The sequence below is a fragment of the Dryobates pubescens genome, chromosome 6 (genome assembly GCF_014839835.1).
Source record: "Dryobates pubescens isolate bDryPub1 chromosome 6, bDryPub1.pri, whole genome shotgun sequence".
NCBI lineage: Eukaryota > Metazoa > Chordata > Aves > Piciformes > Picidae > Dryobates > Dryobates pubescens.
The window spans coordinates 5,995,504-6,139,145 of NC_071617.1; the positions used below are offsets into that span (position 1 = coordinate 5,995,504).

The 143,642-nt window shown below is 45.3% G+C and overlaps 2 protein-coding genes across 2 annotated transcripts; one reads left to right on the forward strand and one right to left on the reverse strand.

Annotated features, from left to right (window-relative positions):
- Positions 1-12,482: 12,482 nt before the first annotated feature.
- MRAP2 (melanocortin 2 receptor accessory protein 2) lies at positions 12,483-28,387 on the forward strand. The gene is made up of 5 exons (XM_009898426.2): positions 12,483-12,637; positions 16,146-16,250; positions 17,398-17,533; positions 20,388-20,487; positions 27,994-28,387. Exons 3-5 carry the CDS (start codon positions 17,407-17,409, stop codon positions 28,385-28,387), a joined length of 621 nt encoding a protein of 206 aa, XP_009896728.1. The 5' UTR covers positions 12,483-12,637; positions 16,146-16,250; positions 17,398-17,406.
- Positions 28,388-39,430: 11,043 nt separating this feature from the next.
- On the reverse strand, positions 39,431-113,711 carry CEP162 (centrosomal protein 162). Its single transcript, XM_054162560.1, has 30 exons — positions 113,513-113,711; positions 112,980-113,067; positions 112,085-112,188; positions 103,663-103,801; positions 98,184-98,294; positions 94,711-94,863; positions 89,668-89,820; positions 88,681-88,867; positions 87,870-87,922; positions 85,871-85,974; positions 84,060-84,090; positions 83,564-83,686; positions 80,243-80,434; positions 78,113-78,194; positions 77,024-77,288; positions 75,032-75,299; positions 72,412-72,554; positions 69,423-69,650; positions 67,049-67,186; positions 65,215-65,327; positions 62,883-62,991; positions 60,213-60,339; positions 57,549-57,712; positions 55,763-55,867; positions 53,660-53,884; positions 50,538-51,199; positions 47,642-47,783; positions 45,830-45,928; positions 42,394-42,528; positions 39,431-40,013 (listed from the first exon to the last, which is right to left on the reverse strand). The coding sequence occupies exons 3-30, from the start codon at positions 112,142-112,144 to the stop codon at positions 39,795-39,797; spliced, it is 4,530 nt and encodes a 1,509-aa protein (XP_054018535.1). The 5' UTR covers positions 112,145-112,188; positions 112,980-113,067; positions 113,513-113,711; the 3' UTR covers positions 39,431-39,794.
- Positions 113,712-143,642: the final 29,931 nt, after the last annotated feature.

The window sequence follows — 143,642 nt, forward strand, 5'->3', positions numbered from 1 at the left end:
TCTTTTAATATCAGAGCGGGCAGCAAGATTGAGAGAAGTGTCCCCACCATCTGCTCCACTGCTCCACATCAAATGTAATACGAGGGTCAACTGACACTGTGTCTAGAAACACTTTTTCCCAATGTGTTAAGGCTGCCTTGCCCAAACTGCATGCTGAAGGAGGAAGGTGGATAGAGAGCTTTTTACCTCTTTCCCAGTCCACTGATAAATTTCCCCACTGTGGGTTAACTTTTTACTGAAGACACTCTGTCTGCACCATTATTTCATTTCCAGGCTCTTGGTATTTCCTTTCACTCTTTTATTCTTCAAAATTTGTCATGATTTTGCCATCTGTTTATATTTATTTAGGGCTCCTCCTCCAGCATGCTTTTATTGTCTGACTCCCCTCCCTCTCTTGTACTGAATACTTATTACACCTTGTAATTCCCAGACTTAGCAATCTTTATCTTTCTTGCCTGTTTTCCAGTATTTTGCTTATGAATCGTTGTTGTAGGTTGAGGACCATAGAGATAATTCCTCCAGAGGAGAGTTCCAGTGGGTGGAATAGGACATTCTAAAATTGTTATCCCATCCCACAGTCCTGCATCTTTCATATAAGCACACTGCACAGCCAGGTCTGCCCTCTCTGCTTCCTCCTCTCTCTCATGCTTTGGCAGCTGCTGTTATCTCTTGGTTCGTCGGGGCGTTTGTGGCCTTCTTGGCAAGCTAATTTCTTGCTTCACAATTTGGCCTAGAGGGGGGAGGCATCGAAGCCTACTCTGAGCTCAGTGTGGGGTCAGGTTTGGCCTGCTCTGGGCCGAAGGCTTTGGCCTTGTTTTGGCCTAGTGAGGCTTGCAAGGCTCAGCTTGAGAACTGTGCCGAGGCTGATTCTGATTTGTGTATATAGTGTATGTAGTTTCCTCTGTGCCTTTTTATCTTCTGCTTATTTTTGTAAATAGTACTGCTATTTAACATCCAATTATTTTACTCCTTTGGGGTAAAATACTTTTCTGTCCCCCACTTTGTAGCTCAAACCAGGACAATCATTTTCATGACTGAAATTTTTCCTGGTGTCATCCCTCCATGTAGGAGACCTTCAGGTCAGCTTGTTGGCCAGAAACAGACTTTGCACAACCAGTCCTACAATCTTTAGTCCTAGCTAGTACTATAATGGCTAGTGCAGCCACCACATTTGATTCTTTCTAATACCAAATTCCAGGTATGAAGAGACTGTTCCCAAAGATATGTATGTACCTCAAAAGACTCAAGTAAGAAAATTAGCAGTAAATTCAAGTCAGGTCTCAGTGCAAGAGCACTTCTGTGGATTCTGTAACTGGCTGGACCTTTGCTGAATACAGGCAATATCTGAAACCATCTTGAGAACTGCAAAAAGTGTCTGTCTCTGCAATCTAGCCCATGGAGCTTGCTCCATGTCATCTTATTGGTAGATACATTAACCTGCAGACTGCATGTGAACTGGTTTAAATATATCTAGGTAGTTCAGAAGAGATACAAGCTCAGGTTCACTGCTGATAATCCTATCATGGCCAAATCCCTTCTAGTTGACTTAGGGGGCAGACAGAAAATGGTCTTTTTGCATGAATAGACCCTGTGAAACTGTTTAACAGGCAATAATTGTCTCCCCATGCATACTTTATTGGCTGGGATAGAGTTAATTTCACTGTAGCCACTGCTGTGATTTATTGTTTTATATCCATTACCAAACCAGTACTGATAATTCAGGGATGTTTTCATTTCTGCTGATCAGTACTTACACAGAGTCAAGGCCTTTTCTGCTTCTTTTACCACCAGAGAGTAGGCTGGGGTGCAGAAGAACCTGGCAAGGAATGCTGGTGGGACAGCTGGTCAATGTGGAGAAAAGAAGTCTCCAGGGAGACCTTCCAGTGTCTGAAAGGGGACTGTTTACAAGTGCACATAGCAGTAGGACAAGGGGTAATGGTTTGAAAGAAGAAAAGGGTAGATTTAGATTGCATTCTGTGATTCTGTGATCTGATCCAGGTGTGCCATCAGCAGCAGCTGAGCAGCTCTCGTGGCCTGCAGGATGGAGCAGAGACAAGAAGTAAGGAAAATTGTAACCTTTATGAACATCAAACAGTGACACTGGCAGTACCATGCCCTGGGGGCAGTGGAATTCCTGGGGCACAATCCACGCCCTCAAGCCTTCCCTTGGGTGTAGGTTCCCCCATGCTGTGTGATGGCCCTTGCCCCTTCTCCCCCGGTGGGCTCCCCTGGCACCTGCCCCCCTCTTCTCTCACACTTTTTCTTTTGCCCTCTCTGGCAGATACAAAGTAATCGCCTCTCTTGCATTAATAATGCTACAGTGTGTTCAAAGTGATCTGCAGAAACATGGAGTTAAGAAATCTGTAATTATTCAGCCTCACCTCACTCCTTAGGTGTTCCTGAAGAACCTCCTGCAAACCCTTCCTCTGAGGCTGGGTCATGACAGCCTGTAAGATTATTTCTTTCAAAACATGACAAACAGAAAAATTCAGTAGCGTTTGAGAGTAAATCAAAATCAGGTTTAGACAGCTTTGAACTCTGAATTTGTAGGTATGTTTGTCTATCAACAGCAGTGGGAAGCTGACTAGGGCAGCCTCGTTGTAGACCTGCAAACTTGAGAAGGTGTTTTGAGAGTGCAGTACAGAAAAATGGTAAGTATGCTGAAGGTTTTTCTTTATACCACTTTTATTCGCATACAAATGCAACCAGACAACTTTATTCCTGCAACATAGACCTCCTTGTCATAAGTGGTGCATGAAAGTCCCTCTGTTGCCTTCCATTAAAACTGCCACAGATCTGGAAGACCTGCAAAGCTCTTAACTCTGCAGTAATGTTCCTTTTCAAGTCTGCTCTTTTTTCTGGGTCAATTGTAACTAAGCTGTAGTGAAGCAGGTTTATGGGCTGTTTATTGTTTTTTCCCTCTTTGCTATTGTTTTCTACATGGCTGCTAAACCCCAGGCAGCTACTAACTGCACATGAACCTAAAGTTTTGGCCAGTGAGAAGGACAGGTAGAATGCATTTCTGCAGATAGTTTTTTTTTCAGAGAAACTGGGTTTTGCTGGGATAGAGTTAATTTTCTGCATAGAGGCTGGTGTGGGGCTCTGGTTTGGGCCTGTGTTGATAACAGTGTTGGTAATCCAGGGAAGTAGTGAGCGAATTCCTTGTTTAGCTTTGCTTGGGTGCATGGCTTTTGCTTTACCTAATGAATGGTCTTGCTCTCAGCTCATCAGTTCTCTCACTTTTACCCTTCCAGTTTCTCCTCCATCCTACTAAGGGGAGGAGTGAGCAAGTGGCTGTGTGGGAGCTTAGTTGCTGGCCGTAGTTAAACCACTGCAAATTGTAAGTGCAGTCTCAGGCTCTGTGTCACAAACTCTGGGCTGATGCTAAAGCTCCATCCTCATTCTGGTCAGCCACAATGTGAATGTTTGTGCTGCTTCTCCTATTCCCTCAGTTGAATTCCTTTGCTTTTAAAGGTCCCCACTGCTGTCTCCTATTAAGAGAAAGAGACATCAGTGATGTGCACGAAGCAACAGAAAACAAAACAACAGAAGGAATGGCAAGATTGTGCAGCATCCTTATCTATACTTGGGAGTTTATGCACCTGCAGTTCCACACCTCCTCAGGAAAGAACACTGCCACTATCTCAGACACTCTGCTATTATTGAATAGTCATTAATGATGCATTTTCACTAACAGGAAGTGTTAGAAACAAAATTAAGCCGCGTGAGGGAGAAAAGTTCTGTTAGTCTAGTTATGGTTGGTTTCTGTTTGGCCTCTTCTGCATTTGGTATAAAAGCTCTGCAACTGTTTCTTAAAGGGCAAGGCACAGGAGATGTGGAGGCTGTGGGGCATTGGTGGAAGTGGGGTATTGGCTACATTCCTTCATTTTGAGGGACTTGGAATGCTAGGGTTTTTTTAAGTTTTATTTTTTTAAGGCTAAGGAAAATGAACCAGAGCCTGAGTCATTCTTTTCAATAGAGGCAGATTTAGCAGGAGATGTGAAGTTCCCAAGTTCCCATCGTGATTATTCACTTTCCTGATTATAATCAGTTTTGTTTCTGAGATGAAGAAGACAGCTTTTATAATAGACTGTCACTGGAGTGATGCAGCACAGTCCTACTAGGAAAGAAATAGATGAGAACCAGGGTTTTCACAGATGCCTTTACTTGCACATAGACAGTATTTGAGTACAAGAAGACAAATGGTTATGAGCCACTCAGACTGATAGCAAGAAGTGCCAGAGTGCTTGCCAGGATCCACAGTAACATTTGAGGATGACTTTTTGCAGCAGGCTAGGGGCTTTGTTAGGTAGGTCTATGAGACTTGTTTCCCAGTATTAACCGAAAATTTAAGCCATGTCATTCACTGCAGCACTTGATTGCCATGAAGAGACTGGAGGTTTTCAAAACCCACCTGGATGCATTCCTGTGTGGAATACCCTAAGTGATCCTGCTTTGGCAGCGGGGTTGGACTTATCTTTTGAAGTCCCTTCCAACCTCGAATGTACTGTGAAGAGGATTAAAAACCACAAAAGAGGGTGAAAATATGAAGAGACTAAGTAGACTGTGATTGCTTAGCCTAGAGAAGGCTCAGGTTGTGTTTAGCAGTGTCTATAAGTGTTGATGGAATGAAGAAGATGGAATGAGATTCTTCTCAGTGTCCAGTGACAGAACAAGAGGCAATAGGCACAAGCTGAAGTAACAGGAACTTCCATTAAACGTGAGAAAAATGGGTTTTTTAGATTGATGGTGATCAAACACCAGGATAAGTTTGCCGTGAAGGATGTGGCGTCTTCGTTCTTGGAAGTACTGAAGGCGCAGTTCATGTCCTGAACAACACACCCTATCTGAACCTGCTTCAGCAGGCCTAGGTGCTCCACCAGACGGTGCCCTGCACGCCCTGCTCCGCTGTCCGCATCTGCGGCCGCCCGCGGCACCGCTCCCGCCCGCGCTGCCCATTGGCCCGGGCGCGTCACGTGGCCGTGTCATGCCGCCCGGGCGGGCCGGGACGCCGAGGCTGCTGCGGATGCGTTGGCTGTGCCCGGGCAGCGTGCGGCTCGGCTCCGCTCGGCTCGGCTCGGCGTCGGGGTGCGCGGCCGACAGCGCTGTGCGGTCAGGTAGGAGGGCGCGAGAGGCAGCCGTTACCCACCGTCGGCGGCCGTTACCCGCCGCCGGCTTTCTCCGCGCCGGCTGCCCCTCAGCGCAGCTCCGTCTGCAGGGCGGCAGGGCCAGGGCGTCGGTGAGGGGCTGCGGCTTTCCCCCGTCTGGAAGCGGCGCTCCGCAGGCCGGCAGCGCGACCGGGGACGCGGACAAACCTGCCCGCTGCGGGTAAGCGCCGCCAGGGGACGGCGCTGCTGCGGGGCTGAGCGAGCGGAACGCGGGAGGGTCGGATCTGCCATGACCTGCCCGCTCCGAGCTGCTCCCCTCAGCCGTAGGGCCTTTGTCGCGGCTGGCGCTGGGCGGGTAGGAGGCTGCTCTCGGTTGGTCCGGGGCGCGTTGTGCGCTGCCGCTGCCCCGAGTGCCGGTGGTTGAGGCTGCATTAACGGGTGGCAGCGTGGTTTCGAAACCGACCCCTGCCGGCTTCTGCAAGCCTCCCGGTCTGAAGTACTTGTCTAATTTTAATTTTATTTAAAAGAATTTTAAAGAAGCTCGAGGTGGCGGCAGTCATTGCGTGATGTGGGAAGCAGCCTCCGCAGAAAGCTTGTGTCACGTTTGGGAATTTGTAAAGGAGTGACTCCTGCGACGCTGTGAAGGCTGGGCATGCAAAGGTAAAAGGAGCTGGGAAGCACCGAGCTTGTCTGGTATACGTGGGAGTTATTTTCTTCTATCCCCCAAATTGTCTGTTGTGTTCTCCACAAACTGCCAAGGATTCGAATTAGCTTAAAAATTGTACTTAAATTACGCCCCCCCCCCCCCAAATGACAACAACCAAAAACCAAAGCCAACCAACCAACCAACCAAAGCAAACACAAACCTGTTAAAAAGGCCGGATAACTTTGGGGTGTTTTTATTGTGGTGTTTGTTTGTTTATTCCATCTTTCAACAGGAGGTGCTGAACGTCTCTCTTCCATGCAGTTTTAGATTCCTTTTGTTCTCAGACTTGTGCTCTTCCCTAATCTTCTGCCAGTTCTCATGCTCTTTCCCCCCCGCCCCCCATCCGTCCTTTCTTTCTCACTTGATAGTCGTTCTCAGCAGTCTCTTCCTGTGGTCAGCAGACTGTTGATAGTGAGGGGTGTGGTAGGCAGTTCAGCTCCGTTCTCCTGAGCTGTCTGCACTTCTTTTTGCTGTAGTCAGTCACCTCAATGAGAAGCTGGCAAATCTTCCCTTTGAACAGTGTTCTCTGACTTTTTCCTTGCTCATCCTGGTGTATCAACCTCACCCAGCACTTCGTGTTGAATGGTGACTGGAAAAGCAGGCACCCCATTAGTGTGCTGCATCCCCTGTGATAGGTGTGAGCTGGTAGAGGGATGAGACAGCAGAGGCAACGGTGTCTTAACCTGGCTCAGCAAGGCTGGTTTGTTTGTGAGACACTTGTATTTTCTAGCCTACTCTCCTCATTGGAGTTGCTCCCTCCAGTCCTTTATTCTCATTTGAGCTCTCCAGGGGCTGTATACAGAGGGGTAGGGATTTGCCAAACTGCTGTGCAAATGAATAGATGTTTTGGTTTCAACTTGGGGGTAATCAGGTAATAGACAGAAATACTGCTTGCTTTTTCTTGTTCATTTGCAGTTTCCTTTTTGTGTTCCTAGTTGGAGAGTGAAGATGATTTTTTACTGTGAAAAGATGCCAGGGGAAATGCAAATGTCCATTGGTGCAGAAATGCATAAAATAAATCCAGCCCTTGCAAAAGAATTGTGGTGGGTTTGGTTGGGGTTTTTTTTGAGGAGAAACCCTGTCCAGAATATTAAAAATTGGGCAAAAATAATTTGCTTCCTCTTCCTGGCTGTCCACAAATGCTTTGGGGTGGAAGAGTTTGTAAGGTGAAGCACAGATGATGCTCTTGTAGCTTGTTCAACAGTTTTAAGTCAAATTTCCAGTCTATGAACTGACAGTATGAGCCATATCTGGCAAAAATTTAGTACAAATAAATGAAGACTTTTTTTCTGCATAGTCACTGCAGTGTGCCTTTGTGGTACTGTTTTGATGATATTTTCTTGGTCTGTAATTACTTGTTTATAGCTCAGAGACCTAGCAGGGATTAAGAATAAGATGATGTGTACTGTTGTCTGATTTACCTTTATAGCCTAGTGTAGCACAGAGGCATAACAGGGATTAAGAATAGGAACGTGTGTACCAAGCTGGGGGCAGGAGTTGATCTGCTGGAGGGTGGAGAGGCTCTGCAGAGGGATCTCGACAGGCTGGACAGATGGGCAGAGTCCAAGGGCAGGAGATTGAACACATCCAAGTGCCAGGTTCTGCACATTGGCCACAACAACCCCATGCAGTGCTACAGGCTGGGGTCAGAGTGGCTGGAGAGTGGCCAGGTAGAAAGGGACCTGGGGGTGCTGGATGTCAGTAGGCTGAACGTGAGCCAGCAGTGTGCCCAGGCAGCCAAGAGGGCCAATGGCATCCTGGCCTGCATCAGGAACAGTGTGGCCAGCAGGAGCAGGGAGGTCATTCTGCCCCTGTACACTGCACTGGTTAGGCCACACCTTGAGTCCTGTGTCCAGTTCTGGGCCCCTCAGTTTAGGAAGGAGGCTGACTTGCTGGAACGAGTCCAGAGGAGGGCAACAAAGTTGGTGAGGGCTTTGGAACACAAGCCCTATAAGGAGAGGCTGAGGGAGCTGGGGTTGCTTAGCCTGGAGAAGAGGAGGCTCAGGGGTGACCTTCTTGCTGTCTACAACTACCTGAAGCGAGGTTGTAGACAGGCAGAGGTTGGTCTCTTCTCCCAGACAGCCAGTACCAGAAGAAGACACAGTCTCAGGCTGCACCAGGGAAGGTTTAGGCTGGATGTCAGGAGGAAGTTCTGTACAGAGAGAGTGATTGCCCATTGGAATGGGCTACCTGAGGAGGTGGTGGAGTCACCATCGTTGGAGGCATTCAGGAGGAGACTTGATGGGGTGGGTGCTGGGTGCTATGGTTTAGTTGTTTAGGTGGTGTTGGATTGGTTGATGGGTTGGATGCGATGATCTTGAAGGTCTCTTCCAACCTGGTCTGGTCTGGTCTATTCTATTCTATTCTATGCTATTCTCCTGGAATTTGTAATTGAGGCACTACAATAAAGTGTTTCCTTCTTCAGCACTGCTGGAGGGAAGAATTAGACCTGAAGATAGGGGGGAAAAAAAGCCCAAAAACCAAATAAACATGTTCTGTTTTGGAAGAATCCCAAACCTGTTTGACTTGTACTAGAACTGCTCAATTGCAGTGACTGAAATTCTCACTGAACCGATTAAGACAACATTTCAGCATGCTATTGTAGCCTAACTACCAAAGTACAGAAAACATTTGTCATTCAAGTATGGAAGCTTTAAGAAAAGATGTAGGGTTTCATTTATTTTGTTAGTTCTTGAAGAAATGTAATACAAAACTAACTTTACAGGTTGTAAATCTCAAGCATTACTTTGCATCTGAGAGTTGATGGCTTTACAGAGCCTGTGTGGGTGAAAGCGTAAGATGAAGAGTTTTGCCCCATGGCACAATCCAACCACAGCTGAGATACTCAAGTGTGGGAGTAGCTCTGAACAAATGGTCTATCATATCTGGTTTTTTGATGTCTACTAGCTTCAGTGTAGACTAGAAACAAAGCTCTTTCTGTGGAGAGAACCACTGGAAAAGTGAAGAGGTGTTATTAGAGGTGTGCTGCAGCCTGTACATCAGACCAGATGGACATGACGTGAAAATTAGAGTCATATTTTGTGATGGGAGAGAGGAAATGTACTCGTTGTCAGTCTCAGTGCTTTGGTGGCTCTTCCACTGCTGCAAAGCCAAAACAGAGCTATGAAATGAGGTCTGAGCACACTCATCTATTTTCTGGGCTGTGCAGCTGCCCTTCATTTGAACCCAGGGACCAGCACGTTGAGATGGTGCCCTGCAGGTTGGGTAAAGGTGGCCTGTGCAGCAGCAGCAGCAGGCAGAGGTAGCTGACATGAAAGGTGTCTTCAGGCACAGATAACTGACTCAAAGGGAGCCCAAGTAATACCATCCCTGTCGAGTTTCCCAGAAGCAATCACACAAGAGTAGTTCCTTCTCTTGGCCCTACCCCTGTTACAAGTGGTCAGTTTGGGTATGTAGTTGTTTCAAATGCTCCTGGGTGCCTCTGATTTGTATTCAGTTGTTCTACACTGGGCACTATGCTTCCAGTGTTCCCTCATGACTTCTAGATGAGCCAGTTTGAATAAATCTAGCCTGGTAACCCTATGCATAGGGTCACATGCATTGACATAAATTCTCTTCACAGTGAGATTCTTTTGCTTTCAAATTTAATATCATCTTTTAGTCTGTATATGTGTATGAAAGACAATTATGTTTGTTCTGCCTTTACTATAGAGGTTGCCTTTTCAATTTTTTAAAGTGGGTTCTTATCTGGTAACATAAATAGAGATACTTAAAAAACAACTCTTACAGCTAACCCATTTTCTGATGGAGCCATTCCAGTTGACCTGCTGTGGGCTGATCAGTAGGAGTGTAGAGGGAGGGAAACTTTCCTTTCTCTCTGTTCCAAATAAGGCGTCGGACTGACAGACTTCAGTGGTAACAAGGAATCCAGAAACATCTCTGTCTCAGCACTGAGCTTTCTGTGTTATTAAATGCCTCTTTTGATTATATTGATTAAAATAATGGTTAAAAAAAAGACTACTTTGCTAAGCCAGGAAAACCCAGGAAAATGGTGCAGCCCAAAACCAGAGGTGTTCAGGGCAGGCCAGTTGCAGACTTGCTTACCTCGTTATCAGACATGCCTCTTCAGGACTTTCTGCAACAAATTAGTCTGGGACCTCTGTGATATTTATTGCAAGGTGAAAAGTTAAAAATTTGTATTATGCAACAGGTTGGACTTGATGATCTTTGAGGTCTTTTCCAACCTTACTGATTCGATGATAAAGGTTGCAATTGGTGTTACTGTAAGCAGTTGATGGAAAGGCAGTGTTCTTTTGGCAAGTGTGGAATGTACTTATATATACCATTGAAAAGGTTTTAGTGCTTCAATAGAGCTTCTTGGTTGGGCTTGAGGTTATGAAATTGGCTTCAAAACTTGCACATCTAAAAGGAGATGGACTTTTGGTGAGGAGAGGAAAATGGGCTCAACAATACTCAGAGCTCTCTTCTGACCACAGTCTTGATGCATCTACAGCTGTGTTCATGACCCATGTCCAGAAACAGACTGAGCAGAGAGTCAGGTTGGGTATGTCTGGGAAAAGGCTGCTGAAAGGATTCCTCTTCAAAGAATGCTCAGAAATGTAAACCTGTCATTTTCCCTTGAGAAAAATAGAATTTATTTTTGCTTGAAAGAAAGGTTTGGTCTTGCTTTCTTCCATGCCTGTAACAGCCCACAAGTTGTTTGGGTTGTTTTTGTGTAGAGATGCATTTTTTGGATGCAAGGGTGAATTCTTGCACTATATGGGGTTTTGCCATCCTGAATACCAAAATGAACTGTTTTCTGAACTCAGTTGGAGCTCAGCTTGGTATGTTGAAGCCAAGTGATGGATTGATTGTGTAATTCTACCCTAGCTGCAGGAAATAAATGGAATTATGGCTATCATGTCTTTATTTGTAGATTACACAGTCTTAAGAGGTGGCATTTTTCTGGCTTTTGGTACTGGAGTTAAGCTTCTCTGTGTTTTGGGAGCAAGTCTGAGTAGCTGTATAACAACTGTTCCATGTCCCTTACTGTCAGTGCAGGACTGAAACTTAAGAGCTGTGCATAGCTTCTCTTGACACCATGTTGGGGTACAATTCATCTCTCTTCTCAGACATGGCTTATAAGTGAGCTTATACAGTATTTATTCTGTCTATTTTTAGATCCACATAGTTGTCTGGGGACTCACAGTATAGAAAGATTTAATATTTGTTTCCTCCTGATTTCCAGGCAGTCCCTCCTGGGGTAACTACTAAGTGGGCATACATCATTATTACCTTGAGAAAATACTTGGCAAGCTATTTTTGTCTTTTACTTGTTACATTTTACATTAAAGTCAAAACAACATTGCTTTTAAACCAAGTACATACAGTAGCAATACAAGTAGCATGCAAATAGTGTATAATGTTGTGGGGAGCTCCTTTAGCAGTAGTTTATTGTTGGAGTCTAGTTTCCATTGCACAGCTATAAGGGTAATTAAATATGTATGTTATATGATGTATAATAGAAGGGTGTTTGGCACAGATGTCTGTCATCTCTCATCCTTCCTTCCCAGGATAAGCAATGACAAACCCAGCATTTTTTCCCTGCCATTGTTAAAAAGTCCCTTTGTGATGAGTCCAGTGTCATTCTCATTATTGTGGTGCAGCAGCTCGTGCAGATGATGCTATTTGTGAGCATCAAACATGGCCAACTGCTGTTAACATTGGTGCTTTATTTTCTCCCCATGAAAAGTCCCAAGCATTAGGCACTCAAAGCTGGCATCTCTGATTGTGGTTGTGGGGGTTGTTTCTTTCTTTGTTTTGGTGGTTTATTTGTGGTTTTTTTTCCTGTGTGTGGGGGGTTTGGTTTGGTTTTATGGTGATTGTATAGTCAGATTTTGGGTATATTTCTATTTTTCTTGGTAAATTTCACTTTTTTTTTGGGTATTCCTCTCTTCTAATGCAGGTGGGAAGATTGGATATTCCCCTGAAAAGACCACACATTTGATTTCAGATCCTGCCCATACAGAACCCTGAGAATTCACAAGAAGCAAGGAGCATCTGGTTAAGTATTTCCTGCAGATTTCTTTCTCATTGGTGCTTGGGAGTGTCACAGCTTGTTCAGAGCAATAGTTGTGTGGTAGGGTTGCAGAAAGATGGAGCGGGGTTTGTTCTACCTTTCAGATAATGCAGTGCAGAGTAAATAAAGCTTGTGCATGTTTGGGGTTTTTCATTGACTTTTTCCTCTGAATTCACCTCTTAGTCCTTGGAATGCAGTAAAAAGAAATGTGGGGGTGGCTGGTTCCCTTTCTCCCATGTTCAGAGTGTTGGTGTTGGGACTTGGAGGATGTGGGAGTAGCCTGAGTTGGTAACTGTTCTTAGCAGTACTCCTTAGCTGATGGAGGGTGTAGTGCTAGGGCTTCTCAGGGTTTGAAATGCTGCTGTTTTGGGTATTTTCCTGCCTGGCTTTTGGGATCATCTGCAGTTTGTAAGAGACCAACAGTTTTCTCATTTATTATAAAGTCTATAACGAATTTAGACTCTATGGCAGCAAGCAGAATGGAAGTATGTGGAAAATAAGTGTAGTTGTTGATTAAAAATTTGCCAAGCTGCTTGTGTCTACCGTGTTGATAGTTTATTTTGCTTCAGAGGTGAACAGTGCATTGACTGGTCCACATGGATTTGTCCTTGTTCATGCAGGTTGGGTTCAGAGGTAGCTGTTGCTGGTTACACCCAAGACCAGTTTCAGATGTACACAAAGCCAGCTTTGCCTTTGTGGCCCCAGTTGTGTTGTAAGCCATGAAGTTTTGCTTCAGATGTGATGTGTGTCCGGTTTTGCCTTTGCAGTGACTCATTTTGAGAGGTAAGTGGCTGTGAGCTTTCTGCAATATATGGATGATGCCCAGATTGAAGCAAGTAGTCTAACTGCAGCAGTGTTTGATTCCTTGCTTCTGCTGCAGTTCAAATGTGTAGATTTTGTGCAAATAGCCCAACAGTCAAAGTGGTTTGCTCAGGTATCACCAGTAGACAAGCTGTGGCCTCTCAGACTTTCACACAGGTTACTAACAAGCTCTCATGAAGGCATAATTCAACTCCAGGAGTTGCAGTTGTGCCCATGTGGAGAGTGTTTGTGTACACATTGACATCCTTCAACTACAGAGAGCTACCCAATGCTCCAGACAAAGGTTGTTGATACTGACCTGCCTGAATTACCTGCCTGGCAGCACTGAACACAGCCCTGCTTCAGGGTTTGTGTGCTTAAAGCAAAGCTTTCTGGTGCTCACTTACTTGCTCCTGAAAGAAGCAAGCCAGACTGAGGCTGGCTGTATCCATACACATCAAAGTCAAAAGAGGGGCTTTCATGTTTGTCTTAACTCCTGTGTTACCCCAAACCCCACTCTGCAGGGTCAGCTAGGAGGAGCTCCTTGTCATTCCTCAGAGCTGTGGGATGAATCACTCGTGTCCATATCTGGCAGAAAAAGCACTTGAGTGCATCTCCTGAAGCCCTTATCTGGCACCCTCAGTCCCTCCATGGCCTGCTGCAGCCTGGCAAATGCACCTGACAGGCAGCTAGCATATCAGCTCATCCTGTTGTGCTCTTCCTCAGGAGATACAAGGTCTTAATGTTTACAGCTTTCATTGTGCTGGTCCTTGTTCCACCATGCTAAGCTGACTTTTAAAGTAGAATGAAAGGTTTGTTTTAACATGTTTCAGGCTGAGGTTTTGGAGCTGTTGGTACAGACAAAACTTCAGAGTGAAGCTGGTTTGAGACAGTGCTTATGCTTAACTCTACTGGATGATTGAGAGAGATGTTCTCCAAAACATATCCCACAAAGCTTGAGGCACAGGTTAGCCTGGGAGCTGGTGACCCAGGTTTCAGTTGGCACCTCTTCCTCTAATAGTGGCATTTCTACAATGAAAGTAAGTCTAAAATATTTGTAGTCAGTGGTGAAACATTGGAGCTTCTAGTCCTGGCCTAAGACTAAACCAGGACAATTTCTTTGTCAGTTAACTTCTAGGAAGAAGTTAACTGTTCTCCCCATAAATCATAAATGGACACTAATGACTAACTTGGAGAGAGATACAGAACCATAGAATGGTTTGGGTTGGAAGGACCTCCAAAGGCCATCTAGTCCAACCCCCCTGCAGTGAGCAGGGACATCCTCCACTAGATCAGGCTGCTCAGAGCCTTGTCCAGCCTAACCCTGAACATCCCCAGGGACGGGACCTCAACCACTTCCCTGTGCAACCCACTGCAGTGTTCCAGCACCCTCATGGTGCAGAACCTTGTTCCTACTGTCCAATCCAAATCCACTTCTCTCTAACCCCAAACCATTGCCCCTGGTCCCATCACTACAGGCCTTCATGAACAGTCCCTCTCCAGCCCTCCTGCAGGTCTCCCTCAGGCACTGGAAGGCTGCTGCCAGGTCATTGTGGAAATTAACTCTGTAATAGGAGTGGTTTGGAAGCAAGCATTCAAACTGCTGGAAGAAGGCAAATCCTGGTGGTTAGCATGAGTGTTCCTGCTTCAGTTTTCATAGAATCACAGAATGGTTTGGACAGAATGGGTTGTGTATGGCCCAGTTAATCCTGTCTGCCTGCACTCGAGGTGGAGGAATAAAGACTGTTCCCATACTTTCTGCCTGCAGATTCCTGTTCAGATCTTTCTGTAACTCTAAAAGCAAGGAGGTGACAGTAAACATTGGGGATGCCACGTGAGAAGGCTATAAAAGAGAAAAACAACCCTTCAACAGGAGTGTGCTAATATTTACCAGGAGACATGTCAGCAGTGAAACACTGAGGATGACAAAAAAGGTAGTAGGAACTTTGTGCAGCACCATGTACAAGCAGGGCACAGTCACAAAATGAAACACAAACACTTTGAAGAGACATCTGATAGAGCTTAGATGGGAGCAAACTAGGACAGGAATCCTGGGTTTTACTCTGTGCCATTTGCTTCTCCCAGAGGCAGCAGTTACTTCAGTTGATTCAAAACAAGGAAAATGCTGTCTAAAGCTTAATTAGATATTCTAATTCCAGGAAATAAGGTTGCCTACTCACTGGGAAAGCAAAGGAGAAACTTTAGTGTTAAAACAGGTTAGATTGACCTCTGTCATGCCCTTAAATTGGTGGCAGTGGACAGTGGGAAACATTCTCAGCCATGAACTTGGTTGTTCATTACAACCATCTGTTTTTTGTTCCTCTTCCTACGTGCTTTAGGCTATTTATTCTTGCTGGGAGCTTTGAGTGGCTAAAGGAGGGTGAGGGTAAGGTGAAGCTCTTTATCTTGGACTTGGTGATCTCAAAGGTCTCTTCCAACCTCAACAGTTCTATGATTATATGAAAAGGGTAGCCGTGGCACTTCATGGCATGATTTGGTGGGCATGCTGGTGTTGGGCCAACAGTTGGGCTTGATGATTTAGAGGGCTTTTCCAGTCCAAACAATTCAATGTTTCTGTGTTCTTGGCTGAAAAATGGAGTTGGTCACTTGTCTCCCTGTCCCCCTTCTCCCACTTGCTGTTGGCAATTGGCTTATTGTGAAAACTAGACTGGTTTTGAGACTGAAAAAAATAGCTCCATTTCCTGGCTGAAAGGATTTAGCACTTGCCAGTAAGGTTTTGGTATCTGTTCAAGGTTCTGAAGATTGTAACTGAGTATGAAGTTTACTTTTTCAGACATACTCCAGTGCTTATTTAAAATTGTTCTGGGACATTCCTGCCAGCATCTGCTCATGGTAAAACAGTTGCAGGAAGAACTTTTCTGTGAATTTAAAATGCTGTTCATTTTTCCTGGGTGAATTGGTGCTGTGATTTTGTGCCTGATTCTTGCTCTTTATGTGTGGCCCTCCTAGCATTTGAACAATGTGTTTTCCTTGCACAGCCTTAGTCATCTAATTACCCTTAGGAAGGACTGAAGTTTTAGCTATTTGGAGTGATTTGGCTATTTAGGGCCCTTCTCTTCAAGAAATTTTATCTGGATTTGACTTTGTATTCTGAGAAGTTTCATTTTCCACAGAGCAACTGATTGCAGTAGTTTTATGAGCTGCATGAAGTTCTTACCCTGCTGGGTTTTAATTGAATGTAAAATTACCCAAAGCTCAATCTTCTTTTGCAGAAAGTGTTCTGTTCTGTGTTTCAAGCTGGATGTCCTGACTCCAGCTGCTGCAGCAGATGTTTTGTGCAGAGATGTGCTCTCTTTGGATGTGCATAAAGCTGTCTAATGTTCTGAAAAAAAAAGTACTAGATCCCTAGTGCAGTGTCATTGTAGTGACACAAATATCCATCAAGGCAATTTAATGGTGCTTGATGTTGCATTGCAGTTTTTGTTAATCTGAGGGGAGGAATAAACCCTGGTTCATTTTCCTTCTGTAGGGTCATGTTGAAGCTGTTTATGAGCACAGAGAAATTTAGGTTGGAAGGGACCTCTGGTGGTCATCTGGTCCAACCTCCTGCACAAAGTGTGTTCTACTAGATCAGGTAAATTTTTCCTTGTATCTAACTTATCTCCTGTTTCCCCATTTGTGTCCATTGCCTCTTGTCCTGCTACTCTGCACCTCTGAGAAGACTCAGGTTCCATCATTTCTGCACCCCCTGACTAACTAAACTGTAGGTAGAGCTGAGGTCTCCCTGAACCTTCTCTTCTCCAGGCTGGACAAACCCAGTTCTCTTAGGCTCTCGTGCATCCTGTGCTTCAGCTCCATGACCTTCCACTGGACTGGACCCAGCATATCTGTGCATGTCTATTATTTGGAATATAAAAATTTGACACAGTACCCCAGATACTCTAGCCAGAGTTTTGTAAAGACTTCTCTTGGCCTGCTGGCTGCACTCTAGTTAATTCAGCCCAGTACACACTTGGCCTTCTCTGCCACATTGCTGACTGGTGTTCAGCTTGTAGTTCACTGCAGGTCATTCACTGCAGAGCTGTTCCCCAGGAGGCAACTCACAGCCTGCATGGGGTTATTCCCTCTCATGTGCAAAACTTTGCATTTGCACTGGTGATCCTCACAAAGTTCATGTCACTCCTTTTGTCCATCTGGTCTCAGTCCCTTGGATTAGCAGTCTTCCTTCCTACATAATCTATGAACTTGCTACAGGTGTGTTCCACTTCATTGTATCAGTTCTTTGAGGGGTACCACTGATAAGCAGCTGGACTTTGGGTAATGCAGCCCTTGGAGTCTGGTAGTCTGGCTAGTTCTTCACACAGATTTTCATGTCAGCATTAATCCTAAACTGCTGAGGCTGGTGGTCTTGGGTATTTACAAGTTTGGAGCTATAAAGAACATACTCAAACTGAGGAGCCTGGCTTTGATATTTTATGTATGCTTGGAGGCATCTCTGTGGAGGTGAACATAGATTTTCTTCATTCCATTGAGGAGGAAAGCCCTGTACTGACAGAAAGAAGCCCTTGGACAGCCAGGGCTGGGGAAGGAGTGGGAGGGGGTGTGATTGCCCTCTTTTAGGCAGGGATACTAGATTTTAAAGGAGATGAGAGCCTTCACATAAGCATGAGTGGCTGCTCTTGGGAGCAGTGCTGAGGAAGAGACCCATAAAATCAAAGATGCACTAGAAGTATGTGGTCTGTTAACACATTTCCTATTCACAGGTGGATATATATTTTCAGAGGTGCAAGATGTCTGCCCCAAGGCTGCTATCTAACAGAACCTCCCAGCAGGCCTTGTCTAACTCTGATTACACCTGGGAGTATGAGTACTATGAGTATGGACCAGTGTCATTTGAAGGCCTGAAAGCTCATAAATGTAAGTTTAGTAGAGACACACTTTTATTGTACCTGATCTTCTCCATCTTAATGTTTCTACTCCTCATTTGTAAATGATTATTGTCCAGAAATATCTCATCTCTCTCCTATATTTTTTTTCATTCTCAGCAATTGGAGGTAATACTCTATCAGCTTATAATAATGGTTTATTATTCTGTGCTTTTCTTCTGCATGAGAACATGGATTTCTTGGCTGTAGTAGAAAAGTGTCAGTACTGACAAGTATCACACTGGCAAGACCACCTTATAACAGCAAATGCAGCCACTGCTGTTTCTGGTGACTATCTGGTATGCTTCATGGTGGCAAAACAGATCTTGGATTGCCATGGAAGTGGTTGCTGTGCTAAGCATTGCAGCTCAGCTTTGCTGTTTGTAGAGCAGGAGGGTTCTGGAGTAGCACGGGGGACAGAAGCTGTGCTGGGTTGAAAGTTGGGCTGGATGATCTTGAAGATCTCTTCCACCAAATTGATTCTGTGATCAAACTTTACATTCTGGTTATCAATACAGTTGCATATCATTGAAGCATATCTGAGTAATTGGTAGGTACTAGTAGCTGTAAATGGTTAAATGGGAAATCTGTTAATGGGAGTATTTCTTTTTAGATGAAATTTTCACCTACTCCAAAGTCTGGTAGGGTGGTAGCTAATCATAGAATGGGTTGGAAGGGACCTCCAAAGGTCATCCAGTCCAAACCCTTCTGCAGTAAGCAGGAGTATTCTCAACCTAGACCATGTTGCCCAGAGCCCTCTCAAGCTTCACTTTGAATATCTCCAGGGATGGGGCCCCAACCACCTCCCCAGGCAACCTGTTCCCATGGTAAAGAACTTGTTCCTAACATCCGATCTAAATCTTGTCTGTCCTAGTTTGAAGCCATTGTCCCTCGTCCTATCACTACAGGCCTTTGTAAATGGTCTCTCTCCATCCTTCTTGTAGGCCCCCTTCAGGTACTGGAAGGTTGCTATTAGGTCTCCTTAGAGCCTTCTTATGAGCTGATGTGTATTAGTGAACCAAACACCAAATGCATCTTGAGACACTGATTATGGCCTATACTTAGAGAATGGTTCTGAAAATAATGTGAGCCTTACAATGCATGGAGTTCTAGCAGTATTCTTTAAGCAGAGAGTATTGCAGACTCCCCCATCATGGAAACCTCTACCCAAACCACCCTCTTGTTACTTTAAAAAGGGTTTTAAGAGGGGTAGAGAGATGTGGCAGAGGAGAGATGGAAGAAACATTGCAGTGGGAGGCTTGAAACTTAACCTCCTTAGCTTACCAGGAAAAGAGATTAAGGAGTGACTTGATTGTGATAAGTTATTTTCACAGGGAGACAATCTCAAGGTTCAGCAGGCATTTTGGCATTGCAGAGAAAAAGCAAATGGTTTGAACTGATTTCCAGTTTCCAGATCTGCCTTTTACTGTGGAAGATACTTCACAGTGGTAGTGTGATTAACTTTTAGGGTCAAGCATCAGAGCTGATGCCTTGTTTTTCTGGTGTCTTTAGTCCTGTAGGAGATTCAACAGGCTGGCCAAAGTTCTGTGCTGTACCTGCTGCACTGGGTCAGACAGATCTTCACATAAATGTTCAGTTGTGTAATGAGAGGTTAAGGGTGGATAGGATCCCTGTTCTGACTAAGCCTTCCCCCTTCACTTTTTTTATGTTCTTTTTCCTTTTACATTGGAAGTTTTGAATATTTGCATAAAGCAAGTGAAATAACAGGTGAAAAAGTAGCTGTGTACTGAATCCTGGGCCAGGTCCTATTTAGAGTTGGTGCTCTGTAACTTTGGGCCATGCTTATCAAAGGATTATGGCCTGCAAGTATATTTTTCCTGCTTGGACCTCTTTTAAGTTTTTGGAGGCTTTGAGCTTCCTTTAGGAGCTGCTGTGGATCAACTTCCCAGTGTTCTGTCCAGAGTTCTTTTAAGTAAGAATAGTGATTTATCTGTGGGTCTTTTTGGTATAAATGAGAGCAGTAGACACATTTAATGCACACAGGCAAAAAGCCACTCTCTTCCTAATTGCTTCTATATTTGGCTACTGACTTGCTGTTTTCCTTTTAATTAATTGATGGCTTGATTTTTGCCTTCTTCCTCCAAATCCATTTGGCTCCTCTGACATTGCTTTGTAGTTTTCTGTATGTAAGCTGGAAACCCAAATGAAAAATGGTTTGAAAATGTTTTGCATGTGTTGGTTATTTGTGTTTATTTCAGAACCCTCTATCTTACCACTGAAAGAAAGCTGTATCTTAGTAAACTTCTTGTGTCAAAGAAATTAGGTGTTCAAGGGGAGATTGGACGTGGCACTTGGTGCCATGGTCTAGTTGTGAGGTCTGTTGGAACAGGTTGGACTTGATGATCCTTGGGGTCTCTTCCAACCTTAGTTACTGTGATACTGTGAAATTCATCAGAGCCCAGAAACCTAATGGTCTGTGGCAGACCTAATTTAAGATAGCAGGAGTGCAGCTCTGCAGGAACAGCAATTTTTGCTGAAAATCAAATAATCCTCTCTTCTGAGTTGTTTCCAAAGCAATGCTTGGGAATGAGCCAGGCATCACAGAGGTAGCTGCTCTTATTTTCCTAACCCAGAGAATTCAGTGTTCTCCCTCTTCCAGGTTGTTCCTGCTTTGTCCAGGCATCAGTTAAAATTTGAGCTGGAAATGAGAGCTTCGATCGCAGCTTTCTGTTCGAAAACAGAACACCAAATCTCATCCTCCTGCCTCTTTACCACCCAAGAATAAGTTGCAGTGTCTTTTGGGATTTACAGTCATGCTGCATGTGGAAGAAAACCATGTGCACGTGCAGGTGCAATACTGATCATCCTGTTTTCTCTTTCACCAGATTCCATTGTGATCGGATTTTGGGTTGGTCTTGCGGTTTTTGTCATCTTCATGTTCTTTGTCCTGACCCTGCTGACAAAGACAGGAGCACCACATCAAGAGTGAGTCTGAAAACTGGAATAACAAATCCAGCCTGCTAGGTAGCACATCTTTTGCAGCCCTCAAATGCAAGCAGTGACAGTGCTGATGTTGCCCTGGCTGAGCACCGTCTTGTTCTAGCCTGTTCTTATGAAAGGGTGCACTCTGTCCCTGTTTCAAATAACCTTTGTTCCAAGCTCTTTTAGGAGACCAGTTCTGGAGCACTGTTATTAAAGTGTTCCCTATTTAGCAAATAGTCAGTAGGCATGCAGTGAGAGAAAGGAATATCTGCATGTGTGCATTTTCATGCTCAAAGGAAGTTGATGGGCTGGCTGCCAAATAGGTGGCTTTAGATTACTGTTGTGAAAATAAATGGGATTGTTCCAGTTGGCTTGTGTTATGGTGGAGTAAAACAGAGAAACATAGTTATTGACAGAGTATATGCATATAAAATGCAGTGCAGATGTTAAATGAAGACCAGGGGGTTTCCACATGTTTGTGTGTTCAAGTCCCAAAGGTAGGTGTCAGTAGTGATTTTAGTATCTTCCCTTAACACTGTACTTCCCTTAGTCTTGGAGTCTGATAGTTGCTGCTGAGACACTCCAGTAGATGCTGAAGTACAGATCAGTTCCACATTTAACACCAGGGTGCCCTGAAAGTCACAAACTAAGCTTTTTTGTTTCTTTATTTTTCCCCCCTTCTCTCCCTTTCTAGCTGTTAAGTATGTGCAGACCATGCCTCAACCACTTAACCTCCATTTGCACAGCATGCAGACTGTCAGTGTCCTTCCCTCTGAAAAAGTTTGACTCCCATATCTCCTCTCAGGCTTGTGTGCCATAAAGGAGAAATAAAATACCCCTCTGGAGAGTGAGATCACTTGCAGGCAGGTAGCAATGATGAGAAGCTGACTGTGAAAGTCTATTGTTAGTGCTTATTACTTCTAAAGGAAGCCTGCCTATCTCTGCCTGTTGAGGGCCCTTTGCTATTTAGTCATAGCTATGTAGAGTGGCTCTGAAACTTCCTGTAATAGCACATGTCTAGAGACAGGCTCATGCTGGAGAGGACATAGCATAAGCCTCTTTTGTGCTTCCAATTGTTATATTTTGTTCTTTGAGAAGTAAATAGAGGCAGAAGAATTCAGCTTCCCAGAACTCTGGGTTTTTTCCCTCCCTTACAGACTGTCACAAAGTAGCCAGACCTTGCTCCCAAATGTGTTTTAAAGTAATTTTAAATGGTGGAGGGCTGACTTGTTTTCCTTGGGTTTTTTTTCTCCCCTCCTTGGAGATCTTGTTTCTTAGCTGAGCATCTGGGCCTGTGTTCCACAGGAATAACTGGAGAGGGGGAGAAGTGATAAATATAATACAAAGAGAATTTAATAGGGGTATTTGTCAAAAGTTTGCAGAGGCTTGTTGTATCTCCTGCTGTTTGCTTGAAACAGGTTGCCTAAAGCATTTAAGAACATTCCATTATCAGTCAGCTGCTAGATCCAAATGCCTCTTGTGGCCAAGAAGGCCAATGCCATTCTGGGGTGGATTAGAAGGGCTGTGATCAGTAGGTTAAGAGAGGTTCTCCTCCTCTCCTACTCTGCCCTGGTGAGGCTGCATCTGGAATATTGTGTCCAGTTCTGGGCTTCTCAGTTCAAGAAGGACCTCTGGGAACTGCATGAGAGAGTCCAGCACAGAGCCACAGTAATGATGAAGGGAGCAGAACATCTTCCTTACGAGGGGAGACTGAGGGAGCTGGGGCACTTTAGCTTGCAGAGGATGAAACTGAGAGGTGACCTCATTCATGTTTATAAGTATGTGCAGGGTGAGTGCCAAGAGGCTGGAGCCAGGCTCTGCTGGGGGATGCCCAGTGACAGGACAAGGGGCAATGGGTAGATGCTGAGACTATGGAAACATGAAGACAGCATTTTTTCCCTGTGAGGGTGACAGAACACTGGAACAGGCTGCCCAGGGGGGTTGTATTGTCTCTCTCTCTGGAGATTTTCAAAACCCACCTGGATGCATTCCTGTGTGATCTGGTCTGGGTGATCCTGCTCTGGCAGGGGGTTTGGACTGGATGATCTTTTGAGGTCCCTTCCAACCCCTAACATTATGTGATTCTGTGATAACTTGATCTGGATTCAGAGTTGGCCTTGCCTTCAGCAGAGCTCTGAAGTCCCTTCTGATATAAACTTCATCATTTCACTTCAGTAAAAGAAGAGAACCCAGTAATTTCTTTGTTTTAAACTTCCTTTGCAGCTTTGGGAGCTGTATGCTTGATTGCATTTACTGTGTGTGCTGAATTGGCATCTTTTTGAGCTTTGATAACCAAATCTGTACAGTACTGGCAGTACCATCCAGGAATATGCTGAGGGTAGTAAATATTATTTTCAATAGATGTATCTAAAGAGTGTAAAACCAGTGCAGACTGTGGTTTTAGTTTGCCTGCATCGTCTGTCTTCATACCTGACTGAATTCTCCATGACTCATCGTTTCATTAGTGAGCTGTCTTGCAGCCCTTCTGTAGAACTAGATGTGAAAGGGAGTCCTGGGTCTTGGGAGAAAGCCAGCCTGATTGATGGATGTGTCTCTGACTTCAGTAAGTCAATTTGGCTGCTCTTTAAAGTGGCATTAATGTGAGAGATGAGTGTAGCTGTGTTCAGATAGGTGAATTCAAAGTAGAATACTCTGATTTTTGGAGTAGGCTGAGGGGTGTGTGATAGCATGTGCCTTCCAAAATGGTACAAGATACTTGGAATTGGGTGCATTTTCATACCAGAAGGAGGAAAAAACCCCAGTCAGGCCTTTGACACCATCCCCCACAGCAAGCTCCTGGCCAAGCTGTCAGCCCATGGCTTGGACAGGGACACACTGCGATGGGTTAGGAACTGGCTGGAGGGCCGAGCCCAGAGAGTGGTGGTGAATGGTGCCACATCCAGCTGGCAGCCAGTCACTAGTGGTGTGCCCCAGGGATCAGTGCTGGGCCCCATGCTCTTTAACATCTTTATTGATGATCTGGACGAGGACATTGAGTCCATCATCAGTAAATTTGCTGACGACACCAAGCTGGGCGCAGGAGTTGATCTGCTGGAGGGTAGAGAGGCTCTGCAGAGGGACCTCGACAGGCTGGGCAGATGGGCAGAGTCCAAGGGCATGAGATTTAACACATCCAAGTGCTGGGTTCTGCACATTGGCCACAACAACCCCATGCAGAGCTACAGGCTGGGGTCAGAGTGGCTGGAGAGTGGCCAGGCAGAGAGGGACCTGGGGGTGCTGGTCGACGGTAGGCTGAACATGAGCCTGCAGTGTGCCCAGGCAGCCAAGAGGGCCAATGGCATCCTGGCCTGCATCAGGAACAGTGTGGCCAGCAGGAGCAGGGAGGTCATTCTGCCCCTGTACACTGCACTGGTTAGGCCACACCTCGAGTCCTGTGTCCAGTTCTGGGCTCCTCAGTTTAGGAAGGAGGTTGACTTGCTGGAACGAGTCCAGAGAAGGGCAACCAAGTTGGTGAGGGGTTTGGAACACAGCCCTGTGAGGAGAGGCTGAGGGAGCTGGGGTTGCTTAGCCTGGAGAGGAGGAGACTCAGGGGTGACCTTATTGCTGTCTACAACTACCTGAAGCGAGGTTGTAGACAGGCGGATCTTGGTCTCTTCTCCCAGGCAGCCAGCACCAGAACAAGAGGACACAGTCTCAGGCTGCGCCAGGGGAGGTTTAGGTTGGATGTTAGGAAGCACTTCCTCAGGGAAAGGGGAATTAGATGCTGGAATAGACTGCCCAGGGAGATGGTGGAGTCACCCCTGGAGGTGTTAGAAAAGACTGGATGTGGCACTTGGTGACATGGTCTGGTCAGTGCGCTGGTGTTAGGTCATAGGTTGAACTTGATGATCGCAGAGGTCTATTCCAGCCTCAGCGATTCTGTGATTCTGTTCGTGTACCCCATCTGTACAAAATGTTGGCTGATATAGTTGCAAAGCTTCATGAAGCTCTTGGGGCAGGTGGTTCAGCCAGATGCAGTAAAGGTGAAATGACTCATTTTATTAGATCACAGAATCGTTCAGGTTGGAGAAGACCCTTGGTATCATCAAGTCCAAGCATTAACCCTGCTCTACAAGGTTCAGTCCTAAACCATATCCCCAAGCACCACATCCAAACAACCTTTAAACACATCCAGGGATGGTGACTCAACCACCTCCATGGGCAGCCCATGCCAATGTCTTGACTACTCTTTCTGTGGAAAAAAACCTTTCCTGATGTCTAGTCTAAACCTACCCTGCTGCAATTTGAGGCCATTCCCTCTTGTTCTGTTGCTACTTACCTATGTGAATAGACCAGCACCAGCCTCTCCACAGCCTCCTCTCAGGTAGACAGCAGTGAGGTCTCCCCTCAGCCTCTTCTTTTTCAAACTAACCAGCCCCAGCTCCTTCAGTCACTCCTCATAAGATTTATTCTCCAGGCCCTTCATCAGCTTTGTTGCCCTCTTCTGCACGGGCTCCAGCACCTCCACATCTCTCTTGTATTGAGGGGCCCAAAACTGGACACAGTACTTGAGGTGTGGCCTCACCAGTGCCAAGTACAGGGGGACAATCACCTCCCTGTTTCTGCTGGACACAGCATTTCTAGTCCAAGCCAGGATGCCATTGGCTTTCTTGGCCATCTGATTAAGAAATTGGTTTTGTTTAAGGATTCTGTGGTGAAATCCAATTAGAGAAAAGCAGATCCACAGAAACATGATGATCTTGAAGGTCTCTTCCAACCTGGTTTATTCTATTCTATTCCAGTGGGCAGTCTCTCTTTCTGTGAAGGTTTCTGTGAAGTTCTGAAGGCTACCACAGTATTATTCCAGCCTGTTTGCCTCCCAGTGTCTATGCAGTAGATTATTACTTAGTCACTTGCATCAGTTTGAATGTTATGCTTTGTGGGATTGACTTCTACATGCTTCACGTGGAAATGCAGAATGAACCAATGTAGTTGTGACAAACTGGAGGACTGCTTGGATTTGAAGGGCAGAGTAACTGGTTTTGTTAGGACAGTGTTCTTGTATCATGGAATGGAAGTAAATTAGCATTTGAGGACCAGGGATCTTAAAGACTAACTCTGACTGAAAGACTAATGGTAGATCCCCTGTGAACTCAAAGGTTTTAGGAGCAGATCTCTGAAAGAGAGGCATCTAAGCTGAAGGCACCCACTTCCTACTGCAGGCTTGAGTGAATTAAATGACAGTGTTGCTTTTAAATCTTGTCAGTGCTGGGTGCACCTTTAGGTGATCAGTGATCTGGCTCCAGTTCACATGTAAGCAGGTTGACTTATTAATTCATACTTGACAAAACTCCTGTTCAGAGTTTTTTGCTGCTTGCCCTCTGGGTACCTTTCAGGCCTTTCAGATGCAAATGACTTGCATTCTGTGATGACAGGATATAAATTCAGCCTGACAAGGATTGTATTACTGTAAAAAAGACATTTTTTACTCTAATCATAGAGTGATCTGGATTGGAAAAGTACTCCAAAGGTCATCTAGCCCAACCCCCTCTGCAGTCAACAGGGGCATCCTCAACTAGATCAGGTTACCCAGAGCCCTGTCGAGCCTCACCTTTGAATACCTCCAGGGATGGGGCCTCAGCTACCTCCATGGGCAACCTGTTCCACTACCCTCATGGTAAAACAATGTCTTTACCTGTAAAACTTCATCTAGCTTGAGCTTTTCTCACCCCCTACTGTTCATGGTTCCTCCACAAGCTCATGCAGATTCAAGCTGGTTTGAGCTAAGGCTTCTAGAAAACTCTTAACAATGTCCTTCCCAGACTTTGTGCCTGAATTATTAGGGCTGCCAGTCTTTATAGCAGCTCTTGAGTTCCAGCTCTCCTAATTTGGAAGTCTGAATGTCGTTGAAGTCAGTGGCAAAGATGGTTTGATGTCTGGACAAGGAAGCACTCAAGCGATGCCTTTACTGGCAGCAGTGCTGCCTGTGTCTCAGATTTTACTTTCTTTTTTTGACCACAGATTTTTCTCAGAGTGTTCTGTAAGCCATTTTACTTGATATTAAGAGGGAAATGCTGAAGAGTATTTCTGAGCTCATTCAGTGAGCTGATTGTGACAGCATATTGATTACTAGAAGTGCCATTTAAGAGTGCTGGGAACTTCTTTCGTGGAGAACGATCACGACAAATGGAGGTTTCAAATAACTTCAGCAGAAAATAAGCTGTAGTGCTGGCTTTGCAAGGCTGGTACACATCCCTTTCTTCTTGCTCATGCTTGCTGAATAGAATAGAATAGAATAAACCAGGTTGGAAGAGACCTTCAAGATCATCGTGTCCAACCTATCATCCAGCACAGCATCTCTCTGTGTAGAACTTCCTCCTAACCTCCAGCCTAAACCTCCCCTGGGGCAGCCTGAGACTGTGTCCTCTTGTTCTGGTGCTGGCTGCCTGGGAGAAGAGACCAACCTCTGCCTGTCTACAACCTCTCTTCAGGTAGTTGTAGAGAGCAATAAGGTCACCCCTGAGTCTCCTCTTCAACAGGCTAAACAACCCCAGCTCCCTCAGCCTCTCCTCGTAGGGCTTATGTTCCAAACCCCTCACCAACTTTGTTGCCCTTCTCTGGACTCGTTCCAGCAAGTCAACCTCCTTCCTAAACTGAGGGGCCCAGAACTGGACACAGGACTCGAGGTGCGGCCTAACCAGTGCAGTGTACAGGGGCAGAATGACCTCCCTGCTCCTGCTGGCCACACTGTTCCTGATGCAGGCCAGGATGCCATTGGCCCTCTTGGCTGCCTGGGCACACTGCAGGCTCATGTTCAGCCTACCATCGACCAGCACCCCCAGGTCCCTCTCTGCCTGGCTGCTCTCCAGCCACTTTGACCCCAGCCTGTAGCTCTGCATGGGGTTGCTGCGGCCAATGTGCAGAAGCCGGCACTTGGATGTGTTAAATCTCATGCCCTTGGACTCTGCCCATCTGCCCAGCCTGTCGAGGTCCCTCTGCAGAGCCTCTCTACCCTCCAGCAGATCAACTCCTGCGCCCAGCTTGGTGTCGTCAGCAAATTTACTGATGATGGACTCGATGCCCTCGTCCAGATCATCAATAAAGATGTTAAAGAGCATGGGGCCCAGTACTGATCCCTGGGGCACACCACTGGTGCCTGGCTGCCAGCTGGCTGTGGCACCATTCACTACCACTCTCTGGGCTCGGCCCTCCAGCCAGTTCCTAACCCAATGCAGTGTGCTCCCATCCAAGCCAGGGGCTGACAGCTTCGCCAGGAGTTTGCTGTGGGGGATGGTGTCAAAGGCCTTGCTGAGGTCCAGGCAGACTACATCCACAGCTGCCCCACATCCACCAGGCAGTCACCTGATCATAGAAGGAGATCAGGTTGGTCAGGCAGGACCTGCCCTTCCTAAACCCATGCTGGCTGGGCCTGATCCCTTGGCCAAGGTTGTTAGACATTTCCTTTCTTCTTGCTCATGCTTGCTGAATCTAAATTTACTGTTAAGAACTGGAATAATTCTTCTTCTGTGTTCACTGTTATCTGTCTTTTTTTGCTTCCCCCCTCCCTAGCAATGCAGAACCGTCTGAAAAAAGGCTTCGTCTGAACAGCTTTGTGGCAGACTTTGGCAGACCTCTGGAGCCAGAGAGGCTCTTCTCTCATCAGGCAGCTGAGGAGTCCCAGTCGCTTTTCCATTTCTGTATCAATGAAGTGGAACATTTGGGCAAAGCGAAACAAAGTCAGAAAGGACCAGGTCTGGAGAGTAATACCCACTTCCAGGAAGTTCCCAGGACCAGTGGAATGTTTGAGGAGGACCTAAACTGTCTCAGCAAATTTAACATTCCCAACTTCGTGAACACTGAGCAGAACTCTTCGCTCGGAGAGGATGACCTTCTCATCGCAGAGCCACCCATCCTTTTAGAGAGCACATCCGTCGTGCAGTCTTCCCATCGCATCATGGACTGAAAAGCCTTTTGCTTTGAGGCAGACATTCCTGTGGTTGTCCAGTTTGAAGCCTTTCTGGGCCTTCTGGTATTTTGATAGAAGGTATTTCAAGCCTGTGCTTTGTATTGTATATAAGGAATGGCTGTGCTGACAGAGCTTGGTTCAGACAAGAAGTAAAACACTGAATGCTTTATTCTGTCTTCTAAACCTTTTGCCCAGCAGAATTTCTGCTTTCTGGGTGGTTTTCTTTTGGTTTTCTTTCTTGTTTTGTTCTGTTTTTAAATGAGTGCCCTCTCCACCTACTGTAAGGTGTAGGGATTGTGAAGGCTGGAGCCTAGCATTGGGAGGTGTATGAAAACTCCTCAGCCAAGGAAAGTAAACCTCAAATTAAGACTGAAGCAAGGAATGAACAGGCAGCCCCCCCAGGGTGGTTCTGCAGCTTCTGCCACTCCCAAAAGGGGTATCTGAAACTGAGCAGCACAATGGATAGCTGCTTGGCATTCTCTTCAGTTTCTGTCTCCTAGCTGGTTTTTCATGCACATTAAATCCAACTTAAAAATCTTCCAGAGGGAATACCTTGCATGTTAAATTGGTTAAAGCGTTTACAGAATGCTGCTACCACCTGCTGCTGCTGATTGCCCTGGAGACTAGCTTCAGGGTGGGCAAGATTGCACTGGGGAAGGGATCTGAAGCAAAAATGGCTGAAGAAAATCTCCCTTGGGGGCGTTTTCAAAGCCAGGAAAAGCACTATCCCTGTGCCAGGCCTGCCAGGTTGTGGGCAGAACCAGCACCATCCACTGTTGATGAGGCCTTCAGACTATGAGAAGCCTCAGGGAAGGCAGTGACTAGCACAGGGTGAGCAAACAGAGCTTGTGTGTGCCCAGGTGGTGCTGCAGCTGCCTGCAGCTTATAGGTTCCCTGGAACCAGTGAAACCTGAAGAATGATCTCCCAGAAGAGGACCCAACATGGTTACAACATGGCCAAAAGCCAGGTCTCTCCCAACCTATTCTATTCTATTCTATTCTATTCTATTCTATTCTATTCTATTCTATTCTATTCTATTCTATTCTATTCTAACATTGCAACTCAAACTGAGCTCCTGTGCAAAACTGCAGCAGTGCAGGTGTCTGGCTGCAGGAAGTGCCTTCCCCTGGCGCTTGTTCTGATGAGAAGCAGTGACACTGCCTGTCTGCCTTGTGAACAGATCAAGGGATTACTGAGCCAGGTGGTGGAGCTGAAGGAGGAGGTGGGAAGGTTGAGAAGAATGCAAGAATGAAATAGATTGGTGGAATCATACCATGCAAGGGCAGCAAGTGGAGGCTCTTCGAGAAGCAGAGAATCCTCTCATGTCACCAGGTAGAAGGAAGTGGTCTAAGAAAAGGGGAGGAATGGATACAGGTCCCTGCATGGGGAGACAGGTGAACCTCTTCCCAGCCTCCCTCACCTTCCCAGTTACGCTTACACAACAGATACAGAGCACTGGAAGTTGAGAGCCAGGATCGAGAGGCCTCTGTGTCCTACTCCTATCAGATGGAAGACAGAAGCTTAAATGAAGCAGGTGAGTGGTGGTGGGTTCATGGCCATGGCAGGGGAACCTCTCTACAAGGAAGAAGAGTTCTGGTTGTTGGAGACTTGCTCCTGGCAGGAGCAGAGGGCCCAGTGTGCAGGGTTGAGCCTCATCATAGGGAATTCTGCAGTTTTCTGGGAATATCACTAAAGAACTCCCCAGCATGGCATGGTCACCAGACTGCTATCCACTACTGATCTTCCAGACAGGCGGGGAGGAAGCTGCATCCTGTAGTCTGAGGGGAATGAAGAGAGACTTCAAGGCCTTGGGATGGTTGGTGAAAGCATCTGGAGCACAAGTGATTTTCTCTTCTCTACTTCTAGTACTTGTCCATGATATGGAAGGGAGTAGAAGAATCCAGTCTGTAAATACCTGGCTCCAAGACTGGTGCTGCAGGCAGGGCTTTAGGTTCTTTGACACCGGCTGGGTTTATTGGACAGCAGGACCAATGGTTGTATGTGGGAAAAGCTGATCTCCAAGGGGGAAAGCATTCTAGGACAAGAACTAGCAGTGCTCATTCATACAGCTTTACACTGGAGTTGAAGGGGGATGTGGTTGTTGCTGGGCTTGCACCAGTGGGGCAGTGTTCCAGTACTAAAGAAGACCAGAAGGTCTCCCACCGTGCCAGGGTAGAATCAGCCTGCTCAGCTCACTCCCTGAAGTGCCTGCACACCAATGCACACAGCACGGGGAGTAAACAGGAGGAGTTAGAAATCCATCTGTGGTTGAGGGGTTATGATCTGGTGGCAACCACAGAGACAGGGTGGGACAGCTTACATGAGTGGAATGTGGTCATGTCCTTGTTAGGAAACACAGGTCAGCAAAGTAAGGTGGAATTGCTCTCTGCACATTGGCCACAGCAACTCCATGCAGTGCTACTGGCTGGGGTCAGAGTGGCTGGAGAGCAGCCAGGCAGAAAGGGACCTGGGGGTACTGGTTGATAGTAGGCTGAACATGAGCCTGCAGTGTGCCCAGGTGGCCAAGAAGGCAAATGGCATCCTGGCCATCAGGAACAGTGTGGCCAGCAGGAGCAGGGAAGTAATTCTGCCCTGGACTCAGCACTGGTTAGGCCACACCTTGAGTCCTGTGTCCAGTTCTGGGCCCCTCAGTTTAGGAAAGATGTTGAGATGCTGGAATGTGTCCAGAGAAGGGCAACAAAGCTGGGGAGGGGCTTGGAACACAGCCCTGTGAGGAGAGGCTGAGGGAGCTGGGGTTGCTTAGCCTGGAGAAGAGGAGGCTCAGAGGAGACCTTATTGCTGTCTACAATTACCTGAAGGGAGGTTGTAGCCAGGTGGGGGTTGGTCTCTTCTCCCAGGCAACCAGCACCAGAACAAGAGGACACAGTCTCAAGCTGCACCAGGGGAAGTTTAGGCTGGATGTTAGGAAGAAATTCTTCATAGAAAGAGAGACTGACCATTGGAATGTGCTGCCCAGGGAGGTGGTGGAGTCACCATCACTGGAGGTGTTTAGGAAGAGACTGGATGGGGTGCTTGGTGCCATGGTTTAGTTGATTAGGTGGTGTTGGGTGAGAGGTTGGACCTGATGCTCTTGAAGGTCTCTTCCAACCTGGTTTATTCTGTTCTGTTCTATTTATGTATTGAGTTCAGGCTGGGGGTGAACGAAGGGTGAGTTGAGAGTTGGTGTGAATTAAGGGGCAAGTAGCATGACTGATACTGTTCTGAGTGTTTATTACAGACCACCTGATCAGGATGAAGAAGCTGATGAGGACTTCTGTGGGCAGCTGACAGCAGTCTTGCAATCACAGGCCTCATGGGGGTTTTTAACTACCCAGATAGCTGCTGAAGGGCCTCCTCAGCCAGGCAGCCACAGTCCAGGAGGTTCCTCCAGTGCACTGATGGTAACTTCTTGATGCAAATCATGGATGAGCAAACTAGGAGAGGAGTGCTGCTGGACCTGGTACTCACCAGCAAAGAGGGTCTGGCTGATGCAGTGAAGGCTGGGGGCAGCCTTGGCTGTAACGGTCATGATGGAGTTCAGGATCTTGTGTGGTAGAACAGAATACCAAGCAGGATCACAACCTTGGACTTCATCAGGGCCAATTTTGGCCTTTTCAAGCAATTGCTAGGAGAAATCTCAGGAGGCAGGGTACTAGAAAGCAAAGGGGCCCATTAGATAGTTGGTTAATATTCAAGGACCTCCTCTTCCAAGCTCAAGATGAGAGCATCCCAAAGGGTAGGAAATTGAGGAAGGCCTCCTTGTAATTCAACCTTGCAAGAGAGCTGAAGGACAAGAAAGGGCTTCTTCAAATGCATTGCAGGAAAAACTAACACTAGAGGCAATGCAGGCCCAGTGCTGAGTGAGGTGGGTGCCTTGGTGACAGAGGACAGAGAAGGCAGAGTTACTGAATGCCTCGCTTGTCTCCATCTACACTGCTGGAGACTGTCCACAGGAGCCCCAGACCCCTGAGATGCCAAAGGAAGATATGACAAAGGAGTTTTCTTTGGTTGAGGAGGACTGGGTTAGGGAACAGTTAAGTCATCTGGACATCCATAAATCCATGGGTCCTGGTGGGAGGCACTTGTGGGTGCTGAGGGAGCTGGTGGAGGTCATTGCCAGACCACTCTTCATCATCTTTGGTAACTCTATTCTATTTCAATTCTATACCTGGGGAAGAACAACTCCTGGTATCAGTACAGGTTGGTGATTGATCTACTGGAGAGCAGTGAAGGGGAAGGGGACCTGGGGGTCCTAGTGGATGGAAGGTTGACCATGAGCCAGCAATTTGCTCTTGTGGCCAAGGCCAATGCCTTTCTGGGTTGCATTAGAAGGGCTGTGGTTAGTAGGTTGAGAGAGGTTCTCCTTCCACTCTACTCTGCCCTGGACAGAGTATTGTGTCCAGTTCTGGAACCCTCAGTTTAAGGACCTCAGGGAACTGCTTGAGAGAGTCCTGCACAGAGCCACAAAAAAATGATAGAGTGGAACATCTTCCTTATGAGGAGAGCCTGAGGGATCTGGGGCTCTTCAGCTTGGAGGAGACTGAGAGGTGACTTCATTCATGTTTATAAATATGTGCAGGGTGGGTGCCTTAGAGGCTGGAGCCAGGCTCTGCTGGGTGATGCCCAATGACAGCACAAGGGGCAATGGGTGGAAGCTGAGGCTTAGGAAGTTCCATGGAAACAGGAGGAAGAATATTTTCTCTGTGAGGGTGACAGAGCACTGAACAGGCTGCCTGGGTGTGTGTGTGTGGAGTCTCCCTCTCTGGAGATATTCAAAACCTGCCTGGATGCATCCCTGTGTGATCTGCTCTGGGTGCTCCTGCTCTGGCAGGGGGTTGGACTTGGATGAGTTTTTGAGGTCCCTTCCAACCCCTGAACATTTTGTGATCCTGTGAAAAGCAGATTGGAGCCTGTAACTGCAGCACTCAGAGGGATGTTCTGGCAGCTGCCCAGTGAGTCAGTGTTCTGCACACAAGCAGTAATTTTAGCTTTATTTTTATTGTTGCTGCAAACTTTCAGTTGGGTTAAGCACAGGATTCAGTAGCTGAATCACAGGAAATCAGCTGAGCTATTCTGTAGTTACTACCTGCAAATGGTGGTGCTATGTTAGGCTGGTCTTATGCTTGTAGGCTGCAGCTTCTCTTTTTTAGCTCCATAAATGGCCCTTTCTTGACTAGTAGGCCAGTGAAGGGCTAGCAGGCTTTGGAGCTGCTGGGAGGACCAGCTCCAAAAGCATAACTAAGCTGCACTTGCTCCATCTGCCTTTTGTATTCAGTTGGGATTGTGTTGCAATCACAGCTGTTTTTCCAGGGAGAGATTTGTTAAGGAATTGAGTGTGTCTAATACCAGCCTTTATTTTCTGGGGAGTTAATAAGGTTCTGAGCCTCAGCCAGTTCCTGAACTGCAGTTCAGCTTCCTTCAGAAGATGGTAACTAATGGCCAAATGGGTTTAGAGCAAGGACAGAGGATGAGGGGAACTAGGTTCAAACCCTCTGCTGGATTTGGAGTAAGAGTGCTCTGCAGAAGTTCTTAGCTGAAATAAAAGTAGTGGATTCAAGGTGCTGGCCTGACTGGGTTTCCTTGCCACTAACCTGATGTGTATACAACACATTTGTGTCAGAATGAAAATATGTCAGTGGCCTGCTGCTGCATTCTCCAGCCACTTGAATGCTGCTTCATTCATCTGACAGAAAAACAGTGAATGGGCTGGAGATTTAAAGACTGCAAAGAGTAAGGGAAACCTCTGTTGTTTTTAATCTCCTGTGCCCTTTTGATAAAGGAATTGTACCTAAATTTCCTTTCTCAAATGCTTTATAGTGTTTTAAAGTAATGGGATTACCCTTAAAGCAGAGCAGAAGCTGTTTAAAACTAGTGGATCATTGCTGAAAATAGTTCCCAAGAGCATGCTGCTGTGAAGCCCATTGCAATGAGCACAGAATAGAATAGAATAGAATAAACCAGGTTGGAAGAGACCTTCGAGAGCATCGTGTCCAACCTATCATCCAGCACCACCTAATCAACTAAACCATGGAACCAAGCATCCTGTCAAGCCTCGCCCTGAACACCCCCAGCGACAGCGACCCCACCACCTCCTCAGGCAGCCCATTCCAATGGGCAATCACTCTGTGTAAAACTTCCTCCTAACCTCCAGCCTAAACCTCCCCTGGCGTAGCCTGAGACTGTGTCCTCTTGTTCTGGTACTGGTTGCCTGGGAGAAGAGACCAACCTCTGCCTGACTACAACCCCCTTCGGGTAGTTGTAGAGAGCAATAAGGTCACCCCTGAGCCTCCTCTTCTCCAGGCTAAGCAACCCCAGCTCCCTCAGCCTCTCCTCATAGGGCTTGTGCTCCAAACCCCTCACCAACTTTGTTGCCCTTCTCTGGACTCGTTCCAGCAAGTCAACCTCCTTCCTAAACTGAGGGGCCCAGAACTGGACACAGGACTCGAGGTGTGGCCTAACCAGTGCAGTGTACAGGGGCAGAATGACCTCCCTGCTCCTGCTGGCCACACTGTTCCTGATGCAGGCCAGGATGCCATTGGCCCTCTTGGCTGCCTGGGCACACTGCAGGCTCATGTTCAGCCTACCATCGACCAGCACCCCAGGTGCCTCTCCACCTGCCTGCTCTCCAGCCACTCTGACCCCAGCCTGTAGCTCTGCAAGGGGTTGTTGTGGCCAATGTGCAGAACCCAGCACTTGGATGTATTAAATCTCATGCCGTTGGACAGCTGATGGTCTCCAGCCTGCTGCTTCAGGGTCAGGGAAGGCCTGGGTTTACAGCAAGGCTTTAACCACAAGTAAGGATGCAGTAGCTGGGGACTTTGCCCTTTCTCTTCTCAAATTAAGAAATTTGGGAAACCTGCCTTCTGAATGTGATAACTGCTTCCTCCTGAGGCACCTCAAACAACTGATTACCATCTGATGGTTAAGCTTTGTCTGAACTGAAACTCAGTATTGTTCTTGCTAACAAGCTCAGGGATTTGTGTTAAATGTGGCTTTTATAGCCCGTTTCTGGATGAGTGAGCTGCCTTCAGTCAGGCTTGGTTTTCTTTTGCTGCTGGTGGTTTTTTCCCACTGCCCTTTGCCATGCTTGAAAACAGAAATGCCATTTAAATGAGATGAAAATCTGTGTAGAATTCATCTCCTCTGCACCTGAGAAATGAAACTTAAAGCATTTCAAACGATTTCAAAGTAATGCAGGTCCAGTTTTAGGAGAGCTTTCTGTTCCCAGTGGGCTGACCTGAGCTTTTCTTCCACTGCCTTAAATCATTGTGTCCCTTTCTTAAAGGCACAGCCTAAAACGGTCACAGTGCATAACTGCTGCTTTGGAGAGTAAGGATCAGTGTTTGTGTGTGGGACTGCTGCTGACAATGCCCAGATGAAAGGTATTTAATAAAATGAACAAGAGGTAATAACCAACTTAACCTACACTGCACTTGAATTGTACTCTTGATGTCCTTCTGAAGCATGTATTGATTCGGTAAAGACATTGAAGTGTTCGGTTCCTGCTTCTGTTCTTCCCTGATGGTCCTTCAGCTTTTGCTATCCTATCTCCCTTCTATCTGTAAAGTCCTTCAGGCTGCTTTTTGCAGAACACCCAGGCAGTCCTCCCGGCACAGCTCCTGTGTGACTTCAGCAGCACTGTGGCAGCAGTCAGCCCGATTGGGATTTCTGCTCTGCCTTTGCATTAACACAATCAAAGGCAAACTTTCTGCAGTCTTCAAGAGCTGTTACTTAAAAACTCTTCTTTTTCCTTTTTAAAAACTTAACTAGATGTGATGTTTTGCCTCAGGGGAAAGGGGGTTGGTGTAATAACCAACTCTGTGGAAGATGCTTAAAAATACTCAGCTTTCCCAGGAAAAAAAAAATGCCATTGAGTTGGTTCAATGTGAAGGGAATAGGAAATGTTGTGACCAAGGTAAATCCTTCACAAGTAGTACCTGGAATTCAACAGTGCTTGAAAATGGAATCATTGTGCAAGTTTTCTTACAGCTTTGCTGTAAACAAATGAATTCCAGCTAAACATAAGGCAATGATTCAAAGAAAATGATGCTTAAGGTTCTTTTAACCCATTCTTTATATTGCTTCCTGGAAATGCATGATGGAACACTGTGTCATAAGAAGACTAAAAACATACAGGGGGAGGATAATGCTGTTGAGTCTCAGAAAGATCCCACTGAAACCCTCAGTGAAATACAGTTAAAGCCAGGGCCCTGTTTCATTAGCTTTTGTTCCATTTCAGGGTATTTTCCCCTGTCTGCATCGTTGAGTCTGCTGGAGAAACACAGAGTCAGAACTTGAGCAGCCTTACAGCAGCCTTACCCTTACTACAGCCATTCAAGACCAGAACTAGCCTGTCCTGGGGGAGATTGCCCACTTCACAGCAACTACCTACAGCCTAGAGCTCATGTTTCAGTGAGCATACAGCTATATAAACACATGTGAGAACATTCCAGTATGAACCAGCTTGGAGCTTACAGGCATGGTAAATGATGCTGCCCCTGCTCAGGAAGAGAGACTGAGACTTTAATTTGCAATTAATGTAAACATGAGGGAAGATTTTTTCACTATGAGGGAGACAGAACATTGGAACAGGCTGCCCAGGGGGGTTGTGGAGTCTCCCCCTCTGGAGATACTGAAAACCCACCTGATTGCATTCCTGTGTGACCTGGTCTAGGTGATCCTGCTCTGGCAGTAGGGTTGGACTGGATGATCTCTGGAGGGTCCCTTCCAACCCCTAACATTCTGTGATCCTGTGAAATGTCATTCAGACTCTGTGTAAGATACCAGCACTTGCTGGTAAGAATTTGAAACTGAGTGAACTGCATCAGCACTTAGCCAACCTCCTCTTGAGGATTATAGTTTTCAGAGCTTCCCACACCCAGAAATGCTTCCCCAAGGCCTCCTTGTGCTCGGCAGGGCCTTGGCACACCCCCACCCAGCACCTGGTCTCTCTGGGAACACAAAGAGTTGCTGTAGTTTAACCAAAAAAATAAATCTCCCGTCAGGTCCCCTCGCCAAATAATGCAGCAAAGAGTACAGGGAAGAATTCAAAAGGTACATTAAAATAATGAAATGTTATCCTTTTCATTTACAAAACAGTCCCAAAGCAAGACTGTGGAGCATACTTACACAGAGCTGGTGGTGGATAGGCAGAGCATTAGTGTATTTACACATTTTATCAATACAGACTAACAATTCCTTATTGGCAGACAAAATACCCCCCCCAAACCCACTGAAAGTACCTGAATGTGAAACCAAGATTACCACAGTAATTAGTTGCCAACTGACCATCTTCTGTTCTTGTCTACATGTATATACACAAAGTGTATGGCCACACTCAAAAGAAACCCCACTCCTTGCCCTTCATTCCTGTCTGTGCCTATCTAATTAGTTACACTGCTCTGTTCTTTGCACACGCTCAGCCATCTGCTTGTAGAAGACAAAATGCAGCATGATCCACAAATGGACACAGAACTGAAATAGTTCACATCTGACTTAACTGCTACCTTCAGCCAACACTGCAGGGACCTGAAGAGTACATTCTAGCTTTTGTCTTCTTTTCCCTGTGTAAATACAGTTGGCTTGAGCTCCAGCCTCGCTATACATGCTGTGGAATTCTGAAGGACTTGCAGTGCTGAGAGTTAAAACTAGCAATTTACTGATTTGTTTGAAAAAGCTGTCCCTGCACTCACCAAGTAGCTATCTTGAACTTTCTGTACCTTGACATACTGCTGCTCCTTTTTCCATCCTTTCTAGCAGCAGGGTTTTCATATGTGAGAAGTGTAATAGGCATCCCTCCCCATCTCCTCACTGGAGCAAGGAAGGCCCTGTGGGTTCTGTGCTTCCTGAGGCTATACTTTCTAGACTTACCACTTGTTCTTTTTCCCTCCTGTTGGCCCTTCTTTCTTGAAAGGAGGGACCAAAAGCTTGGCTCACTGAGTTGCATGGTAATGCTATCTAGTATCTTGCAGGCTTTACACTTCAGTGCCAAACTCCAGCAGAGCCTGTAAGGGGAGGGAGAAGACAATGGTTCCTGACACTCAGCGTGTTACCTGCTACACCAATGGCTTCTGAACTGCCATACTGTCATAGTTTGGGCTGGGTGCCCTCTGCTACAGGGGTGTTTCCTGTGTCCAGCAGTCCATCCCCGTGGGTGGACTCAGGAAATTAGGTATTTCTACTATAATCCCTTGCACCACTATAAATTTTGCGGTGGGGTCTGGCACTTCCTCTTTCCTTCCCTCTCCGAGACTTGGTAACTGGGGGAGAGATCTCCTGGCCATGGGCCTGGCTAGGCCCAAGGCCACAGGGGGATGGGCAGTCTCAGGCCTGGCCAGCTGAGACTAGCCCAGCAGAGGGAGGGGGAAGAAGGAGCCCTGGGGGTTTGGATGCACCCTCAGGTGGGGTTTGGAGTCTTTCTGGGTTTACTTTGGTTCCTTTCTTGTCACCATGTTTCCTTTTGTGCACACTCACTGTTCTCTATTTAAACTCTCCACTACTTTTGCAATCAGTTTGTCTGAGTCGTTATTTCTGCCTGTGGTGGGGAGGGGGTCTGCCCCAACCCATTACACATACAAATCTCTTTTGTCACTCCTCAGACTAGAGTTATTTAAATTCTCTCTCATACAGCCTTTTCCAACTTGCCTAGTATTTTAAATTTGCTTCTGTCCAGATCATCTATAACAATACTGAGTCTGAGCTAGAGCAGCCCATTGTAAGTCTTACTCAACACAGCCTTCCCTTCTAAAAAGGGACATCAGTAATTACTCTCACAGTATTTTACAGGCTGTAATTCAGCTAGACCCTTCTGTCATCATCAGAACCAGCGCTGCTGTCAATACTTGCAAAGTAAACAGAACAAGTTTGAGCCTGAACATCAGCAGAGCTGCTCTGCTCCAACCCTCCAATCATCCACAGCTGAAAAAGGTCTTAAAGGGAAGGAACACTTCATGAATTGCAGGGAGGGAGACAAAACGTTGGAAAAAGATTGTTATGCCTTATTAAATTCAAATGAGTTGCTCTGCAAGCTAAAACTACAAGCTGTAGAGCAGGTTACTGACAGTGTTCACAAAGGAATCACTGCAAGCCAAGTTACAAACAAAAGTTAAAAACAACCCAGCAGGTTCTACAGGCCCTGAGAGAGTATCAAATGGAATTTTTCACAGGTAATTGAATTTATGGAGTAACTTCACTACTCCTCTTTAAAATTGCTTGTACCTTTATTACTAACAACACATAAGACATACAATCTGTCTAGGGTGCTGCTCAATGCAGCCCTACCTTTGGGCAAGGAAGATTCCAGAGAAGATCAGGGGGTAATTCAGGGTTAGATTAATGATTTATAATAACCTTTTCTATACATAACTTCAATATCAAAACTCTGCCTCCCCTGTCAGCTCCTCTCTATGTCTTCCAACAGCTGTCTGCCAAGCTGAATCCCCTGGAATTAGGGGCAGGAATAACAACCCCTTGTTTCTGCAGTTCATGTAATACATCCAGTATTGAATCCAGTTCCACTCGGAATTTCTCCAGCTCTTGGTTCTTCTGCTGCGCCAGCCTTCGCCACCTCTCAACCTCATGGCTCTGCCTTGCTTCAGTAAGATGTTGTGTGAGTTGAGCTGCCTGCAAAGTACAAAATAAACCAGGTTGGAAAAGAGCTTTGAGATCATCAAGCCCAACCTATCACCCAACACCATCTAATCAACTAAACCATGGCACTAAGTGCCTCATCCAGGCTGGTTTTAAACACTCCCAGTGATGGTGACTCCACCACCTCCCTGGGCAGCACATTCCAATGGCAAATCACTCCTTCTGGGAAGAATTTATTCCTAACAACCAGCCTAAACCTCCCCTGGCACAGCTGGCAAGCAAGTCAGCATTGTTGACTCCTTAATCAAACACTCAGCCAGGGCTGCTCCTCAGCCAAAATGTGCCAGTTCATTGTGTTTGATACTTGGCCTCAAAGCCCGGGGCTCAATGCTGCATGTCACAACCCCCATTGCCAGCAGTGCTGCATCAGTGACAGAAGGGCAGAATCCAGCATTGACTAATCAGCCTCGGGAGAATTTAACTTACCCTCTCCAAAGCAGCAATTAGAAGTCTGACTATTTAAGAGGAGTCAGAGCATGTAACAAAAACCCCTCTATAAGCAACCCAAACCTTTCTAATTGCTGTCGAAATGTGTTAATTAAAAGAACAATCTGCAAGAGCAATAACCCAAATCTGAAGGACACGTGGCTTAAAACCCACAGGTTCTATGAATCATCAGGGAATATCCTGTACTCACAAAGGTCTGAAGATGCTGCAGATGCAAGTTGGAATTAATTTTGATGTGAATCCATGGCAGAAAGGACAGGGAACTGCTTGACAGGGCCCAGTGCAGAGCCATGAAAATGATGGAGTGGAACATCTTCCTTATGAGATTAGACTGAGGGAGCTGGGGCTCTTTAGCTCGGAGAAGAGGAAACTGAGAGGTGACCTCATTCATGTTCATAAATATGTGCATGGTGAGTGCCAAGAGGATGGAGCCAGGCTCTGCTGGGTGGTGCTCAATGACAGCACAAGGGGCAATGGGTGGAAGCTGAGGCATAGGAAGGTCCATGGAAACATGAGGAAAAATGTTTTCACTTTAATGGTGACAGAACACACAGGGGTGTTGTGGAGTCTCCCTCTCTGGAGATATTCAAAACCTGCCTGGATGCATGCCTGTATGATCTGCTCTGGGTGATCCTGCTCTGGCAGGGGCATTGGACTGGATGAGTGAGTTCCCTCCCAACCCCTAACACTGAGTGATTCTATTACAGCTGCCTTCTGCAGATCAGAATGTGAACAAAAATAATAAAACCTGAGGCAGCAGGGTTTGTTCTTAATCCTGTAAAACATTTTATCCAGTCCCTGATGTAGAAATGTATGGAGAATAAAACCTTCCATGAACAGTGGTGTACCTCAGTCTGTTTCTCGAGATCTGGTTTGGAAACTGCAAAGCAAACTCCATAAACTTAAGAAGTACAGTGGGGGCTGGATGATCTTCCAGTCCAACTGCCCTTCTCTGACTTCACATATTTCAGTCAAAGCTACTTGAAAATACTAAATGAAAGACAGCATACATTTAAGTGATGAAAATACTGAGAAAAAGCATCTGTATGAACTAGAAACCCACTTCCAGATGCTAGAAGCTCCCTCAACTGATGAAAAATCAGGCTAGAGGCCGTGGTATAAAACAAGATGAAATCCTATAACATAAGAAAGTCTGAAATTTGAATGAAAAAAAAACCAACTGCAGTGCAAAATTTTGTACACATTCAAGGGATACAAATGTGAGAGAGAAGAAGCTGCATCACATGGATCCAAACTTCAAAATCCACAAGTTTCAAGCTTGTGGATGACAAAGGCTTTCCCCCCCTTGTTTCTGGTATTAAAAGCAGTATGTGCTAGACTGCTAAAGATGTCCCTGCAGCAAGCAGGGATACCTTTAACCCAATCTAGTTAGAGATGTTCCTGTGTACTACAGGGGAACTAGATGACCTTTGAAAGGTCCCTTCCAACCTCATCCAGTCCATGATTAAGGATTCTGAGATGTTTCTGTGCTTTTAATGAAGCTTTTCTGAATGAGATGTCTAGCAGTAGGAAGTAAAATCACAGCTTGGTTGAGGAACATTGTCACAGCTTAACAACCTGCCTTACACAGGCATCATTTTTCAGTAGCTAGCTTTCAGTGTGTAGCTGAAACAGGGAATAACCAAAAGATAGAAGGGACTTGCAGAAGCCCTGTGGTTCAACCCTCTGCAAAAGCAAGGCCTCCTCAGATCAGGTTGTGAGGAAGTTACACACCTCACACACATTACGCACAAGTAATTACCACAGCATGGACGTGCTGCCTGGGACTGCATCAAAGACAAAAACCAAAGAGTACCTGAGCCCTGCAGTGTCAGCTAAAGGAGCCTGTGCAAAGAGCATCAAATCACAGCTGCTTGAGCAGTAAATACAGACAGACTCTCTGTACCTTCTGAATTTCTTGCTCTCTTTCTGCATGTCTGGCCTCTATATGCTTGATTTTCCTCTCCAGGCACAAGAAGTGTTTCATTTCGGGACTCTGGCTCTCCTTAGCTTCTCTCAGTTCTTCCAACAATTTTGTCACCTACAGTTTGAGACAAGTGATGAAGTTATCATTGTGTTAAGCAGTGTAGAAAACAGGTTCCTTTCCAAGTGTGTTTGTTTAATCACTCCAGGCAACAGCTGCAGAAAGGAAGGCATAAAAGACAAAACTCCATTATTCAGAAGCTTAAACAGGGGCTCAGGGACTTCGATTAGGATCTTTCATTTGAATGAAGTGGTCTGAGGATATGAAAATCTAGTCCCTTTGGATAAAACAAATCCTGTTCTTAAGATGCTATCAAGTGATTCTTCAACAGTCAATTTTGATACTTCTAAATGTGCTAAAATGAATAGAGAGTATTATGATTAGATTCACACAATCCTTTGTCACACTGTGGGCAACCATCAACTATAAAACGTAGCAGCACGTTCCTAAGGAAGTGTCAAGTGCCAAGCTCTTTTTTGTGGTGCACAGTAATAAGGAACAATGGATGCAAACTCCAACATAGAAGGTTTCACCTCGACATGAGGAGAAACTTCTTTACAGTGAGGATGAAAGAGCACTGGAACAGGCTGCCCAGAGAGGTTGTGGAGTCTCCTCTGGACCCTTTCAAAACTTGCCTGGATGCATTTCTGTGTGGACTACCCTAGGTGATGCTGCTTTGGCAGGGGAGCTGGACTTGACCTCTAGAGGTTCCTTCCACCCCCTAACATGATTCTGTGTTGAAGGGCAAAAGCAAGGCTTTGACATTTCCCTCTGTATAGCCTTGCAGTGATTTTTGTAACCAAGGCACTCCATTGCATTTTCTTACATGCCAGCACCTTGAACTCAGCCATCTGGGTCGATGGGATGATCGTTGTCTTACCCAACCCTGTCAATAAATCAATCTGTAAAGCATTTATAGAGGACACCAATTAGCAACATTCTTCTCATTGTACTCTTGCCCTGTTTTCCTAATAGGCAACGGATCAGTGGAGTGAAACAAGCTTTGTATGGAAAGGCAAACCTCTTATCACTGGATTCATAATATGAACTCAAAAGTCTCAGCCTTTATTCAGCAAAGACAGAGCTTGTTTAGTAGGAGATCTTTTGTCTCTCCCTTGAAACCACCCTCACTTTTCTACAAACACTTCACAACAGAGGTGGAATTGTAAGTGGGTAAGGTAAACAATCAGTTTAGTAGGATGAAAATGAAGTATGTACTAAGCACATACTGACACCTCTCTGATATACTGGAGATACTCAAAACCTGCCTGGATTCATTCTGGTGTGATCTGCTCTAGGTGATCCTACTCTGGCAGGGGGTTTGGACTGGGTGATCTCTCGAGGTCCCTCCCAAACCCTTAACATTCTGTGATTCATTTCCTCTACATAAGGGCAGCAAATGAGATGAAATGCCTGGTGTTCTCAGCCCCTTACAGAATAGAAGGATTCTTGTTAACAACTCTTGCATTCTCAAAAATGAAGTTAAAATTAGCAAAATTATTACATCAAGGACATGGTGACCTAAGCACAGGGACACTCTTTAGGGCATGCCACATCCTTCTCCTGAGCAGGTGATAAAAACAGGCAGCAGCATTTCAAGAACAGCTGAAGCATAGCCAGTAGCTCAAAAAGCTTGAGCTAGAAGATGGAGAGCTATTTCACACAGTATTAACCCCCCCCAATGAAAACATGAACAAGTATAATTTTCAGATTATCGGCTAGTAATAGAAGTAGAAAATTGGGGAAAGCCTAGGTACCTCTCTCAAGACCCAGTGAATTTCAGAACAGCTAACCTCTTTTTGTAAGACTGAGTGTCATAGAAGGCCAGTGCCATTCTGGGGTGGATTAGAAGGGCTGTGGTTAGTAGGTCAAGAGAGGTTCTCCTCCCCCTCTGCCCTGGTGAGGCTGCATCTGGAATTTTGTGACTCCTCAGTTCAAGAAGGACCTAGGGAACTGCTTGAAAGAGTCCAGTGCAGAGCCACAAAAATGCTGAAGGGAGTGGAACATCTTCCTTATGAGGAGAGACTGAGGGAGCTGAGGGCTCTGTAGCTTGGAGAGGAGGAGCCTGAGAGGTGACCTCATTCATGCTTATGGATACGTAAATGGTGAGTGCCAAGAGAATGGAGCCAGGCTCTGCTGGGTGATGCCCAGTGACAGGACAAGGGGCAATGGGTGGAAGATGAGGCATAGGAAGTTCCATGGAAATATGAGGAAAAATTATTTCCCTGTGAGGGTGACAGAACACTGGAACAGGCTGCCCAGGGGGGTTGTGGAGTCTCCCTCTCTGGAGATAGTCAAACCCTGCCTGGATGAGTTCCTGTGTGATCTGCTCTAGGTGATCCTGCTCTGGCAGGGGGGTTGGACTGGATGATCTTTGGAGGTCCCTTCCAGCCCCTAACATTCTGTGATAGTAAAGGAGAAAATTAAGACTAGAATTGTCTACATCAGTTTTATGGCAATGAAAGATGAGGAAAGGAAGGCTTCATTGGAACAAAGAATTTGAAAACAAAGACAATATCCTTTTAACAAAGAAAAACTCCTGTGGTCTGCTTACTACCCATCACAACTCTCAACAGGCTAGGAATGATCGGATTAACCTGCTGATCAATGTTCATATATATGCCAGCCATTTCTAATGTCATCATCATTAATCAAAGGTCAAAGTCCCTGCATTCTCAGGTATAACTCCAGGAGAGAATAGAATAGAATAGAATTAACCAGGTTGGAAAAGACCTTCGAGATCATCGAGTCCAACCTATTACCCAACACCATCTAATCAACTAAACCATGGCACCAAGCACCCCATTCAGTCTCTTCTTAAACACTTCCAGTGATGGTGACTCCACCACCTCCCTGGGCAGCACATTCCAATGGCCAATTGCTCTTTCTATGAAGCACTTCTTAACATCCAGCCTAAACTTCCCCTGGCACAGCTTGAGACTGTGTCCTCTTGTTCTGTTGGTGGTTGCCTGGGAGAAGAGACCAACCCCCACCTGGCTACAGCCTCCCTTCAGGTAGTTGTAGAGAGCATTAAGGTCTCCCCTGAGTCTCCTCCAGGCTAAACAACCCCAGCTCCCTCAGCCTCTCCTCACAGGGCTGTGCTCCAGAGCCCTCCCCAGCTTTGTTGCCCTTCTCTGCACACTTTCCAGCAAGCCAACATCTTTCCTAAACTGAGGTGTCCAGAACTGGACACAGTACTCAAGGTGTGGCCTAACCAGTGCTGAGTATAGGATGTAGAAGCAACTAAAGATACTGTTTCTAAGAATTCCTTTACTATATATTATCTATCTGAAGCTGTACAAGGATGAAAGGATGAAATCCTTTATTAAAGCAACCCCCCCTCTACATTTAAACCTACCTCTTTTTGTAGCAGCTCCTCTCTCATCTGTGACACCAAGAGGGCTTCCTGACGTTTCTGTTGCTCACTGATTTGTTCTTGGAGATGTTTTATTAATACCTATAAAAAACCCATGAAAATCAGTTTGTCATGAATATAAATATCCAGGACAGGAGGTGAAAACTTGCACAGGAGAAATACACCAACCCCATTTGTAAGTAGTGGTCCCAAGTGCAGAGCTGTCTCTTCATTGTCATCAGGAATCAGCACCCCCTTGCCCCAGGGAGGAGTGAAACTCAGTGGCCTGCTCCATAATAAGTTACTGATGAAGTGACCACTGGAATGTGGTCTCCATGGTTTTCCAGGTGCAGGTTCCGTAGGGCAGACCTGGATGGTACCAAGGGTCTGTACCTGCCAAGTATGATGGATGACCCTACTGTGTGTGAGCATCACTTTGGAACAGAGGAATGGAACTGGAGATAAGAGAGATGATGTCCTGCTGTTGTTGCCAAGGGAGCCCTGAACTTTAGTGAACTCTGCTCATTACAATGTCATTATAATATGAAAACACACTCCTGGCCTGAGGCTACCTGCCTCTGAGGCAGACCACGCCTTGGACATGCCTCCTTGGGCACAGACCACACCTTGGTCACTCCTTGGACATGTGTGGAAGCCTTACTCATAGGGGACACAAGGGATAGAGAGTGGTGGAGTTCAGACATCAACAGGTGTGGAGGTGATGATAAAAGATGTCTCCCTAGCAATGGGAAGAGTTCTCTGTGTGCTCTGTGAGAGGGTTTGTGTGTGTGTCTGAGTGTGTTTCCTGAAGTTTTGAAGAAGGAACAAGAAGGAGGCTTTGAAGGGAAGCTTTCCCTGTTAAGATCAAGAAGGACCAGCAGGACTGGACCTGGGACCAGAGAGATGTCTTTGGACCCTTGCATTATGGGTAGCTATAGACCTCTTTTCCTTTCCCCTCTTCACTTTTCCCCTTTCTCCACTCACTTTTTTCTACCTCAACAATAAAGTTTTACTGTTGATTGAAGTGAACCCCCTGGCACAAACTGAAACACAGGAGGTTGTTCTGTCTCACCATAAGGAAAACTTTGCTTATGAGGGTGCCTAAGCCCATCTCTGGGTCTCTAAGTCCAGAAAGGTTGTGGAATCTCCCTCCTTGGAGACATTAAAAAGCCATCTGGATGTGGTCCTGCACAACTGGCTCTAGATACCCTACTTGGACAGGGGGGTTGGACAAGATGACCTCCAGAGGTCCCTTCCAATCTCAGTCCTTCTGTGACTACAGTGGCACAGGCCCATTTTTAAAACATAATACAACAGAGCCTGCTTCAAAGAAAGACAATCATGGTATCATAGTATCAGTCAGGGTTGGAAGGCACCACAAGGATCATCTAGTTCCAACCCCCTTGCCATGGGCAGGGGCACCCCACACTAGATCAGCCTGGCCAGAGCCTCATCCAGCCTGGGCTTAAACACCTCCAGGGACGGCACCCCAGCCACCTCCCTGGACAACCCATTCCAGGGCTTCACCACTCTCATGGGGAAGAACTTCCTCCTCACCTCCAGCCTGAATCTCCCCACCTCCAGCTTCATTCCATTCCCCCTAGTCCTATCACTACCTGACATCCTGAGAAGTCCCTCCCCAGCCTTCTTGTAGGCCCCCTTCAGATACTGGAAGGCCACAATGAGGTCACTTTGGAGCCTTCTCTTCTCCAGACTGAACAGCCCCAACTCCTTCAATCTGTACAAAGTTTATAGTAATGCAGAAGTAACTTTAACAGCTACCTGCAGACAATGAATTTATCAACTATATCTTACCTCTTGTGTTGAAATTCTGCTGTTTAGTTCAGCTACTTTAGAAGCAGAATGCTCCTTTGCATGCTGGCAAAGAATCTTCTCCACTTCCCTCTGATGGGAAGCTTTCAGAGATGCAATGTATTCTGCTGTGTCTTCCTGCATCCTGAACAGAGTGAAAGGAAAATCAGAAGTAAAGCAGCTACAGAGAGTTTTTAAAGAAATGCAGCCAAGTCTGTCCCTTGAACATCCAAAACATCACCAATGAGACAGGTGGCAAGTCTTTGAAATTCCATAACCTCACAGGACAGCACCACCACTACTTTGCCTCTGGAGGACAACAGGGTAGAAAGTCTACAGTGTTCTGTATCTACCTCATTTAACTGGGAGACAGAAAACTCAGCTAATCATCTCTTTTGGCTCCACTTATAAAAGAAGGAGAGAAAATGAGTGCTTTCAAATCTTAACATTTGTTAAGAGGTCCCATTTCAGGTACATGTTTTAGAACAGAATGTGGTGCAATCTCACTATGCCAGTTTCCTCTACTGACTCAGAAGGGAGCTAAGGGAGAACAGGTGAAGTGTAAAGTTTCTACAGCTGCTCAGGTAAATCCCACTGAAAGCACACCCCAGATTGAAGGAAAGTGTGTGCACCAAATATTCATGCTGTACAGCACAAATACCAAGCATCCAAGATGAATAGAATAGAATAGAATAGAATAGAATAGAATAGAATAGGTTGGAAGAGACCTTCAGATGTTCTGGCCAAGCCGCTCTCCATGATTTTTCAGCAGTCCTGGCTCACTGGAGACATCCCAGATGACTGGAAGCTGGCCAACGTGGTACCCATCCACAAGAAGGGCCGGTTGGATGAGCCAGGGAATTACAGGCCTGTCAGCCTGACCTCAGTGCCAGGAAAGATTATGGAGCAGGTCATCCTGAGTGCAATCACACAACACTTAGAGGATGGCCAAGGGATCAGGCCCAGCCAGCATGGGTTTAGGAAGGGCAGGTCCTGCCTGACCAACCTGATCTCCTTCTATGATCAGGTGACCCGCCTGGTGGATGTGGGGAGGCCTGTGGATGTAGTCTACCTGGACCTCAGCAAGGCCTTTGACACCGTTCCCCATAGCAAACTCCTGGCCGAGCTGTCAGCCCCTGGCTTGGATGGGAGCACACTGCGATGGGTTAGGAACTGGCTGGAGGGCCGAGCCCAGAGAGTGGTGGTGAATGGTGCCACATCCAGCTGGCAGCCAGTCACCAGTGGTGTGCCTCAAGGATCAGTGCTGGGCCCCATGCTCTTTAACATCTTTATTGATGATCTGGACGAGGGCATCGAGTCCATCATCAGTAAATTTGCTGATGACACCAAGCTGGGGGCAGGAGTTGATCTGCTGGAGGGTTGAGAGGCTCTGCAGAGGGACCTGGACAGGCTGGGCAGATGGGCAGAGTCCAAGGGCATGAGATTTAACACATCCAAGTGCCGGGTTCTGCACATTGGCCACAGCAACCCCATGCAGAGCTACAGGCTGGGGTCAGAGTGGCTGGAGAGCAGTCAGGCTGAGAGAGACCTGGGGGTGCTGGTTGATGGTAGACTGAACATGAGCCTGCAGTGTGCCCAGGCAGCCAGGAGGGCCAGTGGCATCCTGGCCTGCATCAGGAACAGTGTGGCCAGCAGGAGCAGGGAGGTCATTCTGCCCCTGTACACTGCACTGGTTAGGCCGCACCTTGAGTCCTGTGTCCAGTTCTGGGCCCCTCAGTTTAGGAAGGATGTTGACTTGCTGGAGCGTGTCCAGAAAAGGGCAACAAGGTTGGTGAGGGGCTTGGAGCACAAGCCCTATGAGGAGAGATTGAGGGAGCTGGGGTTGCTTAGTCTGGAGAAGAGGAGACTCAGGGGTGACCTTATTGCTCTCTACAACTACCTGAGGGGGGGTTGTAGACAGGCAGAGGTTGGTCTCTTCTCCCAGGCAACCAGTACCAGAACAAGAGGACACAGTCTCAGGCTGCGTCAGGGGAGGTTTAGGCTGGAGGTTAGGAGGAAGTTTTACACAGAGAGAGTGATTGCCCATTGGAATGGGCTGCCTGAGGAGGTGGTGGGGTCGCCGACGCTGGGGGTGTTCAGGGCGAGGCTTGACAGGATGCTCGGTTGTATGGTTTAGTTGATTAGGTGGTGTCGGATGATAGGTTGGACATGATGATCTCGAAGGTCTCTTCCAACCTGGTTAATTCTATTCTATTCTATTCTATTCTATTCTATTCTATTCTATTCTATTCTAAGATCATCGCATCCAACCCATCATCCAATCCAACCCACCTGGATCCAACAATTTGCACCAAGGTCTTTGCACTCAAAACCATGGTGGGTTGCAGCATTCAGAAGGATGTAGAAAGAATCCTGATAGTGCAGTGCTCTATAAAAAACCACCCCAAACCAACAAAGACCAGCCCAAAACTAACCAAACACTAAAAATGATAATTAGAGAGAATGTCCACCAAATACAAGCTAGCTTCACACATAGAATCATAGAGTGACCTGGATTTGAAGGGACCTCCAAAGGCCATCTAGTTCAACCCTCTCTGCAGTCAGCAGAGACATCCCCAACTAGATCAGGTTGCCCAGAGCCCTGTGGAGCCTCACTTTGTATACTTCCAGGGATGGGGCTCCAACCACCTCCCTGGGCAACCTGTGCCAGTGTTCCACCACCCTCATAGTAAAGAACTTGTTCCTAACATCCAATCTAAATCTATTCTTCTCTAGTTTGAAGCCACTGCCCCTTGTCCTGTTACTGCAGGCCTTTTGTAAGCAGCCTCTCTCCACCCTTCTTGTAGGTGCCCAACATGGCTGATGTTGATGTGTCACTTCATCCTGCATCAGCCAAGACTGTAAGGAGGTTTTTAAAAGGCAGGTGTTGAGCGCTTACCTTCGAATGTTATTTTCAGAATAAGCCAGCTTTGCCTGAGACTTCACCCTCTGCTGGTTCATCTCTAGAGACAGTCTTTCTAGCTCCTCTTTCAGCTGTGCATTTTCTTGCAGAACATCTGAGAGATTAGGATCAGAGAAAGTTGGTGCTTGGTCTATTCTGTCACCCTTGAAAACGCTTCGAAAGGGTTCGCTGCCGCCGCGATGCTTTTTATCTGTTGCTGACGAGTTCCTTTTCAAGATCTCTGCAGAGTTTTCCTTATTGTTGGCTTTATTCCTCAAATTGTTACTGGACAACATCACCATCCTTTCTTTCTGAAGTTTCTCTACAGTTTTTGTGAGCTCTTGTATTTCTTTATTTTTCATGACCAGCTCTTCATTTAGCTTCAGCAGCTTGTCCTTTGCGTTGCCGTGTTTCACGTGAGAGTCTGTGAACTCCACGTCTTTATTATCCTTTCTGTTTCTGAGTTTTAATTGGCAATTTTGACTTCTAAGGTCTTCAATTTCTGCCTGGAGGTTCTTAACGGTGATCTGATGGCTCTCCTTTAGATTCTGAAGCTCTTGTTCCAGTTCTGCTTTATTGCCATTCAGTTTTGGTGATTCACTCATAAATTTGTAGGCAAGTAGTTGCTCGAGCTCTGCAAGTCTTTGCTCATACTGTATCTAAGGAAAGGGAGTAGGAGAAATAAACTAAGTCAGTTTCTTCAGGTGTGCTTTCATTATCAGCTCTTCCTCTTAAAGTTACTCCACATCTGAAGCAAGATTGCATAAGACAAGATATTACTATGGAGACAGACTGAGACGGTTGGGGCTGTTCAGTCTGGAGAAGAGAAGGCTCCGAGAAGACCTTCTTGTGGCCTTCCAGTATCTGAAGGGGGTCTACAAGAAAGCTGGGGAGGGTCTTTTTAGGGTGTCAGGTAGTGATAGAAGTAGGGGGAATGGATCCAAGCTAGAGGAGGGGAGATTCAGATTGTATGTCAGGAAAAGGTTTTTCACTGTGAGGGTGGTGAGACACTGGAGCAGGTTGCCCAGGAAGGTGGTAGAAGCCTCTCCCCTGGAGGTTTAGAAGGCCAGGCTGGATGTGGCTCTGGGCAGCCTGCTCTAGTGGGGTTTGGAACTGGATAATTTTTGAGGTCCCTGACAATTCTGTGATTAGTAACAAGGCTACTTAATCAGTTCAGAAAGTAGTAAGTGAAAAAAAATTATGGAAAGCAAACTTAAGTCTGCTGTAAAACAGAATCAGAACCACAGAATGTTGGAGGATGGAAGGGACCTCCCGAGATCATCGAGTCCAACCCCACTGCCAAAGCAGGATCACCCAGGGTAGTCTGCACAGGAATGCATCCAGGTGGGGTTTGAAAGGGTCCAGAGAAGGAGACTCCACAACCCTTCCTGGGCAACCTGTTCCAGTGCTCTGTCACCCTCACTGTAAAAAAGTTTCTCCTCATGTTGAGGTGAAACCTTCTATGTTCAAATTTGTATCCATTGTTCCTCATCTTATTACTGTGCACTACTGAAAAGAGATTGACCCCCTCCACTTGACACCCACCCCTCAGATATTTGTACTGTTGATCAGCTCCCCTCTCAGTCTTCTCAAGAATAAATGCCCTAGGTTTCTCAGTCTCTCCTCAAGTTCCCTCATCATCCTCACGGCTCTCCGTTGAACTCTCTCTAGTAGATCCCCGTCTCTCTTGAACTGGGGAGCCCAGAACTGGACACAATACTCCAGGTGTGGTCTCAGCAGGGCAGAGTAGAGGGTGAGAAGAACCTCCCTAGCCCTGCCAGATACACTTTTCTTGATGCACTCTCAGATACCATTGGCCCTCTTGGCTGCAAGGGCACATTGCTGTCCCATGCAGAGCTTGCTGTCCACTAGGTCTTTCTCCATGGAGCTGCTTTCCAGCAGAATTACTCAAACCATTTACTATAATCCTCACAATGAATGCAGTATCTGTGGGAAAGAAGATTAAATTGCCAAGAAACTACTTCATTTTTATACCATTGAGTTCTCTTCAGATGTTACCAACTCAGACAAGGTTTAATACAGTGAAAAGTCTTGAATTTTTTCTGAAGCCTGTCATGATGTGTTTGCCATGTCAGTTTGCAAACATCATTGTCACATGCCTCAAAAGCATACTTCACATTTTAAAAACCATCTTAAATGTTAACAGGAGAAATTTTTATGTCTGGATTCAGAAGCCTGAACTCAGAAAGACACAAAATGCTTCTTCCTAATGAGCTAAGGAAAACCTAACCCTTCTTAGGAGGCTGGAGAGCCTCTGAGGAAAAGCAAAATTAGTTGACACTTGTGGAGAAAAGGAGGAACAAGTGACCAATGCTTTCCTTTCCCACTTATTAAGAACCAACCCAGTCCACCTTTTCCTTGAAGTAAAATGCCTGATTTCCATGCTTCCTAACACAAGCTTTAAGGCTGGGTTTCAAGAAGGAGGAGACAGCCTCTTCTCACTTGTGCCCTGTGATAGGACAAGGGGCAATGGATGGAAACTACAGCACAGGAAGTTCCACCTCAACATGAGGAAGAACTTCTATACAGTGAGGGTGACAGAGCACTGGAACAGGCTGCCCAGAGAGGTTGTGGAGTCTCCTTCTCTGGAGACTTTCAAGACCTGTCTGGATGCACTCCTGTGTGGACTACCCTAGGTGATCCTGCTTTGGCAGGGGGGTTGGACTCTATGATCTCCAGAGGTCCCTTCCAACCCCTAACATCCTGAGATCCTGTGGCTTGCCATCATGTTAACTTGTGGATAGAATGTTCAGTGTTCCCAGATGTTCCCTGTAAAAAACCTCATTCTGCAGATCTTCCAAACCACAGCCTTTGGTGCAGCAAGGAATCAGGGGAGCAGCTACACTGACCCACAGGATCAAACCCACTTAACAGTGAGAATTAAATTGCTCTACCTCAAGCACTTGGCCTCTCAGTTCCAATAGTACTCTAACAAACTCTTGTTATCCCAGGTGCTGAAGCTACTGAAACTCCTTAAACATTTTTTTCCCTTGAGTGTGGTCTTTGCCTTCAGTTTTCACCACTCCTCCTCTGTCAGAACCCAGTACCCCTTGTGACTTGCAGAGCAGACTAGTCAAGAAGCCTCCAGCAGTTTTTACCTTTATCTTTTGAAACTGTTGTTCCATGGTACGGAGACTCTTCTTAGCTTCATCATCTTTACCTTCAAGTTCTGTTTCTAACTTTTTTATTCTTCTCTCCAGAAAATCAACTGTGTTTGCTTTAGTTGAAGGATCATCACTTTTCTCAGCAGCAGCAGCAGCATAAATCAGAGCAGGCAAAGAATTTGGATACCTTCTCTTTAGAATTCCTTCCATTTCTCTGATCTGATCAAAAAGAAAACAGAAAGAAGATAACAAGAAAATAGTTCTGATGACAAATGAACTGATGTAAGTGACAGGATGTGAACAAAAGTCATCCCCTTTAAGCTGGGTGCAGAAGGAAAACTGGAGATGCAGATGCAGAGAGTTTTTTACAGTGTTTCCATTTATGTTATAGTTTACAGTGCAAGACTCAATCTCTTGAGGCCCTCTCAGGTCCAGAGGAGGGCCACCAAAATGATCAGTGGGTTGGAGGACCTCTGCTACAAAGACAGGCTGAGGGAGCTGGGGTTGTTCAGCCTAGAGAAGAGAAGGCTTCAGCTTCCAGTAGCTGAAGGGGGCCTAGAATAAGGCTGGAGAGGGACTGTTTACAAAGGCCTGCAGTGACAGGACAAGGGACAATGGTTTGAAATTAGAGAAGAACAGATTTAGACTGGATGTTAGGAACAAATTCTTTACCATGAGGATGGTAGGACAGGGAAACAGGTTGCCCAGAGAGGTGGTTGAGGCCCTTTCTCTGGAGATATTCAAGGTGAGGCTCAACAGGGCTCTGGGCAACCTGCTCTAGTTGAAGATGTCCCTGCTTACTGCAGAAGGCTTGGACTAGCTGACCTTTGGAGGTGCCTTCCAACCCAAGCCACCCTATGATTCTTTGCATTAGAATACTGCAGAGGCTCTTTCCCATTTATCCCACATTGCTATCAAATGCAGCTACCTTCTCCTGAAACTCAGAGAGGCCTACTTCCACCTGACTTTTCCTCAGTAGAAACATGGATTTTAAGGTCTCTACTGCCCCAGTTTTCATGAGTCTTGTAGGAATCCAGCAACATTTAAACCCCTACTCTTGAATCAACTTGGTTGAAATCGGTCATAAGGGTAAGGGGTTACTGAACACAGACAGAAAGAGTCTGAGAAGATAAAAAGCAAGCTTGAGTATGCTTCTGCCCTCTTTCCAAGAAACTCTAAACAGCATTTTAATGTTAAAGGGTTTAAAAAGGGCTACCAGCAAATAGCTTATTAGAACACAGTAGCAGAAGAGCTACTGTAGCTTCTTGTGTTGATTGTTACAGAATCATAGAATGGTCCAGGCCAGAAGAGACCTCCAAAGGTCATTCAGTCTGACCTCCCCACAGCCAGCAGGGACATCCCCAACTAGATCAGGTTGCCCAGGGCCTCATTGAGCCTCACCTTGAATATCCCCAGGGAAGGAGCCTCAACCACCTCCCTGGGCAACCTGTTCCAATGTTCCACCACCCTCATAGTAAAGAACTTCTTCCTGATACCTAATCTAAATCTGCCCTTCTCTAGTTTGAAGCCATTGCCCCATGTCCTGTCACTGCAGGCCTTTGTAAACAGTCTCTTCCCATCCCTCCTGGAGGCCCCCTTCAGGTACTGGAAGGCTGCTATTAGGTCTCCCCATAACTTCCTTCAGGTTCAACAACCCCAGTTCCCTCAGCCTGTCTTTGTAGCAGAGGTGCTGCAACCCCCTGATCACTTTTGTGGCACTCATCTGGACCCTCTCCATAAGGTCCATGTCCTTCCTATACTGATGGCTCCAGACCTGCACACAGTACTGCAGATGAGGTCTCACCAGAGCAGAGCAAAGTGGCACAACCACCTCTCTGGATCTGCTGGCAACACATCTTTTGATGCAGCCAGGATGTGATTTGCCTTCTGGGCTGCAAGTGCACACTGCCTGCTCGTGCCCAGCTTCTTGTCCATCAGCACCCCCATGGTCCAAGTTACTTTATCATAATTCCTTAGCCCAAGTTACTTTTTCAGAAGGCTTCATTCAATCCTTTACCCATATGAAAGGGCTAGTAACTGTTGTAAGAGATCTCATCTGCAATAAAGGTTAAATGAAACAGTTCTGTTGTTGCATACTTGTCTCTCCAGATCCTGAATTCTTTTGGCATCTGCTGCTCTGTCTCTCAAACGTTTCTTCTGCTGCACACACTGATCTCCAGCTTCAGCTCTGAGCTTCTCAACCTGGCCAGTTTATGAGAAAACAAGACTGAGATACACACTGAGAGACATTGACCTGTAGTACCAAAGCACTGGAAACATGCACAACATAAAAGAAGCATGGGCATGGGTGGTTGGAAAGCTGCAGCTTGGAGAGGGACCTGGGGGTGTTGGTTGAACATGAGTCAGCATCCTGGTCAGAAAGCCAATGGCATCCTGGCTTGTGTTAGAAACTGTGGCCAGCAGGGACTGCAAGGTGATCATCCCCCTGTACTCAGCACTGGTGAGGCCACACATTGAGCATTGTGTTCAGTTCTGGGCTCCTCACTACAAGGACATTGAGGTGTTGGAGAAGGGCAGTGAGGCTTCTGAAGGGCCTAGAGCACATGGCCTGTGAGAAGCATCTGAGGGAGCAGAAGAGGAGGCTGAGGGGAGACCTCAGTTCTCTCTACAACTGCCTGAAGGGAGGCTGGAGGAAGGAGGGGCAGCTTCTTCTTCTTGGTGACAAGCAGCAGGACTGAAGGAAATGCTGAAGGAAAGGAAAAGCTGCACCAAGGGAGGTTCAGGAATGTTAGGAAATATTTATTTGCTGAAAGGGTTCTCAAACATTGGATTGGACTGCCCAGGGCAGTGCTGGAGTCACCATCCCTGGAGATGTTTAAGCAGTGTGTGGACCTGGCACTCTGGGACATGGTTTAGTGTTGACCCTTCAGTGCTGGGTTGAGGGTTGGACTGCACGATCTTTGAGCCACACCTTGAGTCCTGTGTCCAGTTCTGGGCCCCTCAGTTTAGGAAAGATGTTGAGATGCTGGAATGTGTCCAGAGAAGGGCAACAAAGCTGGGGAGGGGTTTGGAGCACAGCCCTGTGAGGAGAGGCTGAGGGAGCTGGGGTTGCTTAGCCTGGAGAAGAGGAGGCTCAGGGGAGACCTTCTTGCTGTCTACAACTCCCTGAAGGGAGGCTGTAGCCAGGTGGGGGTTGATCTCTTCTCCTGGGTGGCCAGCACAATAACAAGAGGACACAGTCTCAAGCTGCACCAGGGGAGTTTTAGGCTGGATGTTAGGAAGTTCTTCATAGAAAGAGAGATTCGCTTCCCAGGGAGGTTGTGGAGTCACCATCACTGGAGGTGTTTAGGAAGAGACTGGATGGGGTGTTTGGTGCCATGGTTTGGTTGATTAGTGTTGGATGATAGGTTGGACTCGATCTCAAAGGTATTTTCCAACCTGGCTTATTCTATTCTATTCTATTCTATTCTATTCTATTCTATTCTATTCTATTCTATTCTATTCTATTCTATTCCATTCCATTCCATTCCATTCCATTCCACTCCATTCCATTCCACTCCATTCCATTCCACTCCATTCCATTCCACTCCATTCCATTCCACTCCATTCCATTCCACTCCATTCCATTCCACTCCATTCCATTCCATTCCACTCTATTCTATTCCACTCTACTCTACTCTATTCTATTCTATTCCATTCCATTCCATTCCAATAAGGAATTCACATTTCAAAAACAAACAAATGAACAAATCCCTTGCCCTCCCCCCCCCCCCCCCCCCCCCCCCCCCCCCCCCCCCAATAACCAATCAATAAAAGGGGGAGGGGAGAATGAGATTATTACAGACAGAATTACATTATACTCCTCACCACCACTGGAAAAAGAAATAAGTTAAGCTTCTTAAACAAAGCTAGATATGATCACCTCTAGTTTTAGTTTTGCAATTTCTTCTTTGGCATCTTTGAGACGAGCTGCATCTCTGTCCAGAAGATCCTGATTTTCTGCATACCACTGAAGTCTCTTTTTCAAATGAGTGATTTCCTGTTTGTATGATTCTTCCATAACTTTCAACTCATAAGACTTCTCACCTACAGGAATAAAACAACTTTAGTCTTCTTTAATTACTTCTTTAGTACAGAATTACTCACAAGTCAAGACTATCCTTCTCAGCACACTTCACATCTTTATTAATCCTGTTGAAGTGAAGTATTAAAAGCATATCCTGATTAGGATCTTAAATGCAGCAGTATCTGAAAAACAGAAAACTTTCCCTCATACCTGAAGGGGTCTATAGGAAAGCCAGGAAGGGACTTTTTACAAGGGCTTGTGATAGGATGAGAGGGAATGGCTTGAAGCTTGAGGAGGGTAGACTTAGACTGGATATTAGGAGGAAATTCTTTACAGTGATGGTAGTGAGACTCTGCAACAAGTTGCCTAGGGAGGTTGTGAATTTCCCTTCCCTGGAGGTGTTGAGGGCCAGGCTGGATGAGGCTTTGAGCAACCTGGTCTAGTGGAGGGTGTCCCTGCCCATGGCAGGGAAGTTGGAACTGGATGCTCTTTAAGGTCTTTTCCAACCCAAATCATTCTATGATTCTGTAATTCTGTACACAGTAGTACTCCATGGCTCACAGTTTGCCATGGGAAGTATTTAAAACAGAATCCCAGGGGGACCTATTCTTGATCACATTCCAAAGCACATTTTCATTAACCAGATATATGACAATATAGAATATATGCTTAGATATGTATTGATCATACTCCTCCCATTTAGAGAGCACACATTTTGAGAAGAGAGATGGAGGCAGTCAGTGCAGATCTTAAGTCCTGTGATGCCAGATACTGGCCCTTTCTCACTAACACAGCTAAAGTCAAACTGGAAAGAGTTCCAACAAGAATGCTGAAAAAAGTCTCAAGGCAACAAATGGACAAGATCTAAATAGGAGATGCAACACAGTAGATCTTTTCTTATGAACAGAGTTAGCATATCATAGAGTCAGAATCATAGAATCAATAAGGTTGGAAAAGACCTCAGAGATCATCAAGGCCAACCTGCCACTCAACACCTCATGACTAAGCAAGCCATGGCTTCAAGTGCCAGGTCCAATCACCTCTTGAACAGCACCAGGGACGGTGACTCCACCACCTCCCTGGGCAAATATATAAATGGAATTGTCTGCTTTCTGTGCCCAGTGGGAGGTAATCAAGCAATCAAACTTAACAGGCAAGAACAAAGAATTCAGCTGGATAAAAGAAAAGATTTTCTAATCTAATAGCCCTGGAGCTATTATTAGAAGTTGAGACAACATTTGGAAGTTGTCTGGATGCATTTGACTAAGTGATATTTGAGTAAGAAAGATGTTTTAGTTACATGTTTGTTGAGTGAACGTTGTGGGTTTAAGACTGGATGTCTTAACCATGGAGAAAAGTCCTCCAGGAGTACCAGAGAAGTACAAGGAGGTGGGCACAGGCAAGTGTAATCTTTGTTACTTCACCCCATCCTTCCTGCATCTCCCCTTTATAAGCAGACATCAAAGCTTATTCTGCCCTTTTCTCCCTCTCTCCTGCTCACAGTGTGGGCCTTTAATCTCTTGTTTGGTATTCTGGGGGAGGTTTTAGGCCTTTCTGCAGCCTTGGCTGTATAGCAAATTTCATGCTACACAATTTGGGCCTAGGTTTGGGGGGGGGGGAAGCTGGGAGGCATAGAGGGGGCATTGAGGCCTGGTTTTTGGCCTGCTTGGGAGGAAGGTTTTAGATGGTTGTGGCAAGCCCAGACTTGAGAACTGGGCTAAGGCTGAATATGAATTTGTGTATTCTGTACTTTTGTATAGATTTGTGAATAGTATTGCCAGTTGCATTTCCAATTCTGAGGAATGTTTTTATTTTACTCCTTTGGGGAGGGTAAAACAGAATCATAGAATGGTCCAGGCTGCAAGGGACCTCCAAAGGTCTTCCGGTCCAACCTCCCCAGAGTCAGCAGGGACATCCCCAACTAGATCAGGTTGCCCAGGGCCTTGTCAAGCCTCACCTTGAGTATCTCCAGGGAAGGGGCCTCAACCACCTCCCTGGCCAACCTGTTACAGTGTTCCACCACCCTCATTGTAAAGAACTTACTCCTAAGATCCAGTCTAAATCTGCACTTCTCCAGTTTGAAACCATTGCCCCTTGTCTTATAACCACAGACTTCTGTAAACAGTCTCTCTCCATCCTTCTTGTAGGTCCCCTTCAGGTACTGGAATGTTGCTATTAGGTCTCCTCAGAGCCTTCTCTTCTCCAGGCTGAATCCCACCCTGCTCCCTCAGCCTGTCCTCGTAGCAGAGGTGCTCCAACCCCCTGATCATTTTTGTGGTCCTCCTTTGGACCCACTCTACTAGGTCCATGTCCTTCCTATATTGAGGGCTCCAGACCTGTACACAGTACTCCAGGTGAGGTGTCACCAGAGCAGAGCAAAGTGGCACAATCACCTCTCTGGATCTGCTGGCAGCACATCTTTTGCTGCAGCCCAGGATGTGATTGGCTTTCTGTCTGCTCTAACCAAGACAGTGAACCACGGGGCAGACAGAATCATTTACCAAAATGAAGTTGCTTTACCTGATGTGGAGGCAATCTGAACTTTTGCTAAATCTCTCTCCTTCTTTGCTTGTCCCAGGTCTACCTCAAGGGCTTGCTTCTCTTGTTTGAGACGCCTTATCTCTTCTTGTAACTTAGTTTCTTCCTTCTGAGTTTCAGATCAAAAGGTAAGACAAGAAAAAGGAAAAAGCACCACACACTGCCATACAGAAAACCTGAATATGCTTTTTCACCAGGTTTTCTAGTTCTGTTATTATTCACAAGCCTTGCAATAGCACAGCATGATAAACCTTAAGCTAAAAGAAACCCCAAACAATAAACTCCCATACATAGATTTTAATTAGTCTTACATAATTGTCTTAGAAGCAGAAAGCATCTCCCTTTTGGGAGGGTCAGCAAAGAAAATGACTTCTGTCTAAGACTTAAAAGTGGATCTTAAAGGGACTGATTTATTCTCCAGCAGTTTAATTTACTACATTCTATTTCTCACCACTTGCTGCATGCACTTTCAGTTCTGTTTGTGCGTGATCACGAGCTAACCACAAGGCTAAGCAGGATGAAATGTTTCAGTGTCAGCCTCTGCTCATACTGATTCCATAGGTACAAGGAGCAGCAAATGCAGGGGCTGAGGTTTTGGGGCTAGCCAGTAAATAGTGCTTGGGGACAGCAGTGGCAAACATGTGCATGGTTTTGTGTCACTGCTAGGGAGCTATTGCTCTGATCTGCTGAGCAGGATCAGTCTATATGCACTCCTTGAGTTTCCAAGGGTACTGTTTGCATTGCTGTGGTGTGAACAGAGGCACTGCTCTCTGTGCTGTGTGCTTGACTCTTACTGTTGTCTCTGTGTGTCTTTCCATCTTTGGTTCTTGTGTTCAGTCTCATTACAGGCTGCACCTTAAGATAGGGAAGTGTAAAAGCAGCACCTAAGAGGTTGGAACTGGGGAACTCCTAGAGAGCAAAAGAGTCAGACCAGGAATGGCTCTCCTGGTCTTGGATTCACTCAGATGCTTTTATCACCTACACAACCATTTGGTTTGCTGTGGTTGGTTGTTTCCTGGTTGGTTTGTTTGTTTTGGGGAAAAATGACCAAAGTTGCCACCAAAAAAAAAAACCAAAGGGCAGAAGCTTTTAATTTCTACTTTTTTAATTTTCAGCTATCAGAGGAAGTTTGTGCCAGAACAGTCTCCACTTGCAGTTAAGTAGAACTGAGGTTCCTGAAACCTTTAACATGAAGCTTGCTAGACATCCTCTGTGAAAACTGTGAGCAGCTATAGGACTACAAAAAGAGTTCTGTGAGTGAATAACAACCAATTCTTTTCACTCTGATTCTCCTTCCTGGAACTTACTTGGTACAAAGCTGGGATAAACACTTCTGGGTATAGATGCATCACTATTTCTGCAAGCTCTCAGTAGTTAGTTCAGGATTTGCAGTCAAGCTGGCAAAGCTGTGCTTCTTTCAGAGACTCTCTGCCTTGGGGGACTTATCATAGTATCAGTCAGGGTTGGAAGGCACCACAAGGATCATCTAGTTCCAACCCCCCTGCCATGGGCAGGGACACCCCACACTAGATCAGCCTGGCCACAGCCTCAGCCAGCCTGGGCTTAAACACCTCCAGGGATGGCACCCAAACCATCTCCCTGGACAACCCATTCCAGGGCTTCACCACTCTCATGGTGAAAAACTTCCTCCTCACCTCCAGCCTGAATCTCCCCACCTCCAGCTTCATTCCATTCCCCCTAGTCCTATCACTACCTGATATCCTGAGAAGTCCCTCCCCAGCCTTCTTGTAGGCCCCATTCAGATACTGGAAGGCCACAATTAGGTCACCTCGGAGCCTTCTCTTCTCCAGACTGAACAGCCCCAACTCCTTCAGTCTGTCCTCATAGGAGAGGTGCTCCAGCCCTCTGAGCATCCTCGTGGCCCTTCTCTGGACACCTTCCAGCATGTCCATATCCCTCTTGTAATAGGGGCTCCAGAGCTGGATGCAGTACTCCAGGTGGGGTCTCACCAGAGCTGAGCAGAGGGGGAGAATCACCTCCCTTGACCTGCTGGCCACATTTCTCTTGATGCAGCCCAGGATCTGATTGACTTTCCGGGCTGCAAGTGCACACTGAGAGCTCCTGTTGAGCTTCTCCTCCACCAGCACCCCCAAGTCTCTCTCCTCAGGGCTACTTTCCAGCCAGTCACTGCCCAGCCTGGATTTGTGCCTGGGATTGCCTCAACCCAGATGCAGGACCCTGCACTTGGTCTTGTTGAACCTCATGAGGTTGGCTTGTGCCCACCTCTCCAGCCTGTCAAGCTCCCTCTGGATGGCATCCCTTCCCTCCAGCCTGTCTGCTGCACCACACAGCTTGGTGTCATCAGCAAACTTGCTGAGGGTGCACTCAATGCCACTGTGCATGGCACCCACAAAGATGTTGAACAAGACTGGTCCCAGGACTGATCCCTGAGGGACTCTGCTTGTCCCTGGCCTCCACTGGGACATGGACCCATGGACAGCCACTCTTTGGGTGCAGCCATCAAGCCAGTTCTTTATCCATCTAGAGTTCATAAAATGAGGTGCTTGTGATACACAAGTGTGGCAAATAATAGGATGATCCACCACTTAATTTACATTCCTAGTTTACAGTATGAAAAGTTATGCATTCTCTGGTAAGAACACAGGAAAATGAGGCTTGGCATAAACCTACCTGTGCTGCTCGAAGCTCTGAAATCAGCTCTGTGAAACTCCGATTTCTGGCTGGGTCAGAATCCCGCATGATCCACGACTGGATGTTGTTAGTCTTCTCCACCTTTTCTCTATGTGGTGACAGCAAAAACATTCATGCAAAACAGTTCCTTGGTATACTAACAGTAGCATACATAGAATAGAAACCAAACTGCCCCCCCCAAATGGTACTAGAAAGGCTGGAGGAAAGGTGGCTCTGAGGAGTCCTTATAGCAGCCTTCCTGGACTTCAAAGGAGGCCTGCAAGAAAGCCAGGAAGGGACTTTTTACAAGGGCTTGGAGACACAGGACAAGAGGGAATGGACTGAAGCTTGAGGAGGGTATATTTAGACTGGATATAAGGAAGAAATTCTTTACAGTAAGGGTGGTGAGACACTGGAATTGTTTGCGCAGGGAGGTCGAGGATGCCTCCTTCCTGAATGTGTTCACGGTCAGGTTGGAGGAGGCCACGAGCAACCTGGTCTAGTGGAAGGTGTCCCTGTGCCCATGGCAGCAGGGCTGGAACTAGATGTTATTTAAGGTCCCTTCCAACCCAAACCATTCTGTGGAGCTACAGAAGTCTATGGGTGCAGGCTTAAAGAAAGAAGCAACTCTGCAGTACATCTTTACACCAAAAAGAATTCATCTGTGAGGTGAAGTCTGCTTGCCTTGCACGAACTTGTTTGTTGGGTCTGCACAAGGGAGGGAAACAAAACCTACTCTGCCTCAGTGGAACTCATCCACAAAAAAAGATTTGTAAATTAGGAATACACACAATTGCTAGGGATTTTTCCCCTCATTACTAGCACAATATACAAATCTTACAGGACCTACAGTGCAGTGTACCCAAAGATTTCTCCACTACCAGGATCTCTTGGGACCCCTGATCTACTGTGTGTCCTACAGCAATACCAAAACATTTTGACATGTGAGCAGAGCCCTAAAACCAAACCAAGTGTAGCATACATATTACACTCTGATAATATCATAGACTCATAGAATCAATAAGGTTGGAAAAGACCTCAAAGATCATCAAGTCCAACCTGTCACCCAAGGCCTCATGACTACTAAACCACGGCACTAAGTGCCACGTCCAATCCCCTCTTGAACACCTCCAGGGATGGTGATGTGGCAGTTTAGGCTGGGTGCCTCCTATTACTGCCACACAAGCTACATCTCCAGTGTCCCAAGGGTCCAGCCCAATAGGTGGACACAGGAAACAGCCTATTTCATACCCATAATATCCTGCACCCTATAAATCCATCTGGAAAGTCGTTCTTTTCCTCTCTCTTCCCTCTCTGCTCCTGTGAGAGATGCTCCCTATTGGGTAATGGTGGGGGAGTTATCTCAAGGCCTCTTAGGCCTAGCTAGGCCTAATGCCAAGACGAGAAGGGGGAAGGGGGGTGGCAGTCTCAGACGTGGCCAGCCTGAGACTAGCCTAGCAGTGGGGGGGGGAAGAAAGAGCCCTGGGGGTTTTGGGTATACCCTCAGGTGGGGAGAAGGGAAGTGTTGGGAGGCTTTTGGGTGTGCTATAGGGGACACTCTATGCTTTAGCCTGGAGAAGAGGAGGCTCAGGGGAGACCTTATTGCTCTCTACAACTCCCTGAAGCCAGGTGGGGGTTGGCCTCTTCTCCCAGGCAACCAGCACCAGAACAAGAGGACACAGTCACAAGCTGTGCCAGGGGAGGTCTAGGCTGGATGTTAGGAAGAAATTCTTCACAGAAAGAGTGATTTGCCATTGGATTGGGCTGCCCAGGGAGGTGGTGGAGTCACCATCACTGGAAGTGTTTAAAAAGATACTGAATGAGGCATTCAGTGCCATGGTTCAGTTTAGATGGTGTTGGGTGCTAGGTTGGACTTGATGATCTCGAAGGTCTTTTCCAACCTGGTTAATTCTATTCTGTTCTTTGGGATTCTTTTGTCACTATGCTTGTGGCTTCTGTAAAACACTTGCTGCTTTTCCATTTAAACTTTCCATCACTTTTGCAACCTGTTTGTGTGAGTATCATTCTTTTGCCCCTCTCAGGGGAAAGAGAGGATCTGCCTGGCCTCAAACCGGGACATCAGAATAAGAATGTTTGAGTTTTAGCACTGAAATAGCTCCAAGTGGAGGACTTGTAGCTTTCCCACAGGTCTACAAGATCAGCAAGATGACTAAGAACAAAGTGCTCATAATCAATGTAATTCTCAAAAGAAGAAAAACTAACCCACACTCCCAAGGAACAGTGGAAAACATGCACCTGGAAGGCTCCACATTGACTCATACATAAAAATAATAAGGTCAGCTGAAAACTCCAGAGATTTTAGGTTGCCTACCTTATGGCTATTAATTCAGACATTAAGCACTGATTCTCCTTAAACATTTGTTCCTCATTTTTTTTGTTTTGGATCTGCAGCTCTTTCATTTGTTTGTATAACCTCTCATTTTCCTAAAGATGAGACAGACAAAGTTAAAGAATGTTCACAAATTACTGTTTTCTCCAGTTCAAAACCAGTTGTCTATGTCTTGTATAGCTTGCCTGCTGAAACAGTGGAAGTAAACACACTAAATGCTTTATTCCTGAGTTTCCAAAAGGCATTTCTACTTTCATTATCTTTATGCTAAAGCAATACACAGTGACCTCTACAATCTTGCCCAAGTGGAGAACCTAGGCCAGTTCCAATAAGGGTGGTGAGACACTGGAACAGGTTGCCCAGGGAGGTTCAATGCCAAGTTGTATGAGGCTTCGAGCAACCAAGTATAGTAGTGAGTGTCCCTGCCCATGGCAGGGCTGTTGGAACTAGATGATCTGTAAGATCCCTTCCAGCCCAAACCATTCCATGAGTCTATAGACTATATTCTAAAAGCATGTACATAGATGGGTGCTGACAGATCAGAGCTCTGCCTGGCCCAATTCTGTGGACACAAACCATCACTGACTCGAGATGTTCACAGCTATACTGACAGGACACTGTGCCTACACCAAGACATGGTGCTGAGCACCAACTGGAAGCTGCTTAAACTAAACTAAACTAAACTAAACTAAACTAAACTAAACCAAACCAAACTAAATTAAACTAAACTAAACTAAACCAAACCAAACCACACTAAACTAAACTAAACTAAACTAAACTAAAACTAAACTAAAACTAAACCAAACCAAACCAATTTGATTTTACAGCTGCAAGTATTCCAAAGGATGATTAAGCTGGTATTACCTCTTTCTACACTTGACTAAGTGATATAAATCAGGCACACTGATAAGGTTTCTTTGAAATCAGCTGCCCAGATCCTGTGAAAAAAATATTTTTAAAAGACAACCCTCCAGATTTCTGATAGGGCTTAAAAAACACTACTTTTCTGCTACATTTGGGAGAATTTCTGCTTCCTCATTGGGCACACAGTGTCTTCCAAGTTCTTCAATGAAAAGTCAGTGTATTTTTTACACTATAGAACAGAATCATACAGAATCACAGCATTGGAAGGGACTGCAAGGATCATCCAGTTCCAACCCCCCTGCCACAGACAAGGAGAATTCACATTGGATCAGTCTGCCCAGAGCCAGATCCAGCCTGGCCTTAGAAACCTCCAGGGTTGGGGCTTCTACCACCTCCCTGGGCAACCTGTTCCAGTGTCTCACCACCCTCATGGGGAAGAACTTCTTCTTAATACCTAATCTAAATTTCCCCTCCTCTAGCTTGGATCCATTCCCCCCCAGTGCTATCACTCCCTGACACCCTGAAAAGTCCTTCCCCACCTTTCTTGTAGGCCCCCTTCAGATACTGGAAGGCCACAATAAGGTCTCTTCAGAGCCTTATCTTCTCCAAACTGAACAACCCCAACTCTCTCAGTCTGTCCTCATAGGAGGGGAGCTCCAGCTCTCTGATCATCCTCATGGCCCTTCTCTGGACACATTCCAACACAGATATATTGAGTCACAGAAACCAGATATACCTGCTCAAAACCCCTAAAAACTAGACCTAACTGCCCAAGCCAGACCTCTATGAAACACTTTTGAATCACACATTCCACATTTGCCCTTCACACTTAAAACATCATCCCCGTTTTTAGACAGCAAGATAGCTCTGTTTATAACAGAAAAATAGGAGCCATGAAATTATTTTGATTTTGCAGCTGGCTAGAACAGCTCAGTATGCTGTATGGTATTACCTGTTGATAGCCTTGAATAATGACCTCTTGATCTTCAACTTCTTTTTGTATTTGTGCCAGTTTTTCTTCAGTGATAGGAGCTGCTGCTGTATGATGAGCCCATCTCTTCTCTTTAGTCAGCTCTTCCATACTTCTTAACTTTCAAAAGGAAAATGACACTCAGTTAATGAGAAAGTTTTGTGGGCAATGTGGAATTCTCCACAAGATCAATCTTTTCATTTAGATATGAAAGCAGATCAATGAGCTTCTGTAGAAATTGAATAATGATCAATGAGTTCATTATCCAGGTTAGAATACATAGAATACATAGAATAAACCAGGTTGGAAGAGACCTTCAAGATCACCACGTCCAACCCATCAACCAATCAAACACCACCCAAACAACTAACCCACGGCACCAAGCACCCCATCAAGTCCCCTCCTGAAAACCTCCAGTGATGGCGACTCCACCACCTCCCCAGGCAGCCCATTCCAATGTGCAATCACTCTTTCTGTATAGAACTTTTTCCTAACATCCAGCCCGAACCTCCCCTGGCGCAGCCCGAGACTGTGTCCTCTTGTTCTGGTACTGGTTGTACAGAAGCATTACAAAACAGGAACAAAGGGTAAAAAGTTTGGGAGAAGTCAGTTTTCTTCTTCCTCCTGTTTTCTTATCTGTTTAGACAGGAGGGTATGGGAATATGCAATACAGTCAAAACATAAGATTGAATAAAGCATCAAAATACTGTGTCCAGTTCTGGGCTCCTCAGTGTAAGAAAAATATTGGGCTGCACAAATGTGTCCAGAGAAGGGCAGCAAAGCTGGGGAGGGGTCTGGAGTACAGCCCCATGAGGAGAGGCTGAAAGAGCTGGGGTTGTTTAGCCTGGAGGAGGCTCAGGGGAGACATTATTGCTCTCTACAGCTAGCTGAAGGAGGTTGTAGCCAGGTGGGGGTTGGTCTCTTCTCCCAGGCAACCAGCACCAGAACAAGAGGACAGTCTCAAGCTGTGCCAGGGGAGGTTTAGGCTGGGTGTTAGGAAGAGAGAAAGAGAGAGAGATTAGCCATTGGAATGTGCTGCCCAGGGAGGTGGTGGAGTCACCATCACTGGAGGTGTTTAAAAAGAGACTGGATGAGGCACTTAGTGCCATGGTTTAGTTGATTAGATGGTGTTGGGTGATAGGTTGGACTTGATGATCTCAAAGGTCTTTTCCAACCTGGTTAATTCTGTATTCTGTAAAAAAGTATATAGAACGGAATGGAACAGAACAGAGCAGAGCAGAGCAGAATACAACAGAACAGAATAGAATAGAACACAACAGAACAGAATAGAACAGAACAGAATAGACCAGACCAGACCAGGTTGGAAGAGACCTTCAAGATCATCGTGTCCAACCTATCATCCAACACCACCTAATCAACTAAACCATGCAACCAAGCCCCAAGCAGCCTATCAAGTCTCCTCCTAAACACCTCCAATGATGGTGACTCCACCACCTCCATATCTCAACAGACTGTACCCATCTGTAACAAGTGGTATTTTTTAACCTCTTGGTTTTTTTGCTTTAACACATGAGTGAGTTAAATCTTAACCCTCAGTTCAGGGCCCCTCAGTTTAGGAAGGATGTTGACTTGCTGGAGCGTGTCCAGAGAAGGGCAACAAGGTTGGTGAGGAGCTTGGAGCACAAGCCCTATGAGGAGAGACTGAGGGAGCTGGGGTTGCTTAGCCTGGAGAGGAGGAGACTCAGGGGTAACCTTATTGCTCTCTACAACTACCTGAAGGGGGGTTGTAGTGAGGCAGAGGTTGGTCTCTTCTCCCAGGCAACCAGTACCAGAACAGGAGGACACAGTCTCAGGCTGTGTCAGGGGAGACTTAGGCTGGAGGTTAGGAGGAAGTTTTACACAGAGAGAGTGATTGCCCACTGGAATGGGCTGCCTGAGGAGGTGGTGGGGTTGCTGTTGCTGGGGGTGTTCAGGGCGAGGCTTGACAGGATGCTTGGTTGCATGGTTTAGTTGATTGGGTGGTGTTGGATGATAGGTTGGACACGATGATCTTGAAGGTCTCTTCCAACCTGGTCTATTCTATTCTATTCTATTCTATTCTATTCTATTCTATTCTATTCTATTCTATTAACAAAACAAACAAACAAACCAACCTGCTGGAGAACTCTTAAAGTAGCAAACCAAAAGAACTTAGAATGACATAGCTCATAGGAAAGAAAAAAATACCCTGTCTTCTGGGCAATAAATGTAACAGCAGGCATGCACTTCCACACTAGCAGCCTGTGTGTAAATCTGGATTCCCTGCTCATTTAACAACTCATGTAAAATACCATTAAATTTTCAGCAGCAGTGTTTCTCCTGTTCCACAGTAATGGGATACAAGATGACAAAGTACCTTACTCTGAAGAACGTAGTTTTCCTGACCCAGCCGAGAAAGTTCTTTTCCATGCTCTGTTTTCAATTCCACTATCTTGGCCTCTAGCTCTTTCTCTTTCTGTGAAACCCTGCTGGTTAGCTGGTGAATCAAATCATTAGCTGTGTTCAGGTCCTCCTCTGCGACTTGCAGTCGTTTGAGCAAATACAGTTCCCTGTCGCAGCTTTTGGTAGGAGAAAAAGTTAAATCCTGATGAGGAGGAGAAAAATAACAGTCAGGGAAACAATGGAATGATTTGTTTACCAAACAAATTCCACTCATCAATTTTATTGCACTGGCTGGTCTAATTCTCAATAACCACATAAGGCACTTGAAACAAAAACCAAACCAAACACCCCCCCCAACAAAAATTCTACAGCAAAACAACCTGCACTTACTTTACTGAGCTGCTTTCTTACTTACAAATACATGAGGAAAACAAACCAAAAACACCCCAGTGAGAAACAGACAACTCTCAACATAAGCCACCAGTATGTACTTGCAGCCCAGAAAGCCAATCACCTCCTGGGCTGCATCAAGAGAAGCATAGCCAGCAGGTCGAGGGAGGCGATTCTCCCCCTCTACTCCACTCTGGTGAGACCACAAATGGATTACTCCATCCAGTTCTGGAGCCTCTATTACAGGAAGAATCTGGAGATGCTGGAACATGTCCAGAGAAGGGCCATGAGGATGATCAGAGGGCTGGAGCTCCTGTCCTATGAGGACAGACTGAGGGAGTTGGGGCTGTTCAGTCTGGAGAAGAGAAGGCTCCAAGGAGATCTAATTGTGGCCTTCCAGTATCTGAAGGGGGCTACAAGAAAGCTGGGGAGGGACTTTTGAGGGTGTCAGGGAGTGATAGGACTGGGGGGAATGGGTAGATTCAAACTGGATGTTAGGAAGAAGTTCTTCACCATAAGGGTGGTGAGACACTGGCACAGGTTGCCCAGAAAGGTGGTAAAAGCCTCATCCCTGGAGGTTTTTAAGGCTGGATGTGGCTCTGAGCAACCTGATGTAGTGTGAGGTGCCCCTGCCCATGGCAGGGGGGCTGGAACTAGCTGATCCTTGAGGTCCTTTCCAACCCTAACAATTCTATGATTCTATAAATGACAGGCAGTCTAAAAATATAGACATTTAAAATGTATTTCTACACAGTAAAAATCTGATTGATACCACTTACTTGTTTAGTTTTGCTGCCTTGTGAAGGCAGAGAGTCTGGTACTATTTTTTCTCTCAGTACAATTCTATAATTTTGTATGAGAGCTACTACCTGAATTATTCTGCCTCTTACTTTTTGAAAAGCAGTAATATATTCTGTGATTAATTCTTTAGGCAGTTTATAAAGGAAGAGGGAAAAATCCATTGTGGCACTGCAAATTCACTCATCTTAAAGACGTATGAAGATACTGTGAACTATTCAAACCATTCTCCAAGTCACCTTGAAGAAGCCAGAAGATCCTTAAATTATTAAACACTCACTGCAATGCAAATGGAAAATAGAGCCCAAACAGTAGTGCTATTTATCATTAATAACAGAATACTTTCACTTTTAAAAGTTTAATTTACAATCTTCCCCTTTTTTCCCATGAATTAGTACTTGTTAGAAATGAATTTAGCATTCCAACTTTAACTACATAGAATTATGCAAGCAACTGAAAAAGCAGTATGACTATACTTGCATCTTTTAAAAGCAAAACATAATAGCTGATTAAAGGGAAGTCTTCATTCAAGATTTCAGCCTCTGGCAATCTTGTGATACTTATTACAAGAAAGAAGCTCTGTGGAGAAAGACCTTGGAGTCCTACAGCAAGTTCTCCAGGGGACAGCAATGTGCCCTTGTGGCCAAGAAAGCCAATGGGATCCTGGGGTGCATTAAAAAAAGTGTGTCCAGCAGGTCTAGGGAGGTTCTTCTCCCCCTCTACTCTGCCCTGGTGAGACCACACCTGGAGCATAATGTCCAGTTTTGGGCTCCCCAGTTCAAGAGAGACAGGGATCTGCCAGAGAGAGTTCAACAGAGAGCCATGGGGATGATTGCAGGACTTGAACATCTCTCCTGTGAAGAACGACTGAGAGCCCTGGGGCTGTTTAGTCCTGAGAAGAGAAGGCTGAGAGGGGGTCTGATCAATGTCTATACATATCTGAGGCATGGGTGTCAAGGTGAAGGTGCCAGTCTCTTTTTGGTGGTGCCCAGTAACAGGACAAGGAGCAACAGATACAAGCTACAGCACAGGAGGTTCCACCTCATAATGAGGAGAAACTTATTTATGGTGAGGGTGACAGAGCACTGGAACAGGCTGCCCAGAGGGGTTGTGGAGTCTCCCTCTCTGGAAGTTTCCAAAATTCATCTGGATGGGCCTGCCCTGTGTAGCCTGCCCTAGGTGACCCTGCTTTGGCAGGGGGAGTTGAACTAGATGATTTCTGGAGGTCCCTTGCAATCCTTACCATTCTATGATTAGAATTAGAATTAACCAGGTTGGAAGAGACCTTTGAGATCATCGAGTCCAACCTATCATCCAACACCATCTAACCAACTAAACCATGGCAACAAGCATCCCATCCAGTCTCCTCCTAAGCACCTCCAGTGATGGTGACTCCACCACCTCCCTGGGCAGCACATTCCAATGGCCAATCTCTCTTTCTGTAAAGAATTTCTTCCTAACACCCATCCTAAACCTCCCCTGGCACAGCTTGAGACTGTGTCCTCTTGTTCTGGTGCTGGTTGCCTGAGAGAAGAGACCAATCCCCACCTGGCTACAACTTCCCTTCAGGTAGTTGTAGAGAGCAAGAAGGTCTCCCCTGAGCCTCTCTTCTTCAGGCTAAGCAACCCCAGCTCCCTCAGCCTCTCCTCCTAGGGCCTGTGCTCCGCTCCAACCCCCTCACCAGCTTTGTTGATTCTACAGTTCTATGATTAAAACAGGCTTGGTAAACGATGCTGTACAGACTATAATTAGAAGCATCACTCTTCATTACTTACATGCTGATATTGCTTGCAATAATCCACAGCCTGCTGTCCAAGATCATTAACAACTGCTTGGGCAGGCAAAGCTCTGTTACTGCTTCCCTTCGAGGCTGGTTCATTTGTTGCAGATCTTATTATCCTCGTAGCAAGCAAGGCTTCTTCATTTGGGCAGAAAGCAAAAATAGAACAAAATTAAATTGTTTAATGTCCTTTCAAAAAATTCCATTCATGTGATCCATCTCTCAGGCACAGAACTTATTTTACAGCCTGAATTTTCAACTGATTATAGAACCTTGAGAGCAATGAGAAAATGTTACAATTTTTTTTTCATTGTTATTTTTTTTTCAGTAGGGAACTGATAAAACCCAAAGGAACAGCTGGAAAGAGTAGCTGGGTAAGAAAACCCTTTATGAAACAAGGATAACCTCAGTTCTTTGCTTAATTGGGCCAGTTAGCTAAGTATACAGAAATCCAACATATTTCAAGCTATAGTGGGGGAAAAAAGAGCCACAGCAGTATTGGAAAATGGACTTTGGAATACACTCAGCACACAAAGACATGCAGCATCTATGTGGAGCAACTTGACTGGATGTTAGAAAAATCACAGATTCACAGAGAAGTTTTCCCTAGAGAGTAATTATCATATATGGAACTATTTACACCACACTCTTCTGCAGCACAGAAAGTAACTACACTTAGAATAGAATAGAATAGAAGAATAGTATAGAATAAACCAGGTTGGAAGAGACCTTCAAGATCATCGCATCCAACCCATCAGCCAATCCAACACCACCTAATCAATTAAACCATGGCACCAAGCACCCCATCAAGTCTCCTCCTGAACACCTCCAGTGATGGTGACTCCACCACCTCCCCAGGCAGCCCATTCCAATGGGCAATCACTCTCTCTGTATAGAACTTCTTCCTAACATCCAGCCTAAACCTCCCCTGGCGCAGCCTGAGACTGTGTCCCCTTGTTCTGGTACTGGCTGCCTGGGAGAAGAGACCAACCTCTGCCTGTCTACAACCTCCCTTCAGGTAGTTATAGAGAGCAATAAGGTCACCCCTGAGTCTCCTCTTCTCCAGGCTAAGCAACCCCAGCTCCCTCAGCCTCTCCTCATAGGGCTTGTGTTCCAAACCCCTCACCAACTTTGTTGTCCTTCTCTGGACTCGTTCCAGCAAGTCAACCTCCTTCCTAAACTGAGGGGCCCAGAACTGGACACAGTACTCGAGGTGCGGCCTAACCAGTGCAGTGTACAGGGGCAGAATGACCTCCCTGCTCCTGCTGGCCACACTGTTCCTGATGCAGGCCAGGATGCCATTGGCCCTCTTAGCTGCCTGGGCACACTGCAGGCTCTTGTTCAGTCTACCGTCGACCAGCACCCCCAGGTCCCTCTCCACCTGGCCGCTCTCCAGCCAGTCTGACCCCAGCTTGTAGCTCTGCATGGGGTTGCTGTGGCCAATGTGCAGAACCCGGCACTTGGATGTGTTCAATCTCATGCCGTTGGACTCTGCCCATCTGCCCAGCCTGTCGAGGTCCCTCTGCAGAGCCTCTCTACCCTCCAGCAGATCAACTCCTGCCCCCAGCTTGGTGTTGTCAGCAAATTTACTGATGATGGACTCGATGCCCTCGTCCAGATCATCAATAAAGATGTTAAAGAGCATGGGGCCCAGTACTGATCCTTGGGGCACACCATCACCTTTCTGATGAAGAGCAAATGAAGGAGCTGGGGATGTTTAGTTTGGAAGAGGAAGTTGAGGGGAGACCTCATTGCTGTCTACAACTACCTCAAAGGACATTGTAGAGAGGTCAGTTCTGGTCTCTTCTCACAGGTAATTAGTGATAGAACAAGAGGGAACAGCCTCAAGCTGTGACTGGATAGGTTTAGACTGGATGTTAGGCAGGAGTGGTCAGGCCTTGGAATGTGCTGCCCAGGGAGGTGGTTGAGTCCCCAAGCTTGGATGTGTTTAAAGGTGGTTTGGATGTGGTGCTTGGGGATATGGGTTAGGGGTGAACCTTACAGAGTAGGGTTCTTAGTTGGACTTGGTGATCCTGAGGGTCTTTTCCAACCTGAATGTTTCTGTGATCTCAGGAAATTCTTCATGTTTCACCCCAAAATAAAACAGTTCTGTCATTTACTTCCAACTCAGGCTTCACAGGACTGCACTGATGTTCTCCTTAGTGTTACAAGAGACCTGAATAGAAAACAGGACTTTCTTTTTAGTTCTTTCTTTGTACTCTAGGAAAGCAAAGATAAAAAGAAGCACCCAAGAACAGAAAATTGGCACCACATGCAGAAGTGAATGTGTCAGCAGATCTCTGCAATGAAACATGTCTTTTGTAGGTACTTATTTTTGGACACCAGCCTTTTCTGTTACTTTGGTCCTACTGGTGAACAACAGTTAGGTCTCAAACATAGTGGTGGTATGAATGGAAGTGAAACAAGACTCGAGTTCAAAGCTTTACTTAGAAGCCTCTCTTCCACCAACTCCATGCTGATACAGAAAAACCCAGTAATATCAGCAATCAATAGCAGATTTGTTCTACACCATTTTGAAATCTCTGTTGAACACCCAAAGCATGAACAGCAAAGCTCTTTGGCTTTTAAACTCAGTTTTCTTATGAGGGAATTACCTTTAGATTTTGATCTCTCTGCAGGACTTTTGGCTTTCACAATGGTCTTTTTGAAAGCTTCCTTTGGTGTTTTCTTTTCATGTGCTGGAAAAGCCTGTTTTGAGGGTGAAGTGGCTTTCCCATACCCAGAACTTCTGATCACCCCATGAGGACCATAGGGAGGTTTCCTCTTCTGTAAAGCTGCTGGACTTCTGATATTCTTGTTTAACACTGGTTTAGTTGGCACTGATCCTGATCTTTCATTCTTCAAGGAATGAGACTGAAGACCCTGTGATAGAACACATTCACTTAAAACAAGTTTCAGGCCCCAGTGTGATCTGAAGGTAGCTTTGTACTACCAAAAGGACATAGAACCAGTTACCAGGGCAGCAGGAATCATAATTTTTACCCAAATTAATAGTATGTTATTTTGCAGAGTTGTACTGCTTCAGAAGCTCACACAGTGCAAGTATCTTGTCCTGGCTCTGTTTCATTGTTCTGTTAAGTGGTGTGACATTACAGGATCTTTACTTTACCAAAGTAGGTAGCTCATGACTGACAGCTAATCACCTGAACAGAAAGACTCAGTAATAAAGGAAGGAACGGTGCAAGCAGAAGAACTCTGCTAAACTTCATCATCAAAACCAGAGCACACAACCTAAAATCAGCTTAGTCTGTCTGCTCTGGTGGAAAATCCTCCAGGATGAATCAGCCAAAAACCAATCTCTCTCCTTGCAGACAGAAGAGGGGATTGCCTTAAGGAGTGTGGTGCTAATTCAAGGGATGCAAGAAGAGAATATGGGGATGCAGGGAGAAGATTTGGGATTGTATAATGCTTCTTCTGGAATGTTTGAGAAGGTGCAAAACTTACAGGATGTTTAGGGAAAGGACAAAATCTTGGTAAAGGGAGAGATTAAGGTGGATCAGATAGGTACAAATATGGGAAGCAGAAAATAAGATTAAACAAGTTGGTGATATCACTGGGTTGCTGGTCTTTACACCTATCCAGCACCTACACTGATCATTGCACTGATCTCTCCTATATTCTTATTACACTGTATTTCTAACTGTTCTCTCTGTAGGTGTGGTCTCTATTCTGAGCCTCTGTGTGTTCATACATGTCCCCTCAATGGGAGCACATGCTCAGACTTGCTACTGGCTTGAGCTGGAGAGACAGAACTGCAGCAGCCTTGCACATACTGGGCTGGGATGGAAAGAAACCTGCTGGTCCCAAAGTCCACTGGATTGGGCTACTTCTAACAACAGCAATGGTAACAGGAGTTTTAAGAAAAACAGCATCAGTCTCTCAATTTCTAAACATCAGAGCACAATGAATCACATCCTGAGCTGCATCAAGAGAAGCAGAGGCAGCAGGTTGAGGGAGGTGATTCTCACCCTCTACTCTGCTCTGGTTGAAACCCCACTTGGAGTACTGCATCCAGTTGAGGAGCCCCTATTACAGGAAGAATCTGGAGGTGCTGGAATGTGTCCAGAGAAGGGACATGAGGATGATCAGAGGGCTGGAGCACCTCTCCTATGAGGATAGACTGAGGTAGTTGGGGCTGTTCAGTCTAGAGAAGAGAAGTCTCCAAGGAGACCTTATTGTGACCTTAAAGTATCTGAAGGGGGCCTACAAGAAAGCTGGAGAGGGATTTTTTAGGGTGTCAGGGAGTGACAGGACTAGGGGGAATGGAATGAAGCTAGAGGAAGGGAGATTCAGATTAGATGTCGGGAAGAAGTTCTTCACCATAAGGGTGGTGAGACACTGGCACAGGTTGCCCAGGGAGGTAGTAAAAGCCTCATCCCTGGAGGTTTTTAAGGCTGGATGTGGCTCTGAGCAACCTGATGTAGTGTGAGGTGCCCCTGCCCATGGCAGGGGGGTTGGAACTAGCTGATCCTTGAGGTCCTTTCCAACCCTAACAATTCTATGATTCTATAAATGACAGGCAGTCTAAAAATACATACATTTAAAATGTATTTCTACACAGTAAAAATCTGATTGATACCACTTACTTGTTTAGTTTTGCTGCCTTGTGAAAGCAGAGAGTCTTGGGCTATTTCTTCTCTCAGTACATCAGGCTCTAGTTCACTGGTCTGAATTTCTTTCTCAGTTGCCCTCTGAATGTTATCATCATTCACAGCTCTCTGTAGAAAGTTGCTCTCTTCTCTATTAAATTTTTCAATTGAGTTTGTCTCCCAAACTGCATCATTCTGGTGCTCCTCAAGGGGCGAGTGGCTGATGAGGTCATTTGCTGTGCTCTCTACCAGTTTCACAAGACTACAAGAAAAATAACACAGAGTAAAACTTTTGCCCTTTGCTTTCCTAGCACTGTGGAGAAAGTGGGGGATTTCTCCTCTAGGTATCAGCTGTAAAGACTGCTTGAATTTCAAAGAGCCACTAGGCTTCTCTTAAGAACAACCCTGCAGATGCAGTTATACAGATTCACTTCCAGAGCTATTGCCCAGTAGTGACTGTTTATGTGGAGGCACCAAACTCAGCTACAAGATGAACACCTGCAAGCATGCAATTAATGCTAATAAAACAATGAATGGTAATTTCTGCTGAGTGCTGCCACATGGTGAGCTTCCAAAACTCATTTGCTAAGCATAACCTATTCTGACAGTTTCCAGGACCTGTGCTTTAGACAACAGTTGGAGCAAACCAGAAGGAAACGTGGGGCACAGGATAGTAAGAATTAAGAGAACAAGCAGAAAAAGAGGATTTGATCTTAGATTATGGAGGTTGGAGAGCTAGGATAGGATGTGGGCTGAAATCCATATATGGGGGTAGGGAAAGAGCAGAAGACTGTGAAAGCAAAAAAGTGTGGCAGCTGTGAGAGTGAGGAACACTGCTCCAAATTATTTGGCAAACATTGATGCTTATCACTTAAAACAAGGGGATCCTTGGTTTAAACCAATTAACCTACACATTCATTTTACAAGGCACTGCAGATGTTTTAATGCCAGTGCAGGTCACAATGAAATTTCAGTATTTAACTAGGCAAAAACATAGCTGAGTCATTTTCTAGGCTGTTTTTTCCCAATTAATTAATGGACTTAAGTTATTACAACAATTCTCAAAATGCATTCTGGAATAAATACCTTTCAGGCTCCACATGAAAACTTCTGATATTAAATGAATGTCCTTTAATTGGTTTCATCAATTCTTCCACAGTAGGCAAATCTAATTTGTACAAAATAAAGAAAAAATAAACCAACCAAACTCTGCTCTGAGGTACTCTGTATAGGTCTGGAGCCCTCAATATAGGAAGGACAAGGACCTGATGGAGTGGGTCCAGAGGAGGGTCACAAAAATGATCAGGGGGTTGGAGCACCTCTGCTATGAAGACAGGCTGAGGGAGCTGGGGTTGTTCAGCCTGGAGAAGAGGAGGCTCTGGGGAGACCTAATAGCAACCTTCCAGTACTTGAAGGGGACCCACATGAAGGATGGAGAGAGGCTGTTTACAATACATAGAATACATAGAATAAACCAGGTTGGAAGAGACCTTCAAGATCATCGCGTCCAACCCATCAACCAATCCAACTCCGCCCAAGCAACTAACCCACAGCACCAAGTACCCCGTCAAGTCTTCTCCTAAAAACCTCCAGTGATGGTGACTCCACCACCTCCCCAGGCAGCCCATTCCAATGTGCAATCACTCTTTCTGTATAGAACTTTTTTCTAACATCCAGCCTGTATCTCCCCTGGCGCAGCCTGAGACTGTGTCCTCTTGTTCTGGTACTGCTTGCCTGGGAGAAGAGACCAACATCCGTCTGTCTACAACCTCCCTTCAGGTAGTTGTAGAGAGTAATAAGGTCACCCCTGAGTCTCCTCTTCTCCAGGCTAAGCAACCCCAGCTCCCTCAGCCTCTCCTCGTAGGGCTTATGTTCCAAACCCCTCACCAACTTTGTTGCTCTTCTCTGGACTCGTTCCAGCAAGTCAACATCCTTCCTAAACTGAGGGGCCCAGAACTGGACACAGTACTCGAGGTGCGGCCTAACCAGTGCAGTGTACAGGGGCAGAATGACCTCCCTGCTCCTGCTGGCCACACTGTTCCTGATGCAGGCCAGGATGCCATTGGCCCTCTTAGCTGCCTGGGCACACTGCAGGCTCATGTTCAGTCTACCGTCGACCAGCACCCCCAGGTCCCTCTCAGCCTGACTGCTCTCCAGCCACTCTGACCCCAGCCTGTAGCTCTGCATGGGGTTGCTGTGGCCAATGTGCAGAACCCGGCACTTGGATGTGTTAAATCTCATGCCGTTGGACTCTGCCCATCTGCCCAGCCTGTCGAGGTCCCTCTGCAGAGCCTCTCTACCCTCCAGCAGATCAACTCCTGCGCCCAGCTTGGTGTCGTCAGCAAATTTACTGATGATGGACTCGATGCCCTCGTCCAGATCATCAATAAAGATGTTAAAGAGCAAGGGGCCCAGTACTGATCCCTGGGGCACACCACTGGTGACTGGCTGCCAGCTGGATGTGGCACCATTCACTACCACTCTCTGGGCTCGGCCCTCCAGCCAGTTCCTAACCCATCGCAGTGTGGTCCCATCCAAGCCATGGGCTGACAGCTTGGCCAGGAGTTTGCTATGGGGAACGGTGTCAAAGGCCTTGCTGAGGTCCAGGTAGACTACATCCACAGGCCTCCCCACATCCACCAGGCGGGTCACCTGATCATAGAAGGAGATCAGGTTGGTCAGGCAGGACCTGCCCTTCCTAAACCCATGCTGGCTGGGCCTGATCCCTTGGCCATCCTCTAAGTGTTGCGTGATTGCACTCAGGATGACCTGCTCCATAATCTTTCCTGGCACTGAGATAATCTTTCCTGGCACTGAGATAAATGGCCTGCAATGACAGGATGAGGGACAATGGCTTCAAACTAGAGAATTAGATTGGATGTTAGGAACAAGTTCTTTACTATGAGGGTGGTGGAACACTGGAACAGGTTGCCCAGTGAGGTGGTTGAGAACCCTTCCCTGAAGGTATATTCAAAGTGAGGCTCAATGAGGCCCTGGGCAGCCTGGTCTAGCTGGGGGCATCCCTGCTGACTGTGGGGAGTCAGATAAGATGACCTTTGGAAGTCCTTTCTGGCCCACACTATTCTATGATACCACAGGAAAAGAAAATGGTTTAAATGAAATGTTTTTCAATGTCCTAAGTGGAGTATTAAAGACATAAGCAGTTAAGTCATTATGCATGATTGCACAAAACATGCTTTTCTTTGAGGTATTTACCTGATTCAGTAGTTGATATGTTTTTTAAACAGATGTCATTGTTTTGTGAAACACCTTGCACTAAGCATTCTGAGACTGCCCTGGCAGGACCTGGCAGTTTCTGCTCATCAGTGTCTCCCAAAGACTGATCGATGTGGCGGTAGGCTTGGTGCAATGCCTCCATGTCACTGCTGGTTTGTCCATAGGAAGTGCCTGGAAAAAAGAATGCAGGCTCATCAGAGAATCACAGAGTTGTCAGGGTGAGAAAGGACCCCAAGGATCAGCTAGTTTCAACCCCCCTGCCATGGGCAGGGACACTCCACACTAGATCAGGTTGCTCAGAGCATATCCAGCCAGGCCTTAAAATCTTCTAGGGATAAGGCTTCTACCACCTCCCTGGGCAAACTGTTCCAGTGTCTCACCACCCTTAGGGTGAAGAACTACTTCCTAACACCTAATCTGAACCCCCCTCCTCTAGCTTGGATCCATTCCCCATAGTCCTATCACTACCTGACATCCTAAAAAGGCCCTCACCAGGTTTTTTGTAGGCCCTCTTCAGATACTAGGAAGCCACAATAAGGTCTCCTTGGAGCCTTCTCCTCTCCAGACTGAATAGCCCCAACTCTCTTAGGTGCTCCAGCTCTTTGATCATCTTCATGTTTCAGCATGTTCATATCTTTCTTGTAATAGAGGCTCCAGAACTAGATGCAGTAGCTCAGGTAGGGTCTCACCAGAGTGGAGTAGAGGGGGGCAATCACCTCTCTGGACCTTCTGCCCACACTTTTCTTGATGCAGCTCAGAATACAATTGGCTTTCTGGGCTGCAAGTGCACACTGGTGGCTCATATTGAGCTTCTCCAGCACCCCCAAGTCCTTTTCTTCAGGGCTGCTCTCAAGCCAGTCCCTGCCCAGCTTATATTGGTGCCTGGGATTACCCCAGCCCAGATGCAGGACCCTGCACTCTGTCTTGCTGAACTTCATGAGGTTGGCTTGTGCCCACCTCTCCAGCCTGTCAAGGTCCCTCTGGATGGATCCCTTCCCTCCAGCGTGCCAGCTGCACCACACAGCTTGGTGTCATCAGGGAACTTGCTGAGGGTGCACTCAATGCCACTGTCTACGTCAGCAGCACTACAGGATTTTCTGTTCTGGGAAACACCCCCCTGGACCCTGTGTTTCAGTTACTAGTTTGGTCTGTTAGGTGATGACACACATTTCAGTTATGAAAACAAGTATTGGACAATCTCCTTTTTACTATAAACAGTTGCCATGTTAATTAGTAGCACACACCAAATAGTCTCATCTACAGTTTGCATGCCTCTCCACTCCTCTCCCCACCTTGGTATTTTAGCAGCACCAAAACTTTAACAGCATGTGATGCAACTATTTTAACAGATATCATCAGAGCCATACTCTGCACATAAATGGCATCCACTGTTGTACAAAGCTTTAGAAGAGAATATGTTTTATAAGTGTTACAGCTCTAAGTCTAACATCTTAACTGGAAGTTTTTCCAGAGGATTCGAGTCTAGAGGCTGGACATGGACTAATGCTAGATAACTTTATCTCATCCCACTGGACTGCAGGATTTCTTATATTCTGCAGCACAAGGTTGTTTTTCTCTCTCTCTGGGCTGCCTCTGGGTTGCTTGTTGCTTCTCTGTTGTGCCTGTGACCTTGCATGCTGCCTGGCTGATTTCTGTTTGGGGAAGGTGCAGCACGGGAGAGAGATAACTGGGGCTGGCTGTAATACAGCCCTCTGGACTCTTTTGTGTCCAAGGAGGGGGGAGGGGAAGGGAGAGAGAAATTTTTTGTACAAGGGGGTGTTGTGCTGTAAATGTATGTAAATATATTCATAGATGTTTATTGCCTTTTATACTTAGTCTACTTTTGTAAATATAATTCCATTTTACTTCCAAAGTCTGACTAGTGTGGTAAATTTCCTCCTGGGGGTAAATTCCCAGATTGTTGGGTGGTGCAAATCTAAACCCACAACAATAATTCATAGAACAGCCTGTGCAGGAAGGGCCCTCCAAAGGTCATCTAGTTCAACCCTCCCTGCAGTAAGCAGAGACATCCTCAACTAGATCAGGTTGCCCAGAGCCCTGTTGAGCCTCAAATTGTGTCCAATGCTGTCAAAGAAGAATTTTAGCTATGATGAATAACCAAGGGAGATGGTATTAAAATAAAAGTTAAACTGCCCTGTCTCAGGCTGTGCCAGGGGAGGTTTAGGTTGGATGTTAGGAAGAAGTTCTATACAGAGAGAGTGATTGCCCATTGGAATGGGCTGCCTGGGGAGGTGGTGGAGTCACCATCACTGGAGGTGTTCAGGAAGAGACTTGATGGGGTGCTTGGTGCCATGGGTTAGTTGTTTAGGTGGTGTTGGATTGGTTGATGGGTTGGACGTGATGATCTTGAAGGTCTCTTCCAACCTGGTCTATTCTATTCTATTAGAACCTTTACAATAGGCAAGTGTAAAAAAGTGTCTTTTTAGCAGAAATATTACTTTTCCCTGAAAGGAGAAAGAAACACTTCAAAGATGTTGAGTTGCTGGAACATGTCCAGAGAAGGGCAACAAAGCTGGGGAGGGGTCTGGAGCACAGCCCTGTGAGAAGAGGCTGAGAGAGCAGGGGTTGCTTAGCCCAGAGAAAAGGAGGCTCAGGGGAGACCTTATTGCTGTCTACAACTACCTGAAGGGAGGTTGTAGCCAGGTGGGGGTTGGTCTCTTCTCCCAGGCACCCAGCACCAGAACAAGAGGACACAGTCTCAAACTGTGCCAGGGGAGGTTTAGGCTGGATGTTAGGAAGAAGTTCTTCATAGAAAGAGAAATTGGCGATTGGAATGTGCTGCCCAGGGAGGTGGTGGAGTCACCATCACTGGAGGTTTTTAGGAAGAAACTGGAGGGGGGTGCTTGGTGCCATGGTTTAGTTGATTAGATGGTGTTGGATGATAGGTTGGACTTGATGCTTTTGAAGGTCTTTTCCAACCTGGTTAATTCTATTCTATTCTAAAAGCCAAGGGCTTCTTGTTCATTGTCAACCTATGAACAAAGACATCAAGCCACCTAAATAAAGTAAGGTGGTTTGAGTATTGTTGGGTTGGTGTGGGGTTGGTTTGGTGAAGGGTTTTTGTTTGCTTGATTGTTTTCTTGTTTGTTTCACTTGGTTGGTTTGGTTTTGTGTGTGTGTGTGTGTGTTTCTGTATTTTTTTTGGTTGGTTTGGCTTTGAGTTTCTCTTGGGTTTTGTTCAGTTGGGTTTGGGGTGGTTTTTCCCCTTTATTGTTGCTGGGTTTGTTTTCTTGTGAATTTTGTGTGTTTGAAATGTTTCTAGTTTTGAGCAACCTTTACCTGCTTCATTTATTTCAGCTCCACTCTCTTCTTCAGGCAGATAATGTTCACTTAGAGCTACATTTGATGTCTCAAAGGCCTTTTGAAGTTCTGTAGCTGAATCTTGTGAATCAAGTAATACAACTAAAACCAAGAAGATAAATGTTAAAGGAAACACAACTCTTATTTACATTCTGTCTGCACTGGAACTAGAGGTATAACAAATCTTATGTGAATGTACTAAACATGCCAACAATGCTATCCAGAACATTCTAAAGCTACTAATGGTAAAGGGATGAACTGTTTGCAAGCATCAAAATCTCAGTAGTAGCTACATATAGTATAATTAAATAACATTGATGATCACAGAGATTAATTTTTAACCATTTTGAGTCCAACAGACTTTCAGCAGAACACAATAAAATCAGGTGGAAAACATCCAAATGGCAAAAATCAGGTAAGAAACTTTTGAAGATGTTACACACAGTATTATCCCACTGACCAGAGTTTATTTTACCTTTAGCCAGCATGCCACCATTTGCTTCTTCCTAACAAAAATAAAGATTAAAAAAATTACTTTTTCAGTATCAGGGAAAAAAAAACCAAACAAAAACCAATCTGGAATAGAATAGAATAAACCAGGTGGGAAGAGACCTTCAAGATCATCGCATCCAACCCATCAACCAATCCAACCCACCTAAACAACTAAACCATGGCACCAAGCACCCCATCAAGTCTCCTCCTGAACACTTCCAATGATGGTGACTCCACCACCTCCCTGGGCAGCACATTCCAATGGGCAATCACTCTCTCTGTATAGAACTTCTTCCTAACATCCAGCCTAAACCTCCTCTGGCACAGCCTGAGACTGTGTCCTCTTGTTCTGGTGCTGTTTGCCTGGGAGAAGAGACCAACCTCTGCCTGTCTACAACCTCCCTTCAGCTAGTTGTAGAGAGCCATAAGGTCCTGCCTGAGTTTCCTCCTCTCCAGGCTAAGCAACCCCAGCTCCCTCAGCCTCTTCTCATAAGGCTTGTGTTCCAAACCCCTCACCAACTTTGTTGTCCTTCTCTGGACACATTCCAGCAAGTCAACCTCCTTCCTAAACTGAGGGGCCCAGAACGACATCAAAATTTGTCCAAAATCTAAGGAGAGGTTTTTGAACTTAGACCTAAGCAGTGCTTCATGCTCCAAGAATATGCACTTCTCAAATTCTCCTTAGGATGCCAAAATGTCCTCAACACCCTCTAGCCTATAAACCCTCTCAAGTGACTAGGACCCAAATGCTACTCCACACAGAAATGAAATAATATTTTTGTACTTTCCTGCTTCTTCTGTGTTGTAACTGGAGAAAAGAAAATGATGCAGCAGTAAGTAGATTACACTCCAATCCCATTTGCTCTTGTCAAACACTCATTAGAAATACTATTCTAATGTAATTATTGTAAAGGAATTTTGAGAAACACATTTCTCTGTTACAGATGAACACATGGTGCTCTATATCAGAACATGTGCTCCAGCCACATGTGCTCCACATCAAAAGACCTGAGCCAGTCAATATTAATACTCCCAAAGCTCACATAGCATAGAGTTTGAGTCTTCTGTCCAAACTGCTTCTCTATACAGAACTACTTTCCTCAGTCTGTGACCCTTGCTGGTGTAGACCCCTACTTAACAGCCATTCACTGCAGTTCCTGAGGCTGAGTCTCCAACCAGAGCTTGTCACCTGTGCACTCCCATCCACAGTTCTTTATTCAAAGGAGATGCAAGAAGGAATCCATGTCAAGAGCTTAATGCTCTCAATGATTTGTCACAGGAAAGGCTATATCTTTAATAGAACAATATAATCCCAGGACCACTATATTACAAGGAGAAACTAAGGGAGCTGGGTCACTTTAGCTTGGACTACGGGGTGACTTTATTAATCTTTACAAATATGTAAAGGGTGAGCGCCAAGAGGATGCAGTCAGACTCTTCTCAGCGATGCCCATTGACAGGACAAGGTGCAATGGGTGGAAGTTGAAGCATAGGAATTTTTCCACTGAGGGTGACAGAACACCTGAAGAGGCTGCCCATGGGGGTTGTGGAGTCTCCCTCTCTGGAGATATTCAAAACCTGCCTGGATGTGTTCCTGTGTGATCTGGTCTAGGTGATCCTGCTCTGGCAGGGGGTTGGACTGGATGATCTTTCGAGGTCCCTTCCAGCCCCTAACATTCTGTGACATTCTTTTTTAGACAGTACATATCATACAAAATTTTACTATGTTTAAAGTTATACACTGCAGAGCTTTTACAGTTCATGCAAGTGATACAAACATTTAGTAAGTTGTACCTGTTTTTGAGGACTTAAATCAACAGTTTGATTCATCTGACTTCCCTCAGTTCTGAAGGCAGGATTAGAATCTGTTTCTTCTTCAAAATCTTCACTGTAGCTGCCTGAAGAGTAAAACAAACATCAAACAGAGCAAATATGCAAGGAAGATGAAACAATAAGGGAATTTCCTTTTCTCCCATCTAAGAATCATTCCTTCCACTATCACTCTTTTCACAAAGGCAACAGAGACTGGGTGTGGTACTAAAACTACTAACCCACACACAGCATCTCTAAATTCAGATGAAGTCTGTCTCATGATCAGACATACTTTATCTCTGTATCCCTGAGGGAGGTGTACTTAAAATGACCTCTTTTATTGCATCACTTGCTCTCCTTGATGGGTGAAATCATGCAATTCTCCCCCAGCAGACAAAGTACGCTCTACATCCACCTCGCTAAGTCCAGCAGATTTTAGGCTCAGAATCTTCAATTCTGCTTCCTCTGACCTGATGTGGTGGCCACTCTCAAAAAAGAGAGCACTATTTAAAACCACAAGTGTGTCAGAAAATCAATTTTACAAGCAAGCCAAATGCTTTTCCTTCAATTCCCTAGGTAGTTCCACAAGTTCTGACACTCTGTTGTTGCCTTACCTCCCTCCCTCAGCTCACCTGGTTACAAGGCTTCAGCATCTGTGTAACCTCTAACACTAAAATCTAGAAGCACTGCAAGACACTGGTTTATTATGTGCTCTTTCTGTATTTTATCACCAATACAACAGCCACAGTCCTAACTCAAATGTAAAAGCTACCCATTGAAGGGTTACTGTTTTATCATTCTCATTGGTTTTGGACCATGAAAAGTGATCAGCTGAGAGCAGCTTTCTCACACTGATTTAAGACATACAAAGTACTTTTACTATTCCTGCCCACATATCCTCCACTGTTTGGGAAGGAATAATAAATTACACCAGTACAGGTTGGGAGGTGATCTGCTGGAGAGCAGCCCCTTGGAGAAGGGCCTGGGAGACCTGGTTACAACAAGTTATCCATTGGTCAGCAATGTGTCCTTGTGGCCAAGAAGGCCAAGGGGATCCTGGGGTGCATTAAGAGGAGTGTGTCCAGCAGATCGAGGGAGGTTCTTCTCCCCTTCTACTCTGCCCTTCTGAGACCTCACCTGGAATATTGCATCCAATTTTGGGCTCCCCAGTTCAAGAGGGATAGGGATCTGCTGGAGAGTCCAATGGAGGGCTACAAGCATGATTAAGGGACTGGAGCACTGCCTTATGAAGAAAGGCTGAGAGCCCTGGGGCTGTTTAGTCTGGAGAGGAAAAGACTGAGAAGGGGAAATGTCTATAAATACATGACAGCTGGGTGTCAAGAAGGAAGGGACAGCCTCTTCTCATTTGTGCCCTATGATAGGACAAGGGGCAATGGATGTAAACTACAGCACAGGAGATTCCACTTGACCATGAGGAAGAACTTCTTTGCTGTAAGGGTCACAGAGCACTGGCACAGGCGACCCAGAGAGGTTGTGGAGTCTCCTTCTCTGGAGACTTTCAAGACCCATCTGGATGTGTCCTAATGCAAAGGCAGCCTAAACCAATCCTGATGTAAGCTTTACCCATGACAGTCAAGGTGGTAAGACAAGAAGTCATCAATTGGTTTATATATTACTCAGAACAACACAGTTCAGTGAGGATGCTGGACTGTCTTGTGAACCTGCAACTCAGAGACAAGTTTTTTGCCCAGCTCCAAAGGCAACACAGAGTATAGAAAAAGCTATGAGATTGTACTACAGTTTCCTCCTTCCAGACCTTTAAAGGACATCCCACTACAACCATCAAGGTCTTATGCCAACCTCTGACACCCTGCTGTGACATTTTCTGAAGACTCTGCATTTGAACTGGAGCAGTAATCCACAGCTTTCATTTCTGTCCTTCTGCTTAATGAGGTTCACACAACTCTTGGTGTACACACAGGAAAAAGAAAATCATAAAGAATTAGAAAGATGCTATTACCAGGTTTCTCTTCATGTGCAGATTCTCCTCCTCCTTTTTCTGTTTCTTCATTTCTGAGGAACAAAAAATGAAAATTTTACTCTCTTCTTGGACTCCAAACTTTGATACCTCTTACAAGTAGCAATAAAATTACAAATTTCTTCCTATTATTAGTCATTAACTCTTTATTTAGTTACTAAGGATTTTAAATTGACTTGTTACTATTGAGCAATGCACAAAACTGTGTAGCTATAGCCACCTGTCACCAAGTCATGTTCTTACCTTACTCCTTTATTTATTAAGCTATTTTCTTTCCTAGTCTTCAAAAAAAAACCCCAAACCAGAACAAACAAAAAACTAACTGAAATCACACAGGGCCCTGGGGCTGTTTAGTCTTGAGAAGACTGAGAGGGGGTTTGATCAATGCCTATAAATATCTGAGGGGTGGGTCTCAAGTGGAGGGGGCCAAGCTCTTCTTGGTGGTGCACAGTGATAGACAAGGAGCAATGGATACAAACTTGAACATAGAAGGTTTCACCTCGACATGAGGAGAAACTCCTTTACAGTGAGGGTGACAAAGCACTGGAACAGGCTGCCCAGAGAGGTTGTGGAGTCTCCTTCTCTGGACACTTTCCAAACTTGCCTGGATTAATTCCTGTGCTGACTACCCTAGGTGATCCTGCTCTGGCACAGGGCTAGACTTGATCTCTGGACATCCCTTCCAACCCCTAATGTTCTATGATAGGATGCTGGCTCACAAAATCTCAGTGGCCATACCCAAGTTACATGTGCCCACTAACAAACCCCACAACTTTTGTTCCCTCTAAGTTACCGTACGAGCTGTGCTAGGATGGCAGAATCATTGGCATCCAGCTCCTCATTTAATCTTGCATAATCAATAGTAGAGGAAGCTTCTTGTTCCAGCTTGGCAAAGAAGATCTCCTTTTCTTCTTGTTCTTCCAAGGTATCCAATCCAACTCCCACAATACTTTGATTAGGCCCAGAAGCTAAAACTGAATCTGGATTTCAAAACAAAGGATAAGCTGTGTCTGTGCTGCATGTCCACACAGAACAGTCATAACACTTACCACCTACTGACAGACTCATGAAATATTTATTGCACCAATTCACCACAAATTAGCACCACAACCCTTCAGTCCACAAGAATAATCCCAACTGGCAATGAAATAGAATCATAGACTCATAGAATCAACAAGGTTGGAAAAGACCTCAAAGATCATCAAGTCCAACCTGTCACCACAGACCTCATGACTACTAGACCACGGAACCAAGTGCTATGCCCAATCCCCTCTTGAACACCTCCACATTCCAATGCCTAACAACTCACTCTGTGAAGAACTCTCTCCTCACCTCAAGCCTAAACTTCCCCTGGTGCAGCTTGAGACTGTGTCCTCTTGTTCTGGTGCTGGTTGCCTGGGAGAAGAGACCAACCCCCACCTGGCTACAACCTCCCTTCAGGTAGTTGTAGACAGCAATAAGGTCTCCCTTGAGCCTCTTCTTCTCCAGGCTAAACAACCCCAGCTCCCTCAGCCTCTCCTCACAGGGCTGTGCTCGAGGCCTCTCCCCAGCCTTGTTGCCCTTCTCTGGACACGTTCAAGAGTCTCAATGTTCTTCTTAAACTGAGGGGCCCAGAACTGGACACAGGACTTAAGGTGTGGCCTAACCAGTGCTGAGTACAGGGGCACAATGACTTCCCTGCTCCTGCTGGCCACACTATTCTTGATGCAGACCAGGATGCCAAGTGCTAGTTGTTTAGATCTAGCTAACTTCATGCCATAGTTGTGCTCTTGGTTCTCACCATTTGTCTCCAGGCTGTCTTTACTTAAGGAGAAGTCACCCTCATTGCTTTTCTGAAGCCGCACCTTCTCCACATTCATATTCTCATCATTCTCTCCCATAGGCTGTGAGGTGTTCTGTACCTTGACAAAGCTTCTATTGGCTCCAAGCATTCCTAGGGGGGAAAAAAACAGTTGTGATATTCTTCACTATCATCTAAAAGCCATTTAAAAAGACACTTCAGCCTTTTAGTTACCTACCAGAACCACCAAGTTCAGTCTCATGTTACAACTGCAAAGATACAGTCTCACAGATCACATTTGGGCAGGTCCTGCCTCTCCAACCTGATCTCCTTCTATGATCAGGTGACCCACCTGGTGGATGTGGGGAGGCCTGTGGATGTAGTCTATCTGGACTTCAGCAAGGCCTTTGACACTGTCCCCCACAGCAAACTGCTGGCTAAGCTGTCAGCTCGTGGCTTGGACCACAACACTCTGTGCTGGGTTAGGAACTGGCTGGAGGGCCGAGCCCAGAGAGTGGTGGTGAATGGTGCCGCATCCAGCTGGCGGCCAGTCACCAGTGGTGTCCCCCAGGGATCAGTGCTGGGCCCCATCCTCTTTAACATCTTCATTGATGATCTGGATGAGGGGATTGAGTCAGTCATCAGCAAGTTTGCAGATGACACCAAGTTAGGAGCAGATGTTGGTCAGTTAGAGGGTAGAAGGGCTCTGCAGAGGGAACTCAACCAACTGGACAGATGGGCAGAGTCCAATGGGATGGCATTTAATAAGTCCAAGTGCCGGGTGCTGCACTTTGGCCACGGCAACCCCATGCAGAGCTACAGGCTGGGGTCAGAGTGGCTGGAGAGCTGCCAAACAGAGAGGGACCTGGGGGTGCTGATTGACAGGTGGCCTAAACATGAGCCAGCAGTGTGCCCAGGTGGCCAAGAGGGCCAATGGCATCCTGGCCTGCATTAGGAATAGTGTGGCCAGCAGGAGCAGGGAGGTCATTGTGCCCCTGTACTCAGCACTGGTTAGGCCACACCTTGAGTCCTGTGTCCAGTTCTGGGCCCCTCAGTTTAAGAAGAACATTGAGACTCTTGAACGTGTCCAGAGAAGGGCAACAAGGCTGGGGAGAGGCCTTGAGCACAGCCCTGTGAGGAGAGGCTGAGGGAGCTGGGGTTGTTTAGCCTGGAGAAGAGGAGGCTCAGGGGTGACCTTATTGCTCTCTATAACTACCTGAAAGGTGGTTGTAGACAGGAAGGGGTTGGTCACTTCTCTCTAGCAACCAGCACCAGAACAAGGGGACACAGTCTCAAGCTGCACCAGGGGCAGTTTAGGCTCAAGGAGAACTTTCTTCACTGAGAGAGTTGTTAGCCATTGGAATGTGCTGCCCAGGGAGGTGGTGGAGTCACCGTCCCTGGAGGTGTTCAAGAGGGGATTGGGCATTGCACTCGGTGCCATGGTCTAGTCATGAGGTCTGTGGTGACAGGTTGGACTCGATGATCTTTGAGGTCTCTTCCAACCTTGGTGATACTGTGATACACATTCATCTAACTTTTATGAGATACATAAATCTTGCTTAATTAGAGTTAACTAGGCTATTATAGACACTATTGTATTTTATAATTACATATTATATATATTTTTATCTTTCCCATTTGCATACAAACCCAAAGTTCAGCATGGGACAAACACAACCACTGTAAAAACTGACTTACTCTAACATTACTCATGGAAAACAAGCACATACACCAACCCTATACAGAAATTTACTTTTTGTTGTTGCTCTCTTCATTTTGTTTGATCTACTGACCCAGAGAAAGCACCACAGAGTTTTGAAAATGGTACCCATTGGCCTAGAAGCTACACTTCATTTGTTGCAAATTAAATGAGGACAGACTTGAGGGAGTTCAGAGGTGACCTAATTGTGGCCTTCCAGTATCTGAAGGGGGCCTACAAGAAGGCTGGGGAGGGACTTCTCAGAATGTCAGGTAGTGATAGGACTAGGGGGAATGGAATGAAGCTGGAGGTGGGGAGATTCAGGCTGGAGGTGAGGAGGAAGTTCTTCACCATGAGAGTGGTGAAGCCCTGGAATGGGTTGTCCAGGGAGGTGGTTGAGGCCCAGTCCCTGGAGGTGTTTAAGCCCAGGCTGGATGAGGCTCTGGCCAGGCTGATCTAGTGTGGGGTGTCCCTGCCCATGGCAGGGGGGTTGGAACTAGATGATCCTTGTGGTCCCTTCCAACCCTGACTGACACTATGATACTGTAAGTGCTTTAAGGAAACAAAAAAAACAACCAACCAACCAACCACAATAAAACATCAAGTTGGAAACTAAATGCTTTAAGGGAAAAAACCAGTAACTGAAGTATCTTAAAGGTCACTGATGAACACCTTGCCCTTCAATTCTGCTTTTTCAAATACAACACATGGTTGCTTTTCTTACTATAATTTCATTGTTGTGAGGGTTCAACATCACTTTATCAGCCTTGTGTGAATTCTGCTCTGCGACAGAACAATGCCACATCTCCTTTCTTACAGAAAACCAAGCCTCAAATATTGCATTGCTAATTACAAAAGCAACACCAAATCCCTTCAGCCTACCCTTAAAACAGACATCTAATCCCAGATTCTTCAGAAGGTCTCCTAGAAGAGGGGCTCGGAGAAAACCTGCTTAAGCATTTTATCTAATGACATATGAAATGATTTAACAGTTCTCAAAGAAGGGAACAGAAACCACTTCCATTTTTTTCAAACATGAAAGTCCAGCTGGTAAAATAAACTCAGATTTCTTTGTTCTGTCTGGTCAAATAATGTTTAGACTGCAGCTGTACTCCTGTACTGAGCTGATGAGGAGTGGTGAAGACAATGACAATTCATTTCCTGCAGGCAGGAGACTGCAGGAGATGAAAACATCAATAACCTTTCAGATCAAGAACACTAAACCAGTCTTCCACATACTCATTGAGTGCTCCAGCCCTGGGCTGTTACTGTCATCTACACAGGTCCAGACAAGTCCCCTCTGAGAAAGGCCACACTTGCCCATATCATGACAATGGAGAATCCTCTCCCTTCAGTACTGAAAATGAACCCAGGGCGAGGAAGACAACTAAGAGTCTGAACACCTTTTCCTTTCTACTGGGCAGCCCTTAGTGCATTCTGACTATAAGATCCTCTCTGCTAAGAAGTAGAATAGGGTTGGTTTTTCATTTCAATCACAAAAGTCCTCTTGCACATTTTATAGGAGGCTAAGTGCATAAGATTCTATGTCCTGGAAATGACTTTCACATTCCTGTATCCAGCTTCCACTCTATCCTTGATATAAAGCTCTGACTGACTTGCCTTGCATGCAAAAACATAAATGCCAGACTAAAAGTCAAGATCCAGATGTGCACACAGTTAATGCCTCAATACAAACATTTTGCTTCTACATTGAAGAATGTGAAATGGAAAGCTCAAAGTGCCAAAGAGGAATGAAAAAGGGCAAACAGTCCCTCTTTGTGGTAGCTAAATGCAGCAGTTTACCTAGATGGAACTCTGTTCTAGTTATCAAGACAGAAGTCTGTGTGCTGCTGAGTCACAAGCTCTTTGCTGAGCTTTAGATTAGTCAGACCTCCAACACTCTTCTTCCCAATGATTCTATGTTTTTACTGCCCTCCTGGTAAGATTTGCATGAAAGAAGATGGGAATCCACTTCAGAAAATAGACAATTAGAACAGTTTTAGAGAAAAACATTTTCGTGAGTTGCTCTCTTAAAATGATCTGAAATTCAATAAACTTTGACAGACTCAGAATCATAGAATTGTTTTGGTTGGACAAGACCTTTAAGATCATTGTGCCCAACCGTCAGCCTAAGACCACCATGGACATTAAACCAGAAGTGTTCAAGAGGGGATTGGATGTGGCACTTGGTGCCATGGTTTAGTCATGAGGTCTTGGGTGACAGGCTGGACTTGATGATCTTTGAGGTCTTTTCCAACCTTGTTGATTCTATGATTCTATGTCCCCAAGTGCCATATCCATGTGTTCCAGGAACAGTGACTCCACCAGTGACTTCCTGGATGACCTATTCCAGTGCCTGACCACTCTTTCAGTAAAGAAATTTTTCCTAATATCCAATCTAAACCTCCCCTAGCACACTTTCAGGCCATTTCCTCTTGCTCTATCACCTTTGGGTTTTGAGACCCTTTTTTATCCATCTGAATCTTGAGGCTTTCATAGGATTTATGTAAGCTAGCTAATAGTTTTGGAAGTATTTTGCCAGTTCAAACCAGACCAGAGCTTTATAAAAACCCCCTCCCATTATAATGTGAGAAGCAAACCCTGGTTTTGCAACTTGGCCACTGCCAGTTCCCACATCCCCCAGGTTACAGGGGGATACTACCACTGCTAGTGAAGGCAAGAATGTCTTTTTTTTAACTGATCTACACCATCTGCATTCTGAGAAACCTACCAAATTTGGAAAAAAGAATAACTTGGATTTCAAAGTCTTTTTTTGACTGTGGTTTTTTGGTTGGAGATTGGGGGGGGGGTGGTGTAACTTTGTTTTATTTGTGGGGAGTTTTTTGTTTGGTTGGGGTTATTTGGTGGTGGTGGTGATTTTTGTTGTTCTTTGTTTGATAATGTTTGAACAGTCCTGATTTCTGCTGTCCTTTTTGCCTTTTTTTGGGGGTGTGTGTGTGTTTGTATTTATTACTTCTCATAATGACTTCTTAAATAGCAACTTTCTTGAACTCCCAAGGATTTTCCTACCCATACCTTCCCGTGCAGTATTTTGTAAATACACAGAATTTAAGCCCTGCCATTTGAAATTAACTAAAACAAGAAGCTGAGCTGCACTTAAGTCAAGGGTTAGTGCTGGGCTGGCCACTAGGCAAATGAGAGATGCTTTCTATTAACCATCACACTTGCAGAGAAAAGTTTCAAAACAAAAATAGAAAGGATCCAAACCTCCAGAGGATGATAAACATCTGTTAAAAAGGGTAACTTCTTTGCTCCTTAAATCTGACCAGAACTGCCAAAATTTAACCTTTTTAATATCATATAAAAGACAGTAAATTTATTACCCTCAGAACTGTCTTGACTGTCAGAAGAGAGGCTTCCTTCTTCTTTGTTTAAATATGAAGCTTTCTTGTCCTTATGAAATTTCTCAAGCATTTTGAATTTAGACAAAGCCTTGCTGTGAGATGCACTGGAAGATGGTTTAGGGGGAACTACTTCTAAGTGGTACAGAAACATTCATAAATGTTTATGCATAATGGACAGGGAATAAAGAGAAAATCAGAATGTGAACATTCAAATTGACTCTTCTGACAAAGTAATGCAGTTCATTTTCTTGTAGATCTGATGATAATTTTCTTTCTATAACCAAAAATGACATTCAAATACACTGTTTAGGAGATCAATGTATTACCTGAAAACAAAGAAAACTAGCAAAACTACTGCAAGGATAGAAGTAGTTTTGTACTACAAGCATTGAAAGAAAGCATCTAGATCTGCCAAAGAAAAGCTGAAAAGTACAGGTACATAAATATCACAGAATCATAGAATGTTAGGGGTTGGAAAGGACGTCTAGAGATTGTGTCCAAACCCCCTGCCAAAGTAGGATCACTGAGGGCAGGCTGCATGGGAACACATCCGGGTAAGTTATGAAAGTCTCCAGAGAAGGAGGCTCCACAATCTCTCACAGTATCACAGTATCACTAAGGTTGGAAGACACCTCAAGGTTCATTGATTCCAACTTGTCTCTATAGACCTCATGACTAGACCATGGCACCAAGTGCCACGTCCAATCTCCTCTTGAACACCTCCAGGGATGGTGACTCCACCACTTCCCTGGGCAGCCTGTTCCAGTGCTCTGTCACCCTTACCATAAAGGAGTATTTCCTCATGTTGAGGTGGAACCTCCTGTATTCTAGCTTGTACCCATTGTTCCTTGTCCTATTACTGGGCACCACTGAGAAAAGACTGGCACCTTCATCTTCATACCCCTCAGATATTTATAGACATTAATAAGATCCCTTCTCAGCCTTCTCTTCTCAGGACTCAACAGCCCCGGGTCTCTCAGAGAGACGTTCAAGTCCTGCAATCATCCTCATAGCTCTTCATTGGACTTTCTTCACCAGATCCCTGTCTCTCTTGAATTGTGAAACTCAAAACTGGACACAGTATTACAGGTGTGGTCTCACCAGGGCAGAACAGAAGGGTAGGAGAACTTCCCTAGCCCTGCTGGCCACACTTTTCTTAATGCACACCACGATGCTGTTGGCTCTCCTGACCACACAGGCATATTGCTGTCCCATGGAGAACCTGCTGTCCACTAGGACTCCAAGGTCTTTCTCCATAGAGCTGCTTTCCAGTAGGATGACTCCTAGTCTGCACTGGTGCCTGGTGTTACTCTTCTCCAGATGCAGGACTTTGCACTCATCCTTATTAAACTTCATGAGGTTTGCTTTCACAAACAGAATTACTGCTGTCTTTATCATTGGCAGACACAAGAAACATCTTGTCTGCTCAAACACTTGTGAGAGCCTACCTAGCAGCAAATAAACCCAAATGCCTTTGTTCACATTAGCAGAAGTTTTAAATAACCTAAGCTGAAAACTGTTCTCTCACTGTATTTAAAATTATGACAGTGGAACAGGTTGCCCAAAGAAGTGGTGGAAACCTCATCCCTGGAAGTTTTTAAGGGCCAGGCTGGTTGTGGCTCTGGGCCACCTGATCTAGTGGAAAGTGTCCCTGCCTGTGGCAGGAGGGTTGGAACTAGATGATCCTTGAGGTCCTTTCCAACCCTGACAATTCTGATTGTGTGTGATAGTCACATGATACCCCATATACTTCAGGCTAGCCAGATGCATTCATTGCATTAGACTTTTCTTTTTTCAGATTAGAATAGAATAGAATTAACCAGGTTGGAAATGACCTTCGAGATCAAGTCCAACCTATCACCCAACACCATCTAATCAACTAAACCATGGCACCAAGCGCCCCATCCAGTCTCTTCTTAAACACTCCCAGTGATGGTGACTCCACCACCTCCCTGGGCAGCACATTCCAATGGCCAATCTCTCTTTCTGTGAAGAACTTCTCCCTAACACCCAGCCTAAACTTCCCCTGGTGCAGCTTGAGACTGTGTCCTCTTGTTCTGCTTGTCAGGGTGGAGGGGGCTTCTAAATTGGCTAATTCAGGAAAAACCCTCTTAGTTACAGGTCTTTTGAATTTAGCCTGACACAAGAGAGAGCAAGAGTAGTCTAGGGTATCAGGCCCATGGGATCTGCTATCTAGAAACAAGACTACAGGTATATGTGACAAGAATCTAACAACCTGGAAACATCCAAGATGACTAAAGGAAGCTGCTGAATATGTGGCAGGTGTAATGCCAAAAGAGGACTGGTCTGACATTCATTCTGATAAAATGCAAAGGTCCTTTACTCCCTCAACTGATGTCCTAGTCCACTAGTGAGGCATCACTCCTCTGGATTTATATCCCACATTTACTGGGAAACTAGAAGTGCCAACAGCACAACTTCCCTTGTAAATAATGCAAACACTTGATTCCTTTTAAAACAGTAATTTGCAGTAACTACCAAGGTGCCTCCTACTGCTCATATTTCAAATATGAAGCCTAATTGGAGCAACAGATTTGGGGTTAGTGTTTATTTCCCAGATCAAGATGCTTTGTAGCTATTCTGTGCAAATGAAGTGTATGACAACAGGACAGCACATACTCTCTAGAAAGCCTAAAGAGGGAAAGAGTCTATAAGCTACACAGCAGATCATCAACATGATCTAAAAAACAGCTGCCAAGTATTTCTTTGTCATGGCTCTCCAAATGTGCCTTATCTGCTGCAATCTAACACCAAAGCCACATTTGAAACAGCTCATACAAGCTAACTGTTACCGCCGTTGATTAAAGTATTTCCCAGATCTTAATTATTATGTGGAGTACCTCTTAAGACAGCATTAAAAGCCTCTTCACATGAAAGGCTGAGTCTGATGTTACATTGGCTAAAATAATTCCACAGACTAAATAATTTTGTTTGTCACTACACCACCTGTACTGTTTGCAGTCCAGAGGCAGCACACACAGAGCACCCCACTGGCCAGCAGAGGGGAAAGAATCACATCAGTAGAAAACAATTAGAACTGACTGTAGTCTTTGACATTAATGAAATAGAAGAGGGAATCTTCTTATTTCTTGAGTCTGAAATACAAGAGGTGTAAGAGATTTTCTGTTTACTAAACATACTGATTTTTGTTAAGATTTTTCAAAGGTATTTCCCTCCCCTTCACTGGTTTGCATTAAATCCTGCATGTCTGCCATCACTGTAGGTGGTGATGTATGATCCAACAGCAATGGAGCCAAGTTCACACAATTACTGGTTTCCTCTGGAAATGACAAATGAAGTAAGTGGCAGCTTGCTTGCTGTGAAAACACCATGGTCTAATGGGCAACCTGCAAAGGATTTTCTATAGGAAACACACCAGCAACACAAGGCCAATATTGAATGTATCTAACAAAACACATTTAATCAAATACCAGGCTGGGAATCTGAATGGGGACTCTTCTGGTCACTATTTCCCACTATTTCAGCGTGGTTTTCCATCACTTTCTTCTCTTTTCTTATTTTAATAAATCTGGTTTGAAAATCTTGAAGAGTAAGACAGACAGCAAGAAGAGACAGAGGCAAGCAAGACAGGAGAGGAATTCTTATTATCCAATTTCTTTTCATCACTTAAACAACAAAAGCAAGTAGAAAGGACATTATCTAGAGGTAAGTCTTTAACCTGTCAGATCAGGAAGAGAGTAACTTGAATCATAATTTCCACATTTCACTTTAGAGCTGAACCACAGAGGGTTCAGACGTGCCTAGAATAACAAGTAGGGCTTTTTTAAAAGGTACTTCATACTTCTTAGACAAATTAACAGACACAATCTACACTGCTCACCATTAATCTACAAAACCAAGTGAGAACAAGCTATTATCTCTGCCTATTTCCTGGCACTTCTATAACGAGGTCCCTTAGAAAAGGCAATTAGGTAAATAAATGTATGGCATACATTCAGTCTTCCAGACATCTGTGTGCCATCTAGATAGCAGGTTACAGAAACCAAAGTAACTCACAATGAAAACCTCAAATGGAAGCAATTTATCAGCTTGATGCATTATTAAAGCCAATTAGGCAGACTGCATTTCATTAGTGTCGCAATATTTCTATGCAGCGTCACCTAAACCCATCACCTCATGTGCCTGGAGCACCTATTTGTACTGCAGTGCCAAACTGTGGGTGAAGGTTTGATTTCTACCTTTACATGAGTTTGATTCATGCTGACAACACACTGTAAGAAGAACAATTCTAGTGGCTGGCAGGCTGTTAATACAGTCCTATCTGCAACCAGCTTGAAGGTTCAAGCCTAGAAGAACAAAAAAGGGTTTCTACAAGATTTTCAAGTATGCCAACATCACACTTTTCACAAATTTAAAGTCAGGTTATTTCCATAGCTGTTATTATCACAGCAACATTTCCTCCCCTCAAAAAAATCTCCATCTCCCAAAAAACCATCTTCTCAGTCATCCTATGCAGTACCTTGTGTTGCAATGCTGCTGTGTCCAGCTCTAGGCCCCACAGTTTAGGAAAGATGTTGACTTGCTGGAATGTCTTCACAGAAGGGCAACAAAGCTGGGGAGGGGGTTGGAGCACAGCCCTATGAGAAGAGACTGAGAGAGCTGGGGTTGCTTAGCCTGGAGAAAAGGAGGCTCAGGGGAGACCTTCTTGCTGTCTACAACTACCTGAAGGGAGGTTGTAGCCAGGTGGGGGTTGGTCTCTTCTCCCAGGCACCCAGCACCAGAACAAGAGGACACAGTCTCAAGCTGTGCCAGGGGAGGTTTAGGCTGGATGTTAGGAAGAAGTTCTTCATAGAAAGAATTATTAGTCATTGTAATGTGCTGCCCAGGGAGGTGGTGGAGTCACCATCACTGGAGCTGTTTAGGAAGAGACTTGATGGGGTGCTTGGTGCCATGGTTTAGTTGATTAGATAGTGTTGGATGATAGGTTGGGACTCTATGATCTCAAAGGTCTCTTCCAACCTGGTTAATTCTATTCTGTTCTATTTTTCTATTCTCTGCCTTCATCCATTATTAACACATCTGAGCAGCACACTACACAATGTACACCTGCTGAAGAATGTTAGATCTGGCAAAATTGTACTTGAAAGCATTCAAGACAGAGACACACAGATGTGTGAGAGCAGTTCTACAAGCCTATCCACACTGAATTCCTTACAGTCACTTGACCTGTCACTTTAAACCACTTCAAGTACATCTACATGAGCTATAAAAATCACAGCATAGTTTATACTGTGCACACCTGTGCAAATCCTCCTTCATGTGTGGGGTTCATCAGTCTCAATTATAGCCACATACAAGTTATCTCCTTTTCCAAATGCAGAGGAAAAGTCTGTTTATGCTGAAGGTGGCCAAGCTGGCCTCTGTGAATGGCTCTTTTGACTCTAAATTAATTGCCCTGCAACTAGGGCAGTTGTCCTACACCTGGGTCCAGGCAATCCCAAGCACAAATATAGGCTGGGTGAGAAATGGCTCATGAGTAGTCTTCAGGAGAAGGACTTGGGGGTCTCAGTGGATGAAAAACCCAACATGAGCTGGAAATGGTTACTTGCAGCCCAGAAGGCAAACTGTATCCTGGGCTGTATCAGAAGTGTGACCAGCAGGAGGAGGGAGGTGATCCAGCCCCTCTGCTCTGCTCTCATGAGACCTCACCTGGAGTACTGCCAGTTCTGGTGCCCCCAGCATAAGGACATTAAAGTGCTGGAGCAGGTCCAGAGGAGAGTCACAAAGATGATAACAGGGCTGGAGCACCTCTCTTATGGGGACAGGTTATGACAGTTCAGTCTGCTCACACTGGAGACAAAGAAGGTTCCAGCTGGGTCTGCTCAGAGTGGAGATGAAGAAGGTTTCACAGAGACCTTATAGCAGCCCTCCAGTAGCTGAAGGGGGCCTACAGGAAAGCTAGGAAGGGACTTTTGACAACGGCTTGGAGTGAGAGGACAAGAGGGAACGAATTGAAGCTCAAGAAGGGTAGATTTAGACTGGATATTAGGAAGAAATTCTTCACAGTAAGAGTGGTGAGACAGGAACAGGTTGCCCAGAGGAGTGGATGTCCCCTCCCTGGAGGTGCTCATGGCCAGGTTAAATGAGGCTTTGAGCAACCTGGTGTATTGCAAGGTGTCCCTGCCCATAGCAGGGGTGTTTGAACTAGATGATCTTTTAGGTCCCTTCCAACCCAAGCCATTCTGTGAATCTATGAACTAGACTTTATTTAGCAGAATGGCATTCACCACAGTGCAGACTGCTTCTGTGTTACAGTTCCTAATCTATCATGGTGTCTGTTAATACAACTGCTACCATTTGCAAGTGTCCAGTGTGACAAATATTGCTATTTCCTTAAGGGATGATACAAACAGGAGCTCTGCTTCATGCCACAGAGCTATATTCTTGACAAGATAGAACATGGAAAGCCTTCCAGCAAAAATTAAAGGTCTCTCTCCTTGGCAATGTTCAAGTACAAGGTGGAATGTGGCTTACTGCATATGTCCCATGAGAGCAGAATTCAACGCAGAGAGGCAACAGAGGTGTAGATGGAATAAAACTAACAATTTGGCTAGTAGAAATGTGCTCAGTGCACAGGTCTAGAATCTTTTCCCCACATTCTTGTATTCTCACTTTTATTATGTCCAACTGCCAAGACATGTTGAAGCTTTGATTCAAAAAGCATTGAATACTTTCAGCTCCCTCCAAAACCATCTAGCCCCTCATCAACAGTATGAGGCTACCTTCTTTTCCAAGTAAATGGATTCCATGCTGGCAAGACACCTTCCAAATGTTTTCCTGTTAATGGAAAAGCTTTTTTTCAAAGAAAGACCTTAAAAAGTTTACCAGAACTCTCTTTTTATTTTATATGCCAGTGAACTGCAGATCAAGTAAATCTCAGTCCCAACAGATTTACTTCTAGTTAAACTTCACAGCTGATAAGGTACTCTAAATATAACAAATAAAGAGTGGAATTGGTTTGGATGGGAACAAATTCATAGAATGGGTTGGGTTGGAAGTGACCTCTAAAATTCACCTAGTCCAACCCCCTCTGCATTAAGCAGGGGCATCCTCAACTGGAACAGGGTGCCCAGAGCCCTGTCGAGCTCACTTTGAATTATGTCCAGGGAAGGGGCCTCCCAGGACAACCCATTCCAGTGTTCCACTACCCTCATGGCAAATAACTTGTTCCTGACATCCAATCTAAATCTGCCCTTTTCCAGTTTGAAACCATTGCCCTTTGTCCTATAACCACAGCCTTTTGCAAACAGCCTCTCTCCATCCTTCTTGTAGGTCCCCTTCAGGTACTGGCAGGCTGCTATTAGGTCTCCTCAGAGCCTTCTCTTCTCCAGGCTGAATAACCCCAGCTCCTTCAGCCTGTTATTGTAGCAGAGGTGCTCCAACCTCCTGATCATTTTTGTGGCCCTCCTCTGGACCCACTCTAGCAGGTCCATGTCCTTCCTATATTGAGGGCTCCAGACCTGTATACAGTACTCCAGGTGAGGTCTCAGCAAAGTGGCACAATCACCTCCATGGATCTTCTGGCAACACATCTTTTGATGCAGCCCAGGATGTGATTGGCCTTGACATAATCTCATTAATTCTTCTGATTCTGCTTTGCAATGAACTTAAACCACAAGCACTGTTCTCTAAAGCTTGTAATCACTCTGCCTTTTAAATACCTACTCCACTATTTTTGGGTATTGTTGGTTTAAGCAGCATGAGAAGCATCCAAGTTCTTTACGTATTGCCTCAAGCATCTCAGAAAAACCATGGAAGCATGCTGAACTTCTAAAGTCACCTGAATTTTTTCTTTCAGAATATGTAGAAACATGCAGTCACAATCTTACACACTTTGCCCAGCAAGAAACACTCTCATCCTTCTACTTTTTGAGAAGCTGTAAGAAATCATAACCTCTCATAACTACTTGATTAGGAATGCTCTCATACCTACCTATTTGTGTTTTCCAGCAACACCTTTAAAGGCCAGAAACAAGCAGCCCAGACAAGACTTATTGGGTGTTGGCACAACTGCTGACTAAGATTTGAGTCCTGACTATGACAACACTGACAGGACAGAGCCAGGCTTAAAATTGGAGACTACCAGCACTATCTTAACTCTGTTGTATGAAAAAAAACCACCCCAAACTTCTAGAACTTTCTGTTAGGCTCCAGCTTTAAAATAATGAAAATAAGAAGCCATTGATTAGCACATTGATTTCCACCCTGTGGAAACTAACTACTCAGAGGCTTTACCACACCTAGTAAGAAAACAACAAAGAAATGGAAAAGTAGAGGTGGAAAGCTGGCAAACAATAATGTATTTTCTTCCAGCACTATGTGATCAAGACAATATTGAGCTAGCACTCATGTCAAAGCCCTGTTCCCTTTAAGCCATGGTTCTTAGCAAGGAAAATGTTGAGGATACTGACAGACACACATCTCTGAATTAGCTGCTGTTGAAAAACATTTCTCTGTGTTTCCCCAACTAATATCACAGTTGTAATTAGCATAATATATACAAATTGGGCTTTTTCCCCCCTCACCCTCTTTGAAAGCAGAAACCTGTAAGAAATCAGTACAGGATACAGATTGGAATTCATCTTGCATTTTAGAATTATCTTGTAGTTTATAATGTGTTTACTGTTCACAAATCTTAATAATCAGAAAGCTACAGGGAAAAAAACAGCAAAGAAAACAAAAAATCACAGCAGCAAGCTTGCTTACAGCTTGAGTATGGTCCCTTTAAAGAGAAAATATACAATTAAGAGCTTTATACTTGCATGGTAATGTTCTAAAGCACTTGAGTGGCACCAACTTAACCTGAAAAGAGGCCTCTAAGAATAGAATAGAATAGAAGAACAATCCTGACCCCCTGTGGCCAATGAATTGCAAAACCACATTATTTACCACCATCACTGGAATCTTCCTCAGATATCCACCACGGCACTGAATCCTTTTTCTTTGCTTCCTTTTTCCTGGGCTGTCCCAGAGTCTCAAGGATGCTGCATTTTTTCTCGGAGTTTCCAAGTGAATCATCTGAAAGAGACTGAGTCAAATGCATGTGAGGTTAGAGACAGCTTTTACATTTTCATATTGTTTAACTGTCTTTCAGCCACTCAGTTCTGAACTTTTGAGTTCAGATGCCTCTCTTTACCCCACACTGTCTGCCTCTTTTTTTTTTGCATATGAACGACAAAACCAAGGAAGAAACAAGGTGGTGGAGTCACCATCACTGGAGGTGTTCAGGAGGAGACTTGATAGGGTGCTTGGTTGCATGGTTTAGTTGATAAGGTGGTGTTGGATGATAGGTTGGACACGATGATCTTGAAGGTCTCTTCCAACCTGGTTTGGTCTATTCTATTCTAATAACTGTATTCATATTCATTAGCTATATGATAATAAAGCCAGCATTTGGGTATGTTTGAAAGTGAAATTGCTTCATAGACTGTATGTTCAAATGAACAGCATCATCAGCTCTTTCTCAGTTTGTTACAACACAGAACAAAAATCCTGGTGATATCCCTGAAGATAATGAAGTGGAGAAGAGAGAGTTTTGCCTTGGCCTTGCTTTATAATTGATATTCTTGAATATTAGATATGATTAGCTATTAGGTAATATTAGCTATTCTAGAGTACTATTGATATTCTAAAAATAGACCTTCACAAGAAACATTCTGGCTCCCAGCAAATCAGATTTATACTTTGAGTTCATAGAAATTAGTAGAAATGCCAGAACCATTCCCACCCAACTCTGTGATTTAAGCTTTCATCCATCTTAATCATTCATGCTGCTTCTGACTGATGGCTTAAATCAATGGAGGGGAAAAAAAAGTCTGTCAGTATGAACACCCAATGAATTAAAAACTAATCTCTGCTTGGTTCCTTTCATAAAGCATTTTGTGGCTTACAGAAGGCTGAAAGCCACAATTAGCTGTCCAGACATTGAAAAAGGAAATGCACTGCAACCTTTTGTCCTACTTATTCTTTCTGCTTAAACTCAGTAAACATGGGGTTAGAAAGGAGTGGCACATATTTTATTCTCATCTAATGTTTTAGCCATGCTTGTTGAAACAGAATTGTCCTAAAGCATCTCAAAGAACAGAGTGAACAGAGGTGGTGGAGTCATGATCACTGGAGGTGTTTAGGAAGAGACTTGATGGGGTGCTTGGTGCCATGGTTTAGTTGATTAGATAGTGTTGGATGATGGGTTGGGCTCTATGATCTCAAAGGTCTCTTCCAACCTGGTTAATTCTGCTCTATTCTATATTGAACTTAATTCTTGCTGTAAATGTAGATGTGCACTTCCTTGCTTGATAATAAATTATGTGCTAAACCATAAGGCCTGAGAAACAAAGAATTCACAGATGAAATGCATCATGTGGGGAAATTTCCAAAACCTCACTTTTGTAGCACACACAAATAAGAAAATGCAACAGTAAAAACAGAAAACTAGAGGCAACAAGACTGTAGGGACTTAATATGTAAAACACAAGAGGATGCTTTATTAAAACAAGCCTGTGCAGCCCACTGGCCAATTCCTACTGCATAAAAAGCACTACCATAAATTCTACCTTTGCTATGTATCTAACACTTGAATTTGCATGGGCCTAACATCAACATCCATAAATCAAACACCAGACAGAACGGACAGGCAGAAAGGGACCTGGGGGTACTGGTCGATAGCAAGCTGAGCATGAGCCAGCAGTGTGCCCAGGTGGCTGAGAAGGCCAATGGCATCCTGGCCTGCATCAGGAACAGCATGGCCAGCAGGAGCAGGGAGGTCATTCTGCCCCTGTACTCAGCAGTGGTTAGGCCATGCCTTGAGTCCTGTGTCCAGTTCTGGGCCCCTCAGTGTAGGAAAGATGTTAAGTTGCTGGAACGTGTCCAGAGGAGGGCAACAAAGCTGGGGAGGGGTTTGGAGCACAGCCCTGTGAGAAGAAGCTGAGGGAGCTGGGATTGCCTAGCCTGGAGAAGAGGAGGCTCAGGGGAGACCTTCTTGCTGTCTACAACTACCTGAAGGGAGGTTGTAGCCAGGTGGGGGTTGGTCTCTTCTCCCAGGCAACCAGCACCAGAACAAGAGGACACAGTCTCAAGCTGCACCAGGGGAGGTTTAGGCTGGATTTTAGGAAGAAGTTCTTCATAGAAAGAGAGATTGGCCATTGGAATGTGCTGCCCAGGGAGATGGTGGAGTCACCATCACTGGAGGTGTTTAGGAAGAGACTGGAGGGGGTGCTTGGTGCCATGGTTTAGTTGATTAGATAGTGTTGGATGATAGATTGGACATGATGATCTCAGAGGTCTCTTCCAACCTGGTTTATTCTATTCTACCAATTATCCCTTTTAAGAAATAAATAACAAGAAAATAACTTTCTTATTAGTATCTCTGACCAATATAGTCTTTAATGCTTACAGTTTCACTTGAGAAAACTGATTGTCTGTCATACAGTCTCAGAAAGAAAATTTAAGTGCTCTGAGGCCTGCACTTTAATAAAATGCACTTCAATAAATTGCAAAACTGCTAGACAACAGAAGGTATTGCAATTTCTTTGAGCTGGCTCTGTGACACAGGACAAAACAGCTTTACATTCTTAATAATGTCCTATAAATAACAACTTCCTTACACTAGTCACAAGAACTAGTGCCATTGTCCCCAAAGGTTGGACTGCCTCCTGCTAGCTAGAAGCACTGACAGGTGCTTGATGCAAGCTCTGCTATCACTTGCCTGTTCTTTTATGACTCATAGCATCCTCTACTCTGCAAGCAGAACTTCAAATGATGCTTGTACTCCTTAGAGTGCTGTAACTGAAGAAACTGAAACTCCCACAGGTTGTTCTCAAGTTCTGGAAACTTTCTATGTCGAGCCATCTTGTCAACTGCAGACAGTAAAGCTGCAGCAGCTGGGAAAGAGATGTAGGCACAAAAAAAATGTTTGTGTATTTTTCCTCAAGCTGTTTTCTTGTCTCAATGCTGAAACTTGCAGATATATATATTTTTTTAAAATTTTTAAAGTCTCTTGAAAATAAATAAATAAATTCACTAACTCCTTGGCTCAGTAATGGCTTTTCAATAACAGTAAGTGGCAGCCATTTCTTCCTTCCCTATAAAACAGTCTGTCAGCACTTCAAGAACACCGAGGGGAAAAAAACCAACCCAACAGTGTTGGTTAGAGTAGAAGAGTCATAGAATCATTAAGGTTGGAAGAGACCTCAAGGATCATCAAGTCCAACTATCAACCCAACACTACTGTGCCCATTGAACCATATTCTGAAGTGCTATGCCTACACATATTTTGAACACCTCCAGGCATGGTGACACCACCACCTCCCTGAGCAGCCTGTTCCAATCCCTGGCCACTTTCGCAGGAATGAATTTTTTCCTAACCTCCCCTGGTGCCACTTGAGGCCATTTCCTCCTGTCCTACCTACTTGAAGATTTCAAAGGCTTTTTAAGTACTCAGAGACTGCCCTTGTGCAGGTACCCACTTCTGAAAGCACCTCAGTGCTTTGGGGTTAGGAACCAACCCACATGGGGAGCATAGTGACAGCATTGCTTCCTCAGCTGGGAGAGCTCCTTATTTACAGCCTGGCACTCGAGGCTTGTGCCCCTGTTGCAGTATATGACAGAAACTCATTAAAGGAGGTGTCTGCAAACCACTTGCTTTGTACCTAAAAATAAGTTCTGTGCCTTGTTTTCACCATGTGATCAATGCAAGATGGAGCTGCTTTTCTTAGAGAAACCAAGATGTGCCATCGTGGACACTGCATATCCTCACAGAATCCTTTGGAAGGGACCAAATAGAATAGAATAGACCAGGTTGGAAGAGACCTTCATGACCATTGTGTCCAACCTATCATCCAACACCACTCAAGCAACTAAACCATGACACCAAGCACCCTATCAAGTCTCCTCCTGAACACCTCCAGTGATGGTGACTCCACCACCTCCCTGGGCAGCCCATTCCAATGGGCAATCACTCTCTCCGTGTACAACTTCCTCCTAACCTCCAGCCTAAACCTCCCCTGGTGCAGCCTGAGACTGTGTCCTCTTGTTCAGGTGCTGTTTGCCTGGCAGAAGAGACCAACCTCTGCCTGTTGTTTTGCTCAATTTAAAAGCCAGAAGAGCCAGTTTTAAGGACAGGGACAACTACATGGCACAGAATCAGCTTACCATTTCCCACACACATACAGGAACTTCAGCGAGTACACAGGTTATACAGGATTGGACCTAAACCACTGACTTTCATGACCAGTTGTGCTAATTATTTCATGAAACAAGGCTTCTTCAATAAAACAAATTGCCTATGTTTAGCCTGTACCTGGGGCTAAACTATAGCGGAGAATCACAGAATCATAGAATATTAGGGGTTGGAAGGGACCTCTAGAGGGACCATCTAGTCCAACCCCCCTGCCAAAGCAGGATCACCTATGGCAGGTCACACAGGAACACATCCAGATGGGTTTTGAAAAAATCTCCAGAGAAGGAGACTCCACAACCTCTCTGGGCAGCCTGCTCCACTGCTTCACCATAAGAAGTTGCTCCTCATGTTGAGGTGGAACTTCCTGTGCTCCAGCTTATACCCACTGGAGATGGTGGAGTCACCATCCCTGGAGGTGTTCAAGAGGGGACTGGACGTGGCACTTGGTGCCATGGTCTAGTCATGAGGTCTGTGGTGACAGGTTGGACTCTATGATCTTTGAGGTCTCTTCCAAACTTGGTGATACTGTGATACTGCTCTCTGTCCTATCACTGGGCACCACTGAAAAGAGACTGTCACCTTGCATCTTGACATCCACCCCTCAGATATTTATAGACATTATTAAGGTCTCCTCTCAGCCTTCTCAAGACTAAACAGCCTCAGTTCTCTCAGTCTTTTTTCATGGGAAAAGGGGAGAAAACCCAGGGGTTAAAATGGGACAGCAAAACGAATACCAATATAAAGTATACAGAGTTATACCCAGGAAGGCAGTCCTGAGGAGCAGGAAGAAGAGCAGAGTGAGGAGGAAACAAAGCAAGAACAGGAGCCCTAAGCAAACTTCCCCCTTTACACTGAACTTGATGTTATAGTATAGGATACACTAAGGAGCCAGCTCAAGTCAGCTGCCCTGACACGCTCAAAACTGCTGATGGCCGGCCTGTGATTCTGTCTCAGCAAAACCAGGACATAGGTCTACTCCAAGCTGTATTTTCAGTACAAAATAATATTTTAATACATTCAACCTTTTAATAACATTTTAAAACGTTTTTCAGACACAGTTTAATGGGTAGTGTTACTCCTGCAGCTTCTATTCTACAGATTTTCTAATAAAGATGGTATAGCCTCCCCTTCTGAAGGTCTTTTTTTGTCAGCTGTCCATGGATAGCAAATAGAACAAAAGTCAGCCTAGAAGACTAGAAGCAGACAATGGCTTTTTCCTAACTTTGCTTTGCTTGAAGCCTCATCAAAAAACCCCCCAAACAAACCATTAATTGAAGCACTGTGAATTAGAAAGAGCTCCTCAGGTTGCATGTCCCAAGGCAACTTCACAGCCAACGCTGAAAACCTAGAGCTGTACCAACATGACAGATGGTGCTTAAGGGAAATTAAAGCGACAATAGAGGAAGCAAGATACTGGTGGTGAGGAGTGGAAGGATCACGGGCACACAGACAATAGAGGAGGAAGGGAAGAGCCATGGATGATGACAGGCCATTCTGGCAAGGGGTTGGGAATAAACTGAACCAGGCAGACCTACCCTACACACAGTAATTGTTATCACACGTTTGTGTTTCCTCCTGTATAATGACAAAAGCCTAGAAAATCCTTTTCACTGATAGATTTTAAATACCAGTGTGCATGCCAAAAGGCTTTACTTTAATCCTCATCATCCTGCATCATCCAACTGTGTACACAGACTTTCTTTTCACTTTTTATGTTTTAATTGCAAACATACCATGGGAGACAGTATGTGTAATTGGAAAAGGAAAAATCATTCTGCTCCATTTCTTCTCTGAAAGATTTGCTTAAACAATATTAAGTCTTCCTCAAACTGAGAAACAGTTTTTGCTAGTTACTCCACATCATTAAAATCTCAACACAAACATCACCAGCATAGCAGTTTCAAACAATAGAGCATACCAGTTTCTCATCTTTTTAACATTAAAAGGCTGCACACTTTATAACAGAACAAAAGCAAAGGGACATAAGAGAAAATTCATGCATCCAAACTAACAGAGAGTGGATAATATTGTTATTTGGGTCTGTATCAAAGAGTCACAGAATGTTAGGGGCTGGAAAGGACCTTGAAAGATCAGCTAGTCTAACGCCGCTTGCCAGAGCAGGATCACCTAGAGTAGGTTACACAGGAATGCATCCAGGAGGGTTTTGAATGTCTCCAGAGAATGAGACTCCACCAACTCTCTGGGCAGCCTGTTCCTGTGTTTTCTCACCCTCACAGTGAAAAAGTTTTCCCTAATATTCATGAAGAACCTCCTATGCTCCAGCTTGCCCCCACTGCCCCTTGTCTTATCATTGGAATCAATCTACCTGAGACTTGCCCTTCACATGTTTATAAACATGAATGAGGTCACCTCTCAGTCTCCTCCTCTCCAAGCTAAAGAGCCCCAGCTCCCTCAGCTTTTCCTCATAAGGGACATGTTCCACTCTCCTCATCATCTTAGTGGCTCTGCACTGGACTCTTCCAAGCAGTTCCCTGATGTCCTTCTTGAACTGAGGGGCTCAGAACCGGACACAATATTCCAGATGTGGCCTCACCAGGGCAGAGTAGAGGGGGAGAACAACCTCTCTCAACCTACTAACCACACTTCTAATACCTAGCAGGCAAAACATTAAAAAAAAGAGGCATATTTTTAATGTCTGGATTTGCAGTATATTTGTATAAAAAAGCTTAAACACTTTACACTTTTAATTGTTCTTGATCCTTTCAAACTAAGGCACAAGATGCTAAAAGCTGCATTTCCTGGGAGACACCAAATACCACTTAGGGCAATTCAATACAGCTATTTGGATTTTTTTCTAACTTGAGCAATGTCAGTGTGGGCAATAGCTGAGGAGCAAGAAGAGCATGTCAAATGAGGAACAAAATACTAGAAGAAATCATATGCAGAGTTTTGACAGATGTGCAAAATAAATCAAACAATAAACCTCCTTTCTTTTCCCAGGAGCAACTTCCTTTGTAACAATAGTAAGTAAAGAAGTTCTGACAGAAATGCAGAGCCTGATTTTCTGTTTTCACTGACAACAATTTAAATGAATTCAAGAATGTTAACTTAATTGCACAATGAAATTAAAGGCCAGAATCTACCTTTAAGTTGTTTGTGAATCTTAATTTTCAGGTGGCATTTTGCTTTTCTGTTCTCTCTATTTAGTATGGCTCAGTGAAGTTACATTTATGCTCCATCTGCAACAACATCTCACAAGTTGCATGGTCAAGGCAGATTTACCAACCTACCTGGGAGAACTAAAATCATCTTGAAAAAGAAGCCTCTGGTTACTACAGATCTTTATTATACAGCACAAAATGCAATTTTTATAGACTCTGGCATCTACATTTTTCACAACTAAATTGCAGCACAATCTCCAGCAAAACAATACCAAGAATATTCTCTGCCATCATCAGCTACACTTAAAGCCTTAGGTATGTGATATTTGTATCTTAGGGTGACCATACTGAGTGTTTGATAGACCAGAGGGCAAATTCTGAAATTACAGGTCTATGTGCAATGCAAAAAATAATAAAAACAAGGTTAGGGAATTCTGACCACATCCAATAATTGTTGACTTAAGTCATAACCCACAGACTTGCATGACTTTGCCTGTACTCACAACCATCAAGCATCATGGGGAATAAAAGGAATTGAATTAAAATCATCTAATCACTGTAACATACTTCTTTTTATTAGGATTAATGTAAGAATTTTACAACAGAACTCAGTGAAATTAGGTATTGCACAATAAAAAAAAGTAAGGAAATTCTTAATATGGAGTTTGAGCCTACATAGGAGAAGAGTTGTTCACCTTGCTTTCAGTTATGTATCAGTTTTGAGCTTCTGCTACTACACAATATACCCAGTTAAACAAAACTCAAGCAAGGGCTCTTTCCGAAGATACAGCCCAGCAGCGCCAAAACATTCAATCACAAAACTGTCCTCTTGATTTCAATACAGCAAAAACAGTATGAATTAAGTTTAACAATTAACTTAAGACCTTGACTGATACGTAAGACAGCCATATGAATGATGTGACAAAAGCACAGCTACATCTTGCATACCATACTCAATTCTCCCCTTGTATTTTAATAGAGAAAAGGGATGTGACCTTGCTCTGAAACATACCTCTTTCAGAAACTCTTCAAACTCCTCATCTAATTCTTCTTTTGAAATTTGATGAGCCATAATCTGCAAGTGAATGTTACCTTCCAAACACCTGAGCTGAAAAACTAACATTAAAGAAAAGAAGGTAAATAAAAGCTTCTGAAATTACAGGTAGCCTACTGATTTGCTGCTTTCATAGACAGCTATAAGCAAAATTATCTACTGAACACAACAATCAATGCAAACATGCCTGAATTACCCAAGTTCCTTATAATCAAAATACTAATTTCCAGAACAACAGTTTCAGTGTTTTAACTTTGAGGGATAAATACAATTCTTTTCATCATCTTTACATATTTCTTCACAAGGCAGCTAGCTCTCTTAGCTACCCACACTTAAGCATTTTGTCAATGATCAAACAAGAATCCACTGCAGTAATACTGCCCACCTATTTTAAGGGGTTTTCATTAATTTCTATGTTTCTCTTCCAAAACTGGAGGCCTCTGACATTTTATATATCATTTCATCATCTCTGCTGTGCTTGGGACTCAATAAACAATAAAGACATGGAACTCTTTGAAGGTTAGAGGAAGACATTTGATTTGATCTGCCCTGACACAGAAAGCAAATGGCACTTGCTCCCCTCCCATTCCCAAAAGCCTGTGTTGACCTGTCAGGGATAAAATATGCCCCATACTTAAGGTGTTGCAAAGCTTTTGTATATCATGCAGCTCACACATTTGGCTACCTTCAAAACCGCATATGGAAAGCAGCATTACACTAACCAAGCCTCTTCCAGGTTGAAAAGTGCTATGTAAACATAAAAATGGCTAAACATTTGCAGAAATGCTTTTACCATTAAACCCCCCCCTTCACCCACTATGGAATCCTCCCACTATACAGGACTGTTACCTACCTAGTAAATCGATTTTGACAGGTGAGTTGTGACAACTGCTTCCTGCTTTCACTCCTTATTCATCCATAGACCACCCGACACTTCGGCTCTGGCAGTTAAAAAACACACAAAGAAGTTACAGCAGCCTGCCCAGCCTTTGAATTCAACAAGATACCCTTATGTAAGCACTTGGACAATATCTCTGAAAACATGGTAAGAAGATTAAGAATGTAACCTCTCATGACACACATAATCCTGTCTCCTTTTATACTTTTTCATCAAAGAACACTAGATGCTGAGTATCAGATGCTTTAACAGTTTACCAGCTGTGCCAAACACTCGAGCAAGGGGAGAATATTTAATTCCAGCCTTGCCAGAAACACAAATTGATTCTCCTGGCATTATCTGCACTCCTGTCTACCTCATAATTACAGCTTTTATTAAAACTAACAATATAAAACTTCCTTTCTTAAATAGACAAGCAGCACGTCAGGCAGTTTCCATAACAGAAGCTTACAAACGTTACCCTTAGCAAACATACTTCACAGCCATACCTTTAGAATTGGAGCCTCATGACTTTGTACATAAACCAAACAAGTCTCTTGCAGAAGTTTGGGGAAGGTAAAGGCTAAACCGCAGTGATGAAGTCAAGCTTAGACAGCCTAACACATTTTATGTAATCTTTTAATCATCCCAGCGCTAGAACCAGATGTGACCTGATCCTCCTCCGGCTTCCACTAAAGCATACGCTGAGCGGGCACAGTGGCAGCCCTGGAGCCGGCGGGCGACGACTCCGCGGCAATCCTCCAGCCCCGTTCACTCCCGTCCCGGGTCCAGCGAGCGCTGGCGAGGGCGTGTGACGACCCCTGGCAGTGCGGGGTCTCGGAGTCGGGCGGCCAGGTGGGAGAAAGCAGGAGGGCAGCCCCCGACGGGGCACAGCCAGGCCGAGCTGGTGGGCAGAGCGCAGCTCCGCAGCCCGAATGGACGCCCCCGAGAGGGGCGGGGGGCAGGAGAGGAAGCGGCTCAGATGCCCGTTGCTGTGCCTCGCCTCGGGGCACCGGGAGCGTACCTGGGCTGAGAGGGGCCCTCTCGGCCACGGCCGCCTTCCGCACTAGCGGCACGGTTACCTAGGAAACCCTCCCGGCCACCGTATCGCCCGCCAAAATGACCGCGCGGGAGGTACCACGTGATCTCGCCAAATCCGCCAGCTGGCCTCTGCCCCCGCGCCTCCGCCTCGCGTGGGAGACACGTGACGGGGGGGGAGGGAAGGGGGGAAGGGGGGAAGGGTGAAAGGGTGAAAGGGGGGTAGGCGGTACCCCCAGCAGCCATTACTACCGTGGCAAAACACGCCTCGCCTAGGCTGGGCCCGCCCCGGTACGGGGACGGAAGTCGCAGCACAGTGACGTACTGCGGCGGTCCGCGCCGGGCGTGCGGAGTGGCGCCGCCTGCTGGGCGGCGGGCGTGCAGCGCTGGCGGGTAGCGGCCGGGGGGAAGTTAGGCAGGGTCGTGCTGCGCCGCCGCTCACTTCTTCCACCATGAGAGGTCACGCCAGGATAAAGCAGCAGTCTCCGGCCGCCGCTCCCGCCGAGGCAGTGAGGCCCGGCCGCGCACCTGCCTCCGGCGAGTTGCGAGCGACCAGGGAGCCTGAGGGCGGAGACCGGTGCTGGCTCCGGGGGCTGCTCCGTGCGCCCCACGGGGACGAGCTCGGGGCCCTCCGGCCATCTCCCCGCGGGCTGCTGGCACCGAGAGCTGTAGCTGGGCGGCGGCTATATTCCCTCCCCGCCGCTGTCGTTCTGCTCAGCTGGCTGCCGGCGTACGTTCTGTCCTCAGCCTCCTGGGCGCTGCGCAGGAGCCTGTGGTGAAAGCGGGGGAGTTACAACTGAGTTCCGTTTGTCTTTCCGTTTGGAGGCGATGCCAGGCCCATGCAGAGGACCACCCGTGTTCCCGTCACGAAGCCTGTAGGGGCTAACGCTGTTGCCACCTGCAGCCAAGCTCTGTTCTTCCAAGCGTCTGAGACACAGGCTTCGCCAGCAGTCGTTCACCTGGTCTCTCGGAAAAGCGCGATGGAAAGAGTTAAAAAGCGTGGTGTTTTCCCTCCTGCAAGGGTCAAACCCAAACCATCCTTCCTCGCTTTCACACACAAATCTCCATCTAAACCTTTCCGAACGTTTCAGCCTCCGATGTCAGCTGCTGTGCTTTCAGTGCAATTTAGCACATCTCTGGAGATGTTTTAAGTACACAAGAGAAATTAATGACCCCTGTTGCCCTGACCACTGTCTCTCAAATAACCACAAGAACAATTGCAGTCTGTCCTTGCATGTGCTCTCCAGCCAGGGTCTGCCAGTTGTGTTTGTTGTGAGAGTCACGTTGCTTTCGGAATTTTTTACACCAGCGTTTAGTAAATGGCAAAAGAGGCTCACTTAAAGGATACAAATGAATACTGTTCACATAGCACACACGCACGCATTTTGATTCTGTGTTGGGCTGTCTTGGAACGAAAAGATTTTGAAAGGAAAGTTCCTTCAGCGAGCATTGGGTACTCATCACAAGCGAGAAAGTAGTTGAAGCCCTGTGTTACTGTCTCTCATTTCCTGTTAGCTTGAGAGATAAAGACTCCACTTCCAATATGGCCTTTATGTATCCCAGACTTTTCTTTTATGCAAGTATAAATTGTCTTTTAAATTCCAAGAAGTAAGGAAATACGAGCTCTGTATTTTCCACCCAAGTTTATAGGAATTACTTTGCTAAAGGTGCTGCAGCACTTCTTTTCAATCCGGCCTTTTGTCTGCAGATGGGGTGTTACATTTCCATTTGCAAAGCGTGGGCCATTTACTTGGGCTTTGTGCACGGCTTCTGCCGCCGTCTATGGGAAATGTGGGAGCTGATCAAGGACAGCATGCCCACATAAACTAATATGCTAGAACGATTTGTTAAGCGTGACAGCCTACTGCTGGTGAAAACAGCAGTTTCAGGCGTTTGCTCTTTTCTCTCATCTCATGAAAAGGCACGGAGTGAGGCAGGAGCATTTAAAGGGAAATATGGAAATTAATTAAGGGATGTCAGTCTGATGCTGCATGCCTTGATCCTGCTCAGACTGAAGCCAATGCAAATTTTTGCTGTTCACTTCAAAGTGATAGCCACGCCATCACTCATTGATCATAGGAGTTACTTCATATATAACCAAAGAATCACATCAATGGTTCAGACCTGCAAGCTGCTAAAAGGTTCTTGCACATTGAAGCCTTTCTGTTTGCAGAAGTATGTTCAAAGAGCCTCTCACAAAAGTCTAGCAAAATGTGTAGAGGGATCAGTGTTGTTGGAAACTTCGGTGCCCATATGGGAAGCTAAAAAAACCCCCACAACCAACCCAAACCACTCTGGATGACTGTGGTGAAGGAGGCATTGCCTGGTGTTGAAATGTCATCCAGTGCATTCAAATAACATGCACAATAGCCACTTGAAAGATTTTCATTTCCTTCTAATGCCAACCAGTTGGGGAAGTTTTCTCAAGAGCTCTTAACAGTGGAGCTTAAAAAATCCAGAGAGCAGGGCTTGCCATGAATTTCAGCCAGGAACGTGGCAATTTGGGCAGCAATGCTAATAAAAGCGGAAGGGTGGTCACAAATTCTGAAATGGATCCTGCTGGACAGAACCCCACATTAGGAGGTGAAGTTCCTGCACTGCTGACATGGGTAGGAAGCCTTTGTTGACTTCTATGAGAACAGATTTTGCTGCCTGTAGTCATTGGCTTCTCATTTAAATGTGGTACGTGTACACTTAACACTTTTTCTTCCCCCCTCCTTCTCCCTCCCCCCCCCCCCCCAATGGCTAAAATCTAAGACTTCACATATTAGTATAATAATTTCAAACAATTAATGGCAAAATTAAAAGGGATTGAATATCCATACTTCTGTTTTTCCACGTCTGATTTTCAGATTCTTATCGTCCATAAACGTCAGTGGGGAAAAAGACATCAAATGAGAAAAGAAACAAAACGTCTGCCACATCCACTTTGGCTGAGACATCCCATTAGATAGTGTTTCAGTACTGAACTTGCAAATATGTGAAATGTGAGATTATGATAATAAATGTTTAGCCATATTCTTGGTGATGTTTTCTTAAAAGGTTTAACAGTTTCATACTGATTGAAAAGCAAGCAAACAGTGGCGAATTAAGAAGATGAAGCTGCCTCCTCTGTGCATGCCCACTGTGATAATACTTCCTTACATGACTGTGCAATAAAAAGCCCTTTGCACTGTGCACACCAGGAAAAGGAAATCCTTCCATAAATGTACATGTCGCCCAGGAAAGAGGGAAAATTACAGAATACAGAATTAACCAGGTTGGAAAAGACTTTTGAGATCATCAAGTCCAACCTGTCACCCAACACCATCTCATCAACTAAACCATGGCACCAAGTGCCTCATCCAGTCTTATTTTTAACACTTCCAGTGATGGTGACCCCACCACCTCCCTGGGCAGCCCATCCCCATGGCCAATCTCTCTGTGAAGAATTTCTTCCTAACATCCAGCCTAAACCTCCCTTGGTGCAGCTTGAGACTGTGTCCTCTTGTTCTGTTGGTGGTTGCCTGGGAGAAGAAACCAACCCCCACCTGGCTACAGCCTCCCTTCAGGTAGTTGTAGAGAGCAATGAGGTCTCCCCTGAGCCTCCTCTTCTCCAGGCTAAGCAACCCCAACTCCCTCAGCCTCTCCTCATAGGGCTGTGCTCCAAACCCCTCCCCAGCTTTGTTACCCTTCTCTGGACATGTTTGAGCATCTCAACATCTTTCTTGAACCGAGGAGCCCAGAACTGGACACAGTACTCAAGATGTGGCCTAACCAGTGCTGAGTGCAGGGCAGAATGACTTCCCTGCTCCTGCTGGGCACACTGTTCCTGATCCAGGCCAGATGCCATTAGCCTTCTTGGCCACCTGGGCACAATGCAGGCTCACGTTCAGCCTACTATCAACCAGTACCCCCAGGTCCATTTCTGCCTGGCTGCCCTCCAGCCACTCTGTCCCCAGCCTGTAGCGCTGCATGGGGTTGCTGTGTCCAATGTGTAGAACCAGGCACTTAGATGTGTTAAATCTCATGCTGTTGGGCTCTGCCCATCTCTCCAGCCTGTGTGGAGCTGTATTTAGTGCAGGTAGCCTGGCAATGTTTAATTACTATTAGATATAAAATAGTTCACCTAACTCTAATTTCAGTTTAAAAGATCGGGTTTAATACTTTCACTTTTGTTTCACTGAGGGTCTTGTTTTCTTCCATCACTGACCCTCAGATCCCAAGGGCCAGATTTATGGCTGACTGTGTTGTGGTAGCAAGCCTGAACTCAACATCTCACCCACCGGGGCTTTTCCATCATGCAGTTTTTCCACCGGCTCAGAACGAAATTCTGTGTCGTGTTTCAAATTACTCCAGAGGCTTACGCTGCTAATCTTATTTCTGCTTCAAACTAGCATCCCTTGAACAGAGCTGCAGGTTTGGAAGCTGGGCTGTCATGTTGCTGGCCATTTCCCAGCTTCTGGAAGTGAGCAGATGTGCACCATTTCCAGACTTTTTAAAGCGGATTCTCACTTTGGCTCATTTGTGTAAATGTTTAATTGCCTTAATGTTGCGCCTTGTGCTGCCAACTTTTCAGCTCCTCTGGAACAGAGGAAGAGCAAAACTGCTGTAAACCCTTTCATATCATAGAGAAAATTCTGCTGTTGCCAGCAAATGTAAGTAGTTAAATGTTCCTTCAAGAGTGTGAATGTTTACAGTCCGTAATTATAACTGCTTCTCACTCTCCATTTAAAAGAAGTGTGTCTGCCCACACGTAACACTGCTTTTTCTCCCATTTCCTGATTCTCTGTGAACTTCTTGGGCAGTGTTGCTCTGCTGCATAATCACAGGGTTGGAAGGGACCTCAAGGATCATCTAGTTCCAACCCCCCTGCTATGGGCAGGGACACCTCACACTAGATCAGGTTGCTCAGAGCCACTTCCAGCCTGGCCTTAAAAACTTCCAGGAATGGGACTTCTACCATCCAGCCAGTGAAGCAAGACCTCTCCTTCTCTGAGCATTCACTTGACAAATCCTGGGAAAATTATTGTGCAAAGATGGATACAACATTGCTGGTTTGACCAACCAGCACATCTGATTGAGCCTAACCTGCCCTATGCCTGCTGCAGGTCCTTTTTCACCGGTGAGAATTCTTAGTACTTGGCATCAGGCATCACAACTACAACTTCTGCTCTACATGGGGACTGAAGAATCACTTAGAATCATAGAATGGTCTGGGTTGGAAGGGACCTCCAAAGGTCATCTAGTCCAATCCCCCTGCAGTCAGCAGAGACATCCTCAACTAGATCAGGTTGCCCAAAGCCTTGTTGAGCCTCACCTTGAATATCTCCAGGGATGGGGCCTCAACCACCTCCCTGGGCAACCTGTTCCAATGTTCCATCACCCTCATGGTAAAGAACTTGTTCCTAACATCCAATCTAAGTCTGCTCTTTTCTAGTTTGAAGCCATTGCCCCTTGTCCTATCACTGTAGGCCTTTGTAAACAGCCTCTCTATCCTTCTTGTAGCCCCCTTCAGGTACTGGCAGGCTGCTGTTAGATCTCCCTGAAGCCTTCTCTTCTCCAGGCTGAACAACCCCAGCTCCCTCAGCTTGTTATTGTAGCAGAGGTGCTCCAACCCCCTGATCATTTTTGTGGCCCTCCTCTGGACCCGCTCTGTCAGGTCCATGTCCTTCCTGTATTGAAGGCTCCAGACCTGTACACAGTACTTGGTTGCTTGCTAGATTTCAGTCCATTTGGGTTTTATTGTCGCTCTTTTGATGGGTTTTGCCTTGCACATGATTTTTACATCACCCCTGTCAAGATTTTGCTGGTATTTTTCTTTCCTTGGGGCTCACTTTCACCCCAAAGTCATCACTTGAACTTCAAACCCTCATCTGCCACAAGTACTCCGTTTTGTTGTGGTGGTGCATAAAGAGTTTTGTAATAGATTTCCCCCCCCCCCCCCCTTTGTGTGGAGAAGAAGCACTGTATATCTTCAGAGAAAAAAAAAATAAGAGAAATGTTTTTATTGAAAATTCTTAGTGGCTTAGTCAAGATTAGACTCAGAAAACTCAGCAAAGGAAAATGAAGTGTTCCGATCCGTTAAGGTTTGTCAGACCTGTAAAACCTCTCGTCAATCCTGACGGCATATCTGCCTAACACTGGCATGAATATTAGCTTTGCATTTCAGATTTTTCACTTGGTTATTTTTAGGTCTCCTGAAGCCTGGGAAATAAGAAATATAACCTCTTTGAACAGTCTGAAAGAGCCAACTCTAGCAGGGCCTCTGAATCTGATTAGATAAAACAACAAAGAGGTTCTGTTAGGGCAGAGGCAGGAAGAACTAAGGTGGGTGGCAATATCTGTCATAACTCAGGGGAAATGTAGCCTCAAAGCACTCAAAAGTGGGTGAAAAAAATAACATAAGCAATAGACAACTTTCCCACATCTTGGGTCACTCTCCAAATGTAGTTTGGAGAACTTTCTCTGTGCTCAAAGGAAACAAAACAAAACCCCCCCAAAACCACCCCAACACTTTAAAAAGCACAATAAACAGCACATGCATGTGTGTTTGTCTGAAAAAGCTAATTTAGGGGAACATCACTGCAGATAAGTATACAAAAAAGCACAGTGTGGCAAATACCATCACATTCATGGGTACAGAAACAGTCTGAGAACTTCAGTGGTAGGTTTGTCATTTTCAGCCTTTTCCTCTGCAAATGAGGTAGGTTTAGGATGGCCACAGCAGAGCTCCCCTTAAAATGCAGCTAGTCATAAGATCACATTTTATCCTACTGGCTGAAAAAGGACCAAACCCTTCTGTTCAGTGCAACTGGGAGGTCTTTCAGGGGTTTTAATTTAAAAGTGATCCTTTTTATTGGAGTGATGTGATCATGGAAAACCCACTCAGCCAAAGATCATGCTTCCTGATTTCAGTGCAGAATGCTTAGTTTGGGTGGGAGTATCTGCTAAAGTGAGGAGTGTGGTGGGTAGAAGGAAAGGTTTGTGCATCTTCTCATGAGAATCACTCTGAATGTTTTCAGCATCGCTATGCATCCACAATGTTGAGATTTGTCTCAGAGGCTGGGAGCATTACCTGTCAAAACTCACTGCTGCATGCCCCACAACAGTGATGACTGCAGCTGAGGAATCATAGAATGGCTTATGTTGGAAGGGACCTTAGAGATCATTTACTCCGATCTCCCTACCATGGGCAGGGACAGATGTGGCTGCTCACGGCCTCATGCAGCCTGGCCTTAAACACTGCCAAGGCATCAAAAACCTCCCTGGGAGGCCTATTCCAGAATCTTGCCACCCTGGTACTGAAGAACTTCTTCCTAAGTTCCTGTTTAAACTTACTCTCCCTCAGCTTCAAACCATTCACTCTTGTCCTATTGCTAGACACCCTTATGAAAACTCCCTCTCCAGCCTTCCTGTATGTGGTAGTTTTAGGCTGTGCCTAGGAAAATTTTCCACAGGTCTTGAACAGAAAGTGATAGAATGTAAATAAATTACCATTTGATGTTAAAAGGGAAAATAATGATAAGGGGCCTAAGTAATCCCATTGGTCTGATAGCTATCATCAAGTTAGTTGTATAAACTAACTTTGCTCTCTTTCTGGGATCTTCACTCCAGCAGATACTAGCTCTGGCTTCTGCTGGCTTTGCTGACCTTGGCTGTGTTCTTCTTGTGGTTAAGTACTAACAGCAACTCTCTGCTCTTCTTTCTCTTGTCCCATGTCCAGGGGCAGAAGGGGGAGGGAGAGGAGGAAGCTGTTGGTAACCCCCTGGTTTTGTCCAGGGGGCTTCTTGTGTTGTTTATAAATTGTAAATACATGTAAATATTGTATATTTTGTACATATTCATTGCATTCCATATTCTAGATTACAGTTTTGCTTGTAGATGTAGCTTCATTTGCTTTCAGCTGAGCTGGTCTGGCAATTTTATGTTGGGGGGAATTTGCAACCCACCACACTGTAGGATCCCTTCAGGTATTGGAAGGCAACTCTAAGGTGCCCCTGGAGACTTCTCTTCACCAGGCTGAACAACCCCAATTCCCTCAGCTTATACTCATAGAAGAGGTGTTCCAGCCTAGCTATCAGGATAGGCTGAGTGAGCCTAGCAATGAACATTGTGCTTGTTCCTTGTATGGAGGGAGGTGTGCCCAGGTGGCCAAGACAGCAAATGGCATCCTGGCCTGTATCAGGAGTAGTGTGGCCAGCAGGAGAAGGGAAGTCATTCTGCCCCTGTGCTCAGCACTGGTTAGGCCACACCTTGAGTACTGTGTCCAGTTCTGGGCTCCTCAGTTCAAGAAAGATGTTGAGTTGGTCTCTTCTCCCAGGCAACCAGTGACAGAACAAGAGGACACAGTCTCAAGCTGCACCAGGGGAAGTTTAGGCTTGATCTTAGAAAGAAGTTCTTCGCAGAGAGATTGGCCATTAGAATGGGCTGCCCAGGGAGGTGGTGGGGTCAGCGTCCCTGGAGGTGTTTAAGAAAAGCCTGGATGAAACACTTGGTGCCATGGTTTAGTTGATTAGATGGTGTTGGGTAATAGAATACATAGAATACATAGAATAAACCAGGTTGGAAGAGACCTTCAAGATCACCGCGTCCAACCCATCAACCAATCCAACACCGCCCAAACAACTAACCCACAGCACCAAGCACCCTGTCAAGTCTTCTCCTAAAAACCTCCAGTGATGGCGACTCCACCACCTCCCCAGGCAGCCCATTCCAATAGGCAATCACTCTTTCTGTATAGAACTTTTTTCTAACATCCAGCCTGAATCTCCCCTGGCGCAGCCTGAGACTGTGTCCTCTTGTTCTGGTACTGCTTGCCTGGGAGAAGAGACCAACATCCGTCTGTCTACAACCTCCCTTCAGGTAGTTGTAGAGAGTAATAAGGTCACCCCTGAGTCTCCTCTTCTCCAGGCTAAGCAACCCCAGCTCCCTCAGCCTCTCCTCGTAGGGCTTATGTTCCAAACCCCTCACCAACTTTGTTGCTCTTCTCTGGACTCGTTCCAGCAAGTCAACCTCCTTCCTAAACTGAGGGGCCCAGAACTGGACACAGTACTTGAGGTGCGGCCTAACCAGTGCAGTGTACAGGGGCAGAATGACCTCCCTGCTCCTGCTGGCCACACTGTTCCTGATGCAGGCCAGGATGCCATTGGCCCTCTTAGCTGCCTGGGCACACTGCAGGCTCATGTTCAGTCTACCGTCGACCAGCACCCCCAGGTCCCTCTCAGCCTGACTGCTCTCCAGCCACTCTGACCCCAGCCTGTAGCTCTGCATGGGGTTGCTGTGGCCAATGTGCAGAACCCGGCACTTGGATGTGTTAAATCTCATGCCGTTGGACTCTGCCCATCTGCCCAGCCTGTCGAGTTCCCTCTGCAGAGCCTCTCTACCCTCCAGCAGATCAGCTCCTGGTTGGACTTGATGATCTTGCAGGTCTTTTCCAACCTGCTTAATTCTGTGTATGAGAACAGCCCCTCCAAACTGTTCTCTATCTCTGTGTAACTTCTCTGGTAACTCCAGATCTGCCTTCCCTGGGGCATAGCAGCAGGTGCATACATGTATGATAACCAATGCTAATCCAATAACTGTTTGCATTGGTCCAGTGGTTCACACACACACACACCTGCCTTGATGGCCTGATGGTGTTCAGCATGCTTTCATGGCTCCTTGCACTGAAATGGAGTGGTGGAGCTGTGAGCACCAGAGTTCAAGCTTGATGGGCAGTCTACCTGACTCTTTTCAACTTCTGGCAAAAGGCTTGTGGCAGTTATGCTGCTGAGGTAGTAATTTCATTAAGCAGTTAGTTACTGGCCAAGATAGTCTTCTGGCTTGAAAGGTCATTACTTTGTTACTGGGTCTCTTGCTTTGCCACATACTAGCCTGCAGTTTTAGAAAGAAAATTTGGAATGACCATTAATTTGTTTGCCAGGAGTTTGATTTAACTTTTTAACCAGTAATGTATTCCACAGTTTTCCTGGCTTCATGTCTGTTATAGAGGAGCATTCCTGTGAACCACGCAGCTTGTTAGTGGTATTTCTATAGCAGTTTCAGCAGGCTAAAGGCAGTGTACATTTGGACAGAAGAGGTGGAGTGAAAATTGTATCCCAATTTCCTTTTCCTCATTATAGTTTCATCCTCAAGCACAAGCCCTATGAGGAGAGGCTGAGGGAGCTGGGATTGTTTAGCCTGGAGAAGAGGAGGCTCGGGGGAGACCTTATTGCTGTCTACAGCTACCTGAAGGGTGGTTGTAGCCAGGAGGGGGTTGGTCTCTTCTCCCAGGCAACCAGCACCAGAACAAGAGGACACAGTCTCAAGCTGTGCAGGGGGAAGTTTAGGCTTGATCTTGGAGGGAAGTTATTCACAGAAAGAGAGATTTGCCATTGGAATGGGCTGCCCAGGGAGGTGGTGGAGTCCCCATCCCTGGAGGTGTTCAAGAGGGGATTGGACGTGGCACTTGGTGCCGTGGTTTAGTCATGAGGTCTGTGGTGACAGGTTGGACTTGATGATCTTTGAGGCCTCTTCCAACCTTGGTGATTCTGTGATCCTAAACCGATCTGATCCATGTTTTTTAATTTATTTTCAAATCATACTGTGAGGTTCAGACTTGCATTCCTGCACAGGGAATTGAGCATCAGCTCTTAAAAGCTGACAGGACAAAATCAGATCCTTGCCAAGAATTGTTGCCTATGCAAGTTCTGCTCCACAGACTGCCCAGATGGATGTGTAAGAAGGCCTTTTCACTCAGTGTATGGGAAGAAAAGGTAGATGAGTGCACACAGATACATTTTTTATTGTATGTGGCTAGAACTGATATTCAGATGTAATAACAAAACCCCTGGCATGTGTTAACTGGCATCCATGGAGGGGACAGGGTGACTATTACAAATCTCTTCTCTGTGTGAACCAAGTTCATGTGCTTGTTGATGTTATGTAGCTATCTGACTCATCCTCCTGCACGTAGAGACACAGGATCTAGTCCCTGCTGATTGTACCAATGCTGTTAGTATGGAGCTGGAGGATGAGTAGGTCAGCAAAATCTGAGGTGTCCTCTACTGCTTGGGGCCATTTCAGCTAGCTGCAGATCCCTCACCTACAACATATTTATAGTATGCCACCTTTGTTGCCCTGTGCTGGTGGTGCATGACAAAGAGATCTCATTCTCCACCAGGCAGAGCAACCTTTCTGGGGTCAGCATGTGTCCTTCTTTTTTGGTTTATTTTTCTGTACTTGGAAATAAAGATAATCTAAACCAAGGTTCCTTGTACAGAAAACAAAAGCTAGTCAGCTAGGTACTAAGGAAAGGAAGACCTCACCATTCTGAAACTCAAATACAGACAGGGAGAAGATTTTATTTATTTTTTGGTAAACAGTGCCTTAGGCAGGGATATGACCTGTCATTACTTGGAGATTTGCTGCAGCTGAACATTTGGTCTCTCTCTGCCACCCACCTAGTATCAAAAATGCCACCAAGAGATCGGCTTGTCAGAGGACTAAAATAGTCCTTAAAGCTTAGTCTCAAAGGACTATGACACCTGCTTTTCCACATCTTCTCTTTCTCTCCCTATCTACCCCACTAATCACCTATTAGCTCCTAATGTACCAGAAATAAACACCAGCAGCCCCAAGGTTCAAGCCGGTGGATATTAAGACCTGTGAAAACTGCAAGCATTTGCCCGGAAAGTAATACCTAGCTTAAGGATTGAAAACCTAGTGAGGTTCTTTGTTGTTTCAGGCTTCTGGGAAGTGGTCATTTTCTTAATGTGATAAGAAACTGAAATGTTTTCAAAGAAAAGACACTTAGATGTGTGGCCTGCATGGATTAGTAAGACTGGAAGCTGCTGTTCGATGAATCCCTTAATTACGACGAACCTTCCCTGGTGAGCTGCTGTATTTCCTTATGTGGCAGTTTTAGGCTGATGCCTAGGAAATTTTCCACAGATTGAGTAGAAGGTGGTAGAGTGTAAATAGATTACCATTGGATACAAAAGAAATATAATGACAAGGTCTAAATAATGTCATTGGTCTGATAACTAACATAGAGCTAGTTGTATAAACTAACTTTCTCATCTCTTTGCTCTAGCAGGTATTAGCTGGTGCTTCTGCTGGCTTGCTGACCTTGGCTGCATTTCTTTGTTGTGGCTAAGTACTAACAAGCTCCTCTCTGCTTTTCTCTCTCTCTTTCCCCTTGTATAGGCTGTGGGAAGAGAGTGGAGAGGGGACAGCTGGTTTTGTCCAGGGGGGTTCTTGTGTTGTTTATAAGTTGTAAAGGCATGTAAGTATTGTATATTTTGTACATATTCATTGCATTTCATATTTCTAGGTTGCAGTTTTGCTTGTAAATATATCTTCATTTGCTTCCACTGAGCTAGTCAGGTAATTCTCTCAGATTAGTGTGTGTGGGCGGTAATTTCAACCCACCACACCTCAATAGAATACGTAGAATACATAGAATAAACCAGATTGGAAGAGACCTTCAAGATCATCACGTCCAACCCATCAACCAATCCAACCCACCTAAACAACTAAACCATGGCACCAAGCACCCCATCAAGCCTCCTCCTGAACACCTTCAATGATGGCGACTCCACCACCCCCCCAGGCAGCCCATTCCAATGGGCAATCACTCTCTCTGTATAGAACTTCTTCCTAACATCCAACCTAAACCTCCCCTGGTGCAGCCTGAGACTGTGTCCTCTTGTTCTGACAAGAATATTAAACTATGATTTTTTGCCATCTATACTAAAGATAGTTAGGTGTCACTGTTTACATGCAGTGTAATAATATTTGATTTGTTTTTAAACTAGGTTTGGATAAGCTTGGGATTTTTATTAATTTCCTCTGCTCTGAGGGATAAAATCACCCAGTGCAAAAGCCTTTTAAGATTTAACAATATTGTTCAAGCATGGCATCTGCAAGTAATAATAAAGGCTGTGGAACTTTGAATGAAAAAAAGGAAAAGAAAAAAAGGGGCAAAAAAAAAAAAAAGAGAAGTCTAATTATCATGGCAAAGGGAAGATGGTTGACTCATCTTCGGCAGTTTGGATTACATGTGTGGGATTGTGTTTTGGATGGAGCACTCCAGAATAGCAACACTCCATCAAAAACACAGTCGTGCACCTGTACTCCAAATGGCTGAGTAAGGCAAAACACATGGCATCTGAACGCTGTGAATCAAATTAAAAAGAGGGGGAAAAAAAAGAAAAAAGGGGAAAAAAAAAAAAAAAGGAAAAGAAAAGAAAGGAAAGCTGGAAGAGAAATAAAGACAAGTACCATAACATTGCTGTGTGTGAAGACTTGTTTCTCCAAAGCTCCCTGAGTGATTTATTTATCGCTAAACCTCTGTTCACAAGCCATGTTTGATTTTACTTGATGCTGATATAGACACTGCAACTGGATCTTATGGAAAGGCCTGCCAGGAGCTGTTTGATCCTGATAAATTACAATACCAGGCGCAGTTTACAATAAGAAGCTATTGCTGCTTCTGGCCCTTAACGCGTGATGAGGTTTAAAACGTGGTGGGCCAAAATTCTCCTTACCTGGTGGCCCCCTCGGACCACTTAGAGGAGAGCATAAGAGAGCCGTTGAGCAGAAGAAAATTACATTCCCAGTGTGGTAGTTTTAGGTTATGCCTTTAAAATTTAGCTGCAGATTTCAAGCAGAGAAGTAGAAAAGCATAAATAAATCACTATTGGGTGTAAAAAGGAAAACAAAAGATTTAGCGCCGGGTGCCCCAGGATCATGCGGTACGAAACGGGGGAGAGGCGGCGCCCCATCTGTCTGCCCCTCTGGTTCCCGGCGATGAGCCAAGCCCTATTTTATATCAAAGGTGAGCATGTGGGTAGCTGTATCTGCCTGCATTTGGAGTGAGAGATGTCAGGGGGAAAAGAGATACAAGAGGAGTTTATAATCTGCGTTTGGAAACTTGGGTGTTGACTGAGCAGCTCGTTCCCTTAGCTCTTTTCTACATGCACATACACACACCAAAGCACAGACACATACCCCTCACCTCCCTCCCCTTCCCCTCCCCCCCAAAAATAATTGTGCCTGCAAGGCATATGTGTTGTGAATATTGAAGTATTTGCTTTGGAAAGTTAATTGATGACTGGCTGCTTATTTGATCTTCACAGTGTCGACTTCAAAATGTAATAAGCAATAAAAAACCCACCCAATAGTTGGACATGGAAAGAGCTGCAAATTCAGAAGGGGATGTGAAGCGATATGTGTTAGGGCTCCCTTGTGTATTTTCTTTGCAGTAGCATTCCCAGACACCTGCCCCTGATTTCAGAATTGTATACAAGCCACAGTCCACACCCAGGAGAGCAACGTTGGATATTTCATTGCCTAGAAGCTTTTGATAATCCTCTCAGATGCTTTCTTTCCCCTGTTTAGAGGACTTTGTGTCTAATCAGATTCACATACACTTTTCTTACTGATGTGCCAAGAGTTAGTGGTCCTGGAGGCCAATATTAATAATCAAAAAAAGACTGAATGAAATGGAGTGAAAGGGATGTTGCAGGGAAAAGAGGCACAAGAAAAAAGGCATCAACCACAAATTTAAAGAACCCTGTGCATTCTCTGAGCAGCTCATATTGCTGTTACCTCCTGTAGGGAAGCACAGAAGAACAGAAGAGATGATTTCACACACTTTTGTTAGTGAAATGTCGAGAGAGGCTTCAGAAAGTCTGCCCTTGTCATCATGTCTAATTCAAATGTCTAATACATGCCTCCTTGGTAGGCATATAATCTTGGAACGTGGTCTGGAATTGTTTGACCTAGTATTTGGCACCAAAGTTTCCTGCACATCCACATGGTCTTGTGTATAGCTACACCTCTGTCTCAAGGAGTGACTCGTTGCCTGGGTCATGAAGGACAAACTGGGAGAGGTGAGCTTAATCTTGTATCTCTATAGCATGAAGCAGAGGTTGAGGAGTAGTTGGTATGAAATACAGATCTTGAATGTAAAGGGAACAGGGTTTGAGGACCAAAGAAATACATGCTTCTGTAATTCTAAATACAGACAGATGTTTAATGTCAGTATCTCTTTGTGAAGGGGCAAACAACCTGAGAAAACAAAGCTAAGAATCACTGCTTAAAAAGTGCCCGTTGGTATTAACTATTCTGCAGGACACTTGGGTGCCAAAAATTAGGTTGGATCACTCCAGGCCACATTCCAAGATTACACACCTACCAAGGAGACATGTGTTAGAAATTGCAATTAAACATGACAAGATGATCATAGGAAAGAAACGAGTTGAAGCAGAAATATACTGCAAAAGGAGCTGGCCTGAAATTAGATTAATGGTTGTAAAAAGTAGCCTGAATATTCAAAAGGAAGGCACTCTATAGCAAATGCTTTAAATGACTGTTTGTTTTCTGAACTTGGCTGCTCAGATTGCCAAAACCTAGCAGAATTTAAGTGTTTTCTTCACAGAATCACTGAACATTAGAGGTTGGAAGGGACCTCCAGAGGTCATCGAGTCTGATCCCCCTGACAGAGCAGCATCACCTAGGGTAGTCTGCACAGGAATGAATCCAGGTGGGTTTTGAATGTGTCCAGAGAAGGAGACTCTACAACCTCTCTGGGCAGCCTGTTCCAGTGCTCCATCAACCTCATTGTAAGGAAGTTTCTTTTCATGTTGAGGTGAAATCTTCTATGTTCAAGTTTATATCCATTGCTCCTTGTCTTATTACTGTGCACCACTGGAAAGAACTTGGCCTCCTCCACTTGACACCCACCCCTCAGATATTTATAGGCATTGATCAGGTGTCCTCTCAGTCTTCTCAAGATTAAACAGCCCCAGGTCTCTCAGTCTCTCCTCATCATCCCCTAATCATCCTCGTGGCTCTCCACTTGATTCTCTCCAGCAGGTCTCTGTCTTGAACTGGGGAGCCCCAAACTGGACACAGTATTCAAGGTATACACTTACACTCCACAGCTCAGGAAGTTCCTGGAGTGTAGAGGGTGAAGCTGACCACACATCCTGTAGTATGATCTCCTGTCCATTGAAAGTGTTGTGTTACTGAGACTTGTAACTTATTTGACCATGACCTGCCTTTTAGGAAAGCAGCCACAAAGACATCACTTTCCCTGGTAACTGGTTCTGGTGTGATTAGTCCCTTTGTTGAAAACTCATCTAATTCACCACTTAAATGCATTTGGCTTGAACTTTCCACTTGTGAGACTATCCCCTGCTAGATTAAAGAGCCCTGGAGTGCACTCTGTTTCGTCTCTGTGAAAGTACTAATACATTGATGCCAAACCACTTCTTAATCTCCTTCTTGACCAGCTGTGACTTGAAGCAAGCTGACTTGCTTCATACAACCATGGGAAGCTACTTTTTTCATTTTAAACCAACATCTACAATAATATAACAGCAGGATGTGCAAGTCACTGGAGCTTAACCTTTCCACCTACTTGTGAGGACTCCAACCAGGAAATGCAAATGATGAGAAAGCTGATGACCAGAGGCAGTAGAGATGGCCATATGCAGTGCCCCTGTATGTCAGCTTTCACAGAATCATAGAGACTTTCAGGTTGGAAAAGACCCTCAGGATCACCACACCCAACCAAGAACCCTACTCTACAATGATCACCCCTAAACCATATCCCCAAGCACCACATCCGAACCACCTTTAAACACATCCAGGCTTGGGGACTCAACCACCTCCCTGGGCAGCACATTCCAATGCCTGACCACTCTTGCCATGAGAAAATGTTTCCTAATGTCCAGTCTCAAATATCTTCAGCTGAGCAGATATTGCCACAGGGACTGTTGTAGCTTTTGAGAGAGTGGGTTCCACATGTCCCTTCTCCCTTCTCTGGGCAGCAAACTACCTCACAGAGTTCAAATTTCATCACAAGCCGTGTTTACTGAGTTGTCAGAGATAAGCCTGGATCTGGAGATAAATGTTAACAGGAGGAACAGAAATGCCAGCAGTGAGCACATGTGGCACTGTTTGTACTCTTTAGTTCGAAAGAACTAAACAAGTTAACAAATACAGATGTTTAAAATCAGTAAGAGTGTTTAATGAAAACAAACAAAATACTGTTGTCCATAAAGCAAAACCTGTTTTTCTTTTGCTGCTTTTGGACAGCTGGGGTTAGTGTTTTTCTGAGCCTCTTACCCTCCTTTGACATATGGGACGTTTTTGAGGGACATTAGTCCCAGCAGATGCTGGGTGGCACTTGGGTGGATGCCTCTGATTTTTAGTTAGTTAATAAATCAGCTTTTACAGCCATGTGTATCCTATGATTTAACACATGCATAACAATAATACTGGATTAGGAAGAACAAACTGTTTCACTGCAAAGGATATTTTATTTCTTAGTAATATTGCATACAATATGAGCTTTTCTGTAACATAAACAAAGGATTCATGCTATTTTTTTTCCCCCCTTCATTTAGCCAGTGCCCTTCATCCCCATGGGTCAAATTGTACTCGGAATTGCATTAGTACAACTGCAGAGTACCTCCGCTGAGCTCAGTAAAACTCTTTCCATTCACTTCAAAGGCTGCTGCTTCAAACCTTATGCAGCCTGCTTTCCACAGGCATCAGCAGCCACTTCCTGCCCAGTAAACTGCTTAAGTGACGTTCCCTCAATTAAAAGGACTCATGTAATGCTTTACCTAATCAAAAGGTTAAATAGTGTCACACTGCTTTCCTACAAAAATCTTTCCCCTTGCCCTGTGTCTCCTGCTCTTGGTTTTTTTTTGCAAGGAAACCTTTCTTTGTAATCTTCAAGCTCCCACTGCAGATATGTGCTAAGCTACTAGCACGCATGACATCATCTTTGGCTTCAGCTTTTGAAAGTGAAATGGTGTTTAAAAAGATGAAATTCTGGTAGCAGTGTTACACCCGGAGCTGAAGTTTAAAACAAAACTGACAATAAAATCAACTGCCAGGAAACAGAGTATTTTTTAAATTAGACATCTATCATGTCAGCTTTGGGTTAATCTCTGGAGCCAGCTCAAGGATGGATGAGGTAATATTTGCACATGTTGTGGATAAGATAGAATGAAAATGGATTTTCCTCCCCCCCCTCCCTCTTTTTCTTTCCTCTCTTATTTTTTGGTCAATGTGCTACAAAGATTATGAGCCTGATGGTTGGAATCAATATGAGCTGTGCTTGAGGGGTTATGTGTGAAGCAGCAGATTAGAATGGTTTTAATATGTTTCATGATGGTCTCTGAAAGTCCCAGGGCTGCATGCAAAGTGTTGTGAATGGGGGGCACTTGAAGGTGGTGGGAAGATAAGTGGAGGGCTGACATAACTCTGGGAAAAGCTCTCGGAGCCAACACATTCAGTGGATAAGTCTAAGGACTTGGTCTCGCTTTAGTTATGAGTGCCAGAGATTGAGGTTTAACAGGGAGTCAGGACTTGGTGTCAGAGCCAGCTAAAAGATGGCTGGACCTAAGTTATAATGCATAAAAGAGAATGAAACTTTGAATCATAACCTGTTAGACTAGCAGCCGGGTTTGCTATTGCCAAAACTATCTGACAATTTGTTTTTGTCAGTGTTAATAGTATTTAAAACACAAGGAAATTACAGCTGTGGAAGGGATTCCATTAATTCCTTCTTTCTGTGCTTTCTGTGAAAGCTTTTCTTAGCCTTTGTCAACGCTGTTCTCTGAAGCAGATTCCTAGCAAAGGCCAACATTTGCTCAGCGTTTGCACCAAACTGCCTGTGAAAGGTTGACACGTGCAGAAACTCTCAGAGCCATGGCTTAGAAAGTGTTTGTCTCAGGTGGCTTCAGTCTATCTTGTTCTCCTTTTTCAGTGGCCTTAGTGGTCTTCTGCATAATCTTGGCAGGTCTGGAGAACCAGTTAAGTTAATTCAGTCCTTTCCAAGAACCTGCCCAGAGGTCCGTGCTGTAGCCTTCTCTGTAGCGAACAGCTATGAATTGCTGGTCCTTTGATCTGTTTCTCCACACTGCTGGAGCTACTTTGCACCTCCTAGAAGTGTGTGGGAGCAGAGGCAGGAGAGGATTACAGGGTAAGGCTCCACTTACCCACAGGCAGTGAATTGAGTTTTGTTGCACCTTTTGCACCCCTTTGTCTCCTGTCCTCCACTGGAAGACAACTAAAAGACATACAAGGGACAGGGAGAGAAAATAAAATATGGATTTCCTCAGAAACACAAAGGCTAGGAAAATAGAGGAGAGGAGACTCAACTCAAGGAGAGGAGACTCAAGGAGACTCGAGAGGAGAGGAGACTCAAGGAGAGGAGAGGAGACTCGAGGAGAGGAGAGGAGACTCGACTTGAGGAGACTCGACTCGACTTGAGGAGAGGAGAGAAGAGGAGAGGAGAATGTAAGAGCTGAACTTTCTCCCAGGTAGTTTTGCTGTGGGCAGCTATGGGTTTGTTAAAAACTCCAGTCAAGGAGGATGAAGTCTTTATGCAGAAGTGGCCCTTAAATATTTCTATGGATGGTGTTTGTACTTGTCCATGAAGATGTACCTGATGCTGCAATACAAAGCTAAAACCACTTCAGAACAAAGGAAATACTGAGCATGTACATTTCACCCTACTACCTTTTTTTCCACCTGATAACTGTGAAGAAATTAGAGAAGTCTGGTTTTAGAGCTGTAAGATTATCATCATCATCATCATCACAAGTGATTGCCAAGAATCCCCAAAACACCTTTGAAGGAAAAGCAAGAATTAGCCCAGACAACAGCATGACTAAAGCCCACATTTTAATGCCAAGAATATTCATTCTAAAGTTTATGTATCTGTTCTACATCTGAGCAATGGCTCTGAAAACTGATTAGCTGTATTTAGGGTAAGGACATTGTACTGCCTAAAAGTGCCAGAGGATGCTTGGATAAGACCCAGCAAAAGGTGAAAGGACTTAATGCCAGCCTTGGCTGTGAACATAAGTCAACTGAAGAGCTACCCTTTCCCCAAAGAAGAGCACACTGAAACTTTTCTTACAGTAGAAGTTACAGAATTAACCAGGTTGGAAAAGATCTTTGAGATCATCAAGTCCAACCTATCACCCAACACCATCTAATCAACTAAACCATGGCACTCCATGGCTCATTCAGTATCTTTCTAAACACCTCCAGTGATGGTGACTCCACCACCTCCCTGGGCAGCACATTCCAATGGTCAATCTCTCTCTGTGAAGAATTTCTTCCTAACATCCAGCCTAAACCTCCCCAGGCACAGCTTCAGACTGTGTCCTCTTGTTCTGGTGCTGGTTGCCTGGGAGGAGACCAACCCCCACCTGGCTACAACCACTCTTCAGGTAATTGTAGACAGCAATAAGGTCTCCCCTGAGCCTCCTCTTCTCCAAGCTAAACACCTCCAGCTCCCTCAACCTCTCCTCATATGGCTGTGCTCCAGACCCCTCCTCAGCTTTGTTGCACTTCTCTGGACACATTTGAGCATCTCAACATCTTTCTTGAACTGAGAAGCCCAGAACTGGACACAGTACTCATGGTGTAGCCTAACCAGGACCGCACATAGCAGGATACAACACAGAATATTTTCACAACTAGCTGCTACTCTGCCATTGGGTCGTGAAATAAAATTATGAATAAAAAGAATCATTGGTTGTGAAGGTTCCAGATTTTTCAGTAGAATATAAAATGATTACACAATATTCATAGAGTCATAGAGTGTTTTGGGTTGGAAGGGACCTTACACATCATCTAGTTCCAACCCCTCTGCCATGGGCAGGGACATCTCCCACTAGATCAGGTTGTTCAAGGTCCTATCCAGCCTGCCCTTGAGCACTTCCAGGGATGCCATGTTCACAGCTTCCCTGGGCAACTTGTTCCAGTGTCTCACCACCCTCCCTGTAAAGAATTTCTTCCTAATGTCCAGTTTAAATCTGTTCTCTTGAATCCGTTCTCACTTGTCCTATAACTACTAGCCATTGTAAAAAATCCCTTCCCAGCTTTCTTGTAGGCCTCCTTCAGGCACTGGAAGGCCACTATAAGGTCTCCCCAAAGCCTTCTCTTCCCCAAGCTGAATAGCCCCAACTCTCACAGCCTGTCCCCACAGGGGAGGTGCTCCAGTGCTCTGATCATCTTTGTGGCCCTTCTCTGGACCTGCTCCATCAGTTCGATGTGTTAGTGTTGGGGGCACCGGAACTAGACAAAGTACTTCAGGTGAGGTCTCATGAGAGCAGAGTAGAGGGGGAGAATCATTTCACTCATCCTTCTGCCCACTACTTCCAGAAAAGGATCACTGGAGAAAATCTGAAGTAACCATGACTGCCATTGGGAAGGAATGGAAATCAGGAGGCTTAAAAATAGCTGCACTTCTCTATCTTTTTATTCCTCAAGGAGTCTTTGGGGGTTTCTACATTAATTTTGAGTTGCAGAAAGTTGTTTACATGATATTTACATTGTATACCTCTGTGAAGGAAGTTAGGTGTTTATAGCTGTAAATACTACTTTTGTAGTTTGCCAAATGGAAAATACACCCAATGGCATCTTCTTGAACCTGTAAATAAACTCTTTTCCAGAGCAGCCATCCAGCACATCATGAAAGGAAATGACAGAGCAATTCCACTGACAATAGCATGAGAATTGTTATGAACCAGATGTGAAACAATACCAATATAGTGGAAAGAATAGTTTGTGTCTACTGGAGCATGACAAAGCTTCAGAAAACACTTTGAGACTGATCGGCTGTGCAATGAAAATAAGTGTGTGATTCCCTGACTGAAGTGCAGGCTGAGATGCTGGAACAGGCTGCCCAGAGAGGTTGTGGAGTCTCCTTCTCTGGAGACTTTCAAAACCCACCTGGATGCATTCCTGTGTGGACTACCCTAAGTGATCCTGCTTTGGCAGGGGGGTTGGACTTGATTATCTCTGGAGGTCCCTTCCAACATCCAATGTACTGTGATACTGTGATGAGCTCACAAGTGACGTGTCATCAATATGAACACCAACAAAATGCTGCTCATCTCTTTGATGGGGGCCAAGCTTTTCTTACAACTCTAGCAGGCTCCCTGTGGGGAGGACCTGGGCATTCACAGAATCATAGAACATTAGAGGTTGGAAGGGACCTCCAGAGATCACCGTGTGCAACCTCCCTGCCAAAGCAACCTCCCTGTAGTCCACACAGGAATGCATCCAGGTGGGTTTTCAATGTGTCCACCCACAGCTCCTCTCTGCTCCCTAGCCACAGCTCTGTTGCAAGTCCCTATAGAGCCTGATCTCAAGGTGGTTTAGCAAGATTACACCACAGACATGGGGGACTTAATTCAGTGCTTTAACCTTTGGTGTCTGGTGCTGTTTGAGATGCTGCAGAATGTCTCACTGAGGCAGCTGGCTGCCACTCAGGAAGGGGATGTAGGGTCCTGGGGTGTGGTAGGTTGTGCATCACATGCCCATTGGGGATGTCTGAGACACATGGAGGGCACCACGACCTCTTCTTGGGTAGCTGAATCATGCCCTAGGTGTTTCATGCAGCAGTAAGATGCAGCCAGCTTGGATGTCAATGTGCCAGCTTGGATATGATAGAGCCACAAATATGATGAAGGGAGTGGAACATCTTCCTTATGAGGAGAGACTGGGGCTCTTTAGCTTGGAGGAGACTGAGAGGTGACCTCATTCATGTTTACAAATATGTAAAGGGTGAGTGCCAAGACGATGGAGCCAGGCTCTGCTGGGTGATGCCCAATGACAGGACAAAGGGCAATGGGTGGAAGTTGCAGCTTAGGAAGTTCCATGGAAACATGAGGAAAACACTCTTCACTGTGAGGGTGATGGAGCACTGGAACAGGCTGCCCAGGAGGGTTGTGGAGTCTCCCTCTCTGGAGATATTCAAAACCTGTCTGGATGTGTTCCAGTGTGGTTGGTATAGGTGATCCTGCTCGGGCAGGGGGTTGGACTGGGTGAGCTTTTGTGGTCCCATCCAGCCCCTAATATTCTGTGATTCTGTGACCAGCAGTGCTGCACTATGGGTTATGGCTGAAGGTTGAAAATAGTGTAAGCCTGGCATTTCAGAAACAGAAGATAAGGTTTCACTCTGGAATTTACCAGGATACTGGTGCTAACATATAAATTATGCAGAATAATCGCACTTAATCTACTTAACTAAGGTTAAAGCTCTTTTTTATCAGCAAACAAAGCATTTATGACTGACCACGTTCTGTGGAGACTAGGCAAGGGCAAACTGATATGATTATAATCTGACACTTTCCCCCCCCAACACCATTGATGCTTCATGGGAGAGCTTCAACAGCCCATCTGGCCTTAGCTGGTGGTTTTCTAACTTGCCAGCTTTACAGTATCACAGTATCACAGTATAACTAAGGTTGGAAGAGACCCCAAGGATCATCAAGTCCAACCTGTCACCACAGACCTCATGATTAGACCATGGCACCAAGTGCCACATCCAATCCCCCCTTGAACACCTCCAGGGACGGTGACTCCACCACCTCCCTGGGCAGCACATTCCAATGACGAATGACTCGCTCAGTGAAGAACTTTTTCCTCACTTCGAGTCTAAACCTCCCCTGGCACAGCTTGAGACTGTGTCCCCTTGTTCTGGTGCTGGTTGCCTGGGAGAAGAGACCAACCCCTTCCTGTCCACAACCACCTTTCAGGTAGTTGTAGAGGGCAATGAGGTCACCCCTGATCCTTCTCTTCTCCAGTGTATTGTATTTACTTCAGTATTTACTTCAGTGTATTGTGATAATATTATTTCAAAAGAGCCACATCACTGAGTGTCTCTCAAAATAAAAGATCTATCTATCTATCTATCTATCTATCTATCTATCTATCTATCTATATCTCCCTGATTCAGTTTATACAATTCCTGCCATCCTTTACCTGGCAAACTTGTGTCATGCAAGCTTTTATTCCATCAGTAAAAGGGAGATGTGTAGTCGTGTGGCCATCCTATCACAAGCTTCTGCCAGCTGTAAACCTCATCACAGTTCCTGTAAAGTACATTTCCACAGATCAAGTTACTGCCAGGGAAGACTTTAACAATCTTCTACCCTACTTTCAACCAGCAACAATTAGTATTAGCAAATGGCCCAGGCCACTGCCTGGAGTCACATATGATTTCTATTCAAGAAAGACAACCTTTTATTCAAAACAGACCCATAAGCTAAACACATGAGTTTCCCTCCTTAAAGTAATGAATCTGAAGTAGTTTCTATCATTCATTTTAAAAATCACTCTCACATTTGAAATCAAGTTGGCTGTTTTCCCTTGTCTGTATTAACCATCTGGTAAGGGTGACTTTTCTAACATTGGTGTCTAGGGCTAAGATTTATTATTTTGGTTTTTGGTTGGTTGGTTGGTTGTTTTTTAATACCTTCCACCTTATTTTTGGTTTAGTTTTTGGAGCTTGTCCTTGTACTGGGGGCAAAAAAACCTCATCCTATCTTTGAAAACAGAAAAAAACCCAAACCAACAAAACAACCCAAACCCTCACACATGGCATAACTTCCTCTGTAAGTTTCTTAATATATTTTATAGTCAAAGTGTAGTTTTTTGTATGTGATGATTTAAGAAGGCACACACGTGCTTTCGGGTCATTAAAGTGCACTGTAAAAATAATAGAGACACAAAGGGCTTATTCTCAAGAAGCGATGCACACCCTCTTCTCCGTGGAATATTGAAGATCTGTTTCATTTTTTCAGTATAAGGCAAGTTCAAGATGCTATTTCCTCACCACATACCTCAGGGGTGCATGACCTCTGAAATAAAAAGTGAGGGGATTTATATGCAAAAGAAAAAAAAAAAGTCTTGGCACTTCTTAACATTGTACTCCTCTTGCTAAGTGAAAGACCTTCAGAACAAATCCTCTTACTGCTCTTGCAAGGGGGTTGTTGTGTTGGACAGTGTGAGCCTAATTCTCTGCAAGTGCTGGGCTGGGTGAGCTAGGGAGTTTCACAGACTCACAGAAACATTCAGGTTGGAAAAGACCCTCAGGATCACCAAGTCCAACCCAGAACCCTGCTCTACAAGGTCCACCCCTAACCCATATACCCAAGCACCACATCCAAACCCCCTTTCACAGTATCACAGTATCGCCAAGGTTGGAAGAGACCTCAAAGATCATCGAGTCCAACCTGTCACCACAGACCTCATGACTAAACCATGGCACCAAGTGCCACGTCCAATCCCCTCTTGAACACCTCCAGGGATGGTGACTCCACCACCTTCCTGGGCAGCACATTCCAATGACAAATGACTCTCTCCGTGAAGAACTTTCTCCTCACCTCCAGCCTAAACTTCCCCTGGCACAGCTTGAGACTGTGTCCCCTTGTTCTGGTGCTGGTTGCTAGAGAAAAGAGTACACATCCACACATCCAGGGTTGGGGACTCAACCACCTCCTGGGCAGCACATTCAAAGGCCTGACCACTCTTGCTGTGAAAAAAAATTCTCCTAATATCCAGTCTAAACCTACCCAGTTGCAGGTTGAGGCCATTCCTTCTTGTTCTATCACTAATTACCTGTGAGAAGAGACCAGCCTCAACCTCTCCACAACCTCCTTTCAGTTGTGGAGAGCAATGAGGTCTCCCCTCAGCCTCCTCCTTTCCAAACTAAACAGCCCCAGCTCCCTCAGTCACTCTTCATAAGATTTGTTCTCCAGGTCCTTCACAGCTTTGTTGCCCTCCTCTGCACTGGCTCCAGCACCTCCACATCTCTCTTGTATTGAGCTGCCCAAAGCTGGACACAATACTTGAGGTGTGGCCTCACCAGAGCTGAGTACAAGGGGACAATCACCTCCCTACTCCTGCTGGACACAGCATTTCATTCAGTTTGACAGATACTGCTTTGTACCAAGCACTAGTAAAACAATGTGTAGTTAAAGCTGCTCTTTATCTGTACCAGGTGACTGACTGTCCACAATGACAATGAATATCAAGCACACATGCAACAGCAAACTGTTCTTTATCCCAAACCTGGCAAAAATACAGAGGATGAGACTCTGAGGTAGGAGTCACCTAGAAGAGAAAACAGAACCTTGTAAGTGGCATGGCATCTTCCAGGAGGGAACACCTAGTTGCCAGTAAAAAGAGCTTTCATTAATTTTACTCAAGGATTGCCTTGGCCCAAGGCTGTCTTAAAAGCAGCCAAGCAGAAGAACAGTCTGGAAGGCACTGTGTGTAGGTGCCTGCAACATTCAAGATGCTACTGACAATCTTTTCCATTCAAGATGCTACTGACAATCTTTTCTCTGTTGCTGTCATGTTGAAGTGGGGGTCTGACAAAAAGCCCAAAGTCTCAGTCTCAGTGGGAACATGGTCCACACTGTGATATTACAGCCACCAGATTAAACACAGTCCTTTTCAGAGCCAAGCTTTGGTCCACATCATGAATGATTATCTGAAGGGAACTCCTCCTCCCTACTGAGCAGAAGACAAAGTTACAGCTATGATAAGAGACAAAAGGAGGTCACTGAGAGGAAACTGAGGTGCTTACATAGCTGTGGCAGGGAGATGGCATGTGGTTTTGATGCACTAACAGAACTGTAGGTAAAACCCAAAAGCTGGCTCAGTCAGAACATTTTTCCAACATACAGAACTGGAAGTAAAACCCCCAAATCTGGCTTAGTCAGAACATTTTCCCAATTAAATATAGCCCAAGATCTCTTACCAGGTACATTTTGGCAGAAGGAGGCTGTCTGTATTTTCATTTTTTTTCCCCACCTCCTTTAAAAACACAGAATGTCTGGGTACTCAGAAACAGGCCTCAGTACTTTTCCTCTCCACAACAGTGTAACCTGCACGGTGTTTCTGGTAGTGGTTGGTCTTGGTTTGCTGTCTATCCTTGCAAAAGTTCACATCTGCCCTCTCTGAAGGTGTTGCTTCCCCTTGGGTGAGTGGGAAAGAATTTAGCTTTTGCCCCAAAATCACCTCTGCCTTTATCCCTGCCCTGTTAGCAGCAGACCACCAAGGTAAACTCTATGTCATATGATAATCTGAGAAAGCAGAGTGTAATGAAATTTGGTAACAGCAGTCCCTGCAGGTGTTCCTGGAGGTGCAGGAGCCTGTGAAGGCAGGTAGTCCTTAGCTCAGTTGAGGACATGTGCTGCACATGTGAAGGAGTCTAGGATAGCCCTCAGCATGAGTATCAACACAGAAGCTTCCACGTGTCCCACTGCCTGTCCAGGCTGCCTGGTGATGCCTTCTGCTATGCATCAACCAGCAGTATCCCAAGTGTCCAAGGACAGTGGGAAAAGGCAGTTTGTGGCTCACAAGAACCAATGTGGAGGGAGGAACAACACAGCCAGGATCTTTGGTGCACAGAAAGAAGACTATGAAGCCTTAGAATTACAGAATTAACCAGGCAGGAAAAGACCTTTGAGATCATCAAGTCCAACCTATCACCCAACTAAGCCATGGCACCAGGTGCCTCATCCAGTCTCTTTTTAAACACTTCCAGTGATGGTGACTCCACCACCTCCCTGGGCAGCACATTCCAATGGCCAGTCTCTCTTTCTGTGAAGAGTTTCTTCCTAACATCCAGCCTAAACTTCCCCCTGCACAGCTTGAGACTGTGTCCTCTTGTTACATAGAAATACATAGAAAATACATAGAATAAACCAGGTTGGAAGAGACCTTCAAGATCATCGCATCCAACCCATCAACCAATCCAACACCACCTAAACAACTAACCCATGGCACCAAGCACCCCATCAAGTCTCCTCCTGAACACCTTCAATGATGGTGACTCCACCACCTCCCCAGGCAGCCCATTCCAATGGGCAATCACTCTCTCTGTATAGAACTTTTTCCTAACATCCAACCTAAACCTCCCCCGGTGCTGGTTGCCTGGGAGAAGAGACCAACCCCCACCTGGCTACAACCATCCTTCAGGTAGTTGTGGAGAGCAATAAGGTCTCCCCTGAACCTCCTCTTCTCCAGGCTAAGCAACCCCAGCTCCCTCAGCTGCTCCTCACAGGGCTGTGCTCCAGACCCCTCCTCAGCTTTGTTGCCCTTCTCTGGACACATTCCAGCAACTCAACATCTTTCTTAAACTGAGGGGCATCCATCCTGCCATGATGAGTGTCTAGTGTGCAGCCTCCAACAACTGTTCACGTTTCCTGATGATGAAAAAAATGGGCTTCTCTGCCACATTCCAGAGATAAATATCCCAAAGTTTCAGGCAGGAGGATGTCAGTTTGATTTTCGGCTAAATGAGGCCACGACTCTACCACAGGTTTTTAAACCTGTCCTTCTAATCTGAATAATGAAGAACTGCTGGAAATAACATTTGCAACATTTTGATCAGTCAACAAGGTGAGGTTTGTCAGGTGAAGCAATATCTTTTATTGCACTAGTCTGGAAAAGCAGATGAGCTCCAGCAGCCAAACTCTTCTTCCTCAGGTCAGCAAATGTATGCCTAGAGAGCCATGAAGATTTTGGTTTTGTAATCACTTTTCTGGTAAGAAAATAGCCTCAGATGTAAGCAAAATTGAAAGCAAGCTGAAACTGTGCAGTGCCCTGGAAAGTTCTTCTGTAAAATTTATAACACTCACTGCATTTTGGGAATCCAAAATTAATTGTAGCTTTAAAATCTCTCAGGGCTATCCTGATGATCTGAAGAGTGATTAGCTCACCTGTTAGCAAATGCTTTAAAGAGTTTATGAACATTAAATAATACCTTTTGGAAGGGGAATAGTAAATAAGCTGACTGTTCATAGAAATAGATATGGTGAGAGTAGGAAGAACAAGCACTTGCAACCGGTGCTCTTGGGCTAAACAATGGATCTTTATTGAGCATGCATTGCTGACTGTGCTCTATTATTTGTTTGTAGAATCATAGAATTGGCTTGATTGGAAAAGACCTCAAAGACCTCTAAGATCATCGAGTCCAGCCATCAACCTAACACCACCTTGGCCATTAAACCAAACTGCCGTGTCCAGAACACTGCCAGGGATGGTGACTCCACCACCTCCCTGGGCAACCTATTCCAAGGCCGACCTATTCCATCTTTCCATAATGAAATTTTTCCTAATGATTAGAGGATGAGCTGAGGGCTGGAGCACCTCTCCTATGAGGACAGACTAAGGGAGTTGGGGCTGTTCAGTCTGGAGAAGAGAAGGCTCCAAGGAGACCTTATGGTGGCCTTCCAGTATCTGAACGGGGCCTACAAGAAAGCTGGGGAGGGATTTTTAGGGTGTCAGTGAAGAAATTTTTCCTGAAGTCCAGTCTAAACCTCCCCTCACACACCCTGAGGCCATTTCCTCTTGTCCTGTTGCCTGTTACTTGGGTGAAGTGACCAACACGCACCTTGCTTCAACTTCCTTTCAAGTAGTTGTAGAGTAATAAGGTCTCCCCTGAGCCTCCTTTTCTCCAGACTGAATGACTCTGGTTCCTTCAGCTGCTCCTAATAAGACTTCTTCACTAGACCCTTCATCAGCTTTGTTGCTCTTGTTTGGACACACTCCAACACCTCCATGTCTTTCTTGTAGTGAGAGGAAGATGCTGTTCCACTGTTCTTGCCATTGTTACTGACATTTCCAGCTCCAGAGCTGTAGTGAATGCAAAGGATTTTGAAGAAGATCCACTCAATGCATGCTCCTAGGGAGGATCCTTCATCTCTGACTATGACTACTGGTCCCGAGCATCAGTCCCATCTGCAAAGAGTTATCTCTGACATGGCAAATATATCTGCCCACATCCTTTCCTGTGCT

What these genes read in the sequence shown, in the direction of transcription:
- MRAP2 (XM_009898426.2), top strand. Translation starts at nt 17,407, where the DNA reads ATGTCTGCCCCAAGGCTGCTATCTAACAGAACCTCCCAGCAGGCCTTG. An exon ending in AGGCCTGAAAGCTCATAAAT is followed by an intron (nt 17,534 to 20,387) that starts GTAAGTTTAGTA and finishes CTCTTTCACCAG; the next exon opens with ATTCCATTGTGATCGGATTT. An exon ending in ACAGGAGCACCACATCAAGA is followed by an intron (nt 20,488 to 27,993) that starts GTGAGTCTGAAA and finishes CCCCCTCCCTAG; the next exon opens with CAATGCAGAACCGTCTGAAA.
- CEP162 (XM_054162560.1), bottom strand. Translation starts at nt 112,144, where the DNA reads ATGGCTCATCAAATTTCAAAAGAAGAATTAGATGAGGAGTTTGAAGAG. An exon ending in CAGTCAAGACAGTTCTGAGG is followed by an intron (nt 89,821 to 94,710) that starts GTAATAAATTTA and finishes TTTCCCCCCTAG; the next exon opens with GAATGCTTGGAGCCAATAGA. An exon ending in TTATTCAAGGCTATCAACAG is followed by an intron (nt 65,328 to 67,048) that starts GTAATACCATAC and finishes TCTCATCTTTAG; the next exon opens with GAAAATGAGAGGTTATACAA.